At 50.6% G+C, this 136206-nt stretch overlaps 9 protein-coding genes and 1 long non-coding RNA gene across 13 annotated transcripts in view; 6 read left to right on the top strand and 4 right to left on the bottom strand.

Moving 5' to 3' along the window:
* The first annotated feature begins 540 nt into the window (after positions 1-540).
* On the top strand, positions 541-16859 carry GNA11 (G protein subunit alpha 11). The gene is made up of 7 exons (XM_067313021.1): positions 541-684; positions 5046-5230; positions 6941-7095; positions 8187-8315; positions 9760-9889; positions 10690-10843; positions 12518-16859. The coding sequence occupies exons 1-7, from the start codon at positions 549-551 to the stop codon at positions 12706-12708; spliced, it is 1080 nt and encodes a 359-aa protein (XP_067169122.1). The 5' UTR covers positions 541-548; the 3' UTR covers positions 12709-16859.
* A 5938-nt stretch (positions 16860-22797) lies between these two features.
* Positions 22798-29319, top strand: GNA15 (G protein subunit alpha 15). The gene is made up of 7 exons (XM_013944972.2): positions 22798-23119; positions 25064-25248; positions 25721-25875; positions 27270-27398; positions 28176-28305; positions 28545-28698; positions 28863-29319. The coding sequence occupies exons 1-7, from the start codon at positions 22972-22974 to the stop codon at positions 29102-29104; spliced, it is 1143 nt and encodes a 380-aa protein (XP_013800426.2). The 5' UTR covers positions 22798-22971; the 3' UTR covers positions 29105-29319.
* Positions 29320-30321: 1002 nt separating this feature from the next.
* LOC106486402 (trypsin-2-like) lies at positions 30322-34017 on the bottom strand. 2 transcript variants are annotated; one of them, XM_067312791.1, is made up of 5 exons: positions 33584-34017; positions 33329-33491; positions 32057-32198; positions 31666-31899; positions 30322-30959 (listed from the first exon to the last, which is right to left on the bottom strand). In XM_067312791.1, exons 1-5 carry the CDS (start codon positions 33768-33770, stop codon positions 30822-30824), a joined length of 864 nt encoding a protein of 287 aa, XP_067168892.1. In that variant the 5' UTR covers positions 33771-34017; the 3' UTR covers positions 30322-30821. The 2 variants fall into 2 exon arrangements, with proteins under 2 accessions (XP_067168892.1, XP_013800432.1); XM_013944978.2 differs by having other exon boundaries at positions 33329-33476.
* A 2001-nt stretch (positions 34018-36018) lies between these two features.
* LOC106486400 (cathepsin G-like) lies at positions 36019-38063 on the bottom strand. The gene is made up of 5 exons (XM_013944976.2): positions 37971-38063; positions 37730-37874; positions 37409-37544; positions 36877-37128; positions 36019-36534 (listed from the first exon to the last, which is right to left on the bottom strand). The coding sequence occupies exons 1-5, from the start codon at positions 38032-38034 to the stop codon at positions 36403-36405; spliced, it is 729 nt and encodes a 242-aa protein (XP_013800430.1). The 5' UTR covers positions 38035-38063; the 3' UTR covers positions 36019-36402.
* A 6531-nt stretch (positions 38064-44594) lies between these two features.
* On the top strand, positions 44595-48547 carry S1PR4 (sphingosine-1-phosphate receptor 4). The gene is made up of 2 exons (XM_013944975.2): positions 44595-44684; positions 45592-48547. Exon 2 carries the CDS (start codon positions 45787-45789, stop codon positions 47011-47013), a length of 1227 nt encoding a protein of 408 aa, XP_013800429.1. The 5' UTR covers positions 44595-44684; positions 45592-45786; the 3' UTR covers positions 47014-48547.
* An 822-nt stretch (positions 48548-49369) lies between these two features.
* On the top strand, positions 49370-63481 carry NCLN (nicalin). 2 transcript variants are annotated; one of them, XM_067312966.1, is made up of 16 exons: positions 49370-49642; positions 52725-52915; positions 53128-53272; positions 53904-53998; positions 54236-54316; positions 54521-54624; positions 55075-55163; positions 55343-55482; positions 55922-56100; positions 56249-56336; positions 56427-56465; positions 56569-56732; positions 57357-57410; positions 57501-57579; positions 59004-59103; positions 62289-63481. In XM_067312966.1, the coding sequence occupies exons 1-15, from the start codon at positions 49462-49464 to the stop codon at positions 59061-59063; spliced, it is 1689 nt and encodes a 562-aa protein (XP_067169067.1). In that variant the 5' UTR covers positions 49370-49461; the 3' UTR covers positions 59064-59103; positions 62289-63481. The 2 variants fall into 2 exon arrangements, with proteins under 2 accessions (XP_067169067.1, XP_067169066.1); XM_067312965.1 differs by having other exon boundaries at positions 61099-63481.
* Positions 63482-64285: 804 nt separating this feature from the next.
* Positions 64286-117142, top strand: CELF5 (CUGBP Elav-like family member 5). Its single transcript, XM_067312969.1, has 15 exons — positions 64286-64545; positions 64662-64778; positions 65011-65119; positions 82732-82814; positions 95347-95398; positions 103758-103886; positions 104499-104578; positions 105583-105729; positions 110479-110623; positions 110822-110968; positions 111145-111207; positions 111295-111378; positions 112491-112634; positions 112742-112906; positions 114182-117142. The coding sequence occupies exons 1-14, from the start codon at positions 64480-64482 to the stop codon at positions 112867-112869; spliced, it is 1494 nt and encodes a 497-aa protein (XP_067169070.1). The 5' UTR covers positions 64286-64479; the 3' UTR covers positions 112870-112906; positions 114182-117142.
* On the bottom strand, positions 103350-125039 carry LOC106486414 (repulsive guidance molecule A-like). Of its 2 annotated transcripts, XM_067312967.1 has the most exons (4): positions 124877-125039; positions 122540-123033; positions 117149-119913; positions 103350-103484 (listed from the first exon to the last, which is right to left on the bottom strand). In XM_067312967.1, exons 1-3 carry the CDS (start codon positions 124992-124994, stop codon positions 119245-119247), a joined length of 1281 nt encoding a protein of 426 aa, XP_067169068.1. In that variant the 5' UTR covers positions 124995-125039; the 3' UTR covers positions 103350-103484; positions 117149-119244. The 2 variants fall into 2 exon arrangements, with proteins under 2 accessions (XP_067169068.1, XP_013800454.2); XM_013945000.2 differs by lacking the exons at positions 103350-103484; positions 124877-125039 and adding an exon at positions 124256-124493 and having other exon boundaries at positions 117733-119913.
* Positions 125040-130530: 5491 nt separating this feature from the next.
* Positions 130531-132348, bottom strand: LOC106486415 (uncharacterized). Its single transcript, XR_001292870.2, has 3 exons — positions 131676-132348; positions 130696-130880; positions 130531-130597 (listed from the first exon to the last, which is right to left on the bottom strand). It is a non-coding gene; the product is annotated as an uncharacterized lncRNA (long non-coding RNA).
* A 691-nt stretch (positions 132349-133039) lies between these two features.
* MICOS13 (mitochondrial contact site and cristae organizing system subunit 13) overlaps positions 133040-136206 on the top strand; it is a 3594-nt gene continuing 427 nt past the window's right edge. The window contains exons 1-3 of the mRNA XM_067312968.1: positions 133040-133141; positions 134380-134536; positions 135286-135337. Of these exons, the coding sequence (XP_067169069.1) occupies positions 133113-133141; positions 134380-134536; positions 135286-135337 (238 nt within the window). The 5' untranslated portion in view covers positions 133040-133112. The remainder of the gene's footprint in view (positions 133142-134379; positions 134537-135285; positions 135338-136206) is intronic.

Below are 136206 nucleotides of genomic sequence, written 5' to 3'. Positions count from 1 at the left end.
CCCCCACGCCGCCGCCGCCGCCGCCGCCGCCGCCCCGCGCGCCCGCTCCTCCACCGTCCCACAATGCCCAGCGGCCACGCCCCGGCTCCCCGAACGCGCGGCCGCACGCCCTCCTCCCTCGACCGGCCAACCAAGCTTACGCTCCGGCTGGCCGCGAGGCCCCGCCCCCGGCCGAGATTGGCCCCGCCCCTCCGCCGCGCCGCGCTTCCCCACTGGCCCCCGCGGCTGTCAGTCAGCGGTTGTTTTCGGCGGCAGCGGGTTGGGTTGTGCCCGCGCGTCGCTGGCTCGGCGGGGCTGTGTGAGAGGAGGGAGCGGCGGGCGGCAGGCAGCGCGCTGAGGGCGGCGGCGGCGGCGCTAGGCCCGACCGGAGGGGCCGGGGCCGGGGCCGCGCCGGGCCTCGCCGCGGCCGCGGAGGACGGGAGGGTGGGTGGGGAGGGGGCACGGGCCGCGAGGCCGCGCCGGGCCGGGCCCCGGCGTGCGGAGGAGGGTGGTGGGCGGCGGGGGGGTGGGGGGCGGGCGGGCGGGGGCGTCCCAGCGGCGGCGGGACCATGACTCTGGAGTCCATGATGGCCTGTTGCCTGAGCGACGAGGTGAAGGAGTCGAAGCGCATCAACGCCGAGATCGAGAAGCAGCTGCGGAGGGACAAGCGCGACGCCCGCCGCGAGCTGAAGCTGCTGCTGCTGGGTGAGGAGCGGCGGAGCCGGGCCGGCCCCGCGGGGCGTGACGGGCCGGGCCGGGCCGGGCGGCGGGGCGGGCGGCAGCCGCAGGTGATCCTGGCCCCGGCGGCGGGCGCTGCCCGCCGGCGCTGCCCCGGCACGGGCGGCAGCTGCGCAGCGGCGTTGCTGGCTCTCGCCGCAGACGCTCGCGCACGTGAAAACTGCCTCGAGGAACCGCTTCCTCGAGTGCTTACGCCCGCTGCCTCCCTGCGTGTGCAGGTTCGCTAATTTCGGCGTTGCCAGTGAACTTCTGGGCCTTGAATGGGCAGCTGTGGGAAAGACTGGCCTCTGGCTCCCAAATCACCGAGCCCTCGCCGCTGGCCTGGGAGTGCCGGCAGGGGTAGGAAGTGGGTGCAGCAGATCTGAAGGGGCACGGAGCAGTAAGGATGTGTGAGGTCTGTGTCTGTGGAGGAAATGGCCAAAGTGTTTAGTGTTACCTGCAGGAGCAGAGGTCACCTGTGCCATGATAAGGGTGTAGGTGTTTGTGTAGCAGCATAGTGGTGTCCTGTGGTTAAACAGAGGGATAAAACTATACCTGGTTTACAAAAGGTTTACAGGGAGAGGCAATCTGTTACAAGAGCAACCCACTAAGATTTCAAGTGTGTGCATCCTTCTTCAGCAGCTACTGTGATGTTCACATCCGGTAGTCCCCAAATAAGACTTAAGTTACAGTTTTTGTGGGTCCTGGGATTCGTCGCTGCTCACGTATATCCTGGTTTGTGTCTGAATAGTGGTATCGTTTCAAACTGGAATACAAAGCAGGTCTGATGGAATAAGTTTGTTTGTTTGTAGTCTGTACTGAATTGGCAAACTAGTAAGGCACTGGTGAAAAAGCAGGTTGAACCTTGTGAAAGCAAATGTGAGTCTATTTACACAAATCAAGTGAGGCTGTGTCTGCCCAGTCCTTTGGAGATCTGTAACACTGGCATTGTTGCACAGGGATAGTTGTTAAGTAAAGTCTATGGCTTTCCTTCTCACCTTGCTGGAACTCAGGGTGAGAAGATACCTTGGCTGCGGATATACTACTGTTCTTCAGGTGAAAGATAAAACTGATGGTTTGACGTTTGTGCTCTTTGAAGATGCTGTGTTGGTTTCCATAAGGCTTCTTATAGGCTGGGAAATTTGTCTCTTGGACTCAGATACTTCTTCAAAACAGTCCTACAGAAGCAGTCATTTCAAAGTAGGTTGGAGCCATAGGCAAGATCTGGGCTAAGAAGATCCCCATCTAATCTTGCTAAAGTGCCTCACTTCAGAAATTAAATTCAAGTTGCTCTAGAGTAAGATAGACTAAAAGATAGACTTAAGTAAGATTCAGCATCGCATTTAAAAAGAAAAAAAATCAGTGTGGGATGGTTAAGACTGGGTAACTAACACTCCCATTTTCAGGACATGATTAGAAAGGCCAAGCCTTCTTCCTGTTTGCTGGGTGCTTCTCGCTGTATACAGTATTGCTCACTGCCTGTCTTAAGTTGTTGCAGGTAACGTGTGTTCTCTCTCCTTAACGTAACTGCTGTTTACAGGGTTTTCTCATATCTTGTTCCTATTATGTAGAATTCTTATATTCACAAATGAGAATGATCATATTAGTGAGAGCTTTTTCCAAATGCTCAGAATTTTGAGAAGAGTGTGTATGGAGGGAGTTTCTGCATTGTAAAAGCTGTGGTAATTTTTCCTGTCTTCTCTGTCTAGTGTGACAGTTAGTTTGTTGAAGCCTAAAACAAAAACTTGAGATGAAGAATAACAGAGCTGTACAGTGAACCTAATAATGCAATTTCAAGGTATTGGACATATCCCCTGGTATTAAGCAGTCATCGGTCTCTTTCCTGGGGGTGTGTAGTGGGGGGGGGAGGGGAGGTTGTTTTATACAAAAATTACTCTGGTTCTTGAATTGCCATTAAGCATGGGATACTGCTGACTAAATAAATGTATTTGCAAGTGGCTGTCAGGTACTTGGGGGTCAGTAGTAACTTACTGTGAACTCTGCAGCTTTCACATGTTGACAGAAAAAATGGTGAGTTCAGGTTGTCTCCTTGTCTTAATGCTGTCATATAAAAAAAGATTATTGTGTCTGTATGAATATAGGAGACTACACTCAGCAGAGCTTGTAATGTTCTGCTGTAGTGCTGTTCTGTATTGATGATGGCCTGCAGAAAAGCAAGAGGCTTTTTTTTTTTTTTTAAGAGGGGGATGATGATGAAGTGACAGGAAGAATCTGTGTTAGAAGCTCTGAAGTAAGTGAGAACCGAAGTGAATGAATGGTGCCGAAGTTTGTTTTACATTTTTGTTATCAGAACATTTTGAGGCACCTCTGGCTTTTTTTCTTTTTTCTGTTTTGGTCACTGTGGTAAAAAACAAGGAAGTATTTCTCACCACAGTGTACTTAACCACAAAAGATTTCGGTTTCCGATTTTTTTATCCCCCCCCCCCCCCTTTGTGGTGTAGCTTTCCGTTTGAGACGGAGATAGTTTACTGCAGGTTAATGGCGGTTTTAGTGCTAGTTTCTAATTAGGCTGCCAAAAACTTTGTCAGTTTTCAGAGATGGGAAGAGTTTGACGCTTTATTTTAAACACACTGCTTCTAGTTACATTTTTGCTGCTTCTATTTGAGCGTATTTGTTTGTTTGCCTTTTGGCCTGGTACTCTAAGCGTGGGTAACTGGGAATCTACCTCTGAGTAGTGATTGTGTTGTGATGAATGAGATTCTGTCTTAATATATCTGTCCCCTGGTGTGAGGTGAATACCTGGTGGTTCTTGTGGTGAAAGCCAGGGCTCTGCCAGCATATTTATTTGTAACCAGAGATCAAAAGGATTTGTCACTTATGAGCCACGCTTTAGTTTTTTCCTCTCAATAATCAAGTGAGTTTGACCACTTTAATAGTAAAGAGCTGTCTTTCTGGATTAGCCTTCTGTTAAATGCATAGCAATAGCAAATTTTGGAAAATTGAACAGAAGTACTCAACAGAAGTGTCAATGGTGTATCCTTCGGCTGTTGCTTGTGGGACCAAAGCATGGAGATATGCTAATCATATTTAAGACTTGACCCTTGCGTCCCTTCCGTGGAAGATATTGTGTAAATGGAGTGGAAGTTGCTGGGGGAGTTCCATAACCTTGTAACAATTGTGATTGTTACAAGGCTGGGTATGGCATGACTCCTTTTATCTGTTGATGCTTTTTTCACCTCATGCTCACCGTGTCAGAGAGTTCCCGTCATCTTTGTATCCTCTGCTGGCCTTCACATGCCAGCTGATGCTTTTCTGGAGCCTTGAAAGTAGGGGTGGGAAGATCTGCCCAACTGACTGTGCAGGAAGCAGGCTTTGAAAGGGTTGGACTGTTTAATGTGCTGGCAGTGGTGTGAATCTGTCTTGTCCTCCCAGTTACTTGAAGACACAGCTTCTCCTGGGCAGTAAAGCTGTGCCATAAGGAACCACTAGCCTTGCTGAGCAGTCTGTTGTCCATTAGGGAGCAAGACAGAGTGCAGACAGCTGCAAGCAACATCCTGCTTTGCTCTGCCTGTCAGTCCTTATTTTTAACTCTATAGTATCCAAAGGCCGCAAGCAATATTGGAGGTTTCTGTGGCAGCATACTGCCCACAGCCTTTTATCTTGCTGCAGTGAGGATTATCATTTCAGTCCTTAAGAGCAAATGTTATTTTTCGTTGCACGCCAGTTTGGGTTACTGAGAAGATGTACTGACTTGATTGTTCATGTCAAATGGATGAGGAAGTAATTTCTTGAGCTCTCTCCTCTTTTAGAGTTGATTTTCTTCTGTTGCATTCTGTTCTTTTCTGTAAAAAGATACATAGTCTATAAGGTAAATGGCATTTGGTACCAAATCACAGTGAAAGAAAATTTGGTCCTTACTGCTCAAATAGGTTTCCCTCTGGCCTGCTGGCTGTCATCTCAGTTTGCAGTACTTACTAACTTGAGAGAAAGAGTGCATCTGGGCCCTCTCTGGCTGCTGCTGTGATTGTAGCATCTTGCTGGAGTATCTGGGAATAGGTCAGGTGTGACGGACGAGGGCCTTTTGACGCAGAATGTGTGGGAGTGGCTGTAATGTGAGATTTGGAATAAGTACCAGAGTTGCTTTTGAAGGCTGCTGTAAAGGACAAGATGTCTTCCTTCCATGTTCACTAGATTTGTGGTGAGAGTAATCAGGACCATCCGGACTGTCTTTCAATATTCTGGAAGGCGACTAGAAAAGTAATTATTAGGATAGCGTATATTTGGATACAGCAATAAGAACTTTGATGTGCAATATGATGTTAGCTTTGTTTCTTCTATCACAGACAAGGTTTGCTATATCTGCTAACTTTCTCTCTTGTATTCTGCAGGCACTGGGGAAAGTGGGAAAAGCACGTTCATTAAGCAAATGCGTATAATTCATGGCTCAGGATACTCTGAAGAGGACAAAAAAGGCTTCACCAAGCTGGTATACCAAAACATCTTTACTGCCATGCAGTCTATGATCAGGGCCATGGAAACCTTAAAGATTCTGTACAAATATGAACAGAACAAGGTAAGTTTCTGACAATATTTGTATGTATTTTTTTAGACAAAGGGAGTTCTAGGGTTTGACTTGTAGATTCCTGTTCGTTTGTGTCCTTCCACATTATAATCCCAACCTCCTCGAACTCTTTCCCATAAGTATTTTATGTTTAAGGACTGCTTTTTATGATACTTTACTGATATCTGACTCTGTTCCTTAAGCTATGTTAAGGACTAAAGCAACTTTCTACCTGAGGGACAGAGTCATCATATTCCACTGAATGAAGTTGTTCTCAGGGTGGTCTGTGCACTGGTCTGTATAATGAATTGGTGGGAGCAAGGAATAGGGGTAGGATATAGGAAAAGTGTTTGACATACTCATCTCAAGGATTCAGTCATGTTAGATGTGCTGTGTTTTTATTTGCCTGAGTTGGTATTTGCATCTGAACTTGAAGCTGGTCAAATATATGGTGGACCCAAAAGACACCTGTTCCAGTAGTTAGCACTATTAGTGAAATCTATCAGTTTTTCTTTTACCAATCTTTATTTAACGGTTTCAGTCTCAGCCCAACATCGGGATGAAGTTTGACTTGCAAATCTTGGGTCCAGGAATAAATTTTTCAGACAAATCTGGTCTAAATTATTTTAGCTGTTTTGAAGGGGTGAGAGCGCCAGGAGATCAGATTTTTAGTGTGTTTTGCTTCTTTAATGCTTTCTGCCTTAAGGTTTTGAAGTGAAATTGTATTGTATTTGTTCTGTCACACAGCAACATGGAGCTGACTTCTAATAACTGTGTATGGGGGCTAGGTGGTGCACCAGGAGTTCTCAAGCATGAATTCCTTTTTTGCAATCCTTTAGTGAGATTCTGCAAGATCGGTAATCAGAATAGGCATGGTGTGAGGAAGCCTGCCTTACCTGTGCTTTCCCTGAGGCATGGCAGAGATATTTTGGTGGCTATAATGTGTCGACTTTTACTGGTGATCACGTGTGCAGAACTTGGCTTTGTTTTTCTGTTTTTCCTCTAATGAAGATTATGTTGCATGGTATAGGCAAGAGCCCCTTCGTGTGGCAGTTGTACCAAAGTTCTCAGAAAGCAACTTGGTGTGGATAGTAACCTCTTTGATTCCGCAGGCTGTTGTAATGGTTTTAGTCCTTCCTTTGTTTGTAGATTGTAGGGTGGGCATTTTTTATTCTCTCTCTCAGCAGGGATTGTGATTGAAATGCCCTAAAGCAATGTCTCTATCACTACTCAAAATGTAGTTTAACATTTTTTATTGAAAGAAACCTGAGATAGCAGCTTGTTCTCAAAATATAGCTTTACCTTCTCAAAAGTTGGGCAGTTTGGGGCTCTTCACACTAAATACTCTGCCTTGGAAACCACAGTGTTTATAAACACCTGCTGATCTAATGATGTAGCACATCTTGACAGGTGAAGTCTGTTGGTGTTTTACAGCTTATTCTGTGAAGGAGCATATGATGCTTTGGAGGAATTTTGCTGATGCCTTCTATAAAAAATGAAATTGTGAAATTTCATTTCTTAATTTAATAGTGATACAAGAAAAATTGGACCTGTGAAGTGTCAGAGGTATAGTTTACCCATTGCTCCTCTGGTCTTGGCAACCTGACCCACAACCAGAATGTAGATCCTTGAAGTCATAGTGCAAGGATTTAGTTCATCTGAGAGCTTTTTGTTTTGTGGAGGTTTTGTTTTGTTTTGTTGCTTTTGCTTTTCTATCTTCAGGCCAATGCAGTGCTGATCCGGGAAGTAGATGTAGAAAAGGTCATGACATTTGAGCAGCCATATGTAAGTGCAATTAAGACTTTGTGGAACGACCCTGGAATCCAAGAGTGTTATGACAGGAGAAGAGAATATCAGCTTTCTGACTCTGCTAAATAGTGAGTATATAACCATTGGCACACACTGGTAGATAGCAGTGATGCTCTAACAAATAATACTTGCCCAAATTTTTTGTTCAAGTCTAGAGTTGTTTCAATAGGCAGGAACACTGCAGTGGATCCCACTACATAATTTCTTTAAAGTACATCTTATTTTTTCATCTAGGCAAATAAGTCTTATTGGTGTTTTAGACAAGCTGCATGGTCTCTGCTGGGTACATGTATTGGGATAAAAATCATAAGTATATGCTGCTTTGCCTTTCTGGAACCAGATTCAAACAAGTTTCCAGTTATCTGTTGCCACTGCTTTTCTGAGGTTGCTTTTTCATCTTAATTTTTCCTAAGCATACTTCTGGCAGATAGAGGCAAAGAGCTCTGTAGGAGATGGGGGAAGCAGTTTTTTTATTTTTCTGGGGGACAGGTTTAGATCTGGAAATGCCTTTCTATTTGCTAGTTTTCTTGAGAGTTTGAGATGTTCTGGTGGGTGATAAAGGCAGCTGTTTAAACATCTGTGTCTGGATATACCTGAGGCTGGAGTCTCAACCTTATGCTATCTATGCTCTGGCTCTTAGGTATTAGAAGTGTTGCTTTTTCTCTTCAGGTTTGTCCTTTGGCCTACAGATGTGCATGGATATGTAACTTGTGGATTTATTATTAACAAAATTTAAGTATAGGAAGACCAGGAAGATATTGCCTGTGCTTGGTAACATAGTTTCCTTTATATGGAAAAATCTCAGATGAAACTCAATTCTACCATGGGTGTCCAGTGTGCTTAAACCTCCTCTGTAGAAAAGATTGTCTTCCGCTCCTATTTGCTGAAGACACAGAGTTGATAAAGTCCCTAATGTATCTGTTTATCATCCAAAGGGGATGGCTGGTGAATTACTCCTCCCCAAAGACACATTCTGTTTTTTCTGTTTTTTTTTGGGGGGGGGGGTGTTTTGGGGGGGGGGGTTTGCATCAAATTTTAAAACCATTCAGATGATTTCTGACTTCCTTGTTATGCTAGGGGAAGACTAAATGTAGTGCTGTTTGAATTTGTATATGATGTGCTGCAATTTAAGGTAGTTTTTCCATTGTTCTTCTTGTAGCTATCTTAGTGACGTGGATCGTATCGCTACCCCAGGATATCTACCAACTCAGCAAGATGTGCTACGGGTTAGAGTTCCTACAACCGGCATCATAGAGTATCCTTTTGACCTAGAGAATATTATCTTCAGGTACTGAAGGTGTATTCATGTTACAGCTGAACTGAGACAGGAGTGAAATGGTTTCAGGAAGGATGAGTTTTGTATTGCTTTTGTGTCCAGATGTTTAGCTGAGAGGCTTGAGTGGATCTGTGTACTGTAATGTCAGGAAGTATCTGCTGAAAGGTGCTCCTGTAATGGGGATGGTGTAACACTTCATTCTGATTAAGGGAAAGCTCCAAGCTGAAGCCATTGACTGTCATAAAATGGAGTATGCATTCGAGTCAGTGGCGCTTGGAGCTGGACTAACCATCTAGCAGGAATTGGTCTCCTTCTTGGGAAGGATTGTCTTGCTGGCATCTGAAGCTGAAATGGTGGCTTGTGAGATAGCTGTGTGAACTGTTCATAGGTTAAGCCACTGAGAGGAAGAAACAAGCTTGCTTTGGGCAGTGCTTGACTTGAAATGTATTTGCCTTCAAGAATTCTTTGCTCAAGCAACTTTGACCATTTATTTCTCTTTGAAAAAGAGACTGCTTTTTGTACAGAATGACTTCCTCATATGTGATTCCCTAGTATCTGCCTTCAGATGTAGTTTTCTGTGCCTAGCTTGTGGCATCGGAATATGATGCCAAAACTAGTTGCCTGTGCTGTTGAAGCAACATATGGATATTTGGAGGCTTAGGCCTACAAGTAAACATGGCATACAAGGGTTCAGTGACATGCTTGTCTATTACAAAGCAATCTCTCTCTGGTACTTACATACTCCCTCCCCTTCTCCACCACAGTGTTGACATTATGAGAGAGGAATAAAGTAGTAAAGAAGCCTGCATCCCATCTCTGAATCCATTCAGTTACAGATAGACGAAAGGTCACTTTGCCTGTTCCGGTTTGCTGAACTATGAGATAGGTATAGGATTTTAGTAAAGGTGTGTAGATTGGACCAGATGTGTTGAACTTTAGGTGAGCGACAAAATAATTTTAGCCTACTGTACAGTTGGGACTTAAAACTGAGGCTATGAGTTGCATAGCTGTTACGCAGCACATTCTAAGAAAGGTTAATAGCTGAAGTGGGCTCTCTGAGAGACATTTTGAAGAAAAAAGGTGCTTTAATAGAAAATACAGTTTTGTCATTTAACAGAGCAGAGTTTTGAAAGATTTGTCTTTTCAGACCCATAACTCGGCTTCTGAACTGCTACTTAGCAAATCAGAGCACCATACAACTAGAAATGGTAATACTGAGTTTGGGGATTTGAACTGGGTATCAGTCTCCTTTGTCCATCTCTTCAGTTTGATATATTTCTGGAACAGGATATTTTGTAAGCTTGGTGGCTTTGTTAGTGACCACATGTTGCTACGTCCTCCTGTTAGTTTAGCTTGAACAGTAAAGAGCCTTTGTTCTCATTGTGTGCTGGCACTTTGAATTCAGATAGAGAATTGCAGCTACTGCCGTGACACCATATGCATTTCTCTTCCTTAGAATGGTGGATGTTGGAGGTCAAAGGTCAGAACGAAGGAAGTGGATCCATTGCTTTGAAAATGTGACTTCCATCATGTTTTTAGTAGCACTTAGTGAATATGACCAAGTTCTGGTGGAGTCTGATAATGAGGTAAGCCAAAGAGTGGGAGCTCTCCAAGAAGATAGGGGGAAGGAAGAATGTCTGTCTTGCTTCTTGGAGGTTGGTACAAAAGTGCTTGGTGCCAAGGAAACAGAGAGTTGGATCAGCAAGGATTGTTGGTTTTGGCCTTCAGTTCTTCCTTTTGCAAAGGGAACATGAGCTTCAATGGATCATGATGTCCCTGAGAATGGAAAATGCGCAGTGCATTCAAATTATCTGTACTTCTCAAATGATGCTGAAATACTCTGAAATTGCTGTGTCCTGTGTGTCTTGGAAGGTACTGTGCAATGTGAAGGCATGCTCTTAAAAAGTACCTGTTGCTGCTTCACTCTTTTCCTCACCTGAAGTACTTTGCATTGCGGCTGCTGTCCTGTTGGATAATGACTGGTCTCTTTGAAGGTGCAATATTGAATTTTTACACCTGCTGATAGATTAAAAAATGCTGTTAGGTGACAGCAGTTATTCCTTTATTTTATACTAGACAAGATGTGTATCAGTTCACAAGGCATCATGGCCAGTCCTCCAACATGACTGTGCAAAGCATAAAATGACTTTTAAGCCTTCTGGTATTAACTGCTTGCCAATTAAATGAAGCTTGATTCCACCAGATTTCTGCATTTGCTTTCCACTTACCTGCTCAGCTGGAGCCAGAACTTACTTGGGGCCCAAGTTATTCTGTGTACAGTATCTGAGATGTTGGGTTGATGCAGATCTAACTATGTGTGCAGGTAGCAGAAAGATGACTTGATCCTCATTTGTGGAAAAAAAAATTTTTTTTCCCCTCATTTCAGAACCGGATGGAAGAGAGTAAAGCCCTCTTTCGAACCATTATCACTTATCCCTGGTTCCAAAACTCTTCTGTTATCCTCTTCCTCAACAAGAAAGATCTTTTGGAAGACAAGATCCTGTATTCCCATCTTGTTGACTATTTCCCAGAATTTGATGGTGAGTGGGTTTTAAGGAGGAACACTCAATCTAGAAAGGAGGAGGTTTGGGGGGTTTTTTGTTGTTTGTTTTTAAAGAAAACTCAGATCTAGAGATGGGGAAAAAACTCTTAATGTGAGAAGAAATACATATAACAATGAGAAAATGTCATAAGTGTCTTAATCATACATATATAATTGGAGTCTGATTGAATGAACAAATAATGAACCTCTCCTAGATGAAGAAGTAAAAATTACTTTATCTAAATATGTACTTTATTAAATAATGGAAGTCTAACTTTCCTACTTGTATACTTGTGCATATAATCTGTTTATAGACATGCGAGAATTGCTGATATACTGGACATTTAACCCTCTAGTCAAGAGGTTATTTGAGTCCTTGTTTTGAGAATCTGACTGGTCAAATACCTGAGTTGTTCAAGTGTTGGTGCTAAAAATTTAAGGTAGCATGAAATTCTTTAGTGTGCCATCTGCAATTGTGAAAGAATAATAGCTACATGAAACAGAAATTCCAATCTGAAATAAAATTCCTTTGCTGAAATAGCATTTCCTACTCTACAGTTCAGTGCATTTAAAGTTGGCTGGTACCAGAGTTGTATGGGGCTGAAAATAAAGGTAATGGAGAGTGAGGTCAGGCAGCACTACTCCTTCCATGCCCTCGTGTTTTAACTGTGTCATTATGTGCTTTGAAAATACATGGTGAAGGGAGAATTGCCCTTTTGCAAACCTTGCTTAATTTAAACTACTAATGAAATTGCTTCTAATTAGTTGTCCTCCCACTTCTGGAGTCTCATGCCCCCTGCTGTCTGAAAGTACAGGCACTCTGAAGTCATCAATTGTGGAAAATGTCAAAAGTTTCTGTGGCAGGGGGTGTATAGTTGGTGAGCCACTGTGAACTTATTGGTCGAATAGTGCATACTTCTCCTAATATAATTTAACAGCTGGAGACAAGATAGCAACATTAGAAAGTGTAGTATGCTTTCAGCTCTTTCACATAAATAGTTATTGTAGCTGCTGCAGGGATGCTGTGTGATTTGGGAGCAAGAGGTAGCCCACCAGACTACCTCTCAAGAGATGATCCTTGCAATGGAGAGTGTGAGAACACCAAATGCTTTGAAAGGAATATCAGTAGGTAACTTTTTCTGAGGAGCTGTTAACAGTATAAAGTAAATACTGGCTAAAATTACTGTTTTTAGCCCCTGTGTGTTGACCAGTCAGTTAGGACAGACTGCAGTGTTGGCTGAATGTGTCTCTTGTTTGCATAACGTAAACTTGTGTCCTTCTGAACATGAGTTCTGTTTATGTATTAAGAAATATGCATTCCAGTTCCAAAGGAGAGCATTGTGGCACGTATACCAAGCATCACTACTGTGTAGTAACAACAGCACATACAGAATTATACCAAATTCTGTATCTCAGAGCACAGTCTGAGCCAACACCTTGGAGTCTGTCAAAACTCTCAGTCTTGGAAAAATGCCTTTTGTAGGTGTTGGTTAGTTAATTTAAAAGCATGAGATACTTCAGGTCCCAGAACTTTTATACAATAAACAAGCTTAACTACTTCTTTGTATCCCCATAGCCCGTAAGAAGAAATGCACTGGCAATTGTTCTCTAGTTCAAACCAGAGCGTGTGCTTAGCACAGGTCCCTTGACTGTGTCCCCTTGTTTGCTGCAGGCCCACAGAGGGATGCACAGGCAGCCCGGGAGTTCATCCTCAAGATGTTTGTGGATTTAAATCCAGACAGCGACAAAATCATCTATTCTCACTTCACATGTGCCACAGACACAGAAAACATCCGTTTCGTCTTTGCAGCTGTCAAGGACACCATCCTACAGCTCAACCTGAAGGAATACAACCTGGTTTGACCTGCTCTGCCCTTGGCCCCTTGAGAGGCTTCATTGTGAAGAAAAGACAAAAAGAAATTTTAAACATGACAGGAAAAAATTTTAATTTTTGATGATGTAATGATTGCAAATTGTCTGATCTGTGGAGTGGCAAGTGCTCAGTGTTATCCTGGAGTCTCATGTCTCTGTCCACAGAGTAGTTGATTTCATATTTTTAACAAATTGCTTTTATTTCACAGTTAATGGGGATATGCCTCATTTCTTCAGCACCTTGTTCACTTCTTAATTTTTGCCAAACAGCTAAGGCGGCCTCATCTTGAGCTTTCCTTTGTTGCTTAGCCACTTTTTCTTTTCATTCCCGTGGTATATAGAGAGAAAATAACTTTCCAGCCAAGATTGTGAATTCACTGGACTGTGGGAGTGTGGAATTCTACTGGTCCCTTTGCCTTGTGCTACAGGGTGCCTCTGGTGTAATTTGCTAATCCTGCCTGCTTTTCCCCCCTCCTTGCCCTTCCCTTCCCCAGGACACGCTCCATGGTTCACTGTGACGAAATGTTGGGGAGGAGCAATTGCTCTCCAACTATTGCAAAAAAAAAAAAAAAAAAGAAAGAAAAAAGAAAAAAAAAAAAGAAAAAAGGCAAAACAAAAAAAGCCATCACTTTTCCATTCTTTATAAGTTTTAGTTCTGAGTTACTTTTTTTCTTATCAATTATAAAAGGTATGGAGACTGTGATTTTTTTTTTTAAATTATTGATGTTCTATACATAGTTTGCTACATGTTGCTGTATTTTGTTCATGGACTACAAATGATGGAAGCTCTTGGAGCAATAGCTGCTGAGCCTGGGGAAGTGCCTGACTGTGGGGTTGTTGGGGTTTTTTTGTTCTTTTTATTTTTTATTTTTTTTCTCCACGTACACGTGCGTGTGCACACACATGCACGTGCGCATGCACGTCCCCCACGCGCCACAAGCGTGTGTGCGCACACACTAGGCTCAATTCGCAGAAAGAAAACTCCCTTTTGTTGAGTAGAGTGTATGACATCAAGTGAGCGACTTCTCTATGCAGCAAATATCAAAAGCACACTGCATAATTGTGGCATTTAAACTTCAGACTTTGGCTGGATTGAAAAATCTTAGTCTTGTGCCACCCTTTGGTTCTTTTGCTGCTAGTAGCAAGCAAGCCTTGTTTATCACATCTTGTGCCAGTATGTTGTATAAATTTGTAAGAATGCTTTGGTCCTGTCCAGTTTTTGCAATCTTCTAGAAAGGAGCAGAGCTGGTGGGTCACAGACTTTGGGACATAGGTAGCATTCTTACTTGAAAAGATTGTGGAGAGCTCTTGGAGGGAGCGGCAATTTTCTCTCTCCTGTTTATGCATTCCCCAGAGGCGTATGCTGCTGTGTTTCTCTTTAGAGGAGTATGGATTCTCTTTGGAGAACTTGCACACATACTTGCTCCAGGGTGCATGTGATAATCAAGTTACAGTAGTCATGGCTGGAGCATGTGGCTGCTATGGAATCCAGAAAACCCTAGTGTGGATGCACTTTTGTTTAGCAGGGGAGTAGAGGCAGTGACAGCAGGGTTTGCTGGTGCAGATAGAAGGAAGTTAGTGGAAGTAGTTCTGGATTCTAGATGCCAAACGAAACTCCACTGAGCAGAAGGATGTGAAGCCTTTGCACGTTAGAGGTTTTTTCCAGGAGCCAAGGCAAGTGAACAAATGTGCCAAAGATCTGTTGCCTGCCTGGAAGACTGCAGGGCAAGGCAAGGAGTGAGTAGGAAACGGGGAGATCTGACCCACCTCTGGGCATGTGTGGTTTAGCCATCACTAATGCTTCTGTTTCAATTCCAAGAAGTAGCATTGGGTCCAAGTTCTCTGGATCAACCAGATTGCCCCCTTAAAGGCTATTAGGCTGCCAGTAGATAAAGACTAAATGAGCTGCACTGTTGAAGGGGGCTGTTGATATTTTGTCTCTTTTGTAGACAGAGCACTACACCAGTGTTTTGCACAACATGTAAATCTTAACTGTCAGAGATGCTTAAGATGCTTTGATCTAGAACACTAAAATCTGGAGTCGGATTATTTTGAGTAATTCTGTTTATAGGTCCCTCTTGTTTTCCAGAATAGCTGAGGGAAGCCTCTGTATGTCTCAGAGCACTACAGGAGAAAGCAAGCTCTGCTAGGTGTGATTGGAGAGCTAAAGTTGGAACAGTAGCCATGGGACCAACAGTTGAAGAGCCAGAGTCTGGCTGAGTGATGATGCTGAGGGGAACACAGCATCTCTTTAGTATAGCCATGCTCTGGACTGCATTTAATATCTGGGAGGAATGAGAGGGTTTCCCTCATGTCAGACAGCTTTGCATCAATTTTACTGCTTTTTTGTCTTTATGCCAAAATGATCCATTTTGTAGAAAGTGTCCTATAAAAAGGAATTTATAATCATCTTAGTGTATCCTAAATGCTGTTCATCTGAAGCAGATGGCAGCACCAGTTTCTTCTGCTTTCCTGATCCTATTGTAAATGGTTCACACAACAACTGTTGCCAGCAATGAACCTGGCACTGAGAAATACAGGCTCTTGGAATTAACTTCCCAGAAGCTGGGTTTTTTTTTTCCAAGGTGAATGATGGTGGTACTTCCCACTTGAATCAGAAACTTTTGTTTTTGTATCTTCCCCTTCTTTGTTAAGAGCTGCTGCACTGGCACAGGAGGAGGGATCTTGGCTCCCCTGTCTTTTGCAGAGTAAATCTGTGTTGTTGTGGGGAACTGTGGGAGGCTGTGGGCAGAAGGATTTAGGTATGTGCTGTACCTTGCTGACCAACTGCTTGATGTAGCTGTTGGCCTGATAACTGACTTGGCATGATGATTACTGCGAAGGGAAGGGGAGCACATTATGTGATGGCTGACCCATGAGTTCATGAAACCTCATTCTGATTTAGGGGAGGAATGGGCCAGACTTGTAAACATAATCTGGAGGTGTTTGTGGACTGTAATATATGTGAGAAGATACCAGTGTTAGCTTGTGCTTTTCCTAGCAAGCAATAGCTTGTTTGCCTCCAGCCTGGCCAGTAAAGCATTTCTGCAGAACTGGTTCACTTCTCTGTTGTCTGTTGGCTGGCCCTCTGGCAAATGTCTGCCCTAGCAGAAGTGCCAAACCTTAAACCAAATTTGCCTGTATCATCTTTTCTGCAAGTGAGGCCAATCAGAATTTTCCACAGGTTGCAACAAGAGATTGACCTTTAGAAAGATGATGGGCTAGGGTTTTTGTAAAGAATCTGGAATCTGAGTCTGAGGAAATGGTCTCTTGGCTAACCTCTGCTCCTTGTGCATTTTTTATTTTTGTTCTGCTGAAGAAACCAACATACTCTGAACCAGTTTGAAACTTGAAATCAATGAGGAGAGGACCATCCCATTTCTTTGTACCATTCTGTGTGGATTGGCTACCTGGTGAGCAACAGCCCCTTCCCACTTCAGCGTGTCAGATAGCTCCAGCCCCTTCTGCCTGTCTCCCCTTCTCCTGGAGTTGGATTCTTTGGTCTCTTGTTGTTGCTTCCTAGCAATGTTGGCCTTGCTTTCAACTATGGTTTTCTTCATGTGTTTTATTGGTTAAAAAAAAAAAAAGTACTTCCAGAGTGTACTGACCATTGTATTGTACTGTACAGAGCCCGGGTTGTTAGAGTCCAGCAGAGATAAAGTGTGTTATGCAGCACCCAGTTTTTAAGAGTATGGTTTGTGCCAATGCCCCTTCTTTAGTAGTGCCAGAGACTCTTTACAAGTGCCAATGTGGTGGAAATTATTTGGTTATACTTGTATATTATAGGATTCTGATTTAAGACAATTTAAACATTAACCTATTTAAAAAGATACTATATAAAATGCTGTTTTTAAACCTTGTCATTTGCAATGCATGTATTGTTGTGTGTGTTGGGGTGGGGGGAGGGAAGAGGGTAGGGGAAAGGAGTTTCTGAATAAGATGCCCAGTGTCAGGGTCTATTCAGGCTCCAAACTGTCTCATTCCAGTCCAGGAATGTGATTGTTTCTTGGAATGATCCAACTCTGACTGCTGGGCACCAACCCTTATTACAGAAGTATCTGATGGAAATCGATTTTCATATCTTTCTCCTGAAATAAATTCTCTGTTTGAAATTGGAATAAATTTTGTTCCTAAAAACCGTGGTGGCAATGCATGCATTTCTTTGCTCTTGTTCCTCCTCTCCCTTTCTTTCTGGTTGTCCGAACAACTTCTGTACCTCATGAGACCTGCATCTGTGTGAAGGACATTCTGCCTGCCTAGCTAGTAATGTTGTCCCTGCTCAGGAAATCAGGGCTCTGGGGCATAGAAACAAAATGTGTCTCAGTAAATATAATGCATAATATACATTAACTATATGTAATGTATTGTGCAAACAATATTTCTTAACTCAGGTTTGAAGAGTGACTGACCAGGGTTTAAGATGGAGGGATGGAATGGTGACACCTTGACTTAAACCTTGCAGGGGATTTTGGAGTGGAATTGTTATGTGAAGTTGTCAGTTTTCATTGCTGCCTTTTGTTGTACTGTTGGCCCATTCCCAGAACAGTTCTTGTAAAGTATATGTTGTCCATAGAAGAAACCTTGTTGAGACCTCAGTTCCAGTCCTGCTTCCAGCCTGGTTTGCTGAAAACATGGGCAAAAGCATAAAGCAATACTTAGATATCTCCCTTTAGGAGTCCAGAGATGATTGTGAAAGCTTTCATGAAGGGAATTGCTGGCATGGAGTTCCTGGAGTTTAGTGCTCCTCACCCAGAAAGATTTCAGATTAAATCAGTTGGGAATGGATGGAGATGTGCGACTTTCCTTGTGCAAGATTGCCTGTTTTTCAGGAAGATGCAACCAAGTATGTTCTGCTCCCTTCTGTGTAGTTTAATGCACAGGTGGAGCTTGCAGATGCTGGACAAACAGATGCTGTGCTTCACCTTGAACTGGGAAGATCACTCCTGTCTGGTCAGCCCTGATACTGGCAGGTATTTGTGTCATAGATGTTTTCTAATTAAGGATGAATGTATGATGCTTTTCTCCAGTATCTCTGTGTTCTCATGCACTGGAAAGCATGAAATAGTAGCTGAATGAAATGCTTTTTATCCCTGCTCCATGTGGGTCACGTGCTGTGCCATTCTTTGCAAAGAAACTATAATATGCTCCATGTAAATTAAAACGTGGTGGCAGATTAATGTCTTGCTCCTTAAAGAGTCTGAAAGTCTCAAACTAGTAGCCAACCTTCCCAACTGACTGCAAGAGGGCCCTGTGTTTTAGCCCTTTCCAGCCTTATGGTAGGCGTGCAGACTGTCTGGACTTGTCTTCAGTTTAGTTAGTAAGTCACTTCCATCCTGGCTGTAAGATGTCACCGCCAACACCAGAACAGCTCCTTGGGTTTGTATATCTAACCAATTCCCATCCTTTTTTTATATTAAAAAAAAAAAAACATGCAGAGAAAGAAGATGCTTAAGGTGAGAGAATGCACGGTTTGCCTTGTGCTTGGACAATCATCATTGCCACAGTAGAGAAAGCTCTTTTCTTTGAGCATTACATCTGCTCTCTTGGGAAGCTAATGAAGCATCTGTCCAATATGAGAAGAATAAGATGTCATATGAGCTTTATAAAGCAGAAATATGATGCCTCTCTTCTTTCACTTCAGCTTTCTCTCCCATGTCTAGCCTGACGCCAGGTTGCCAGCCTCTAAATTTTTTTTTTTTCCTCCACCTGTTCAGCACACTGTCTTCAGAATGCTGCTAGGTCCTACTTCTGCTTTCATTGCTCACTTTTCTGCCAGCTGGCAGTCACTGTGGTGAGCTTCAGATAGCTCAAGGATAGTTTGTAAAGGCCATGAGTCCCTCCATTCCAGAAGCCTGTTTATTCTGGGGTGAAGACATTTGAATAAGTATCATAATAACTTGAGAAAATATTTATTTATTTATTTATTTAATGTCTTTATAGTGTATGTGTCTGAGCGAACAAAGCAGTAAGAAGTGATGGGAAAAGCTCAGGATGGAAATGAAGGTTTCTAAAAACCACTATGGACAAAATCTTTCTTTTTCTCTGGTTTGTAAAACTAGCTGAAAAGAAAGTGTACATGTGGTCTCCTGTGTGTGATATCTCAGTTGCTTCCCAGGGAAGATTAGCGCCATTAGCAATTTCTAGAAATGAGCTTTTGCCTGTGAATTCCTCTCAAACATGCCAGTTCAGTAAGCTGTACTGGAGCTGTTTGTCTTCTGTGATGCAGTCCAATCCAGAATTCAAGCCCCCAAAACAATTCTCGTGGCATCTGTTTCAACTTGGGTGGCAAACTTGTGTCTTTTAAATATTTTTTGTGACTCCCGTACTGGAGACTATATGACAAGACTGGCATCTGGGCTGTGTGAAAGCTTCTGGGTAATCTAGCTCCCCAGGCAAAAGAGGATGTGGCTCTGTGGGACTGCTGATGCTGGTATTGCCTAGGGCAGCTCTGCATGCCCAGCCAGGTGCTGTTATCTTTTGTCACTGGCCACTCTTGCCCATGCACTGTTCCCGGAATTGCACCTCCCTTCACCTAAGGTGTGTGTCTGTAGCTCTTGAACATGAAAAAAGTCTTGGTATGAAGCATCTAAAAGGCTGGTCCCTCTTGCTATGCTAGTTCACATACTCGCTCCCAGTGGTTCAGACCTTTGATCTCTACTATTGCAAACAGCTGCCAGCTTCAATGAGACTCTTTGAAAAGTAGAGGAGTTGTAGGATGAGCACATTAATGGGAACACACTGTTCTTCTGGAAAACTTTTGGCAGTCTGGTTAGAAAAGAAGACTCAGCTCAACTTCTGCTTTGCAGCATTTGATTCAGAGCAGATTCTAGGTTGTAAAGAAACCTAGAGGAAACAGGTGCCCGGCCCAGCTTAGCCACTAGTTTACTACCAAACTGCAACCTTATGCTTTGTTGGAAAGGAATTTTAGAGGCAAGTTCTTGGATCAATTCAGGAGTTGCTTAGAGAGATACCCCTGGGGAACATGTGCTGTTGCTAACCCAGAGAGGGCAGTGTGTGCATATAAAACCCATAATATAAATGTGTTCTTGTACAATAACAATGTTACTCACACCAAAAATCACTGATAACTTTGTTCAATTATACCTTATCTCTGTCACGTGAATGCCCTGGGGAGGCTATAAGAAATTTTTAATTACTTAGTTTGGAAAGTACTTGGTATCTTAAATTCTTTGGTCCAGTGTTTTGTAACTTGTGCTGCTGCAGATATTAAATGGGCTCTAACAAGTCGCCCTTATGCAAAGGGAAAGGTGAACACTCCCTCAAAGTATTTCTTGAAAAATGAATCCCCTTAGGAATGCTTTAACACAAAACTTGAAGCTGACTTCTGCTTCTCAAAAACTTTGAAGACTTTATTTCTATAGTCTGGAAGCTTCTGTTGTAAGCTGGAAACTAAAGCATGCAGAGGAGCTTAGAAAGGCTTAAGAACAGGAGCTGGTAGGTAAAATTAAAATTTAAAATTGATCAAAAACTTTTTTTGGCACCTATTAGAGTCACAGTGTAACTACATTAACCAATGTTTAATCTGGAAGTTGGGACTCAAGCAGACAAATGTGCTTATTGGTATCTTTGTTAGCCTTGTCCACTAGTCTTTGACTTCTGGGATTTCAGTTGTCTGTTCTAATCTTAAGAGTTATGTTGCGTTCTTGTGCTTTAAACATGTTTTTCGATTTTTTTTTTTTTCCTTCCCTCCTTTCTATGCAGTTAGAAGAATGCAACTCAAATTCGAAACCTCTGTGTGCTACAAGACTAGGTAGGTCTCTTTAAGAATAGAGAGGTTTTATCCCCTCTTTCTCTAAAGGTTGCTTTAATTTCTTCAGCTGTGACTGCTTTTTCTGTCACTAGCCCATTCTCATTGCTTGGGTGGGAATCGCGCTCCAGACCTCCACTGGGCAGATTCCTGTTATGTTTATCTCATCTGTGGAGACTCAAGTTTCGTTCTTTGTCTCGGTAGCTGGGTCTCTCCTCCCCTAGCTGTAAGCCCTGGAGTGTACAGCAACAATTAAGGCCAAAGTAAACAGGGCATCAAGGAGAGTAAGTGAAGTTTGTTCTGCAGATGCAGGCTCAAATTTTCCCCTGAGTGTCTTGGTCTGGCAGTGTCATGACAGAAGGGCGCTCACCAGGGTGCCAGTGCCTCACAGCTCTGAGGTCTCGAAATTTATGCGTTCCTTGCAGCAAAGGGAGGAGAGGAACCAGTCCTGTTTACAGCACAGGAAATGAGTATAGGCAGAAGATTATTATAAAGCTCCTCCTTCCCCTCCCTGCCCTGCATTAGTTTTGGATACGCCATGAAATTTTGGCTATGCCTCACTTTGGGTCCCAGTCAAAACCAGTATGTTTGGAAATCCGGGGGGGAAAAAGCAGGTGAATGGAGTTAGTGTTTTCAGACTTATTCTAAGGCAAACCTCAAAGCTGTAGGTCTTGGAACACACTTTGTCTGTGTAAAATGTAATATACTCAGCATTTCACTGTCCAGCACATTCCTGCCCTCACCCTCCTGTACCAGCAGCGGTTCCTCTGTTGTGATGGATGGCTGACTTGGGTTGTACAGGCAGATTCCTTCTTGGCTGTTGCTTCAGTGTGGCTGCATTGTGCATGTGTGTGGAGTGTCTGGGGAAGGGTCCTTTGGAAAAGGCTTTCCTATGGCTGCTTTTCCTACAATCTTGTAGAGAATTGAAGAGTTGTACTGTCAGCTCTTACTATTATGGAGAGTCTGTGCTATCTGAAGCTTTCCCTTAAAAAGTGTGGGGGGGATTTGTTTCTTCTTTTCAAAGTTTGGGAGAGAACGAGGTTCTCTGGATCCTCTTGTACTGGTGAATCTCCAACCTGTCTCTGTTTCACTTCCATCACACAAATGCAGAAGCTGGCTGAGCAGTGTTGATTAAGTCTGGAATGCAAGCATTGTACGTGCTGCTGGTGGTCCCGGGGGTGCTATGCCAGCGCTCTTTCAGATCAACTGAACGTGCGGATGCCCTGGCAAGTTAACAGGAGCTCTAATTCAGTCAGACTAACATAGATCTGGGTATGCCAGTGAGTAGGAGATTAACCCTGAACACCTGTAATGAGGGAGGGGATGACTGCAGGGCTGGATCTGTTGCTTGGTCTGCCTTGGACTTCCTGAGCAAGCGACAGCTGAGGAGCTTCACCCCTGCTCACTCTGGCAAGGTTGAAAAGATTAAGCGCTGATGCTGTGCGATGTGCAGCATGGTCTCTGAGCTGCCCAGTTTTCACGGGTGAGTAGCCTCCTTCATAGGAGCAGAACTTGAAGTGTGTGGGGGAAGCGAAAGCGCTGGCTTGTGACAATGCAGAAGAGCCTCCTGGAGTGGGTGGCTCTGTTTTTAAGAGCTTGAATTTGTAGATGTCTGAGATTCCATTTCCCTCCCCTCTTCAGGGCAGAGGTTGTGGTATGAGAGGTGTCAGATGAGGAAGTGAGAAGCCGTTTTGTTTTTTTCTAGTCATTCTCTGCAAGCTGGGGGTGTGGGGTTCGTTGTGAAGCTCTGTTGTCTGTGGACCCTTTGCCTAGGCCAAGGGAGAACGTGCGTTTCTCGGGATGGAGGTTTTCCCCTGCATGGCTCATGGATGAGAGCTTGTGCAGGATGCAAGGAGTGCAGCTTGGCAGTCTTAGCTAGCTTTGTAACTTGGACTTGATTGACAAAGGTGTCCCAAGGGGCAGGATTCTGTCTAGGGACATATGGGAATGTGTTTCTGGAGGAACTGCTGTTAAGCCAACTTGAAAACATAGCAGATTATTTTATTTTTCCTAATGAAATCCTAAGCAACTGATAAAGATGTTGTTCTCCTTCTCTTTTTAGGTCACTTGCTAGATCTCCAGATTAATTTCCATCAGATGCAATATTTTCAAGCTTTTTTCTAGGAGAGGCGTGTCTTTAATTTTTTTTTTTCCTCTTAAACCACAATGTTGGAAGAAAATGTTCCCTGAATGCCAGGCCTTGGGGGATTATGTGGTGGTTCTCTCTGCTGTCAGCTTCACTAAAAAGACCTGAATGACTCGCTGTGTCCTCGTGCACACTTGTGTGCATGTGACAAAGGGCTCATCTGGATTCCTCTGAGCGGGCTTCTGACTAGCACCTGCCTGAGTCCCGCCAGCAGCAGACACGAAGGGCAGAGGACTGGAGGGGTGGAGCAGCAAGGGAAGGAGCCTGCCGTAACCCTGCCCGACTCCGAAGAGCTCTGCTGCTGCAAGTGCCTTTCCCTCTGGCGTCTACCGCTGCCACCATGGCTCAGTGCTTCTGCTGCTGCCGCTTGTGCCTGTGTTTCCTCTCGGAGGAGGAGAAAGCTGCCATCCTGATCGACAGAAGAATTAACAAAATACTGAGGGAGGAGAAGAGACGAGACCAGCAAGAGCTGAAATTGCTGCTTCTCGGTGAGTCACACTGGGGGAAAGGTGCAGTTTGTCTGTTGGGCTCAGCAGAGGAGGGATGAGGGAGGAAAAAGAGGGGTCGTGGGGTAGGACATGTGATGGGGGAGGGAGCCCCCCAAAGTCCCAACTTGAAGGGTCTTGTCTTTGCTTTTCTTGGTCTTTTGTCACCAGGAGCTTCCCCTCTGAATGTGTCTTCCTGAAGCTGCCAACTCTCTAGATGTGACACGTTGCAATCCCACCCTGTCGTTCCTCTGTGTCCCACAGGAAAGAACTACTTGTCCATCTCTCCTTGTCCCACAGGAGACCTCTCCACCTTCGCTGCTGATATCCTTCTGTGCCACACAGGACTGTTCTCCTTCTCTTATATTGCCTGCCTTGCACACTTATACTCAGAGCAGCTGTCCCCGGAGCAACTGTGCTTGACACTTGCTTTTAGATCTCAAGACTGGGCTGGCTTCATAAATACTGCCACGCACAACCCCAGTCTGCATACCACATGCCCAGAAAGATCTTTAGCACAGCTGGCCTCCCACTTAGTAGTGTTCCCAAGGGCCGTCACAGGCTGGATCCAACCCCCAGTTACCAGCTGTAGCTTTTGTTGTGGTCGCAATTGGCTGAAACAGAGAAGCATCTCTTCTGGTCTTGCTCTGTCAACCAATTCTTGCCAACCTGGAGTAACAGTAGTATCAGTTTGTGTACTTTGTCATGGAAGATGCGTGACTTGGATGCATGTCTGCAGGGAACTAGACGGGCAACTTTTAATGCTTTCTCATTGCATAATTATTAATCACTGATTCAAGAGCACAGCTCTGGGAGCTGGGGTTCCCCATTTTTAAACAAGACTCTGGAGGGTTTTTTTGGTTTTGGGCATTTTTTGTTTTTCTGAGTCTATACAAAATTCCAGTTTGTGGCCAGAAAATCACAAGCGTGTAGAGAAGTGGATATGCAAGGCTACAGTTTCCTGCGCACTTCTAGTTAGCCCTTCAGCCAAAAGAAATCATCCCATGCCCAGGCAGTTTATTCCTCCTCTTGCCAGCCCAAGTGTTTGTGAGGCTCTGTGGCCCAGACTGGGGAACTGATCTGGGTTAATTTTAGCCATGTTAAATTGAACCTTGTTTGTTTGTTTTTGCCAGGTTAGTTTTAACTCGGATCTGTTCACCACGCAGTGCAGGGCAGTATGGATGTGGTGACAGGGATCCAAGAAAAGGGGATGGGTTCAATTCTTTCTGCAGGGATGCTGGTTTGCCAGCCCAGAGCGCACTCAGCTGTGGCCTAAGAGAAAGTCTTCATGCATACTGACAGGGGAAACGGCACTCACTCACTGGAGTGACTTCCTTACTCTGAAGACCGGATAACCAGGCCAAAATCTTCAGCCTTAGGCTTTGGCATCCATTGCTCTGTATGTTACCCCACAGCCTGTCTCTCAAGGTGCTGCCTGTTCTCACCAGCTCTCAGCAAAGCTTTTGGGAGCTCTAGTAGGCTCTGGAAAAGACCACTGGCTTCAGCCCCCAAATCAGAAGTACTGTTGTCCCTCCTGCTCTCTTGGAGGTTCTCCAGCTCTTCAACGGTGCAGGTACCTTGTCAGAGCATGAAACTGCCAGGCCAAGGCAGCAGATTAAAAGTAGAGGCATGAATCCTGCAACCACGCAAAGAAAAGCCCATAGGAGAGTTAAAAGCCAGTGCTGGGGAATATCGCAGTCTTTCTCCAATGGTTGTACTCGTGTCATTGACCAACTCCTCCTGCTCCACTTTGGCTGGGCAGAGTGGAAAGGGGATGACAGGACTAGGATGGACCATCTGTTCAGGTTCAGTCTGGGACCGAGCAACTGGAGTGCCAGGTCACTCCTGCACAGAGGCTGGGTTTCACATGCATTAGCTCTTGCCTGGCAGTTTTGAGGGAGTACCTCACTCACAGGTTTTCTTTCTTATCTTCTGTGTTGTTGACAGGCACTGGGGAGAGTGGGAAGAGCACCTTCATCAAGCAGATGCGAATAATCCATGGGGCAGGCTATTCGGAAGAGGATCGCAAACACTTTGCCAAGCTGGTGTTTCAGAACATTTTCACCTCCATGCAAGCCATGATCCTTGCCATGGAGATGCTGAGGATCCCTTATGCCAATCCAGAGAATGTGGTAGGTGGGAGAAGGAATTTTCCACAGTGCAGGAGCAAAGGCTCCTCGGTCATAGCCCAGATGGAGTGGAGAAGCATGTGCTCTTAGAGCTGCAAAGGGAGTTGTGCTGATGATGATCCCTTGAGCTGCTCACTGAGATCTCAGTCTCCCTTTCCCTGTCTGTTGAAAAGGAGTAGCTGCCCTCCCCTGTGCTACAGGAAGAGAAAGATAAATACTCTACATAATGGAGAATTCACTGTTACAGCTACTATACTGACGCTATGGAGCTGACGAATGCAAAGCTAAGATGCTAGATGATGTCCCCGAGTCCCACTTCCTGCTCCTAGTTCCCCCTTACTGTAACCGAAGTGTCGCTGGAGAGTGCATTTGGTGTCAGGGCTAGAACAGGGCTCCGTGTTCTCCATGATGTTTCCAGGAAGGTGGCTGCTCTCTTTGCTCTCACTCTAATCCTTCCCATTTCCCCCGCTCTTAGCAAAATGCCTCATTAGTCCTGGGCACCGATGCTTGCAGAGTGGTGACTCTCAGCAAGCCCTATGCAAACGCCATTGAGAGCCTATGGAGCGATGCTGGCATCAGGACGTGTTACGAGAGACGGCGGGAATATCACTTACTGGACTCAGCTTATTAGTGAGTTATGGAGTGGGGTCGGGAAGCACATGTGCCTGACTACATGTGAGGAGTGCAGCTGGCTGGCCAGCGTCAGGAATGGTTCTGCTGCGCCTGGCTGCTCTGGGATGTTCTTCTCCCAGCTTCATCTTTGTGCAACCTTGAGCAACTCAATTCCACTCCTGCGTTTTGCCCTGTTTGTCCTCAGCATCTTTAGAGTGAGAATTGATTCTACTACATACACATACAGCACCTAGCACAGGAGAATCTTTGTCACGGGGCCTTTGGCCACTGCTGTAATATGCAGCAGTGAAACATCTGTGATTTTTGTGGGTTGCCAATGATCGAACACCTATGTCTTTCACTCTTGTTTCCAGTATAACCAGACACAGAAATCTCTTGAATCTTTGGGTGTGATTTCTTTTCTGAAACACCAAAATCAGCGTCTTTTCTGTGGGGTTTGTGTTTCAGTAATGCAGCGGTTGGGTGTTATCACAAGCTACTGATGCTTCTGAGAAGAAAAGGACAAAGTTATGGTTAAAGCAAGAGGACAGGAGCAGGACTCCCAGTTCTGTTTCCTTTATTGCTACCAATGCACTTTATCCTTTTATGGACTGGCAGAGATCTGAGATAAATTTTTGTATTGCAGTAGTGCCTTACAGCCTAGTCAAAGACCAAGACCTTGCTGTGCTAGGTGCTGTACAAATGCTGTGTTAATTGTCATCTTGGTTACAGTGAGGACCAGTGTTCTGGCTGTCCACACTGTTTGTGGCTTGAACCAGGACCAGAGCCCTGGCTCTTGAGCCAGTGGGTGTAGTCTGGCTTGTGATCAAGGTTTTGGGGGATATTGCCTTTTTGAGCAGCCTGGTTGCATCCATACGGCACAGCAATAGGTCTAGATCTTTCTGCACTCCTGTGGTACCCATGGTCAGAAAACACACTGGATTTTGGCTTTGGTGATTTCCCCCGCCCCCCCTTTGAAATTCTTAAGAAATACTGAGATGATGGTGTTGTAGCCCTGTTGGATGCAGTATATAAACTGTGACATCAAGGGGCATGAGTGTGTGTCTGCCTTTGGAGGTGGTGTAAAGATGCAGATGAAGGGGACAATTTAAGGCATGAAACCTGTTGGACAGCTCTCCAACACTACCCACAGGCAGAGAAAGTCAGTTTGGTGCTACCTGCCTCCATGCTGTCTATGCTGGAAATGCACTCGCCTCTCTGCCAGACCAGGCTTTCCCCTTAGAGGGGCCTAGTTGCCATACCCCAGAGGGGAATCTGGAGGTGAGCTGGCACGTGCGCTGTGAACGGTGAGGGGAACGTGGCCTGAGAATCAGCCAAAGACACTGCAGACGTGTGGCACAGCTCCGGGGTCAAAGGGACTGACTCCTTCTTTGTTCCATGGCTCCCTGCAGTTTTCTATCTAATCTGGAGCGGATAGCTGAGGACTCTTACATTCCCACCGCTCAGGATGTGCTGCGGAGCCGAATGCCTACAACTGGCATCAATGAATACTGCTTCTCGGTGCAGAATGTGACCTTAAGGTGAAGCTACTGTAAAGCAGTCGGCCCTATGAGCATGGCAAGTGCATGGGATTCCCCTTCTCCCAAGCAACCCTCCTGCACCCCCCCTCCCTCTTTATTGCACCTCCTGCCCTTGGGCTCTCTCTCCTCTCTCCAGTGGGAAATAAGGCAGAGCTGCCATAGGAACCTCTGCTTTTGCTTGGGCTAGGCAGGGGCTGCAGTTACAGGGAAGCAGAGCCCAGCCGTTGTGCATCTCTGTGCCTTCTCTTCTTTGCGAAGTTGTTTGCAGCTTGAATTCCAAGCAGTTAATTCCAGCTGGCTCTGTGCTCTCTGGCCACTGCCCTCTACCCAGGAGGTCGCTGCTTGCTGCTGGGGATCTGTCCTATGTTTTTAGTCTGTCTTCAAGATACTTTTCAGGGAAAGGGCAGATCTATGATTGCTGCAGGCTGGGAGTGGGAGCCCAGATCCCCAGCTGGGGTTACATGGCTCAGCAGGTCCCTCTCAGCAGAGCCACAGTAACTGGCCACCCACCAGTGCTCAGCCTGCAGGAGGTTTATGTAAAAAAGGTTCACTTCCACTCCTTAATGAGGTTTCTGCTTGCTTGCTCTTAGCAGGCTGAGAGTGCATGTGGGATGTGTCACAGCTCACCTGATGCCCAGTAACCTGTTGAGGTGTAGCAAGGCGGTCCCGGGGGCTCCGAGGCAATGACCCCCGTCAAAGGCCGCGGTTCTAGGTGCTGCCTGCCTGAGGGCGACAGATGCCTGTCCCCAGCCTCCAACTGACCTGTTGTTCTGGCAGGATTGTGGATGTGGGTGGGCAGAAGTCGGAGCGGAAGAAATGGATCCACTGTTTTGAGAACGTGATTGCTCTCATCTATCTGGCTTCCCTCAGCGAATATGACCAGTGCCTGGAAGAGAACAGCAAGGAGGTGAGGAGCTGGCAGGGTGAGCTGGGAGGAGCTGGCGTGGGAGCTTGTACCTCTGATCTCTGCCGCACGCGCGGGGTGGTGCTCCAGGAAGGTGTTGGTGAGGAGTGCGGGGGGGCCTATGCCTGCTGCCACCGCTCTGCTGCAGGTCTTGTAGTTTATCAGAGCGCTCTGGGAGTCTGGTGGGACAAGCATCTGCCCGAGGGGGACAGCGGTCTCTGGTTGTGTCCCTGCTGCCACAGAATCGGATGAAGGAGAGCCTGGCTCTGTTCAGAACTATCCTGGAGCTGCCCTGGTTCCAGCACACATCAGTGATCCTCTTTCTGAACAAAACGGACCTCCTGGAGGACAAGATCACCGCCTCAGACCTGGACGAGTACTTTCCCTCCTTCCATGGTAATGCCGCCCTCTGGGTGCTGTGAGGCTTGCAGACTGGGACCCACAGGCTCTGCAAGCCCGCAGGCCCGCAGCTGGCTGCCCTTAGCCTTGGGCACGGGGAGCTGCACGCCAGCTCCCCTCACTTCAGTCCCATGGGATGGGGGTTGCTTCTTGTACCTCAGGGCCCAAGCAGGATGCAGAAGCAGCCAAGCAGTTTATCCTGGACATGTATGTGGATACCTACATGCAATGCTCAGCTCTTGTCAGCAGCACCAGGTCAGGACTCCTTCAAACCATCCCCACATCCAGATGTCTTTACCGCCACTACACCTGCGCTACTGACACGCACAACATGCGCAAAGTCTTTGGAGATGTCAGAGATGTGATACTGGTTGCCTACTGGGAAGAAGTCAATCTTCTGTGACAGACGTAGCCTGAGCTGTCAAACTTCAAGCTGGCTGTCAGGATGGTCAGCTGTGGCTGGTGTCCAGTGTAATGCTCTGAGCACCCCTTTTGCTGTGTGTGGATGGGAGCTGTCGGGGCCTTCTGTGGGTGGTGTGTGAGGGGAAACTGTCCCTGTGGCTATCAGCAGAGTGTTTTCCAGATGGTGCCTTCCAGGGAGTCCCTCCTGGAGCTGCCTCTGCTAGCATTCCTTCTCTGCAGGTAGACTAATCCTTCCTGCTTTTCTGCCAGGTAGGCAAGCAATCCAGACCTTGGCAATAAAGGGGGTTTGGTGCCAAAATAGCTCATGCTCCTTCCTCAGACAGTGATTTCTTCCTCCCCTTCTTGCTGAGCCATGGGAATTTGGTACTTGGGACATGGATGGAGGTAGCATGAAGCTGTTGAAGTCCCTCTCCCAGGCCTCTGAGGCCACTCCTGGGAGGAGAGGGGAGCCAGTCCTCCTTGGGAGAAAGGAGAGCGGGTCCTGCTCGGCACTGCAGGAGAAGCAGCTGCATCTTGCAGAGCACATTCAACATCTCAGTCTCTCCAGCTCTGCTCCAGGAACATGTGTGACTGAAGCAGCCACATCTGTGTGCCACCAATGCGAGCTACTGCTTCTCTGTATCTGACGATCTCTGAATTAGCTGGAGGCAGCACAAAGCTTGGCATAGCCCAGTGACAAAGCATGTCTCATGGAGCACTTGGGGACCGAAGGGGGTGGGGGCACAGCTGTGTCTCGGCTTTGCTGTGTAATGACAAGAAAGGCTAATTTTGCCTCTGTGCAATGTGGATGGGGATGCAGAAACATGTCACAAGTGCTTCAGTGTCCCCTCCACAGTGCAGTTCTCTCCTGCCTACTCGTGCTGCAGCACGTGGGAGGAAGATGGTCTCCTGCTAGGAGATAGCCAATTATGATCTTTCTCAGTTTTGCCTGAGCCCTTCACACTGGGGAGGGGAACAAGGAAGCTGTCCCTGCCCTGCAAACCAGGTTTCTTGCCTGTTTTAGGTGGGACAGAAAATGGAAGGCACTGATTTGGGTTGAATCTTCTGACTTGGGCTTCAGCAGTTTGAGTAGTGACTTTCTTCTGAGTTGTTCAGGGCTGGGGCCAGAGACTGAGAGAAATCAGATTCATGGAAGGAAAAAGACTCTTAAACACAGATGCAGTTTATTGTTTTCATGTATTTTTGCAACACTGGAGCTACAGCAAGAGGGGAGAAAAGAGGAAGCAAGTCTCAGAGGTAGGGGACAGCAGCAGTAGTGAAACAGAAGCTGGAAGTGTCCTCCTTGGAGCTGGAGGCAGCCCTCTAACCTCAGGGCTTGAGCAAAGGAGACCCAGGCATCTGGGGCTCATCTAATCCCATCTAACTGTGCCACCTTCCCCCAAGGGCAGCTTCCTTTCCAGAGCTGTGCCACAAGCAGCTTGACAAGGGGGGGGGGGGGCCACCAGAGCAGCAACGTGTGGGAGTGTGCACTGGGGCAATGGGCACCCTGCAGCTGATGTAGGGAGCAAACACAAGGTGGAAACCCTGCACCAAGCCCACCGCTGCCACACCTTGGCTTTGCCAGAGAGAAGTCCTTGCTGTTTCCATGAGGATCAGTGAAAGACATTTCCCTGGGAGAAAGTGTGTGGGGGGAAGCAGGTGAGAGTGGGGCCCAGAAACGTGAGTTTTCCAGGATGACAGCCATGGAGAGAGTAGATTCATGCGGACTTCATGACACTGTCGATCCATGGGAGGTAGGCAGCAATGTATGTGTAGAAACCAGGCCAATTGCCATACCCATAGGAGAAGATACCGTAGGCTTTGTTATTGCAGATGAGTGGGCTCCCGATATCACCCTGCAAAACACATGGACAGCAGGGGAAGAGATCAGTGTTGATTATGGGGCATCCCCAGGAGGGGGTGCATGCACTGAGAACAGCGAGGCTGCGCATGCCAGGACAGAGCTTCTGCAGGAGGAGCTTGGACTTGCCGTGGATGGGGGTAGCTCTGGGTCCAAAAGAGACCGTAGGTAATCCTGTCTGGGGCCCAGTATGGGACCCAGCACAGCTACAGCTGGGGGAGTGCTGAAGCTTAAAGCTCATTTCTACCCTTCTGCTGGCTGCACAGCACTATGAAATGCATCCGGACCTGCTGTGAGGTTTAGGGCAAACCCCTCGGCAGCCAAACTGTTTCCCCTTGTGCTGTCGCAGACTCCTGCTCTGCTGTGGGAAGACAGCAGGATGCCCTTGTCTCTTCCGTGGGCACAGAGCTTGGCACGAGCGTGATGTCTGCTGTCTGCAGGAGCACTGCTGGCCCTGCAAGGGGCTGATCCTTGGAGATGGAGGCCCAGGGCACCACTTCATCTCCTAGGCCAGGACAGCAAGACAGAGATGCTGGCAAGGAAGCATGGGCTGATTGGGGGGGGGGGGCAGTGAGGGAACAGTAACAAGCAGTTTTGGACAGCATGTTTTCAGCAAAACTTCTTAGCCCAAATCAGATTCATGCCCAGGACCTGCCTGCAACCTCCCCCACAGTCATCTACTCCTTGTGTCAGACACTGACCTTTTCAAGAGCTCCAGGGTATCCGCTGCGGGCACAGATCAAGTTGTTAGCAAGTCCGGGGTATAAGTTTAGACAGTCCCTTGGTTTGAGGATGGTGACGCTGGCTTCATGGAGCATGGCAGCAGGCATCCCATGGCCCCAGCCGGCTATGCTGCATACAGTCCCTCCAAGGGCTTTTTGTTTTTGGAAGGAAATGGTCTTAACATAGTTATTGCTGGTGGCATTGCCTTTCAGCTGGGCAAGGGGACAGAAAATACAGAAAAAGAGTGTTAGGTCTTTGAATGTTCTGTGATGAAGACTGTCCCCTCCCGCTCCAGTGTTACAGCTCAGCCCTGCATGCCAGTGAGTCTGGGCAGATGGGACTGTGCAGGTGCTCCAGGCGAGCAGTTACCTTCAGCAAGAGGATGTCGTTTCCCTTCTGAGGAACTGTGAAGTCTGGGTGACGGTGATACTTTTGGACTTCAAATGTTTGCCAGCTTTCCTCTTTCTTCTGGATGTTGTGGGCTCCAAGGATGACAGTCAGAGGTTTGTGGCTGGTAAAAATCAAACCCAATGTCTGTCATCTGTTTTTTCCTGTCTGCCCTGGTGACAATGAGGCACATCTCTCTGGGGCATAGCCTGGAGATACAGACTGGGCTTTAAGCAAGAGTGGTGGGAGCAAGGAGCTCTGCCAGGGAATCTACCCAGCCAAGAGGCAGAGTGAAATACCAGGTTACTCTGCCTCTAGCACTTGAGCCTGCAGTTAGGAGCCAGCTGAGCTGATTTGGTCCAGTGCTGCTGCTGTGTAAGGACATTTATTAACGCATGCAGACTTCATAGGCCTGGGGAAATCCATGGCATCAGACAGGGATTTCTAAATCAGGACCCTGCTCTGGACCAGTGTACTGGTATCTTTTCTAGCCTGTGCATCGTCCGCAGAAGAAACTGCCTTGGCAAAGCTGGAAGGGTTCTGGGTGTGGGTGGGAGTCCCTCTCAATCGGGCAGGCGGGACTTTGGGCACGAGCCCCTGGTTCTGCTCATGGGTCTTCTGCTGACTCTCCTTTCCGTCCCCCAGACAGGGGAGCTGGCTCTGAGCCTGGGCTATGGGCATGGAGGCAGCTGTCAGCCCCAAGATGTCTAGGAACTGCACCCAGAGTTCACTCATATCTAGTAAAGCCACCTCACCCGTCCATGCCTCAGTTTTCCCAACCAAAGGGATGGAAGAGAGCTGGACAAGCAGTTCCCTCAAAACAGAAGATTATTAGTTCTGACAACAATCTTGCAGGCCTTTGGTGGCAGAAAGGGCAAAGCCTGGTGCCAGTAGCCTCTGCTATGCCAGCAGGTCCGTAACAGCAGCTGGTAAGACTTCTGACTGTGGATGACCAGGAGGAGTCAGATGGGTCATGAAGAAAACCTGGTAAGCAGCTGAACTTTCCCTGAGCGTGACCTGGAGAATGGCACGGGGACAGGTGGCTCGAGGGAGAGCTGTGGACAGACCCCTGCCGTTTGGTGCCAGCCCCCGCAGCCTTGCCCTGTCCCAGCAGTGCTAGAGAAAGAGCTTGGTTGCAGTCTGAGAAGGAAGTGACTCAAACTGTTAGACCTCTGTCTGAGCGATGTTATCTGGATCATGGCAATGCAACGATCTCATTGTGCCAGGTGCTGTACAAAAGTAGCACAAACTTACTTGAAACACTGAGCTGCTGTCATCACCCAATTTGGGGCCACTAGGAAGCCTCCGCAGAAGTGGTTGTTCTTTCCCTGCAGATAGGCCATGTAGGGTCTGGAGTGGGCCTTGGCTTCAGCTCCTCCCTCAATCCTATTCCAGAAATAATCTGCAACACACCGGACTGAGGATGAGTGGAGCAGGGGGCGCAGGACGCCCTGGCCGGGACTCTTCCTTCCCCAGCCCTTGCCCCGCCTTATGACTGGTCCTACTTACTGGCAATGGCCGGAGGGTACGTCACCAGCAGCAGGGAGAGCAGGAGTTTCTGCAGATGCTTCATCGTAGCGTTCTTGGCTTCAGTGGATCCCTTGGAGGCTGGGCTGCAACTGGGGTCTCTTGTTGCTCCCAGGAAGGTTTTATAGCCTGAAACTAGACTCCAGGAAACCACAGAGGCTGGGCTCATCTGATTAATCTATCTGCAAACTGCATACCTCAGCAATCTGAGAGGGGAATTCAGTCAGCCTTAGCCTTGGGCATCAACCCACCTTCATCTTGGGTCTGACCTGTGGTATCTGACATCCTTCTAAACCTGGAGCCAGTTTAACCCATAGCCTTTTAGCTGGAAGCTGTAGGGAGTATATTCACCCCTGTGCTTTGCCCTCCAGTGTCCTTCTCTTGCAGCTTGTATTTGTTGTTGCGCACTTGTGAATGCTCTTGATGTTTATCATGAGCCTTGCAAAACCATGGTTTTTTTTACTCAATGTACAAGTTCCAAAGACTGTGCAATGGCAGCTGAGGACCCTCCTGCTCTTTCTCTGTAGGTATGGTCCTGGATCGTAGAGCAGTCCTTGCACAATGGACGCAAATGTAATTGTAACACCACATTGATCATGGCTTTGTGAGGGCAAGAAGTTCTAGGGCAGCTTCACGCGCATGGCTCTCTGCTGGACCACAGCAGCATGACTGCACTGTGGTCACCTGAGGGTTTGTGTTCTGCACCACGCAGCAACTTGGAACTTGGTTTTGTACAGCAAAAGACATCATTTTTAAGTGCTTCTTTCCAGCTGTAATTGTTGCCTGTTATACAGGGGAGTTCATGGTCCCTTTTACCAGCAGGTGTGAGAGGGGACAGGACACTTCCCTGGCCCTGGGGTAGGACTCGCTTTCCCTGTGGTTTGTTGTGGGTGGATGGAGATGAGCGATGCGGGTTTGGGATTCTGCCCCTTCGCTGCCCAGAGGTAGACAGGGGCTGTGTCTCCCTGAAGCTGGCCATGCTACTCTTGGGAAGGGGTCATTGCCAAGCCCGTGACAACCAGGGCCACCTCCACCCTGGCAGGCAGTGATTTTTAAAAGCCAAACAAGTGCCAAGTGCCTTTCTGCAGCGCCTGGCAAGGCTCGGTCTCCCCTGGGCTTGCAAGCAGCTGCACATCCCGCTCTGCTGGCCCATGGCAGGAGAAGGCTGGGTGTCCCCATGCCTCCCCACCAGCACCAGCCCTTCCCATGCCCCAGCTCCAGTCAGCGTGGAGCGTGGGCCCGTCTGGGCCCTCGCCCCACCAGCGGTTCCTTCCTTCAGCTGGTGACGAAGTGGGGCTGACATGTCTCACCCTATCCGGCTGCCAGTAAATTTGCCTGTCCTCCTGTCCCCAGTGCCACAGGGAAAAACCCATTTTTAAGCTAAAAGCTGGCATTCTCGTGTGAAGACTGCAGCAGCTGGAGCTTCAAGGAAAACCCTGACGTGACAAAGATTTGTACTAGGCAGATAAGCAGTTGCAGTCTTTTCATTTGCAGATTTCCTAGCCGATAGCAGCTGTTAGCAGAAGCCCAAACCATGGACTCCTTTCAGTTTCCCCAGGGTGTCATGGGCGCTGAAGGCGAAAGTGACGTAGTTTCCCTTCATCCCAGGAAATGACAGGGAGAACATGAGAGCCGATGTCCTGGGTCAGACCACAGGCCTATCTAGGCCATCTCCTCTCTCTGACAGAGGCAACTACTGGAAGCCCAGGGAAGATCATGAGAACAGGGCGATCATCCTGTTCCCTTGAATTGGACGTGGTTTCTGTATTTCTGAAATTCTCCACTGGCTTTCCCCTCCACAAACCAGTCCCATCTCCCCTTGAACTTGCACAAACTTCCAGCATCCTGTACCAGCAAGTTCTACAGCTTAATTCACTATGGAGGCACTATCCCTGCCCTTGTGTCCTTCTCTGGGAAAGCACCTGGCCCTCTCTGCTCTGGATATGAGAGACACCATCAGAAACTAGCAGGGGTGAAAGTGGAGAGCAGGGCTCAGAGCGGCGCTGGTCTGCGGTTAGGCCAGTCGCTTTACAGCCAGTGCAGCTGTGAAGGAGAGGCTGGTGCAAGGTGTTGGGGTTGCAGCCCGGGGGCACTTCGGGAGAGGGGCTAGAGCATCCTCTGCGGGGAGCACCAGCTTTCCGCTGCCTGCAACGGGAGGGTTGCAAGCTCTTTTTGTTGTGTGCTGCTGCTAGAACAGTCTCTTCTCATGCTGTGCCACCAGGTCTGGGCTTGTCTTCCCAAGAGGGAGAAAAACAAGCAGAGGAAGGGCAGCTGCAGCTGTCCCTCTCCAAGTCTGCCAGCTACCCATTGGCTGAGGAGCTGCTGCTGCTGCCAGCAGGCTGACCCCATGCCTTCACTAGCTAAACCCTCCCTCCCTGCTCCCCAGGGATGAGGTACGAGAAAGGAGGAGATGGACGCTCTGCAAAATGCAGCTCCAAGTTTACTGTGGGTGTTACATGTGTGGCAAGGTTCAAGCAGGGACAAGGGGCATCTGCAAAGGAAACGGGGTCCTGGTAGCTCAGCCTCTTTCTAGGGCCATCTGGGACAATCCCTGCCTCCACCAAGGTGATTTAGCATGGCTCAGGACTATCTTCATGAAACGGGCAGGGACCTGGACATGCAGCAGCCCCAGAATGGCGAGTCCCCGTCCTGGGTAAAGAAAGGGATCCTTGTGCCCACCCACTCAGTCACGCTGGCTCCCAGGGAGAGGGGAGGGAGTCAAGCCTTCAGCAGAGGCAGGAGGGAAACCAGTGCAGGGCTCCAAGGCCGCACTGATGCTGGAGCAAGTCCTGCTGCTGCCACTACTTCATGGTTTTTCTGATCCAGGGCAGGTAGTTGCCAATGCGGGTGTAGACCCCAGGAGGCTTTTTGTACCCAAAGGAAACGATGCCTTCGGCCACGTTATTGCACACCAGAGGCCCACCAGAATCTCCCTGCGGAGAGATGTGAGAGGGGTTTTAGAGACCTCTTCCAGGTGGGAACAGGTTCGCCCTGGTCCTTCGCTTCCCAGGCCCTGCCAGCAGGGCCGTCTCTGCTCCGGCTCTGCAGCTCTGCTCCTGCCCCACACGCCTGCCCTCGTGGAGGAGCTGTGTGGGAAGGCAGGACGGGGCTCTGCCCCGGCACCACAAGCGGACCATGCTCTTGGGGCACCCAGGGAGCTAGTCCACGTGGGGGCTGGGAATCGAGGGCCTGTCACCCCTCTTGGGAACCAGCTACCAGGGATCCCGCCCGCCCTGGGGCCAAGCCCAGCCCCCTGGCCCTGCTTCAGCTTGTACCTGGCTGGAGTCGTTGCGCTCGTGAAAGCTGCCAGCACAGACCATGCCGTTGTTGAGCTGTGGGTACAAGAGGATGCATTTCCTGCGGCTGAAGATGGAGATTTTGGTCTCAAAGAGCTTGTCGGTCTGCTGGTCCTCCTCAATCCGGCCCCATCCTGCCACGCTGCACCTGGTGCCCGTTTGGAGGTCGCTGCTGGTCTTGGGCAGCGCAATGGTCTTGACATACTTGTTGAGAGTGGCCTTCGCTGTCAGCTGGGAGAGAGCAAGGTGTTTGGAGAAGGCCGTGAGCAGAACGGCAGGCAGACGCTTCACGCGCAGAGGCAGGCGAGGTCTAGCAGGGCTGCAAGCTCTGGTGAGCTGCCGTGGGCATGGCACCCAGCACCTGTGGCTCCCTCCCAGCTCCCTCCCAGTCCGCAGAAGGAGCTGATGGTCTGCAGAAGGAGCTAAAAGCATGAAGGTGCCCTGCCCAGCCGCTGTCAGCCCTGCGGTCCCACTCCACCCAGGCTCTCTGCCTGCCGCAAGACTGCCTTGCCTTGAGGAGCATGATGTCGTTGGACACCGTTTTGGTGTCGTATTCAGGGTGCGGGTGGTATCTGAGAACTCCCCGGATCTGCTGGGTTGTCTCTGGTTCGTTGATGTTGTGAGCACCCAGGATGACCGTGATGTTCCTGGCCGTGGCAGCAGAGGGGAGAGAGGGACAAAAGGGTTTGGGTCTCACCTGCTTCCCTCTCCAGTCGTGGGCAGGTGGAGAGAGCTGCTCGGTGGAGGAGAAAGAGGAACCTGCTCCAAAATGCTGATGGACCTCAGTGGCAGGGGAGAGCAAGGGGATAAAACCCCTGTGTGAATTACTTACCCCAGGCAGTGTGCGGCTGTCATCACCCAGGAAGGGGCCACCAAGAAGCCCCCACAGGCAAACCTACCAAACTTCAGGTACGCCATGTAAGGGTGGGAGTGGGGCTGAGCCTCATGGCCCCCCACGATCTGACCCCGCAGAGCACCTGCAAGACATCCCACCGCAGGATGAGCCGGCAGCTGCCGAGGGCATAGCCCAGGCCAGCAGCCTCGTCTCACCAGCCCGCAGCACCCCGGCTTACTGGTATTGGCCCAAGGGCAGGAGAGCAGGAGCAGCAGGGCCAGCAGCAGCTGAGGCTGGCGCATCTCTTCCCCCGGCTGAACGCTCCTTCCAAGCTGTGTGGAAGGCTGAGTCTCCCAGTGCCCGTGAGCTATTATTATACCCTGTGACCCACTGTACCCAACAGTCCGGAAACCATGTGCGATGGCCTGATTGCGCTAATCAGAGCAGTGCAGCATCCCCATGGGTCTATCTGCATCTCCTCTGCCCCGGCCCCTCACATGCCCCACGTGCTCTGAGGCTGCGATCGCTGGGAACTGAGCAGGGCAGAGGGAGCCCAGCGTGCTCCTGCCCCAGGGCCACGGTGCTGCCAACCAATGGAGGCACGCTGGAGTGTTTTCAGGGTGAGATTTGGCATTTCTCCCCAGTCTGGCTGCAGGACAAATCACAGCTGGCTGCTTCAAAGTGTGGTAACCTGGAGCCCTGGCAATCGGGGCATCTTGCACTGTATCTTCCTTGACGCACTCCGCTTCCTCCTGGGGTAGTCAGGTCAATTCACAGTTTGTCCGCAAGTGCAACGACTGTGAATGCTCTTTCTCCTCCACGATTTTCCCTCTGCAGCTGGTCTGGCCGCCATCGCATCTGTCCAAACAGGGCCGGGGGAAGCCTTCATCTACCTTGCTCTGGATTCTCTGCTCTCTCCTTTCCCTGACCAGAAATCACCCAGTAGTCAGGCTGCAACTGTAGTCTTTACTTTGACTCAAGCAAGGTGTGACTTGGTTAAGTGCTAAACCGGGCACAAATTCTCGGCTGTCAGGGAGGCAGTGTTAAGGGTGGCTGGGGCTGGCTTGCTGTGCTCTGTGTCCCCCTGGGCTGCTGTCGCATGATGCTCTGCTTGGAGGCAAACCGCAGCCTGCATCTCTTTACAGATGTGCCTCTGCTTTCCTGGCCAGGGGGCTACCACCCCTCAGAGGCCAGCATGAGTGCTAGACCCCAGCCCTGCACAGCAGCCCGAGTTTACTGGTTTCGCCTTCTGCAATCTCAGACCTTTGTGCTAAAACCAGGTGGAGCAAAGGCAGAGCCCAGCTAACCCTGATTCATCTATCAGTGGCCCCCAGGGAACATCCCCACAGCCCAAACCAGCGGCCCCATGCCCGCCTCCACCCTTGCCATGTTTGATGCTCAGTGTTAAGCAGGATCTGCCCTTGCCAGTCAGCAGACCGGCCACCTGCCCAGCCACCCTCATCCCTTCCTGGCCTTGTGGGCCTGAGCACTGGCCATTGCTGGGCCTGGGGCTCAGGACACCAGGTTCTTCCTATTCCTGACTCCGACGCTGCCTTGGCTGGTGACAGTGAAGCCCTTTCCTCTGCTGCAAAGGCAAGCATTTTCCTATTGAAATGGCATGCAGAGCTGTGGGGGCAGGGGGAGGGGGGGAATGCCCCCTTTTGACCCTTTCAGTGCTTGCATTTTCCATCTGGTAGACCTGGCCAGGAATCTCCCAGCAGCTCTGACTGGGGTCATTGCAGGCTCTCTACGGGAAGCTAGTTTAAGTGAGCTAATTTGGGCTTGTAACTGCAGCTGGTAGTTGGTGAAAAAAAACAAAGATGAAGGTAATAGAACAAGCGGCACCCTGAGGCTTTAATGCTGTTCCCCCTCAGTTGGAGGCCTAATCCTTGGTCCTGCTGTGGGACATCTTCCTACTGCAGGAGCCTGTCTGTGCCCTGTGGGAGGCACTGGGAGGGCTGGGGGCCGAGCTGCTTCTTGGCCGGCACAGCCTGGGGAGGGCGTTCGAGGGAGAGCCGCAGTCTGAGAACAGAAAACCCCTGAAATGGTTCCTGGAAGTAAAATCAGAGTATGTGGGTAGGTATAAGCAACCCAACAGATAAGGCATCCCCCTCGCACTGCCCGGAGCAGGCTCCGGCAGGCCGGGGAGCTGCTCGGGGCAGGGCGCTGGGAGCAGGGGCGTCCTGCATGCCGCTCCCTGGGCATCAGGAAGGTGTTTGATTACCACCTCGCTTAAAAGCATACAGATAAAGGGCTCCTCCCTCGAGCCTGTGCCCAGCGGTGACCCCGTGCAAGGCTTTGCTTTCTCCCTGCTTGCAGTGGTGCTGAACAGAGAGCTCGGAACTGGGGCCACTGGAGTTTGTTCATTGCTCTGTAATGGCCAAGTGCTCAGCAGCACTAGGGCCAGCCTACACTGAAGAAAGCAGAAAACAGGCAGCAGGCGCCTGTCCCAAACTGCTTAGCATTCATGGGTGCGAAGGACAGGCAGGGAGGAGACGGAGGAAAGGATTTACCCGGCACAGGACCGTGAGCGACGATGCTTGGGAGACGCCAGTGCTCTGCAGACAGCGTGCAGCAGCCCGGCGGCGCTAACCGCAGGGAGGCGTGTGCTCGCTCTTCCTGCACCAGGCTCCGGCTCACTGCAAACCTGCTGGCGTGGCGCTTGCTCCCCCACCCCACTGGCGGCCCGCTGTGCGGGCATCACCCTGGTTGTTTACGCCAAGCCCTCCCCGGCCTGTTTCCTCCCCTCCCAAACACTGGAGGAAACAGGCCCCAGCCGCAGGCTGGGGCAGAGCCGCTTCCACGAGGGCTCCTGGGTGCTCAGGGCTGGACACCCCGCTGGGTCTCCGGAGCAGCCGCATGGCCTTGACCCTGCTGGGCACCCAGTGCTGAGCAGGGCTGGAGGGAGCCACGGTGCTGGGGACACGGCTGTGCCAGAGACACCACAGTGCCAGGGACACCGCGGTGCCGGGGATGCTGCAGTGCCAGGGACACGGCTATGTCGGGGACACGGCAGTGCTGGGGCACCACAGCGCCAGGGACACAGGCATGCTGGGGCCCCCTGTGGCATGGAGTGGCACGAGGGGAGAACGGGGCTGGTCCCGGGCCCAGCAGGAGCACCAGCGCTGGGCATGGTGCTTGCGCTGAGCGGGTCTGGTGCCCCCAGCCCCCAGTTATCCAGGCCAAAGTCCAGCCCCAGGGAGGGGAGGGATCACATCTCTGGCAATGGCTGGCAGTGCCGGGAGCAGCATGGAGCACTGCAGCGAGACTCGGGAATGAGCATCTGTGGCACGCTCGGTCTGGAGGGGTGCAGAGGGATCAGCACCGCTGGAGCGCCCATCTGGTGGGAGCTGAGCACTGGAAACACTCAGCACCTTTTGCTAGGGATCAGTCAAAAGGTCAAACCTCAGACCTGTCCCAGAGGAGGAAAAGGTGCCTCACCGTGGGGGGACAGGGAGCCCACTGATGGGCTTTGTTGGGATGTCTTCAAAGTAATGCTGTTTTTTTTCAGGGGGGTGCTTTATGCAGCTGTTTGGTTTCCATTTGGGTGTTTAATGGTTTTGCATTAAGCAAATGCAAAGTTCCTATTGCAAAGCAACACAAAGAAAAAAAAATTGACGACACTTTGCCATTTAAGGTCGTTAATATGGTCAAAAGGAGATGATCCTGAGACTTTCTTGTTGTCCTCCTCCAAATCCAGAGATTCACTGCAGGGGTTTCCCACAGAGACGCCCCGGTTTCAGTGAACCCGCTGTGCTGGGACTCTGCTTCGAGCACGGTGAGGGGCCTCACTGGCTCGTCCCAGCTCCTTGGGCCAGGAGCACCCTGCTGCCCCGGGGACTGGGATGCGTCGCTGGAAGGGTGACACTAACCGCTGCACAGTGGGGGACTGGAGTGAGGAAACGCAACCGGCAGATGCCACCCATCGTTTCTAAACCAGCACAACTCCACCCTTCCTGGAGCAGAAAAACACCTGCCAGGCGCGGGTGCTCAGGTCATGCTGGGGGCAGGCCAGGCGGCGCAAGGTGGGGGAGCCTGGCAGGACAGGGATGGGGATGTCCGCTACCCGCGTGCCAGCCTGGGGGCCACTAGACACGCTCCGGGGCCGCCCCACCACAGCTGAGCTCCCCACTGAGCTTCACTCGTCTTGCTTTTCTAATCAGAATTTCTGAAAATACAAGTTTTAATCAGGACTGTGCAGCAGCACAGCAGGAAAACCTCAACTGAAATCGCTGATATTTTATCTTGCATTTGTAGTTTGCTCTCTTTCCCCCTTGGCTGCTCAGAGTTCAGGCACATCAGTCACTCCATCGCAATGTCTTTGCAGTAACGTGGCATGCTGTTTGCCCTCATTTACTGCAGCTTCTTCTTCTGTTTTGCAGCTTGACACTTTGCTGTTAAACATGCATTTTTCATCTCTTTTCCATGATCCCTTTCTTTGTTGCATGAAGTTTGGGCTGAGCAAAAATTAATAAGGCAGAAGGCCTAGCTTTTAAAAATTGTTTGATGGGTAAATAAAACTACCTCTGGCATGTGCTGGGTACACAAGTAGCTTGCATTTGAGTTAACAGGCTGAACCTGGCCCTAGGTATAACCCAGAGGCCAAACGTATAAATGGGTTCAGACAGGAATTAGGGAGGTTTTGTGAAGGACAAATCCATTGATGACTATTAATTGCAATGCCACAGACACAAACTCTGCTGAGTAACCGATGCTGGCAGAGTTTGATCAGGGAAAGGGGTGCTCCGTCCTTGGCCTGTTTTCCATGTCATTCCCTCAACGCGTGCCCAGAGCAGCACGCTGGGCTGAGGGAGCCTGTGGGCTGGTTTGGCGTGCAGCCTTGCCTCCAAAGGTTTTCAGAGGTACCAGAACCAGGGACCTGCCAGGACAGCGCGCCAGTGGGCCTGGAGCGGGAGGGATGGGGCATCAGCACCAAGTCTCCCCGAAGCCCTGTGGAGCCGTGACCTGGAGCCTGGGCAGTCCCCAGGGTCTGTAGGACGCTCTGGAGGACTCGGCTGCGGCAGTGGGGCTGCAGGCCAGCACGGAGCAGTGCCGTTTTCCCGGCCGGCCCTGCCCATTGGCGCTGCTGACAGCTGCCGGAGCCGGGAATAGCTCTGCTGGGCCTCGCGCCACAGCTCTGCCGGCAGCTGGGCCCGGCTGCTCCCGCCGGCACCGCGGCTCACCGTGGGGCCGCGGTGGATTTTCCTTCCCACAACCGAGGTGGCGGCTGGTCCGCTGATCCGAGCCCTGTTCCCGCAGCCTGGGGGTGCCCGGCCGAGGGTCGGGCAGCGCCGGCCGGGCTGGCACTGCTGGTGCCTCCCAGCCGGCCCGTGGCTGCCAGCAGCCTGTTTCTAGCAGATCGTGGTCTTGATCTGAAGGAAAGCGATGAGGCGCTGCAGGACCAGGCCCCCCCCACCGCCCCTTCCTTTCGCAGAGGGAACATCCGAACTGAGGCAGCAGCAAAGCAGAAGTACTGAGATAAAGCGCAGGCCACATCTGGGGAGACAGTGCCGGGCGCTGCTGCGCGGCAGCAGGAACCCGCCTCGCTGCCCTCCCTCCGGCGGCGCTGGCGGTGGGGACCTCTGCCCCCAGCTGCCCGCAGCGGGGAGACCCAGCCCGGCCCGGCCCGGCCCCGCCGGGCTCTGCAGCGCCTTCCCATGCCGCTGCCGGTGTGGACGGGGCTGGAGCTGGTGGCCGCACGAAACCTGGGCGCTGGTCCCGAGAGGCTGTGGGAGGCAGGTGCCGGGACAGCGCAAGGGACGAGACTTTGGCTCCCTGGGACAGCTCTGCGCACAACCAGCACTGCCGGTTTTCGGCGGTATCTGACACCTTTGGGCAGAACCTGTGGTACCCTGGTGGCCCCAGTGCCAGGGGCAAGCGCGCTGAGCTGTCCCAGCCACCCGCCCGCTGGCCGAAGCCTTTGCCTGCCACCCGCCCCATGCTCTGCTTCACTCTCCCCAACACAGATCTTGCTCCTGACAGATTTCTCCCCTCTGAGACCACTCACGTGCCGCCAGCTCTCTGAGCAGCTACTTAGGGCTGCCGGCAAGGCAAGTTTTCTCATCTTTTGGTCTTTATAGGGACTCCCCACCAATTCTGTCCTCTGCTTTGCAGAGCAGACATGTTAGCTGGAGGCCCAACCCAGAGCAGGAATAAACCAGGGACAACGTGCAGGACTCACTCTTGCCCTGTCAGTTCCCATGCTGTGCTGGCAGTGCCCAGCCCTGCCAGGAGTGTGCCCTTCGTGCTAAATGTGCAACCTTGCACTCCTCCCCTCGGGATTGCACCGCGCTCATGGCCCTGTCTCCCTGCTGATTTCCGCTCCTACAATCTTGGGGTTATCTACTGACTTTATCAGCTTGAGTTTCTTTCCACTCTGCTGATAGAGGAGCCCAAAACATCGCTTGAGAAGGTGGAATGGGGAGGATGGAGCTTTTGACAAGAACAGCTTTGCTTGCATGTTTCCTTCTGCAGTAAGGACCCCTTTCGCGTTTTCCACTTGTCCGTTCCATGATCTCTCTTGGATCCTTCCATCCATCAAGCAGTGTGTCACTCCCAGGATAACTCCCTGCTTGCCATGCCAACAGGGGAAATCCGCTCTTCGCTCCAAGCCTGGGGGCCTTTCCATGACTTTGTGCCAGTGTGGAGTAAGAGCATAGGTGAAAGCAGAAAGCTTGGGACAGCTTCTGCTGCGATCCTGAGTTAAAAGGTGCTCGCTCTTTCTTCGCTCTATGCCCTTTTGCAGCTGTTTTGGGTGGGTCCATCCTGCAGAGAAATGTGGTTGATGTTGTAACTTCCCTTTTTTCACTTTGGTAGGTAGAAATCTCACTTATTTGGCACAAGGAACCCTCCCCACTACCTACTCTGCACTGGGCCTCGGACAAGCAGCTGGTGAGCACTGCTACCTGCTGAGCCTTCCTCACCCACAAGAGCCTCGCGCTGGTAATGGCAGGTGAGTTGCAAGGCAAATTCAACAGCCGGGATGGGAATAGCATGCTGCAGGGATTCCTCTCCAGTCAGGGTGTGCAGGCACAGGGAGCAGCTCAATGATGGATATTATCATTGTGGTCATGTCAGGGCTCTGGACTGAGGTCCCAGCGTAGCCCTTTGCCTCTTCTGCAATGCTGGGCAAGACACATCAGCTTTGTGCCTCAGTTTCCCTGCCTGTGACCTAAGCAATGGGAAGACTCTGACCCATCTCTAGCAGGTGTTTGGAGAGCTGGAGGCAGAGGGGCAGTGTCAGGGCACATGTAGGGATCCGAGCAGCTGGTTTCCTGCAAGAGGGATGGAACTGAGCCATGAATTCAGACACGCAGGTGCCCAGACTTCCTGCATTGGCAGGGCAGGACTTGGATGGACGTGTACCAAGAGACAGGTTGGAGCTGGGCCCATGGAGGAGCCCAGAGGAATCAGAGCCAGGAGCTTCCTCCTGGAGAAGGTGCACGGGTGGTGCACAGGACAGCAGATTATGGGACAGTTGCTCTCTGCAAGGCTCAAGGATTAATTTAATACCACAAAGGGCAAAGTACTCAGTGCCTCAGGCTGTCTTGATGCTGTTGCTAGCACTTAGCCTTGCTCAGCCCAGCAGATCCTACCCAGCGAGCTGGTAGGTGTTACCCCATTCCACCCAGCCTGCCCCAGCTTGAAGAGGGGCCTGACATGTTGCCTCATTCATGTACCATCTTCACAACCGCAGCAAAGCTGAGAATAGCCAGATCCTTACTGAGAAATGATAACAACCGTCAGAAACTCTGTCAATACTCTAGTTCACAACAGGAAACTTTATTAAACAACAGGAAGCTCATGCTCACGCGTGGACTTACAAAACCTCTCACTCTCTTCTCCCCTTGTTCTTTCAGTGCCGCAGAGCTGGCAGACGGGACTCTGACTCTCATCTCCACACTGGACAGGGCTGCTGGGCTCAGAGCTGGTCCCCTCTGTGTGACAGAGTCCCTCAGCTGCCTCCAACCTCAGAAAGAGGTTGCTCTGCTCCAAACCCCACCTCAATCCTTGCTCCATTGTGCATCCCTTAGCTGCTGACCCAGGCTCAGAAGATGGATGGTCTGGGCCTGAGCTGGCTGGTGAATCACTCCCATCCCCTTCCTCCAGGCTCTGCTCGATACCCTGAGCTCAGTGTTGACCTGCTCAGCAGGAAAGGAGTCTGCCTGCAGCTGGCTGCCACAAGGAATGTCAACATCATCCTGCAGCACTACAATTTCACAGGCAAGCTGACCAACCGTCAGTCCCAGGATGAAGGCATGAGCCTCATCCGCACAACCTTTGTCATCATCAGCTGCATCATCATCCTGGAGAACCTGCTGGTGCTGCTGGCCATCCTGCGGTGCCTGCGAGCCCGCCGCTGGGTCTATTCCTGCATTGCCAGCATCACTGTGAGCGACCTGCTGGCAGGCATCGCCTACCTCTCCAATCTCTGCCTCTCAGGCAAGAAGACCTTCCAGCTCTCACCTCAGCTCTGGTTCCTACGGGAGGGCATCCTCTTCATCGCACTGGCAGCCTCCACCTTCAGCCTGCTGGTGACTGCCATCGAGCGCTACAGCGCCATGGTAAGGCCGATTGCTGAGAACGAGGCCAGCAAGACCCTGCGCCTGCGGGGCCTCATCATATCCTGCTGGCTGCTGGCCTTGGTCATTGGACTGCTTCCGCTGCTGGGCTGGAACTGTCTGTGTGACTTCAACGCCTGTTCCGTCCTCCTGCCTCTCTACTCCAAGAACTACATCCTTTTCTCTGTGGTCATGTTCAGCATCATCCTTCTAGGGATCGTTGGCCTCTACATCTCCATCTATCAGCTGGTCCAGGCCAGTTCCAAGCAAACCAGTTCTCGGCACAGCCGCAAACGGTCCCTGCGCTTGCTCAAGACTGTACTGATGATCCTGGGTGCCTTCATCATTTGCTGGAGCCCCCTGTTCGCCCTGTTGCTCTTTGATGCCTTCTGTGAGACCCAGACCTGCAGACACCTCCACAGCCTGGACTGGACCTTGGCTCTGGCCATGCTCAACTCTGGCATTAACCCCATCATTTACTCCCTCCGGAGCGTAGAGGTGCGCCGCGCCGTGGGAAGCCTGCTGTGCTGCTGCTGTGTCCGGGCTGGGCTTTGCAAGCCCGGGAGCTGCTTGGTCATCACAGACATCAACTCCGGCTCATCCACAGAGAGCTCCTTGCGCTACCGGGACAGCTTCCGCAGCTCTGTAGCCCTGAATGCCCGGCCCAGGGCACCCCTCTCCAGCAACTCCAGCATGATGAGCAATCTCCCCAGCCTCTGAGAGGCTGTGGGGAGAGCAGGGGAGGACCAGACAGCCTGCTAGGACCTTGTGCTGCCAGTCCTGGCCTGGCAGAGCTGGGGCCTTGGGTTCAGCTCAGACTGAGAGGGTACAACCCCACCACAGTGGTTAACTGTAGCCAGGCTTTCCAGTCCCGTGGACTGGGATGTTGCTTTGGTGTGCGTGTAACATGGGGAAAGGCACTGGTCCTGGGATGGGGGTGGGTGATAAGGGGGCGTAGATGCTCTGCTGAGACAGCTGCCATGCCCAAGGTTATAAGGGGGCTCTGCTCCACGTGTGCGTGTACATAGATGCTGTGCCTCTCCAGACAGAGGGCATCTTGCCCAGGATCTAGTAAGGGAGGGCTGGGTACCCCTGCCAAGACTGTCCCCAGCTGCTTGGGATCAGGATGGGCTGGCAGAGTGGCCAGTCCACATCATGCAGGCTGGAGGCAATCCCTGAGTCTTCTCCTGCCATTTACAGCCTCCTGGAACTGCCGTGGTGGGCACAGCTGCAGTGAAAGGATGCAGGGAGGATGCCTTGCCACTGAGTTGAGAATAACTGGGTTTGCAAGCGAAACGGGGTGGGGGGGGGTGCAGCTCAGACAGCGCTGCAGCACGGCATGACCAGCTCCGGGCTGGCAGAGGGCTGCAGCGACAGCCCAATCTCTTACCACAGCGCAGAGGCTTGGCACTCGGCCTGGGCAAATGCTGTGGCCACACTTACAGTCCAGCAGGGAGACCTCCGAGCCCAGCCATGTCTCCGGGCATGGGGCTGCACCTTCAAGGCAGCCCCAGCACCACCACAGGCAGACAGAGGAATCCACAATGACTCAGGACTCTGGTGCCCTTGTGCGTGGCAGAGCCACCTTCCCCATCTGGCCAAGCCTCACAGGTGACGGGCACCTGCAGAGCACAGGGCTGCCCTGCTGTGGCCTTCCAGGGAGGCAAGCTGTGCTCCAGCAAACCTGCCAGGATCTGAGATCCCAGCACAGGGGAGATGCTACTGTGGCTGGGGCACTGCCGGAAGGCTGAGCAGCAGTGTCCAGGCAGCTTTGCACTCTGCTGTCTCCAGCGAGCTTTGGATCACACCTGAGCAGAAGCAGCAGGAATTGTTTCCTCTTCCTTTCTGGGCCACAAAAGCTGCCTCCTTCCAGAAAACTTTTTGCAAACAGGGTTTTGCAACAGATTGTTTACAAGAATCACTGCAACAGCCTGAAACAGAGTCATCACCATGGGGCCAGAGCATGGTGGAGCCTGCCCCAAGCCCTTCCGAATTCCGAGGCAGCTGGCGAAGGGAATGGTGAGGTCTGACCTGGCCGCATTCAGAGGCAGGGGCAGCCTGCGCTCTGCCAGGGAAATGCTCTGAGTGTCCCCACCCTGCTGTGAGCTGGTCCTTTATAGCCTCACTCCACTGCCCCAGGGCCGAGCGTTGCTGCCCAGCACCCGAATGGTGCTGCTGCCGCTGCCCTGGACCTGCAGGCCAGCCGCTGCTGGCTGCTGGCCAGTGCCTCCACATGGGCAGAGCACCCCGAGCACTGCAGCCCCACGGTGGGAGCTGGCAAGGCACCCAGGTGGGCACCCACAGGGCTCGGCCGGCAGGAGGCTGCGCTGCACAGGGGGCTGCTCCGGGGCGAAGCCGGCCAGACCAAGCGGGCGTCGAGCAGCGCCCAGCGGCCCACCCGGGCGGTTCTACGCTGTGCTGCAGGGGAGCCTGGCCCCCTGGCCCCTCTCCTGGCGGGGCCTGATGGACCCGGCAGGGCTCCGAAGGGCACCTCCCGCTGCACCTCTGCTTCCTGCTCCTCCGTCCCCGCAGCAAGAAACCACAGTGGCGTCCCAGCGCCTCCCCTCCCCGCGCAAGGCAGTCAAAGGCAGCAGGCCCGGAAGGGAAGCTCCTGGAGGCCTGAAACCTCCCGGCCCACCACCTCAGCAGCCATGCTGAGCTTCCAGCCAGCTTGTTTTGCAATAAATCTCGTTGATAAGAAAGTCCCGCGGCGCTGTGATTTGATTTTATCTCCCCGTGGGGCAGGTGCACAGGCAGGCAAGGGGCCACGACCTGGCGGGGCAGCACGGCCTGGCGGGGCGGCCCGCGCCACGCGCCTTAGGGTTCCCCGCCCGGCCCGGGCCTCTCCGTCCGCCGCCGCCGCCGCCGCCGCCGCCGCCGCCGCCGCCGCCGCCGCCCACCGGCGGACGGGACTACGGCTCCCGGCAGCCCTTGCAGCGGCGCCTGAACTACAGCCCCCGGCAGCCCTTGCGGCGGCGCCGGAACTACGGCTCCCGGCAGCCCTGGCGGCGCCGCCGGAACTACTACTCCCGGCATCCCGCGCGCGGCCCCGCCGCGCCGCGCGTGCCTTGCGTCCCGGCGCGCCGCGCGTGCCGGAGAGCAGGCGGCGGCGCCGGCGGCAGGGCCGGGCGGGGCCGGGCCGCCGCCATCATCATCATCATCATCATCATGCTGGAGGAGGCGGGCGAGGTGCTGGAGTCGGTGCTGAAGGCCTCGTGCCTGCCACTGAGCTTCCTGCTCTTCGTGCCCGCCGTGCTCCTGCTGCTGGGCCCGCCGCCCGCCGCCGAGGCCGCCCACGAGTTCACGGTGTACCGCATGCAGCAGTACGAGCTGGGCGGGCAGCCCTACGGTGAGGCGCGGCGCCGCGGTCCTGCGCCAGGCCCGGGCGGGGGCGCGGGGAGGCCGCTGGGGAGCCGGGGGGCCCGGCGCGGCCGGGCAGGCCCGAACCGGGGCGGCCCAGGCGAGCCCGGCCCGCTGAGCTTGGCCGCCGGTCCCAGGACAAGCCGGCGGGCCAGGGGCTCCGGCGGTGGCCAAGGGCCGCGGTGTCCTTGCAGGCCCCTCTCCCGGGTTGGATCCTGCCGCAGCTCAAGGAGCCCCGGCGCAGCCCCCTCACGGGGCAGGACCCGGACCCGGAGCCCGGGTCTCTCCTCTTGCCGTTGATTCCTCTGCTCTCCTGCCTCAGACGGCTGTGCTGTGCCGTGCCCGTGTCTCCTGGTTTAACATGTCTCCTTCCTTTTGCAGTTCTTCCTTCATGTTACCGTTGACCTCCAATTTCTCTCTGTGCTGTTGCTTCCAGGCTGCTCATTGTGCAACACTGTCTTTGAGTCAGAAATACAACCTGGAGTGTTGTAACCCTGAGGCCACCCTCCACCCCACCCCCCCTTGTACTGCCTAACCTGAACCAACCTTGTTTCAAAGTCTCCCACAGACATTTTATTCCGGATCAGAGTATGTGCTCTATGAGTGGCTTTTCCTGCTGTCTGTTTTGGAGCCTAAGTTTCAGACTTCTCCTGACAGACTGGAATTACAGCCCCAGATTTATTCTGTGCTGTTCAGGAGATGCAAGCTCTAGATCTTTCAAAGCTTCATAAAATCAAATATCAGTAAAGACAAAGCAACGCCAGCCATGCCTGCATGCTTTGTAAATACTACAGGTGCTGTTGGTGGCTTCTGGATATCTGAAATTGTTTCTGGGTTCTTTCATTACAGCATCTCAAAATGTGTCCACGTCTTGAAACTTTTGCTGCCAAGAACCTCACTAGATCCAAGCTAGGCTCTCTTGCAGAGGCATTAACTATCTCTTTTTTCTTGCGGCAGTAAATCTTTGCTGGCAGGTGTAATGGGGGCAGTAGGCGCATGTTTCAGCTAGCTTTGACTTTAGTTGCCTGTTATCTCCAGCCAAGTGCTCACAGTGTGTTTTGTAGATTTTTGTGAACTCTAGAAAAGCCATGCATTGATTTTTAAGACACTTGCAATTAACTTTTAATGCTGTTTCTTCTTCTGGACCCTTTTAGCTCAGTGTAGTGTGTATTGCCTTTGTTCCTTGCCAGCCCCTTTGGGTAGCTAATATTCCTGTTTCATGTGTGTTCTGAGGCTAAATGTCCTTCTGGATAAAAGCTTCCTGTTGTTCCAGATTCTCAAAATCTTTTCCAAAAACACTAAGTGGAGGTTGTTGCTGATTCTTTTGATGCAGGGGAGAGAAGTTGTTTTTGTCAACATCAGTCATAGAGCAATTTAAGAACGAACTTAGGCTTTTTAAATACTTTTTTAATAATTAGAATAGAGTCCTTCAAATTATAAATCAATATGTTGTTATTCAACAGCTCTTTGTAGAGAAACTACAGAAAATCAACTTGTCTTGCAGTGTTGTCAAATAACAGTGTTGGGGACTGCTCTGCTAAGATACCAGAGGACTGTGCTGGGAGCAGAATTCTGGGTCCATGCTTTTCTGTGTTTAGACATCATTGCTTTAGGGATGGTGGAGTAGTTTTCCTTGTTATGAATTTTTTTTTCTCTGGTCTGAGGGACCTGTTATTAATATCTGTGCTTGTTATACATTGCAGGAACTCTATACAAGGCTTTTGAGCACTCATGAAAGCCTTAGCTCAGTTTCTGGGTGTGCTGCCCTCACTGATTACTATTCAGTGGAGGCACAGGTCATTTTATTGTTCAGGTGGTTTGATCCTTCTTGACCAGACCAAACTAGTGCCAGAGGTATGCTAAGCCAGGTTTAAATCTAAGTTTTAGCAATAGTTCACCTTAGAAGTAACTGCTTCATTTAGACCCTCTAGCCCATTTGAGAATATATTCCTCCCACACCTCCCTGCAAAAGGAGCAAAGCAACTCCGTGATTACCAATGTCTGCCGAATCTATGATTGGAAAACCAGCTATGAGGGGAGGGGCATGAGGGCATGGAAGAGAAGCGAAGTCAAGCCCAGGCATGGTTCATGTTCCTGCATCACAAGGATGTCTGGGGGCTGTTCCTTGGAACTGGGTTCACTTCCCTGAACTCTCTACACTCCAGCAATGGCCCCTGGAGAGAGATTAGCTCCTCCATGGAGGAGATTCTGATTTGGCATGCCTTCTGGAGCAACTCAGTCCTCTCCTGGCTGCATGAGAGCTCAGTGTGATGAAGTCTTTGATATAGGTGACTGAGTTTTGGAGGGAGAAATTAGGTTTAGAGCATTACAAATTGTAGGGTGGCTTTGAACATCTCTGATTTTGCAAGATGCCCTTGGGGTCCTCCCTTGGAGAATACTGGAGCCGCTGGCAAGCCTCCAGAGTGCTATTCTCTGCAAGGATTGTATTTTTATGTGGCGATTTGATGTGCTGAAGCCGAGATTAGGAGAGGATGAGGAGCTGGAAACAGCCTGCCTGTTTGTAATTTTCTCAGTCACAGAAACATCCCGGTGGATGAGCTAGAACAGCAGGAGCCCCCTGCAGTTTGAACAGATATGGGGTAGCCTTGCTGTGTCCTTCCACAAAGTGGTTCTGCACAGCTCGCATGCTCTGCTCACAGACAAGGAGATGCTACAGCTGGAGGGTGCAGCAGCCAGAATAGCCAGAGGCCACACTTTCCCCTTATGCATTGCTGCCTGCAGGTATCAGGTGGAGGCAAGCAAACAGGTAGTGTGTGTGGTTGTGGTGGAGAGGAAGGCTGCAGGGCAGCCTCGGCTGTGTAGCCCCAGAGTCAGGGGATCCTGGCAGAGTGTGGCTGCACAGGTACTGCTCTGATGGATGGAGAAAAAAACCCATAGATCTCTGTTCTTTTTAGGACAAGGGGAAAAGATGAACTGTAGCTCTGTGTAGGTCCTAGCTGCTCTGAAGTGCATGAGACTGTCACCAAGACTGTTCTGAAAAGGAGCTAGGCTCAGGCAAAGGGTTTGTGATCAACTCGCTCACTAAGCCTCCCTCTGCTCCCTCCCCACAGGCACCAGGAGCGCAGTGCTAAACACAGAAGCCCGCACTGTAGAAGCAGACGTTCTGAGCCGCCGCTGTGTCATGATGCGGCTGGTGGATTTCTCCTACGAGCAGTACCAGAAGGCTCTCCGCCAGTCAGCTGGTGCTGTGGTGATCATCTTGCCCCAGTCCATTTCTTCTGTCCCGCAGGATGTTGTAAGGGTAAAAAAACATTCCCTTGCTCTTCTGATGGGAGATGTTTGAGGGGGAGCGAGGTTTGACTTGCTGCAGGACTGAATGGTCCTGTTGTAATGCTCAACAAATCACATTCTAATTTTAAAACTTAGTTCTCTCTCTCTGCTTTGGCTGTTCATTTTTTCTGCCCTCTTGCATGTTTAGCAGATGCTAAGTTTGCGTCTCACTTAAATCTTCAGCAATTCATGGAGATAGAGCCGGAAATGCTTGCTATGGAAACTGTTGTGCCAGTCTACTTTGCAGTGGAAGATGAAGAGCTGCTGTCTATCTATGAGCAAACACGGGCTGCTTCTGCATCACAGGGTTCTGCATCGGCCGCAGAAGGTGAGCCCCAACAAGTGGGGGAAAGGTTTAGAGGAAGACAGTCCTGCTCCCACCTCTGTCAGCAGTCTGCTGCATCACGTGCACCATGAACCAGTGTTCTGTTGCCTTCATGTTTGTTCTGTTTATGTTAAAGTGCTCTGGGATTTAATGGAAGAAAAACCATCTAAGAGAGAGTATTATTTGACTAGGAATACAGTTGCATGGAGTGGGTTCTTAGTTTCACACTGTTGCAAGTAGGATAGAAAGCAAAACTCGGGTAAAAAGATGTTAAGTGACTATCAATAGGTTGGTAGGACCTGGAGTTTTTTGTCTGAGCACAAGTCAATTTAGTACATCCACGTATTCCTCTGTAAATAACTTTACTATCTCCCTGTGTGATAGGTGCAGTACATATAGCTGATTATGATGAACTTGAGGTCTGTTGGAGAAAGTTTTTTGTTTTAGCAAGTTCAAAGTATCGGGATTTCAGAACAGAATGAAAATGCATGGTCACTAGGGTTCTGTGTCAATGCATAAACAAAATGACAAGTGAGAGGGCTCAAGTAGTTTAAAGCTTGTCTTTCCAGAGATCAGTTAGCAAGGGAAATAAAGGGACAGAACTTCCCCAAGCGTACTTAATTTTTTGTTCTAGTTCTGTTGCACACAGCAACTGCCAATGGCTTCCAGATGGTGACGAGTGGGGCTCAGAGCAAAGCTATCAATGACTGGCTCATACCCAGTGTGGAGGTGAGTTCTAGATGGATTGAAACTTGCAACATTGATGGGGTGCCTTCTTTTATGGGGACTTCATTCGGCATTTGGATTGACAGGGGAAATAAGGGGAGGCTCAGCCAGATGAGAGAGGTGGCTGAAGTCCTCAGAACTGAGGCCACTGGAGACTGGATAGGCTTGTAGGAGGCATGCCGTCTTTGTCCTGGCGCACAGGAGGAGATGCTGGGTAACGCTGGTCTCTTTCCTCTTCAGGGAAGGCTAACGGGGCTCGGTGGAGAAGACCTGCCCACTGTTGTGATAGTTGCCCATTATGATTCTTTTGGAGTCGCTCCTGTAAGTACTCTTTTTATCTGCAGGTCTTCTGTTTTGCTCTCTCCCTTTTTCCCCTGGGGCCTCTGCCCCTGTGTTTTTTCTTGGCCCTAAAGACCAGGGGCAATTACAAGTGGAGCATGGTGGTATGCAGTCTTGAAAGCTGTTCTGGAACATGAAGATAAGTGTAGGATTGTCACCTTGCTGCTGTCCCACTTCTTCCTGCAGTGGCTGTCGCATGGTGCTGACTCCAATGGCAGTGGTATCTCTGTGCTACTGGAACTAGCCAGGCTGTTTTCCCGGCTCTACACCTACAGACGTACCCATGCTGGGTAAGAAACTGCCCTCCTCTTGGGGTAATGTGGGTAACTGCGATCAGGCAGAAGGGCTTTTGCTCCAGGCCTGTAGACTGCTAGTGTTACAAGCAGTCCTTTACTCTGTTCTGCTTCCCTCCCAACATAGCAGCTGTTAATTGCCAAGCTCCTTCCTTTGGTTTCTTTGCTGAGGCTCTGCTTAAGCTGGAGGGCAAGTGGAAGGAATGAATTGGGACCTAGATTCCATCCTCAAGCAGTGGGAATTCCCCCACTTTATATCTGTCCTGTCATTGCCTAAGTATGTGGCATGTAGGAAGCGTTTGTTAATGGGCAGTTTGCCTTGAACCTCAGGTGCCAACTGTTGCGATTTCCCCCCCACACACACACACACCTCCAAGGCTGAGTAAATGAGTTCTGTAGCCATGGAGTGTGGTGTGCTAACTCCTTTCTGTCTTCTTCGATGGGCAGGTATAACTTGCTGTTCTTTGCATCTGGAGGTGGCAAGTTTAATTATCAAGGAACCAAGCGATGGCTGGAAGACAACTTGGATCACACTGGTGAGAAAGGGGCTGGCATTCCAGTATGTTTCAGTAGCAAGACCTCAATTTAATATATTGTGATAAGTGTCTAGTATGTCAGCCTTCCCGTGGGAGTCTCCTTGTGTGAGCCTTGCTAGCATTTACATTCCCAGAGAGCACAAAGCATAGCATTAAGGGTTTGAATTTGTCTGTTCCAGATTCCAGCTTGCTGCAGGACAACGTAGCATTTGTTCTCTGCCTTGACACTCTGGGCCGAGGGAACAGCCTTCATCTCCATGTCTCAAAGCCTCCCAAAGAGGGGACCTTGCAGAATGCATTTCTGAGAGAATTAGAGATGGTAATGAAAAGCATGTTGGGTAGAGGGAAACTTGGGACTTGCATTGGGGAGCTGCAGCTCTCCTAGAGAGAAAGGAAAGGAGGAAGAGGTGAAGAAAGAGCGCACCATTGAAATATTTCACAATGTGTTGTTTCTGGTCATTTGATGTGGAGCGCAGAAAAATCCTCGTGCCATGGTTCTGAATGAAGCAGACTAGATCTGCAGCACTTTCCACTCTGCTTGCTTATGGTTTATTGATTGCAAAAGCTACCAAGGTGATTTATGTAATAACAGTAAAACAACATCTTTTTAATGGCACTAGCCAGGGTTGCAGCTTACAGGTGGGAGGGTATTTACCATTTGTAGCACTAAATCTTGGATTTAGGTGGACTGGGCAGCACAAGGTGGGATAGTGCGGTGGGAAGCATGACACCCTTGAATGGCTTGGCCTTTCCTTCAGGTTGTTGCCAGCCAGTTCCCAGAGGTGAAGTTTTCCATGGTACACAAGAAGATAAACTTGGCTGAGGACATGCTGGCATGGGAGCATGAGCGTTTTGCCATCCGACGCTTGCCAGCATTCACCATCTCCCATCTGGAGAGCCACCGGGACAGCCTGCGCAACAGCATCATGGATGGGAGGTTAGAGGCCTTGGGGAAGGCTGCAGTTGAAATTAAACCCATAAACACAAATGGGGAAGTGATGAATGGTGTTCTCTTGAGGGAAGCTGTTCTTCTTGAGCAAGCTGCTCCCATTGACAGATTCATAATCCCCCCCCTTTTGCCTTAGGGCACGTGTAGACACTAAGGCACTAACCAGGAATACTAGGATCATTGCTGAGGCTTTGACTAGGGTCATCTACAACCTAACAGAAAAGGTAAGAGCCACCCATCCTGCAGTGCCAGTCAGACTTGTCCTGTCCAACCAAGTCTTCTCTCACCACCAGCCTGGCTCTTTTGCTTTGCAGGGAGCACCTGCAGATCTACAGATTTTCACGGAGCAGATGGTAAGCACAGTGTATTTGTGTCATCTATGGGGAGAAGGGATTCAGGGTCTGGTTTTAGCATATATGTGGTTGACTCCCTTTCTTTGGTGGTATTTTTCTGTAGCAAATCCAGGAGGAGCAACTAGAGTCAGTGATGGACTGGCTGAGCAGTCAGCCAAGGGCTGCCCAGCTGATCGATAAAGACAGCACCTTCCTCAACACCTTAGAATATTATATGGGCCGCTACCTGAAGGATGTGAAACAACATCATGTAAAGGCAGACAAAAGGTAAGAAGAGAGATAAAAGAACCAGCTGGAGCGTGCACACTGGCTTCCCCTTCCAATGAATCTTGTCTCTGAGCTGCAACTTCTCTTGCTCCTTCCTTGGCATGTGGCTACAGGTGATTACTATTTTCTGCTGTCCTGTCCGTTATGGTTTGTGCTCTCTCTTCTCACATAGAAAGCTGTGTATCATTCCTCACAGCACAGTAACAAGTTTTAGCTCTTGGAGAGAACCACTGCTTTGGTTCCATCCTTCCTGCTCTGAGTGCTGCTTCTCTCTGAATGCAGGAAAGACCTAAGGCCCCCTAGAAAGCTTTCTTTGATTGCAAAGAGGCAGCTCGCTTCCTGTCTAACCTGCTTGGGATGAGGCAGTTTTATGAACCCAGCAAGGCATCTTCCACGTGCCTCTTCTGAGAAAATCAAACAGCATGTGTCCTGGATTGCATCCTTGAGCTTCTGTCTGTAGAAAAAGAGGGAGCTGACAGCTAAAATCAGTTCAAAACTGGTACGCAAGGTTGTCATACTTGCCTCTCTGTGGTTGGATGAACTTCTTGGGAACAGAGGTCTGGGATGTCCTTACTGCAGCGTCTAGAAATGTAGTACAACCTGAAGAATTTCTTCTTTCCCCAGGGACCCCGAGTTTGTGTTCTATGACCAGCTGAAGCAGGTGATGAATGCATACAGGTATGGAATTCTCTTGGGCACGTGTGGCTGTTGTCTCTGTCTGTGGCAGTACCTGCTCTAGCTATTTCATGTGTTCTTTCTTCATTTCAGGGTCAAGCCAGCAATATTTGACCTGCTTCTGGCTGTCTGTATTGCAGCCTACCTTGGAGTTGCCTATGTTGCAGTCCAGGTAAGAGAAAAGGAATAAGAGACAAACATATTATTTTCCTCTTAAATAACATGTCAGTTAGAGTGGCTGCTACTCTCACAGTCCCAGCACCAAATTTGGAACAATAATCCCATCCCACTCTAAAAGAAGTAATCCAAAATGGCTGGCTGTTTTGATTTGGATTTCTTTGAGCATCTCAAGTGGCTGTGTTGAAGGCAATCCCTTGCCAGTTCTGAAATTTTCTTTCCTAGTGCCATCTTGTATATGTCCTTACAGATGTCCTTGGTCAAGGACAGGCACAGCTCATTTGTTAAGCTACTTTGCCTCTCTAACAGATTCCATTAGCTTCAGACTGAAACTTCTCAAGATGACTAAAACTTGCTTACTGTTGTAAGTTAGGTGTGTTCTGAGATCCTTCCAATAGCTAAACTTGGGATGCAGCTTAGAAATGAAGCTTCAGGGCTGGGGGTTAGTTTTTGTTTTTTGTTTTTTAGTTAAACTATAAATACATCCTGTGTCCAGGCTGCTGCAAACATGACATTCCATGCCTAGGCCAGCCAGCTTAAATTAAGTCTTTTGGGTTTTTAAGCATTAACAAGGCCACTGTGAGCTAGACTTCTCATCCTTCCTGGCTTCTTTGAAGAACATGAATGAAGGGGAAGTATTTGAGATCAGTCTGAATATTGACCTCTTACTTCATATTATTTGTGTTTAATACTCATTGTGGGATACAAGAAGCATTTTAGAATCTGAAGTAACAATAATAGAAACAGGAGGAAAAACATCATCTTTGACTTCTGACTACTATCTTCCTTATGTTCATTATGATAAATTATTTGAAACCTGGATCTTGTAATAGCTACTGAATATCCTAAAGTAGCCATTATAGAATCAAAATGCAATTAATCAAAGCAGAATCAAAAGAAGAATTAAGTAAACTTCTAAGTCACTGGTGAAATGATAAAAGAAATGATCCTGGTAAAGGATTGTGAACTAGTGGGAATCTCTGGGTTTGCCTGATTCATTTCTGCATTCCTGAAACTGCCAGCAGCCATGTTTCTGTGTTAGTGGCCAATATTATACATGTGCTGAACTCTGAAACTTTCCTTCCCCTTTCGAAGGAAAAGAATTGCATCAAAAAAATCAAATCTGTAACAAGTATTTGCATCTTCATGATGGGGGTGATACCAGCCTGCACAGACTTTTCTGTAAGCCATCACTTTCTGTAAAACCTTGACTAACTGGCTTCATTGTAGTAATTCCTCCTAATTCACCAAGTCCCACTCTGTTCTCAGGATCGAAGTGTTAGTGGGTGAACCAAGCAAAGTATTGTGTTTGTACATTAGAATTGCTTTAAGCCTTCTAGTTTCCTCCCTACATAGAACACAGCCATTTTATTAGAGCTTATAAGGACTCATGGTTACTTATTTTCCTTCTGTTTCCAGCACTTTGGTCTCCTTTACAAGACGATACAGAGATTATCCCTTAAAACCAAGCAGCAGTGAAGTAACAAGTCATCACCTGTTCAGCAGCACTGAGCCATCGGTGAGCCCATCAGGAACCTTCTGCCTTCCATTGAGTCCTGCTGTTTCTCTTCTTCTCTCTCCTCTTTGCTACCCTGGAGAGGGGAGAAAGGCAGAAAGAAAGTGAAATTTCTACTCTTGTGCACCTTTTAGGTGCTTTTCTCCCCTTTCTTCCCTTGAATTACACCATGTCTATTTTCCTTTGCTTTGTGGCGAGAGAGAAGCTCAGAGACTTCAGTAATTCCTGCAGGTTGTTTAAACACTGAACAGCTGATTCTGAGCAGTTTCTGAGTGTAAAATCAGGCCCAGCACCTTCATGGGCATGTGTGCCATACAGCCAATTTGGAGGCTGAAACTACAGAGCAGAGTGATTGTATTATCTCTGCCCAGCAAACAAGGATTCAGAGCACTTTTTTTTTTTAAACAAAAAGTGCACATGCAAATTAAAGAGAGAACTAGCATGTTTTCTTACTGCACCTCCTCCTCAAGTTCTCTGCCTGGCTTCAGAAAGGTGTACTGAGCAAACAGTGTCTCCAGCAAGCATCTTGTGTTTTGTTTAGACTGTGCTATAACTCGTTCCCTTTTAGGAGGTGCACTGTAAACAATCTTGACTGTTATTCAGATTGGGGAATGAGGAAAGATTGTTAAAACGGGTTCCTGCAGTAGAATTCTTACCAGGGCATGTTGTCCTGCCTCTGTCAGAGGCTGCATTTTGCTGTGTACTTGATTTCTCTTAAAGTTCATCATCCTTGAACAGTTTGCTGCTGCCACCACTCTGTGCTTAACTCCTACTTGGTTTTTAGTGGGGGATTCTACAGTCCCAGTTGCTGTAGGATCATGTTCTGTGCTGTTCCATGTATTTAAACAAGCTAGTTATAGCAAGAGCACCCCAGCTCTTGCTGAGCTCTGGTCAGTAATTACTTCAATCTTCATTCCTCAGTTTTCACTTCCAGCTGGGCTGTGGATTTTGGGGTGTTTTGTCATTCACCTGCATCTCAGGGTCTCATTTCACATTTTTCAACTCTGTTATTTCTGAAAACCCTGTTCCTGGCCTGAGTGTAAGAGCAAGTTCCCAAAGTGCTTGTTGCTGTCTCCTTTCACATTCTGCCCCCAGTATGTATGTAAGGAGGCAGGCCATTTAGCCATTAAAAAAAAACAAAACAAAATGAAGTTTTATGAATGTCATGGCTGTTTCTAGAACTGTAACTAAGAGCGTACATCTTAGAACTTGCCCTCTCTGTTACTTTTATCCTTGAGCAAGGCCTTATTTTTAGTTTGCTGATGCTTTTGGATGGAGACAGCTGTCTAGTTAGCTGGAATAGTTGCCAGTGCTTGTGCAAAGCTCTGGAGGGCCAGGTAACCAGTTCCAAAGCATTGTCTTCTCTTAAGTTTAAGCCTTTCCTGAATTCCACCATCCAAGGTAAGCAGGATGGTACCTGTCATCACTTTCTGATGAGAGCAGGAGGCTCTTTCTGGGCAGTGCTGCACTTTGGTTACCCCCCAAGTTCTCATGGAAAATATATCAAGATTTTGACTACAAGTCCTAGGCTAGTCATAGCTCTAGAAGATGTCCTGATTGAATAGCTGCTGTCCTGCCACTCAACAATGTTTCTTTGAGTCCTTTCTATAGATTCTGTTCTGTGCATGTGTGGTCTCCTCACAAGCCATGGTGACTACCTTTATTTAAAAGGAACACTTTTATTTAAAATAGCATCTTCTACAGAGGCTGAAAAGTGCTTGTGGTGTCACCTTTTTTTTGTATGCAGGGAAAATTCAAGCTGTGCATCCTTGTCTGCACCACAACTGCGATTGTACACCCTTGTTAGAAAAGGGGTTGTAGTGGCCAGTCACTGTCCTTGTCCTTTGGATGGGGGCCAAAGCACTTATTTCATTTCCAGCCATCTTTGTTTCTTTCACTGTAGTCTCCTTCTTGGAATACCCTTACCCCACAGTGTATGCTTCCCTGCTATTTAAAATATGTAATGACTTGTTCTTTAAAGGGTCTTTTCTTTTCCAGGAGAGCATGCGGATGTCTGTGGCTCCCTGTAATATCAGCAGGTGGCATGGTACCAAGCACTCCTGAAATATCAGCCCTACAGGGAAACTTACCTTTTGCTGGTCTTTTGAGTGCTTGCTTGAAATATGTCTCTCTGCATGCATGAACTGTTTGTGACACTCTTCTGACAAATGAATTTATAATTACTTCAGAAACTGGTTTCTTGTTCTGGAGTAGGTGGAAGATGAGCCTTGATCATTTGTCATGGATTTTTATGCTCTGCTCTTAAAGACTGGATGTATTGTGCTCTGGGAGGGTGCGTGCTCTGCACTGTGTAGGTACAGAACAAGCACAGTGCAGTTGACTACCCGAAGAACTTTATGGGTTCTGAGTATCTGGAAATGGTTTCAGAGCCCTCCAGCTGCATCATATGTTCCTAGTGTGCTACACTTGGAGGCGGGGTGTTCCCCCATTCCAGCAGGTTACTTAACTCCATTACTTCACTGAAAAGAAACAGAGAAGCCAAAGTTATTAGCAGTCCTGCTTGAGCTTGGCCTGATGCACATAAAATTTACAAGTAGTGGGCAGGAGAGAATAGGCCCAGAGCATTCTTACTTGTAGTGGAGACTATCAACCTTGGCTCTTCCACGTGAGAAGCTCAAACCTCAGAGTCACAAACTTCCACCAAGGCAAGCCAGTGTGGTTGCAGCTCTTTCCCTGTCAAGGCTGTAGCATTAAAGCAAACACTTAACTCCTTGTGGTCTCAACAATAAACTGCCAACACTCCTGATGCAGTGCCAGAAGCCAGTGGCAGCTATCCAAGAGAAAGAGTAGAGGTAAATGAGAGTTCACAAACTCCAAGGGCAGTGGGGATAGTGCCTTGCTCTCTCCTGCACTAGGGTAATTTGTCCCATAAGCCGGTTGAATGCACTTCATATATCTCTAGCTGGCTGCCACAGAAAGAAGTTCTTATTACAGATAAGGGTTTGTGCTTCTGATCAAAGTGTGTGTACTAAAGCGCATTGTATGCTCAAATCTGAGAGTCAAATTCCAGCTTTCTCATATCTGGGAAAGAGGGAGTGGAGACTTGCACTATCACATTAGTGTCCATTTTGGGAGTGAACCTGGTTCCCACATTGCTATGTTTCTTTCGGGAAGTTGACACAGAAGCTTAACATTAGTCCCTACTATTCTGCTTTGTTTTGTAATAGCAAGAAAAATGGTGCTGATCCATTCTGCAGCGTATCTGATTAATTCTCTCACCAACATGACACAGAGGCAGAAACCCAGCAGCTGTTCTGATGAAATAAAAATTCTCCACAACACTGCAGAAGAGCTCTGTGTAGCTGATTCTTGTGCCCCTATCTCTCCCTTTCCTTTTTATCAGGAGTTTGCATGGCCTGGAAGGAGGAGGCATGAAGGCACATACCCACATGTTCATAAGTGGCTAGCAGGTGATGCTTCTAGCCATAAAGGAATACTTTTCGCAATCTATCTGATTTTACCTGTTGTTCTGTTGCTGCTAAGTCTGCAGTCTAAGTCTGCTAAGGCTGCAGAAAGATGCTTTTCTAACAGGCTTTAAGAATTTAAACTGTTTTATTCCTTCTACCTGCTCCCACCCACACAGGCAGTAATGGGGATTATATGCAGGTAGTTTGGGCTATTGCAGCTGATCTCCCGACTAAGAGAGGTTCATCCTTATGAAGTAGGTACTGCTGTGCAATATGAACTTCACCCTTGAACTTTTACAGTGCTAAGAGGAAAGACCCTGAACCCAAAAAGGAGCTAAGGGATCCCAGTGACTATGGCAGGAGGAGTCACCACAAACTAAACCTTTAAAACCCTGAATATCCCACAACAGCATTTATTCTTTTCAAGTCGCAGTCTCATGTTGTTCATAATACAAGGCAAAATTTATCCAACTTCTGCACCTTGTGGCCAAGCTGGGTTTTACATCTAAGAGCCATTCAGTCCTGACCTGCAGATCTGAAATGATGGAGGTGCTACTCTGTCCCTCAGTAAATTGTACCTCCGGCTGTTCCTGTGGGGGCTCTCGCTTGTTCGCTTTGATCTGTTTAGTTTACATTTGTAGTTATTGGGTAACAACTTCAAGGTTATAATCTGGAATGTTTGCAGCTCAGGAAAAAGTTGATTTATCTAGTAATGTTAACTCAATTATTTATCTCTTCTTGTGCATCCTAAAGAACAAATGTATATTGAGGTGAATATTTAAAAGCTAATAGAAAATTCAGTGCAGTTGGCTAACATTACTGTAGCTATATTTTTTCTCATAAATGTAATAGCATTTAAGTATTTTAACATTTTTCATTTCCTTATTTGTTTGTCCCTTTTTTCTCTTTTCCCTGGAAAAATAAATCAAGAGCGAGTAGGTTTGATGAGCAGATGTATTGGAGAACTATTAGTTTCTGCTGCTGCTATTTGCAAGTTCCTTGCTTTATTTGAAGGATTATACCTTCTGCAAAAAGGGATGAAATACTTGACTTTAAGAGCAGACATTGTCCCTTCTGTATAGCCAAAAGTAAAGTAGTTTGATAGAAAACATTTACAGACACTGAGCCAGATTCCAGCACCTTGAGGTTAGCAAACACCCTTTGATTCTTGCTGATTTGAAGCAAGTAGCGTTTCTGTGCAAGATGGGTGCAGTGATGTGAAAAGCGGCGCCCTGAGAAGCCAGCGTGCCTACGAGGGCCGTTTTAAGAAGCAGTATTGTGCCTTCCAGCACTACCAAATGACTTGTCGAGCCCTCATAAACTAGTTATTTATTCAAATTGTAAACGTCGCAAGAGATCTGTTCGCTGGGCATGAGTCAGTCATGTCTTCCAAAGCTCAAAGATTATCCTCGTAGAGAGGGAAATCGATCCAACGGCAAGGAAAGGAGGGGAAACGCGGGTTGTGCCTTCATCCTGCCCCCTCACAGCGTCAGGGTACCGGAGGGACGCTCCGTGGAGACCTCGCTGGGGCCGGGCCGGGCCGGGGCTCCCTGAGGGGGGACGCAGGGCCAGGCCGGGCCGGGCCGGTGCCCGCTGCGGCGCCCCTAGGCCTGCGGGCGAGCGCACGGGCCGGCCCGTGAGGCGCGCGGGGGTCCGCGGCGATTGGCTGACTGAGGGGTGGCACCGCCGGCGGCGATTGGCCGGGGTAGCCGTGGGCGCCGCCGGGATTGGCGAGCGGCGGCGGGGCGGGGTCTGGCGGCGGGAGAAGGGCGCGCGGGCAGGGGGGCGGGTGCTGCACTCGTCGCGCCCTGCCAGGTACGAGCGGCGCCGCGAGGGGGACTGTGCCCGCGCCCGCCCGGTCCCGTCCCGTCCCGCGCCCCTTCCCGGCCGCGAGCCCCTCGCCGCGCCGGCCCCGCCGCTGCCTCACGGTGAAGGGCCGTCTCCCCGAAGGATGCCGAAGGCCAAGGAGCTGGCGGGGAGCAGCAGCTCGGAGAGCGGCCCCGAGGAGGAGGGCCAGGTACTGCTCCTCGGGCCCGGCCGGCTGTTGTGGCCCGGCCTGGGCTCGGCTGGGCCTGGGAGAGGGGCTGAAGCGCCTCAGGCCGGGCTGCTCAAGCTGGCGATCTCTCCTCCTAGAAAAGAAAGAAAGAAATGCCTTCCAAGCCGGAGAAAAGGCCGAAAGCAGAGGCCAGGCCTTCAAGGGTGGCAGCAAAGCCTCAGGGACAAGACAGCGAAGAGGAGGGCATGTTCCAGGTAGGGGGCAGGGGCAGTGCTAGGCATGTGCCTTCCTCCTCCTCTTCCCGCAGGCCTCCCCGACCCCTCTGCGGGGCACTGCTGTAGCTGAGCTGCCTTTCTCCAGCGCATTCCCACCTGCGGCAGATCCTCCTCTGGTCCCTTGGTGCTTTGAGAGGCCCAGGCAGGCCTGGGGGCTGCAGGGCAGCTTGTTGCCGCACTGGGTTCAAGCGCTGGCTCCATGTCTTTGCAGATCGGGAAGATGCGCTACGTCAGGGTGTCCTGCTTCAAGGGGAAGGTCCTTGTGGACATCAGGGAGTTCTACGTGGATAAGGAGGGAGACACCAAGCCAGGGAGGAAAGGTACAGCAGCACGTTCACAAGGCGACAGTCGCAGGTTGTGCCTGGCTTGCTCCCAGGCTGCTGGCTCAGCTGGCTGGGAATGTCTGCCTTGGGGTCAGGACTGACCTGTGCATGGAGCAGAAACCTGTGCATGCCACGCTTTAGGGACCCAGTTCAGCACTTTCTCAGTCTGAGTGGCAACGGCTGAAGAAAAACACAACAAATAAGCAGGTGTGAGCCTCTGCTGAGGAGCCTGACTGGCCTGTGGCCGCTCTGGGAAGTGGAGCAGGAAGCTACTCTACAAGACTCTGGCTCCATCTCTGATCAACAGCCCTTTCTCTGACTGTTGTCAAGGGCAGAGCTGCAAGGTGGAGGAAGGGGAGGCAGCAAGCACTAGCTCTGATGTTTCTACCTCGTGTCCCACTCCTGACTGACAAACTTGTCCTGGTACAGGTGCTGTTAGGCCTCTAATGTGGCATGGTGTGTGTTTGCCCCTAATCTGTAATGGTGGAGCTGTGCTTGGTAGGGAGAAGCTCCCAGAGGTAAACTCATTCTTCCCAGTCTGAGTGGGGACAGAAAGGTTAAGAGCCTTTTGGATCCCTGATGAGACCGTGATGTGGTGCGTTAGGTGTGTTCCTTGCTCCCCTGTCAAGGCATCTGATGCTGTGATATGGTGGTACAGCTTGGGTAGCCCATCACGGCAGCATTGCCTGAGCCAGTGATGCCAAGGAAGGCAGCTGGGGAAGGAAAGACATGTCTTTTTCCAGAGCTCCTCAACTGCTGAGTCAATGTTCAGCTTGAGGTTGTATGCTCTGAGACTTGGACAGTGACTTTTGAAGTTCACAGGCCCTGAACTGTAAGTCACTTTTCTCCTGCCCTGTGTGTTGCAGTGCTCAGCAGAGATTCAGTTAATGTGGGATTTCTTGGGGAACCTTTCAGTCCTTGCTATTGATTTTGTGTCAGGGTAGATGAATTTCTTTCAGCTTGGTTTGCTTCATAACCGCTAAGCATGGTTTACCTTCTAGAAATTAATTTCCTTCAGAGAAGTTACAACTATAAATTACTCACTTAAAGGGAACCACTTACCCCCTAATGAAAGTTGGAAACAAAGCCCTGAAGCCTTCCTGTACCATTGGGGGCAGGAGGGAAGGAGTGTGGTGGACTCCTTCCAGGCTATGAAAAACACATCCACAATGTAAGACAGAAGATCTGTTAGTTAGAACAGAGATCATGAAGAAATGTTTTCATCTAAATACTGCCTCTGCTGTTTTGCTGCAGACTTCTTGGCCCTTGATGTTTATCTATAAAATTTAATAAAGCTTGGGCCTTGGCTTTTGTAATGTGTTTCTTGACAACATTTGGCTGGAACCCACACAGCAATTTCACTGCCATGTTTGTTTTGTATGGGAGAGAAGCCAGTGACATCAAGACCTTATCTCTACTGGATCTAAAAAGAAGCCAGTTCTTCTCTACTGTTTAAGCTGCACTAGTAGAACTCTGTTAGCAGCAGGTTTTGTGAGTAGAGCTAGAGTTGGCATTATTTTCTTTGGGCAGCTGAAAGGATGGTGTACTAACTACTGAGTGGAGTAAGGCTTTCTTAGGATCCCTTCACAGCTCATGGGGGTGGTAGTTTGTGCTGGGGAATAGGCTATAAGGGGCTGTGGGATTCTTGAAAGGCAAATCAGGCTTACTGTGTGGTGTTTCTGTGATACCTGTTGACATGGATGCTGAGGTGCTGACACAGAACTGCTGTGCTCAAAAAGCTGTCTCCATTTCTGGCCTCAGGCGCTGCCTCAGATTCTAACTTTCCCTTCTGTAGACAGCCTGAAGGAGCTGCTTGCCCTCAGCCTGCTCTGAAACCTCTCCTTCTGCTATTTCTAGGGATTGCCCTGTCTGCAGAACAGTGGAACCAGCTGAAGGAGATTATTCCTGAGATCGATGCTGCAGTCAAGAAATTCTAAGATGAAGAATCTCAGCTACCTTGTACCTGTTTCCTTTCCCCTTAAGTGTACTGCAAAGCATAAAGCCAAAGATTCCCATCTGGAGCCTTCCCCTCACCTTGCTGGGGTTTCCTCATTGAGGTGGTAGTTGTGCTGAAAAGACCAGAGACTGCTTTCAAGTAACAGCTTGTAATGAGCAAGTGGAACTAGAACCAGTGGTGTAAAGTGAGACTTCAGCACCTCTGGCCTCTTTCTATACTTGAGGTCTGCTCTAATGAGGGCACTAAGCAGCCCAGGGCATGGGAATACCTGACTCAACCTTCCAGGCATGGATGGCTGTCAGTCTACACTGTGGCGTGCTCTAACTGCTCTGCATCTGCTGCTGTCTTCCACTTGGTTGACTGTTGACTGTTTGGTATACCTCATGCTGGCATCCGCTGCCTCTGTGTTCCCTCCACATGCCATTCTGGCTATTTCAAGTACTTTTTTGTGTTGGTGGGCTTTTTTTTTTTTTTTTTTTTTTTCTTCCCTTCCCCTTGCATAAAGAAGGGGATTTAGCAACTGGTTTGTAGAGGGTGAATATGCACAATAAATGTGTTTGCATTACAAAAAGGAGATGCATAGTGTCTCACAGGCTGGCAACTCGACTCCTTCTTTCAGGCTCTCTTCTTTGTAGGCTGGTGTCAGATTTCTCTTTCAGAAGAAGAACGCTCTGTAGTGTTTATTCCCTTATGATATATTCCCAATGATCTTGCTACACAGAAATGATATCAGACAGCAGTCTACTCCAGGCCATGGGAAGGGCAAGCTAGAATGTGAATCATTCAAAGGAGTCGGTAATTAGGAGGCTTGTTAAATAGATGGGAATTTAAAAGCCTAAGTAGAAAAGAAAAGATTCCTTGCCCTGTAGCAGAGAAAAATGACAAGCTATGGAAGGAGTGGTGAGAGGACATTTCATGTTTGAGATCTAAATAGATCAAACTTTGGGATCAGCTGCAGCAAGCACAGCTTTCCTCAGCAAGGCTTTTCCAGGCTTTGCAACAGTTTGCGTCTTCCATCTATTTTAGGTTCTTCTCTTGCCCTCGTTTCCATAGTATCTGAATGCTTCCTGCTCTTAAATATATTCATCTGACACTTGTGACACCTTGGTGAAGTAGGAGGTACTAAGGCCCTTTCTCTGGAGAAGTGCGGAGACTGTAACAGCTCAGGATTGTGTGGAAGATGTGGGGTGGAGAATCTGGGATTTCCTAAATGCTAAATTTAACTGATGGATTAGCCTTTCACTAGGGGATAGCAAGAGGGGGGGTAAAGAAGAAAAATCCTTCCTCATAAAACAGCCCTTCAAAGATTAGTTAAGAGACAATGTGCTGTAGCTGCTTGCGGTGGATAGGAAGATGGGTGGGCTCCATAACTGAGGCATTTCTCTTTAATCCTGCGTTCCATTAGTCCCTGGCCACATGTGGCACTTTGCCTCTAGGCACTGAGAGTGAGCATGTGGACGCTAGACTCTGTCCCAAAGACAGGTTGCTCATGCTGTAAGCCTATTCCTCTGGAGTATTCCTAACACAATGCCCTAACATGTTCTTTAGAGACTGAAGGTAAGGGGAAGATAAGTGCCAAAAAAAAAGCTGAGAAGGTAACTTGCCAGTAAGAGTGGAACAATTTCTCTGAGAAAAGTACCCGAGAGAGAGTCCCGAGGCAATGCTGGGAGTGTGAGAAGCTACTGAACTGAGGAATGATAAGGGGCTCAAAGCAGTTGGTTTTCTGGATCCTGCTGTCCTCTGGAGTTGAAAGCTCTCTGCTCTGCATTATTAGATGCTCTGCAAAGAGATGAGACTACTTCACCTCATGGCATCCTACAGCACAAGGTATATGACTATGGCAGCCCTGACTCCCATTGGTCTAAGCTGTCACAGTCAAAGCCTTGGTGGAAGCTCCTGCAAAGGTGCAGACATGTTAGCAAGACTGCTCTTACTGCAGTAAAGCCCAATTCCTGTTTCCACAGCAGAGGTGTTTTGTTGGCTGGGTAAAGCTGGTCCTGAGCTGCTGAAGCACGTGGTGTAGGTGTGAACCCAAGATGCTGCAGCTGGGAATGCTCTCTTCTTTTTTTCTGTGCAAGCCCTGGGCTACTCTGAAGTCTGCCAGCATTTGTGTTGCTGCTGTAGCCCCCCGCCACTGATGTCTAGCTGAGGAAGCCCTTACAGGTAAGGGCAGGCTGGAGGGCAGGGGGTTGCTTAATGCAAGATTCAGCATTGCTTAGAGAAGGGAGAGGACAACTGCTCTGGCTCTTCGTTGCTGTCAGAGCAGTTCTGGTGAGGTTTGGCAGCAACTGCTGATGCCCTGGTGGCACCCGTCAAGAGAATTGTTACTGGGGTAGCAAAAGCAACTCCAGAAATGGAGGGCTGGTTGTGTCCCCCAAGGTCTCTCCTGAGGGACTTTGCTCTAAAGCACGTGACCAGAACGACCACCTCTGTGCACAGTGCCTGCTCCAGGAGCATCACTGAGGGGGACAGAAGAAACACAAAATCAGATCAGCAGAGCTTAACGTCTTACCTGATTAAAAACAGGTCCAAACTGAACTTGATCAGCTTAATAGATACTACGTGGCTCTAGAGCTAAGAATGGCCTTTGTTTAACTGAGAGAGGGCCCTGTGTTGTTCTGCTGTTTTCTGGCTGCTTTTCTTTTGAGAATTTGAAGAAGCAGTTTGCAAACAGCCCCAACTTTTTGTTTATCAGGCAACAAGACTTTTTCATTTTTAAATCCTCAAAGAACAGCTGCTCTTGATCAGAAAGATATCTGGAGTCTTTGTTCATTTCCAGCTTGCTCACTGTTATAGGCAACTTCTGCTCATAAAATCACAAGCCTTAAAACTTCATTAATTTATGGTTTGTTGCAAAGTTAAAATATTGAAAAGCTGATTTAAAGTCTTCATTGACTGGGATATCAGATATCCAGTGAAAGGTAAACAGCAAGTACTTGGTAATGCAGGAGAGGGTGAAAGCTTCTAGCAGAAAGCCAAGCGCTCTTCCACAGAGAGGGTAGGGCGTCTTAAGTCGTCAATCCGGCTGTTCTGGAGCAATTTTCTCTGCCGAACCCTTTGTTCAGAGCAGAAACAGTCACGTTACAGGAAGGAACTGTTATCTTCTTCAGACCCCACACTGCTGCTTGGAGGTTTTCTGCCGGGACAGCTTCAGCTGGTCCTTTAGCCCTCTTGTCTGGGGAGCAGACAGATCAGGGAGGCAGGTTGTTCTGAAAGATTCTTCAAAGATCCAATGTGGCTTTTTTTGTTTGTTCTTTCTTAATTTGTGTCTCCTAGGTGATGTGGAAATTCAGAGCTCCAGCTTGTGTTCTCTCCCTTCCTCAATGCCTTCAGGAGTTGGGGGGAAGGACAGTAGCTCCTTCTCCTGCAAAGTGCATCCCTGCAGTTCCTGCACCCTGTCCTCAAGCCCTTCCTGAATTTGGGCCGCAGGACTGGCTCTCTTCACCTTTTGGTTTAAGCTGCTCCTTAAATCCAGCTGCTCCTCTAAAGCTGCTCCTCTAAATCCAGCCACTCCTGTGTTTTCCTGGCTTCAAGAGGGCATAGAGGTGATTAGCAAGTGAAAAAGCAAGGCGTTTTCTTTTTTAATGTCTCTCTCTAGTAGTGAAACTCCTCACGGGCACAGAATGGTTTGGGGGGGGGGGGAGGTTGTTTTTTTATTTATTTATTTTTAACAGCTCCTTTGGGGGCAGCTTCTTAGGTTTGTTCCCTCATCCTCTGGTGATCACGGATCAGAGTTTTGTTGCGCCCTGCCAGCTCTCCCCTGCAGCCTCCTCTGTGGCGGATGGGACGTGTTTCCTCTTCATCTGCAGAGGTGATCCGGCTCCCTTGGTCTTGCTGTCTGTCCTGGAGATCTTCTGTACCTTCTTTCTTTTGTCACACATTTTTTCATTTCCATTTTTCCCCCACTCTCTCTCTCTCTTTCTCTCCAAAGCTCCATCTTTGTGCTGTAACTATCTTTTATCTACCCCTTAATCCTGTTGCTGTATATAATTCTCTATCTGGCTTTGCAAACTCTTTCCAAGCGCTGATTGACAGCTGCTGTATTTTCCATTTACCAGCAGTATTTCCTGGCTATTTTTTTTCTTCTGCAGTCAGGGATGATTATAATATGTCCATTCATAGACTCCAGAAGACACTGGATATATCCTTCCCTCTGGATAGACATTTTCCACCTAAGGCACTGGGTGCCTTGGGTTGGATATAAATCCAGAGCAGCAAAACCCTGTGCTGCAGCAGCTGACGTGAAAAAACAGGCTGGGCATGGAAAGGTGTTTGAAGACACGACTTGCTTAGCCATGATTCATCCAAGGTAAGGTTTGCTGCTGTTGTGATAAAGGTCCCTTCTTTTTAAGGTTGCCTCATCTGTTTGCAGCTGTTAAAAATCAGGACAGCTTGACTTGTCACAAACTTCTCAGCTGATGCATCTGTGGCCTCTGAATAGCGGGCAGAGCGCTGGCAGCCTTTGCAAGAGATGCGGAGAGAGAGCGTGACTGCTGTGGGGAGCTTTATTTTTGAGGGTGGATTTTAGGAGTGGTTCTGCGCAGCATGGTTCTACAGCAGGCATCCTGCAAGGCCATGCCGTGGCCCCTGGGCTCAGGCTAGGCTGCAACAAGCTGGGAGCTTTTGTGAGCCCATTTGAGTAAAAAGCAAGTAAAAAGCAGTGGGCTGGGGCAGGAGGGGCGTCTGGCTGCCACGTTTGGGAGCAGGCGGCTGAGGCTGTGCTGGATGTGTGCGTCGGCAACAGGGTGCCACCTCCACTCACTGCCTCTATCTGCAGGATCCAGGGCAAGAGTCCTGGGAGATGGCAGAAAGCTCCCAGCAGAAACACAGAGCCGCACTCCTCTGCAACGCCCTGGGCCTGGCGCCCTCAGCAGAGCCGAGCGCTCACCCCCTGCCGAAATCCTTGGCCCCTCTGCAAGCCTCCCAGCACGAGGGCATGGGCGTCCGCTCGTCGGCAGGGCCCCTGGGGAAGGGCGAGGGGCTGCGCTGTGGCTGTGGGGTGGCCATGGGCGGCGGAGCGGGGTGGCTGCGCCCTGGCAGCGCCCCAGCAGGGCTTGGCTGAGGCGGGAGAGGGAAATGTCCCTGCCTGGGCCAGCGGTGCCACTGGGGCTGGGATCACCGGTCCCCTCTGCTGGCTGGGGCGGGGGGGGGAACAGGTCTGGCCCCGAGAGTGCTAATTGCTGCTCAGATGTGGATGCGCTGCCGGCTTTGGACCGTCTGGCACAGCCCTGGCAGGACAGAGCTGGCGATGCCTCCACCAGCTGCGTTCGCAGTGGGAGCCAAGCTGCCAGGGAGTGGGCTCTGCCCATAAGGCCGGGCCGGGGACCAGTGTGGACCTGGGCTGCGTTTCGCTCCCCTCCTGGCCCAGCTGCCCTCCACGGCGCTCATCAGCCTCCCGTTTTTGGGGGGCTCAGGCCAGGGCTGGCACTGCGGAGGGAGCAAAGCCCTGCCACCACCCTCTTTTCTTCCCTCGGGGGCACTGGGGAATTTTCTGCTTTAAATCGTTCCTTTGCCTCCAGACCCTGGTGCTGAAACACCGGGGAAACAGGGCAAAAGGAGCCAAACGCCGATTTCGGAGACAGATGTGGAGGGAGATGATCGCAGCTGGCCTTGTCTTTTGTTAGCAGCATGGGCGCAGGCTCCTGTTTTGGGGGACCCTCGGTGCCACGTTTCATGCCAGCTGCTGGCGACTCGCCCTCCCGAGACAAGCGCCAGCTCCTACGAATACCGGGACTGCTCCCGGGGCACCCCGGTCTGGGCCATGCGCCCCCCCCCCCCCGGGGGGTCCCCGTGCTCCCTCGTGGGGGCCCTGCGGCCCTTCCGGACGACCCCCGGCACGTCCGCCCCGCAGGTTCCCACCCCCCCCCCCGGGGTCCCCCCGCCCCCCGGGGTCCCCGCGCCCCCGGCCCCGGCAGGGGTCGCTGCGGAGCGGCCCTTTGTGGCGCCGCGGCGGCGGCGCTGGCGGCGGGGCCGTTCCCAGCCGCTGCCTCCCCCGTCCGCCCGCCCGCGCCGGGCGCGGGGCATGGCCAGACTCCGCGAGGGCGAGGCGAGGAGGCAGCCGCCGCCGCAGCCGCCGCGCCCGCCGCGCCCGCCGCGCCGAGCCTCCCCCATGAGCAGCAGCGGCGGCGCGGAGCCCCCCGCGCAGCCCGACAGCATGAAGGACCTGGATGCCATCAAGCTTTTCGTGGGGCAGATCCCGCGCAACCTGGAGGAGAAGGACCTCAAGCCGCTCTTCGAGCAGTTCGGCAAGATCTACGAGCTCACCGTGCTCAAGGACCGCTACACCGGCATGCACAAGGGTGAGCCCGGCCCCGCGCGGCCCGCTCCGCTCCCGGGCGCGCACAAAGCGCGGCCGGGCCCGCCGCCCCCCGCGCGCGACCCCCCCCCGCGCGGGGCCGCCCCCTCCGCCGCGCCCCGCTCCGCTCCGCCGCCCCCGGGGTCGCTCGCGGCCGCCCCCGCGGTCCCCGCGCTGCAGCAGCGCCGTGGGGCAGCGGCCGCAGAGCGCCGGCGTCGGGGTCTCCCCGGGCGCTGAGCGGGGGCCCCCGGCGCGGCCCGAGCAGGGCCCCCCGGGCGGGGAGGTCCGCGCCCCTCCCCGTCGGCTCCCCCGGCTCCCCCGGCGGGGGTCGCTTCCCCCGGCCGCCGCGAGCCCCCGGGCCGGCTGCGCTACCACCTGCCGGCGCCCCGACGTGCCCGGTCGGTGCCCGGCGCTCCCGCTCTGCGCCGCGGCCTGGCCGGGCACGCCGTTGCACGGGGCTTTTGACAAAGGCATCAACGTGCAGCCCGGGGCACACAGAGACCGTGGCAGCTCGTTGCAGAGACTGGAATGGGAGCCCTCAGTCAGAGGCCAGCAACCTTCCTAGTGGTCTCAGACCTCCTCCCAGGCTGGAATATAATGGTACGGTTTTCAAATCTGCGTAACAAAGAATATGAGCTGCAAATCTGCTATTTCCAACGGCATTCTGGATAGATAAAGGGCCTTCTTGAGCCCTTGATCACTGAAGGACCTTGAGGGGATACTAAAAAGTTTGCGAAGGCTTGTTTGGCTACGTTTATTGCTGTATTTGAAAGCTGTGGCTTGGAAAGCTGTCACATTCAGGATGTCAGCTCCCTTCTGTGGAGCAGTTGGAGTCCTTCCCCAGCAGGTGTTTGAGGCTGGGATCTTATGATGATGATCACCACTGCTCCTGCAATGGGTGGGAATTCACAGGGCCCATTTGCTGTGAGATCCGAGATGGTGATCTCAGCACCACTCCCTGGCACATGTAGAGCAAGCCTGTAGGGAACCTACAGTAAGTACCTTTAAAGCTGTCAGTGCTCAGCCTGGCCCTCTGTGCCCTAAAATGATTTGTGATGAGGTCACGTGGTGGTGCACACAGGAGGGAGTGGGAGTTGCCTTCAGTCCTGATGCCTCTGGTTTCAGATTTAGGAGAAAACTTAAAAAACCCTGTGAGTGCCAAGGCAAGTCTAACATTTCCAGACTGAACAGAGAGGAAAAGGGACAACAGAAGGATGGGTTTATTTCCAAACAAAAGGCCAAACCTAACCCTAATTTAAAAGGAAAAAGCTCCTCACTGAAGGCTGTGGGAGTCAGGATGGTTTGAACCTAGCCAAAGAAGTATGTCTGGCTTGGGATTTCCAAACCAAACTGTCATGTGCTTGGGTGTCTACATGTGCATGGGACTGAGTCCAAACCTCTTACAATCTGACAGCGAGCAGCCAGGTTTGAAACCCAGCAACACAGTGGGGAGGAGAATGGCCCCCAGGCAAGAAGCAAGTGCACACTTCATTGCAGTTGATGTGTTAAATATAGGCTGTGTTTGTGGTCAGAGGTCAGGTTCCAGGCAGGAGGCAGATTCTGCCACTCAGATATGGAAATTAGAGGGGACAGCATTGGTATTAGCCAGATCTGTGTGACATTAACTTGCTGTTAAATGCAGGATTCAGGCAGCAAAATAAATGTATCCCTTTGGTTTTGACATTTTTGAGCAGATGCAGGTGCTGGTTAGGGATTGTTGGTGCTGTTCTTTCCATAGATGGCCAGTCACGTGCAGGTTATTCTGGTGGCTACTGTACAGTTATTTTCACACCTTTGATTTCTTCTGGCCCCCCTGTTTTGTGCAAATGGAAAAGCTGGGATTTCTTGCTTTATGGCTTGGGTTACTTACAGTCCCTCAGCCTGGTTTGGGACTAGACATTATACATTTCTGAAGAAGGCTGTGGAGGGGATGAGCGTGCAGTGAATGTGTTAGACCCACTGTTCAACCAGCCCTGACCCCTGCCTTCCCTGGCCACCTCACCGGGTCCAGCTGCCTGGCGTGCTTGCTCCCACAGGAGCTGAGTCCCACTCCCCATGAGAAGGCTAGTCCGGGGGGAGCCACCGCAGCCATTGGCCTCTGCAGGGCTGGAGGGTGCCCGACGGCTTGCATGGCCAAGCCCAGTGGCAGAGTCCGCGGCAGGCGGGAAGCACGGCCGGGGGAACTGTCCAGGGTTTCGCAGCCACCCGATTAGTGGGAGGCTTTGGCAAATCCAAGTAATTATTCACCCATCCCTGCAGCATGTGAGAACCATAATCTTTCTGGGGCTGCTGTAAGAACAGATTCAGTTTTGTCTCCCCACGTTCCCTGATCCGCAGCGAGATCCAGCTGACAGCTCACATGCCACTTCCATCCGCCTTTTCCCTTACTTTCCCAAAACGGGGAAGAGAGATTGTTTGAGAAGACAGCACTACTGGTAAAGCCCAGCACGTCCTCTTGCAATCTCTTACGGCTTGATGTGGGGAGCTGAGCAGCTGCCTCTGGCCCCAGGGAGGAAGGGGGTGGAGAGGACCTGCCAGGGCAGGAGGGTGCGAGGTGGGCTGCAGGGTCCAAGAGTTAGCTAGCCCCCATGGGCTGTCCTGCTCCGGTGCTGGGAACCCACAAATTCACCGCAGAGAGGGGAGGGTCTCACAGGTGTGGTAGAAACATGAACACCGTTATGAAATTTTTTTTTAGTACCCAATTATTCGTGTCTCAGTAACCTGACTGGTAGCTGATACTGTTTCAGCCCCCTAATGTTATTCATGATGCAGTTTTTCTATTTATGTTAATTGCAGATGTGTTTGCATGTTAATGGAAGTATTTTTCTTAAAACTGATGTTTCCATGGGAAGAACAGGGGGAGCATTTGAACAGGCTTTGGGAATGGATCGGGGGAGACTGAGCAGGGAGGATCAAATGGAAATCTTTGGTCTTGGATTCCAGGATCGGGCAGAAGGCGGTTTCTCCAAGAGCGTCAGCATCCATCCTGGGTGGATTTCCTAGCAGTGCCCATGGGAGGGGAAGCAAAGAGACTCTGAGATGCAGAACTGAGCTGCAGGAGACTGACAGGGGCAGGAGCAACCATCTCAGGGGCTGTGTGAAGACGCACACAGTGTGTAGGCAGGTGGATGGCTTTTCCAAAGGGCAGGAAGATAATAGCAGCCCCAGCCTACCTTGCCTCTTTGGCAGCTGGGTTTTGACTCAGCTTCTGCAGGCTTGTAGATAAGCTCCCTGCTGACACCATGTTTCCCCTGCTGAAGCCTTTGACGAGATTTCTAATGCTAAGTTGTATCCAGAGACCCCTCTCATCTGCAGGCTGACGGTCTTTTCTTACTCAAGGCTTTAGACTACTGATGTCAGGAGTAATGTTTAGGATCTGAGGGGACTGTAAATCCCAGAGTCAGTGTGGGGGTTGTAGGGAGGATCAGGCACGGAAAGTTGTTGTCTTGCTGCAATGCCTGTGGGTCTTGCAAGTGGAACAAGGCTGGGTTGTGTTTACAGGGATCTGGAAACCATCCCAGGGCTGGAGGGCAGGTAACGGTTTGAGGGCACCCAAAGCATGAGCAGTCCTTGGGGAGCAACGGCCAGGCCAGCCACGCAGCCTCCGAAGCGACCAAAACACAAGTGGTTGCTTCCAGGTGCCACCTCACTCTGCTCTAGGGGCCTGATGCCCATGTGTGCCATGGTCCCAGGATGGAGCCTGTAACTCAGGGGACAGAAAACACTTTCAGTTTTGGACATGTGATAGAGACGTTTCCAGGCAGGCAACCAGGGAAGACCTGCGAGGTCTTTGGGAGGGGCCGTAGTGAGGTGAATGGTTTGGGGGGCCCTGTCTGTGAATCCCCCACCAGCTTTTGTGCCATCTCCCGCAGTGTTCAGCCCCCAGGCGTCCTGCCTTCTGGCTGTTTTTGCTGTCTTCCCTGAACTTCCATGTGCTGCAAGCTGGCAAACAAGCCTCTGCTGGCCAGAAACAGGAGAAGTCCACCCCTCCCCTCTGCTTATCTTTTTGCGAGGTTTAATGAACTAAATACAGACGGTCATGTGCACAGAGGAGCTGAGAGGGCAGATGCCAGCGGATGGCAAAATGAAGCACTGTCATTAGTAAATGCTCTTGCTGAAGCACGGGGAGGTCTCTGTGTGTGGTAGCAATGTGCCATCTTCCCATCTCGAAGGGTGCTGACAGCCTAGCCTAAGATTTTCAGCTGGGTACCCTGTGTTTGGCTTCTGGGAGGGCAGGAAAGGCATTGCCTGGCAGTAGCTCTTCCAAAAGCCTTTGTGATCTTTAGGAGCCACCCTGTGGGACAGTTGCCGCTGCCAGGGGGCAGCTGGCAGCAGCACCCAGGGGCTCCCTGCTCCCCCTCTCCTTGCAGGCAGCAGAGCTTTGGTTGGTGCTGTGCGCCACTGCATGCCAGTGATAGGCCCCCTTGGCCCCACTGTGAGCCAGCGCTTGGCCCCCATCGCAGGGGGGGTTGGTCAGGCTGCCAGTCATGTCCAAGGCAGCAGGTGCCAGAGCGACGGGCTGCGTCCTCTCCCGGTGCCAGTCCAGACTGTGTTCGGGCAAGGCTGGGCACCTTGTTGAGGATGCCAAGGGTACAGTGCGTGGCTGCTCCCCTGTTGCGGGGCTTGGGCACGACAGCCGTGTCTGCACCATTACGGCTACTGCGGGTGAGCCAGGTAGGGCGTGATTCCCCGGCTTCAGATGCCGAGGCAGCCCCTGCTGTCACCACTGCTCTGTCCAGCATCTGCACATTGGGGGATGCTGGTGACACCAAGGCTTTCAAGAGCCCTGGGCACTTTTAATACCACATCCTGCGTCTCAGCAGGCTTCAAGTTCACGAGCTTGATGCTAGAAGTGCCCAGAGTGGCATAAACCTGTCCCCCATCAACCTGAGCTTGCTGTTAACTGAAGTGGGAAATGTCAAAGTGAGAAGACCTCACATGGGTAACGCGGGCCCCTTCGCAGCCCTGTGCACATCGGCTCTCTGTGGGGCAGGGTGCTGAGGAGAGGGGAGCCCTCCTCTCCCTTCCTGGTCACTTATGTCAGGCTCACAGTTTTTGGAGCCTGAAAAAAACAGCAAAGACATGGTACCAGGATCCTGCCACAGGGTGGAAACCCATCCTAGCCAGGGCGTGGGGCTTTCCTTGACCTTCTGGGCCTTCTGTAGGCTTCGGACACCGGGGTGAAGGCTGGGGTGGGGGGGCTGTGGTCCACTTCCTTGATGCGTCCTGAGGAGCAGTTCATGAGTTAGTTTGCAAGAGATAATGTCTCTTCAGGGAGGAGGGTCTTTTTTCCCAAATGTGTTTCCATAATTCAGCTCGGAATGTAGTGTTCCTGCAACGTCCCTTTCTGTATTTCTGACCAGAGCAAAGAAAACAGAACCGACTCCTGCATCCTACCCCCAAAACACCTGGCTGCGAGGGGCAGTCATCATGTTTTCCAAAGGATGTAGCTGAGCTCTTCAGCCCACTCCTCGCCGCAGCTAGCGCAGCCTCCGGGACTCCTCCATTTGGGAGGTAGGAATGAGCTTCCCAGGTGTGACAGGGTTACGAACAGGCTTACTTACTTGGGCAGCTTAACGTGGAGGCTGTCGGTGAGTGGGTGACCGTGATGGGGTGAAGACTCCTGCTGCAGGGCCAAACGCTGTTGAGTGCTAAAATCCTCCAGGCTGAAGTGCCCCTCACCGTGCTATCTGGGCACAATCCTGCTCCTGTCACAGCCATTGGCAAAACTCCCAGTGACCCTCAGTCTCTGCAGTCCTCTGCTCAGGAGGGCTTGCTTGCTGTTTCCTGCAAATTGAATTACCAGAGAACTGATTGGATTGCAAACAGGTTTAGAAAATGTTTTCATTGTTGCTTTTTAGAGTATCCTTTACCCAAAGTTAAATATAGGAACTGGCCCTGACCTGGGAAGGCTTGGGCTGCAAAGCCCAGTGCAGTACCAGCCCTACAGAGGCTGGGGCTGGGGCGTCCGGGATGGAGATGGCGAGAAGAAAACCACCCTCTGTGGAAAAGCCAGAGCGTGGAAGGCTGTCACGTGCAGCTGAGTGGGACGAGCATGCCGGGACAGCCCCAGGCCTCCCGCGGCGCCTGCCCAGCCCTGCAGCAGGGAGCCGCTGCTTTTTGAAGAGAGACTCCCAAATTCAGTCTCATGCAGGGGAAGTGAAAACAAAATGTCTGCTGCAGTGAATCTGGATCCTTCCTGGCGCCCTGCTGGCTCCAGGAGGGGTGGGAGGCTGACGGCAGCATGGAGGACGTGTGCGCCGGGGCTGAGGCCAGGGCCAGGGCCATGGAAGCAGCGCTCTGGGGGCTCTGACCCCCCTCCTCCCCAGCTGGGCGCAGCCGCGTGCTGCAGCTGCTGATAGCCAGCGAGAATTTCATCCTCGTGGCTATTGGTTTAAGTGCTTTTCTCTGAAAGCCGTGGCTGCCCCGTCCCTCTCCAGCCGTGGAGCCGGGGCCGCCCCACGGCCAGCGAGAGCCCTGGACAACCCCGGCACAGCTGCATCCCCCCCATCCCACTGTGTCCAGCTGTCCCTGCTGAGGGCCGGGGGCCCGGCACCTGCAGCGGAGCAGAAGCCCCATCACGTGGCACCGTGAGAGGGGACCATGGCTGCGGTCCCCACCAGGTCAGCTCGTGCGTCCTCAGCATGCCCCATGCCCACCGCACCCCTTGGCTGCAGGTCACTGGAGGCTGCCAGGTGCCGCCTCAAGCTCTGGGAGCAGAGAGCAGGAGCCGTCTGCTGAGCAAACCCCACCGTGCTGCACTGGATGGGTCGAGTGAGGCTCCTCCAGCTCCATCTTCCCCTGTGGCCAGGCCACAGCTGCTGAAAGCCTTCGTCTCCTGCAGGCCCGGGCCCCCAGAGGCTGGGCAGCCTGGGGACAGGTGAAGAAGGGCTGGCGGGTGCTGGGGGAGACGGTTCATGGCACTTTCGGGATTGGTGTCAGTGGGTGCAGGTGTTGCTGGGCTGTACAAACCCCTGCTCTGGCATGATGACAGCACCTTGCAAAGTAATTCTCCATCCCTGTGCAAGGAGCATCGCTCCTTTATCTCCACTAAATGGTGCACCTTTGTCCAACACTCGTTTTTGTCCTTGTCCTCCCATGGGCTGAGGTTTTTGAGCTTACCAGTGCGCATTACCCCAGCTGGGATGTTACTGAGAACTGGGGCTGTGTCGCAGCGACAGGGATTGAGCACTTGACTCTGCAGATAGCCTCATGTAAAGCTGTTCATCTCCCACCCTTGGTCTTCTCAGATTTGTTGGCAAATTATCCTGAGACAAGGATGGTGTCTTCTTTGCACGTGCAGGGAGCACTTGATACCAGTGCATTGAAGCTCTCGGTGGAATAAATTGCTTATTCCCAAGTCCTGACTTCAGAATTGCGCATGGTGACTCTCACCCTGAGGATTTTAGAATAGGTCTCATGTGACTTGTCTCTGCCCTGCAAAGTCGCAGACCACTGCAGCAGGTGGGACCCAGGGGAACATCCGCGTTTGGGATGTCAGTGGCTGGACCTCCAGATCTTCACACAGGTGCTTTTCAGGCTTTGCCCCATGCTTGATACCGCAACAGTCTGAGAGGGGAGAGGGAAAACAAAGGGGTGCTTCTGCCGCTACAGAGCTGCCTTTGCCATGGGAAGAAAAGGCCCTCTGCATGTTTCCTGGCCCCACCGCATTTGTTAAATTAACTCATGATCCCCTGTCTGGCTCTGGTGCAGCATTCTTGGTTCAAAACCTGGGCAACAAGGAGCTTTAATTACTTCTTAGAGATGGCTAATATTTGTGTGTATTTCTGGAGTGTTTTTTCTAGCAGGAGCTGTGAGGCCAGGGATGATTTACTTAGCTGCAGCAACTCCCTGGAGTTGGGATGGAAGAAGGGCAATGTAATCGTGCGGCCCTGGATCAGGGTTGTCCTGGGCAGCTGGCTTCGTGTGGGCTGGAAACGTGACGCATCATGAACCGCTCTGGGGCAGGGTGAACAACCCAAGCGGGCCCTGCCTTGCAGCCCCCTCTGGAGCCACGGGGAGCTGAAACAGCTGGGGAGCAGCCTGAGCCAGGCACGAGAAGGTGGGGGCACAAAAGCCTCTGCTTGGGCCATAGCCCCGCATCTGCAGCCCAGCACAGCAATAGCTGCACTGCTGTTTACTAACAAGCTGAAGGGACATGCCCTGCCTTTGCTTAGGATGTGAAATGCCATGGGGAATGGGGGGGGACCAGCAAGGGGGGGGTCAGAGGCATTCTCGTGTCTGTGTCTATTCTCCAGCGCCTTGCCTAGCCTCATCTGAAACAACTGAAGTGATGGAGCTCCCAGCGCTTCCCTTGGGAGATCATTCCACAGTCTAATAAATCTCTCTGCTAGGAAATGTTTCTTGATAACCAGCCAAATTTTTCCTTTTCTCAGTTTCATTTGGTTATTCTTAGCATCAGATCACCCAAAGCTGATCCTTCTTCCTCCTTGGGGGGGGGCTGCAGTTCCTCCCTTCCTCCCATAGCTCCAATTTTAGGCTAAGATGCTGGCTCAAATCTTGACCAAAAACATCAGGGTCTGGCCTTTTTCTCGTGCTTTTCAGCTTGCTTTCTCAGTCAGCCTTGCTGACTGCATCGTGCTTTGTTCTCTGAACTTCCCTTGTTATGCAGGCAAATACTTGTGTGTGTTTGTGCACGTTGTAGGGGTGTGCATGTGGCACAGAAAACCGGACCGCTCCTTCTGTAGCTTTCCTGATTCCATGAGTCTGGATCAAGGGGCTTCTGTATCAGCCTAAAATCCCAGAGCTTTTCCTCTTCCTTATTTATTTTGATGTCATCAGTGATCTCAGTGGTCCTTGCAATTTCCTCTGATATCTGTGTTTTGAGCTGTTTCTTCCACAGGCAACGTTAGCCTGCAATTTGCTCTCCTACTCTCTCTTACCTTGCCCAAAGCCTGTTTCAAACCTAGTTCATTCACTGGGACCCTCTTCCATGACTTCAACAGACTTTGGATGGGGCCTACAATTCCCTTGATGGTGTTTCTTTGTCTTCTTCCCTAGAGTCTGCAACGCATCCAGATTTCATAACATCTGCACCTTTAATTAACAAGTCTTTCCTCTTCTCTCCTCTTTTGTTATTTTTTGTTTTGTTTTTACAGGCAATTTATGAAGATGCTAACTAAAATAATAAAAAAAAAATCATGTCTCACACAAGGGCTGTGATGGACATTTCCTCTGTATCTGAGCAGAAAGGTTGGGACAAATGTCTGCTGGAACAAGCCAGCATATGTAGTTCATGTACCTGGGGCACGTGCTGTTACCAAAGAGAGAGCAAGGTTGGGTTGGTGTGCATCTGCAATTGCACGTCTAACTTGGCACTTGCTGTATCTGCCACAGGTTGTGCGTTCCTCACCTACTGTGCCAGAGACTCTGCTATCAAAGCCCAGACGGCACTGCACGAACAGAAGACTTTGCCAGGGGTAAGTCGCAGTGAACTGTGCCTGCAGCTCATGCCACGGGTTGGCAGACAGGGCTTGTTGGGGGAGGGAGAGCTGGGGGAGAGCTGGTTGAGATTAATTTTCCTGCTTGTGAAAGAGGAGGGTGGTTTGGGGGTTAGAACAGGGGTGCAGGGCCAAAGCACAGAGCTGCTCCTCGCAGAGGTGCTTCTCTTCTCTCCGTCCTGCCAAAGCTGCCCCATGTCCCTCCAGCTAAACCCGTTTCTGTGCTGCTCTGCAGCCACTGTGGCATGACGTGGCCTCTCCAGCTCTGTGCTCGTTTCACTGGGGAGCCGGGGTGCCTGGGTGAAGTGCGTGGGCCCAGCCTGCACAGCGGTCATGCTGGAAAGGTGGAAAGAGGCAGCATGAGGTACCAGACCCTTTTCCTCCAGATGTGCAGAACTTCCTTGTCTGCCTCAGCTCTGCCAGGTGCCTGGGCAGGTGGTTCAGTGGCTCTGTGCAGCCAAACCAAAATGTTTTTTAGTGCCGTGGCTGAATTGGACCAGCTTCTCAGAGAGGGAGTGCTCTTGGCATGTCCCATCATCTGGGAGAGAAATGGGTAATATAGGTGAGACCAGAGTGCTGAGCCAGCTGTGGCCATCCCTGGGTCCTGCTCCCTCCACAGCTGGAGCTGGGGGCAAAGCACTAGGGGAGCCCAGGAGCTAGGTGCTGCGGATCAACCCCCATGTTGCAGAGAAGCCCCCTGCCTCCCTGGGACCCGCTGTTGAGCTGAGAGGAGGTTTGAGTCACTGCCATTCCCATTTCAGTGTGGTGCGAGAGCCTTGGACCCCTGGACAGGTCTCTTGCTGTGCTGAGGGGCTCAGTGTGCGTGCTGGAAGAATTCACTTGTAGGAGAGCAGGCAGAGGAGTTGGGAACTTATAGACAGAAGCTCACAGGAGGCCAGGAGTGCTCAAGGCAGCAGGATAATTAATGTAGACCAGGGGTCTCTGGAGAGGGGTCAGGAATTCATAACCATAACATTTCCCATTTAACCATCCAGGTCCAGACAACCTCCCTCACCTCCCCTCATGACCTCCCCACGCACACCTTTTGCCATATTGGTTTACCTGTGCTCCCTTTGTGTGCGGGTCTGTGTTGACATTCGAGGGCAGGAAAATGCTCATGTTTTAATTACCACTTAATGGAATCTTTACTGTTACCAGCTATGGATGTTCCAGGTTATCTCAGGGCAGCAGGGGAAGAATGCAGATAACTAGGTACTTGAATACTATTTGACTTAATTTTCTGTGAGGGAAAAGGTCAACCTTTTGGGATAAAGCAATGATGTAATCTGTGTGCATTGGCCCAGGGCAGAGCTGACAAAGTCCATAAGAGCAAGTCGCAGGGTGTGGGAGAGGTATCTATGGATGCTGGATGGGTCGTGATGCAGTGCTGCACCAGTGGAGAGGAAACGGACATGTCCCTGTCTAGTACCTCTAGAGGGACCCTCAGAGGTTATTGGTGTGAGGCTCGGTGCATAAAGGCACTCTCTGTTTTGCTGCCATCCTATATTGGGGTCTATTGCATGTTTCACTGTTCTCTGTCGTTTGTTGTCCGCATTTAGAGTGCTGCATGGGGTCATGTTTAAACAAGCAATGCAAAGCACATTTATCTGAGATTGGGTGATCTAAAGGTTTTTTATGTTTAGGGAGGCATAGGAAACTGCTTGGGAACAGGAAGAAGTGTTTGCTGCCAGATACTTTCGAGCATGGTAGTCTTCAGACAGTTAATGAGCTATGTGCTGTTCTTAGGTTTCAGGATTAACATGGAGATGAGCTGTGTTGTACTTGGAGCTGTACATCTTCATGCTGGCAATATATGACTTCATCACATTCAGTTTTTCTTTAGGAAATTCCCTGTGTGATCAAGAAGGCGGGATTCTCTTTGGTCATTTTAGTGATCGCTTAGAGATGGTTACTACCAAAATGAAACAGACCTCCAGCCTGAGGAGGTAGAGTTGATCTTGACATGGAAGGGGCTGGCTGACCTCAGGTAGCTTGCAGCCCTATTTGCTTTGCTTGGTTTGGTCATTGTGTCCATGTAGCACCACCCATCCCTGTGGCCCAAGTGATCACAGAGAATACTCTGGAAAGGAGGCGCAGTCAGGAGTTCTGGGCAATTGATTGTTTCCCTCTTTTGGGAACGACATAATGAAATTTCTCCTCTGTACATTCATATTTAGACCATCTTATGATGAACTCTGTTGCAAAGCCTCTCACCAAATACATAGCAAGGACCCTAGCACAGGGCAGTGAACAGAATGTACTGAAGCAGACCACGGGGGTTTAAGTAAATGGGCCATAGTATGGTAAACAAGCACTTTCTTGCTTGTTTTACCCATTTACCACCTCTTTATTACAAATAGCAATAGCAGTAAGAAAGTTTAAGGGTGTGCATAACATCAGTGTAGGGTTACACAAACATTCACCTGAATGCATGACCAAGCATCAGTGGCTTTAGAGACAGCAAAGGATGGAGCAGCATAGAAGGTGTTTTATTGGGTAATACTACACTTGCCCCTGTATTGCAAAGCAACCATAGATGCCACAAGTACCTTCTTCATTGGTCTCAATGTAGAGACCAGTGGCTGATCTCAACAGTTCATGAATCCAAATAGAGATAAATGGTTTTCATAGCTGAGAGTGGGGATTTGATAAGGTCAGACTCAAGGAAATGCTTTGATATGGTTTCTGGTAGGTCCTCAGGCTGTGAACAGGGGACTAGACAGATGAAGTGAAACAGGATGCCTGGGTTCTCTTTCCAAGTCTGTCTCTGGGTTGGTGCTGTGCCTGCAGATGTATTGCTTACGCCCTCTGTGCTTGATGCTAGCGATGTCTGTATCCAGGAATGCTGCCATACTGTTCCTGCGGAGCTGCACCTGCAGTGTGGCTGTCCTGAGGTTTTATATTGTTGCTCATTACTGTAGGTTTTCCACATAAACCAGTAGGAATCACCATGGTCTCTATTGGCTTTTATGGCACTTCTGGCAAGTTCTCCCATTTAGGAGGTCAAAATTCTCTTTGCATTGTGATTTTTACTTCATTTGTTTGTTTTTAAATTGGGGGCCGTTGGGTGTCTGCTAGCTAAATAGGATACAAGAGTTAAGCCCAGAAAAGCTTTTTGTGGACAGGAAGGTGTAGCATCTTTTTCCAAAAGTAGCCAGATTTTGGGCTCACTTTGTCTCCCACCAGAATTTGTTCCCCTCATCCAAGAACGCTCTGGTCCCAGCTCTGCTCTGTTTCGTCCCAGACTCTGTAGTTTGCGTTATGTCAGAGGAGCCAAGTCATCACTGCAGTTCAGAGATCAATGTCAGGCTTTTGTGGAGCTGGGGCTATGGATCCATGCATTTCTTTGTGGACAGAGATCATTCAGTGGACTTTGGAAGCAGATGTGAGGGGAGAGAAAGAGTTTCATAAGGGCTGGCATGCTCAGGGTGAAAAGAGAGAAGACTGTGAGCTGTATTTTGTATTATCTAGAACTTGTGTTCGGAGATACAAAACACCTGTGTTGCCTGCAGAGCTGGTGTGTTGCTCTCAGTCCAGTCTGGCAGTAACAAGTGCATGGATCTTCCCATTGGGAAGGAAGGATGGAGCGTCCTAGAATGGGGACCTAAAGGGCATCCTCGGGGAGCAAGCAGCAGTGTCTAAGAACCCAGACTTGCTGAGGAGTTGAAAAGGCCAAGTATCCGGAAAGCAGGGAAGGTGCCCTGCCTTGTGGCTGTGGGGACGGTGAGCCTGCAGAGATCCTGTTTTGTGTTCCCCAGACTTGCTCCATGAGGACAGGCTGGGGAAGTACATGGTCAGGTCTCACTTGGTCCTGCTGGAGCAGCCTGACAGGCTCCAAAGACACAGCAGTGACGGAGGCAGATCTGCCTGAGGAACAAAACAGAAAACAATCATCTCTGTTGCCTGCATCCACACTGCTGGGGGGAGATGTACAGCCCAGGGAGGCTGAACAGAGGCAAAATCTTTGGACTGGAGAAGCAGAGAGAGCATCAGGCCCTCACCCTCCTTGAATCCCTTGTCCTCCTCAGCTGCCAGCCAGCACAGCGGTGCAGTGCTTCACCTCCTCCCTGCTCCCTGGCACGCTCCTCCCCGGCTGGGTGAAACGATATTATATCTCAATAACCCATGCTTTTGATTCGTGATTGTGCCTTCACTTTGCTGGGTTCTGAAAGGAATTGGAGAGGTTATTAATGACACGCAGTGATCACACACCAAGTTAAAGCCTCTCGCTAAGTGAAATTTGAGGGAAAAGCAGCCAGCTTTTCAATATTTCGCAGAAACACTTTGTGTCTCTTTTCATTTGCAGCCAGACAGTTGCAAATTGCATAAAATTGCTCCCGAAGAAGAAGGGGGAGAAGAATAGAGGGAGGGAAGGGAGGGAAGGTTTTTTTTTAAAAAGTGATTCTTCTGGCAAGATACAGTTACAGTTTTATTTCTATGCAGAACAAAGAAGGGCTTGCTGAAAGGTAGGCAAGTAAGTGGCAGAAATTGGTATTGATCCAAGCTGGGAATATGGGCAGTTTAAGAGCAGCAGTGGGGGTATTGAAATGCAGCTACATCAGGGGGAGAACTCATGGATGCAGCGAGGGCTTGGGAACGCAGGGACACAGGAATGGAAAATTACAGAGAGCAGCAGCATTAGAACAGAGACTCTGGGAATGCACCAGGGGTTGAGATGCAGCAGCAGTAACTCAGATGGCTGGGCACAAGGATTAATGCAGAGACTAGAGCAGCGCTTGGGCGGAGGGCATCCCTGTGGGCAAGCTGTCTCCTGCACTGTCAGAAGCCAGGGCTCCCCTGTGGGCTGTCCATCAGGATCCACTGCAAGTGGTGATATGATGGGACATGAGTGACTGGAGAGGTTTGGTAGAAGAGGGCAAAGCATGTCATTCTCCCCTCTCCTCCTCTTTTGTACAAGTGCTGGTGTGCAGCCAGCCCAGGGCAGTGTTTCTGAAACAGCTTCTTCGTGTGAATCCTGCAGGCCATTGCAGCTGGCAGGGCTGGGAGACATGCTGAGGAGCAGAATAGAGGGCCTGGATGTTTGTTTGGGGGCTGAAGCTGGGCTCCAGTTGTTGCTCCTTGATGTGGTCTACAGTTTGAGCCCTCAAGCAGGGCAGGGTGGAGAAGCTTCTCCCATGTCCATCCTGCAGGTTTGACAGAGACACTATCGGTGAGTTCACAAGAGCCACGCAACATCGTCAGTAGAAGGTAGCATTGCAGAGAGCATGTTAAGGCTATCTCATGGAAATGGCAGGACATGAAGGTAGTGAGACAGAGCAGCTCCTGGCTAAGCAGCAGTGCCCGCTCACTGCGGAGAAGTTGCAAATACCTACTCCTTTGAGAATTTGGCTCAAGGGGCTGAGAACCAACAGCAAAGCAAGGCAGCAACCCTGCAAAATACATACCCTGAAGAGGCAGAGGGAGAGCAAGCTGCCAAGGCAAACATTGGCTCCTGCTGCCTAGAGAATTGGAAAGCTAATGAAATTAAGGATCAGCACCCACCCGTTCCCACACACTGCCCCAAAACACACATGCAGGCTCTCTCCTGGCCTCCCTTCCCAGAAATTCCTGCCCATTGCACAAAGGGATGCTTGCATCTCCTTGAAGCCCAGAGCTTGGGCTTTTGTCTCCCTGTGCTTCCTGGTGAGCCCACTCATGCTCGTGCACACGGCAACCCACACAGACCTTTGTCTTTCCAAAGGCTCCACACTGCTGAACGTGACTGCACACTGCACGCAGTGCGGCCAGCTCCTGCTCGAGGTGCTGTCTGCTGGGACCCCCTGGTCCCTTCCTGCAGAGCTGCTTTCCAGCCGGGCAGCCGCAGCCTGGATCGTCGCAGGGTGTTACTGTGTTCCCAACTGCAGGACTTGGCCTTTATCACCATTAAACTGTACGAAGTTGCCATCGTCCCTTTCTCAAACTTGTTGAGGTTCCCCTGAACAGCAGCCCTGCCCTGCAGCGTCCTGGCTGTGCTTGCAATCTGACTCCACTGCAGACCTGCTGAGGGCATGCGTGAGCCCTTCATCCGGGCTGTTAGTAAAGACATTAAAATGTCTTGGCCTGGTCGTGACCACGGAGGGATACCACCAGTAGCCAGCTGGACTGGGTGCTGGTGGCCACCACCCTTTTGACTTGGCAGCGCAGCCAGTTTTCCAGCCACCTTCTGTTCCACCAGTCCAAACCACATCTCACCAATGTGGCTAGGAGGGTATTATGGGAGACAGTGTCTTAGGCCTTGCTGAAGTCCAGGTGACCAACAACCACTGCCCTCCCTGCAGCCACAGCGATGCCGTGCTGCAGCCCGTTCTTGAGCCGTTTTTCTCCGGGTGCATTTTTTGTTGCAGCAAGAGGTGTTTGCATCACTGTCAGGTTGGTTGCTCTCAAAGCGTGGCGGCTGTGGCTGTCAGGAAGCCCGTGGCCCGTTAGCGGTTGCCATGGGAACGGGAGCTAATCATGGCCCACGCGTGGCAGCTGGGTGCAGAGGTCCCCGGTGCAGCCCAGTGCCCAGCACCACGCGCTGGCCCCACGGTTCACAGCAACAAAAGAGCATTAAATTAGCAGGGACCTCTCTGTCCCCAGTCACTGTAATTAAGCTGCTGTGGGGGAGGGAGCCGGGGGCAGCGCAGCAGCCTCACAGGTGCTGCCGGCATCTCCTGGTCATTCTGGTCGGAGCTGATGGAGAGTGGTGGACACCTCCATGCTGCTGCCAGTCCCTGCATGTCATGGGAGGGGATGTGGTCCCCACCACGTCCCCTTTCCTCTCTCACTTACCCCCTGCCGCTTGGCCAGGGGTGCTGTTTTTCAAGGAGTCTCCCAGCCGGGGCAGGCTCCCCGGCACAGCCGAGGCCCTCACGGTGCCCAGTGGCAGTGCTGAGCCTCACTGGAAGCTGCCTCCACACAGGTAGCCCAGAGCACAGGTAGCAGGAGCCCACCTGAGCAGGTGCTCCCACGCGCTCCGTGGCAGCCTTGGGGACCTCTGGAGACATGCGTGAGACTCGCGCCAGCTCTCTGCAAACCCTCTCAGCTCAGGCTTCCCATGCCCCCGCGCTGCCCTTTCCCAGTTTGCGGAGGACCTCGGAGGCTCCCTCCTGTGAGATCAGTGCATGGAAAAGTACCGGAGGCTGCAGGACCAGGTGTGCAGTGAAGCAAGGCCAGTGATGCACCAGCGAGCACAGGGCAGGGTGAGTTTTGGGTGCCTTCTCTGCACAGCCCGGCAGGAAGATGAAAGCAGGGCGAGTGTGGCAGCATGGGCTTCGTGGCTTCTTGGTGTTGCCATTGTGCTGACAGTGCTCCCAACATTCCCCTCTGCAGCCACCTCCAGCTTGCTCAGAGTGATATGGTAATCCATCTCACATCATCTTATTCCTGCTCCCTGTAGGCCTGCTAGGCATTTTCCACCTCGCTCTGGATTGAGAATTGCTCCTGTGTTTAGGGCCTCCTTGGATAACCCAGGCCCTGTCCTTGCGAAAGCGAGATCCTGCGGCTGATACAGAGCGGAGAGCCTGAGCACCAAAGTGTGTGGGTCCTTGGGCGTGTGGCTTTCTGGAGGCTATAATGGACTCTTGTGCTCTTGATGAACTTGCTAGAGGAGTTTTTGGGGTTGTCTGTTCCTTCAGCCCTGTCTTGCAAGGCAGGAAGAGCAGGAGGATGTTTGGGTCCGTATACTGCCGGGGCCATATACTGCTGCTTCTTGCACTGCTGAAAAACCCTCTTGAAAGCAGCAAGGTCCTCACATGAGTTTAGTCCAGAATTTTTCCTTCTGTTGCCCCCAGGGGATACTTGGTCTCCTAGCACCTACAGAAGAAGAAGTTAGCCCTTTCCTCTTCTCACCTTAAATCCCCTTTGACCTTCACTGGGACTAAAACACAAGTGACAAGAAGAGATCAGGGCAACAGGGAAGATCGTCTGATGTCCTCCTCAGTGCTGTGCCCTGTGGTGCCCTGAAGCATCAAGGAAGGAGCCCTGTGAGGACAGACTGACCATTGATTCCTGAGATGTGTCCACCAAACAGTCACGCACATGATAGGGGCTGTAATTGCTATGTTGGGCTGGCCTCCACACTGGTTATCTGATGTTAATGCATGCACAGTAATGGCGCTGTCACTTCCATAGAGATATTGGAGAGATCCAAAGGCTTTCTGAGTCACAGCGATAAGGTGCTTGCCTTGCTCACAGGGCAGTGCTAGCTGGAGCGAGGACAAGGATGACGGAGTGCATTAAGGAAGGAGGAACTCAGGACAGCAGAGACCGCGAAAGGCACAGCAGCCGGTCTGTGTGTGTTGTGGGCCTTGCGCTGCTTGGATGTCCGAGGACACCTGCATGCAACTCTGCTCTCACTCAGCCCTTGCCTTTGTTGGGGGGGGGGGGTGCTTCCCCACTCTGCCTATTTGTCCTCTGTGCTGGGGTAGGGAAAATACCCCTCCAAGGAAACCTGCAAAATAGTTGGGGTTTATTTGCTCTTTTCCTAGTGATACAAAGCAATGGGGTGCAGTCCCTCCACAGCCTTCCTTGCTCATGCAGAAAGGGAAGGCCTTAGTTATGGGGCAGGAGCCCTGTGGTTTGGACTCCTGGCTTCACATCCTGCTTCTGCTGCAGACCTCCCATGTGACCTTCATCTGCTGCCTGTACCTTGGTTTCTCCACCTGAAAAATGGCACTTACAATGATCCTTGTCTCCTCCAAAATGGGGCTGGGGGGGGGGTGGGGCATGAATTCCTAAGCAGCCTTTAGAGCTGTGGTGGAATGGTGTTAGGTGATAATGTTGCTAATATTTCTGTATGAGGCTGAACTACCCTTTCACCCTGAAGGATGGTGTTTCTGGGCAGGACTGAGGTACCCTGAGACATCAGTGGAAAGATGCAAGCAGGAGGCTTGAGCACTGAGGCTGGCACCAGTCCATCACTGCTTGCCTTCCTGATCAGAAAGAGAATCCAAATGTGCAAATTGACATTTAGATGCATGTATTTTGCACAGCTAGAAGTGGTGATCCACCAGGCAGGGTGGCCCGCAGAGCACCTGCCCATGACTGGAAGAGCCCAAGACCCCAGGACCTCGTTCTGCCAGTGGCCTTGGATGCCTTTTGGTTCCTGAAGCCCCAGAGGAGCCAGCCTGCATTGTGTGTTTCATGCTGTCTGCCTCTGACCCACTTAACGCTATGAGGTTCCCCTGCCTTGCACCTGAGGGGCTATTCTGCATCACTTTTACTCATAATTAATAGAGAGCAAGCCCTGCCATCCCTGGGGGGGCTCGCTGCCTCTCTCCAGCCTCCACAGTCTGAAAGCTGAGGAAGCAAGAGGTAGTGGTCATGGCTCCTCCTTTGAGGCTGTGGCTCCTGGGTGGCTGAGATGACAGCTCATGCAGGGCATCAGTGTAAACATGGGGAGGAGGGGTTTCTGGGGAAGAGAGAAACATTGCATTTTGGGTGAAGAGAATTGTAAACTCTGGCACCAAATCCAGACCTGTGACATAGCCTTTCTTCTCTGCTTACCTGTTCCTCTGTCATCTGGATCTGTGTCTCCCTCTTGCTGACATTGATAGGGAATTTCACCTGAATTTGTCTAGAATTTGGTCCTTTTGGGACACTCTGGCTTGGAGAGCCCCAGGGTTGAAAAACATGGCCTTGAAGTCAATAGCAGAGCTTCCTCTGACTTCAGCAGGGCCAGAATTTTTCCTGCAGATCCATGATCTGAAGAGTGCTACAAGGGTAGGACCATTTCCTTGAAAGCAGAGAGGAAGCCTGGACTCAGTGCCCTTTTTTTCCTATGCTCATCAGGCCCTGGGGATGGGGTTGGGGGGGGATGAAGTTTAGACACTGTCTGACCAGCAAGGCCTCTCATCACTGCCTCTTCCCGGGAAAACTCGAGGCTGCAGTGCCTCTCCTCCCGCCCAGGATCTCCTCATAGCTTGCTGAGCGGGACACAGGAGATGTGGATGCTGTGCTTCACAGCATCAGCTTCTGTTCATCAGAAGACCTTTAATGCTCCCATGGTCAGCAGAGCTTTGGAGAAAGTGAGCTGCCTGTGTGAGAAGGGGAGCAGTGCAGGCAGAGAGGCTGTGGAGGGGAAGTGCGGTTGTGTTTGGAGAGAAGCAACGCATCCTGCCTGGATGTGGGGGGAGAAGCTGGAGGAGGGCAGGGGGACCTCTGTCCCCTCCCACGTAATGTCCCTCACTGCATGTGGCAGGGGTGTGTGTGTGTGTGTGTGTGTGTGTGTGTGTGTGTGTCCAGTGGGCCATGGAGCGTTAGCAGCAGGTAGGTGGTGTGGAGAAGTGCAGGGGTGGGGGGGGGGGCAGGGTGGGAGGAGGTGAGCCCATGCTGGCCTAACAGGATGTGCTAAATGTTAATGGGAGATTCTTCAGAAATGAACAAATAGGTTAATTTTTAATGCTTGGCTAAATAATTTAATGAGGAAAATTAAGCTCAGCTAGTGAGGCAGGCAAAACTGCATAAATCACTGGCTCAAGTCCTCCACGCCATGTGTGTGCTCACGTGTGTGGGGTGGGTATGTGTGGTAGAGGCATGCAGGTCTGTCTGTGCACAGACCTCTGCTTGGCGCTCGGGATCTGGGGCATGCACACCCTGCCTCTGTGGCTCTGGGGTGACCTGGGCCGGTACAGGTATGGCTTTCTTGGACCCAGGTGTGTTCTCTGATCATGCTGCAGTTGATGACTGGAGGCCACAAAAATTTGCATTTCCAGTTTGCTGTGCAAACCAGCAGCATGTCCTCCCCCCATGCCATTGCTCCCTTCCTCCCTCACTGTGAGGGGAAGGGCAGACCATCCCTGCTGTAGGGACAGAGCCCTTCATCTGAGACCTGTGTATGGAGCTGAGAACCCCACAGGGATGCCGCAAGGCCAGGGCATTGAGTTAAAGCAACTGTGGACTCTCTCTGCACTTGTAGGCACCCCTTTCTGCTTGAGGGGGGACTTTGGTATTTCACTTGTCTTTAATGGCAGCATGGGACAACAGGATTAAAGCTGTGGTGGTGTCCCAGGTGTGGGAGCCTCCGGGTCTCCAGTTCTCTGCAAGGAGGCCCTGGTCTGCCTCTGCCTGGCTGGGAGACCTCCCCTTCCAGAGGGCCCTGCAGCTCTTCCCCACACCTCAGCACCTGTGTTGCTTGTCTCCTCCCCATTACCCCCCATCCTCCAGAGCAGAGGAAGACCAGCCCAGGACCAGCCCTCACTTTGGCCGCCTTCAAACCCACTGGAGCTTGCAAGGGCTCTGGAGCCACGCAGCCCTTGGCCAGGGGCTTGGCTGGGCGCTGGCCATGGTCGCGTGCTGGTGCCCCCGTGGCCAGCGCTGTCCAGCAGCTTGGCGGGCAGCGGTGCATGTCCCCATGGTTCATGTCCCCGTGGTGTGTCCCCCCCATGGCATGTTCCCCCATGGCGTGTGTCCCCCTGTGCTGTGCCCCCCTGCGGCATGCCGACCCCCAGGGAGCAGGGCGAAAGGGAAGGTGCGGACAGATGGACAGGGAGGGGGGCCTTCCCCCTCCCCGGAGATCACATCAAAATGTCTCTTTTGTGCAAAGCAGAGGGAATGCCCCCAAGAGCTGGTTTCCATGGCAACCACAAATGTCAGGTTCCATGTGGTGAACCGCGGTTTCCATGGCGACGGGGCCTTCAACCAAGGTGCTGGGAGCAGGAGTAACGGCCCATGGGGGAGGGGAGTGGTGCCCTGGGCACCCGGGGGGGCCAGAGCCGGGATGGGGGATCCGGGGCTCTGGGGCGGGGGTGGGGGGGGCCGCGTGGCCGCTTCCTGGCGGTGCTCCCTGCTCCCTTCCCCCAAACAGATTTGCTCCACACAGGAGCCGAGATCTGAGCCTACCCCTCCATCGCCATCCCCATCTGTTTAGCTTAATCCTGCATTTGCTTCCTGGTAGGAATAAAGCCATTTCTCAGCGCGGCAGGAGTGGTGGGGAGGGAGGAAGCCAGCTGCCCCCCTGGCTCCACGCCGAGCCCGGGGCCTGGCACTGCTGCTGGGCACTGCCGGCCTCTCCTGCCCAGCCTTGACACCCAAACACGCCGGCATCCGCCCCAAACAACCCAGCCTTTACTGCCCAAACACCCCAGCCTCCACCCTGAAACAGCCCGGCCTCCACTGCCCAAACATGCCCCCAAACACCCCGGCCTCCACCCCGAAACACCCCAGCCTCCGCGCCCATGGAAGGGAGTGTTTGGCACTCTCAGCCCACGCACGGCTCGGGCAGGCTGCCGGCAGATGCTGCTGCAGCACAGCGTGGCCCCTCCTCAGCGCCGTGCCGTGCCACGCTGTCGGCGCGAGGGCTGGCAAGGGCGAGCAGGACGTGCCTGCATGCGGCACTGTCCCGAGCCAGGCTCAGGGCCACTGTTTCCTCCCTCCTGCAAAGAGAGTGAGTGGCTCAGTTAAGTGAGGTGCCCATGGCTGCATGGAGTCGGGGCAAGCATGGGAAGAGCTTTCAGACGGGGTAGTACCCCAGCCACTGTGCGCCTGGCAGGTGGGCCAAGCGCTAATCCTCTGCATTTCTTTTTCATTGCAGATGGCACGCCCGATTCAGGTGAAACCCGCGGACAGCGAGAGCCGTGGAGGTAGTTGTCATCTCTCCTTGCTTATTTGCTGGTGGCTTTGCAGTTGGGAGGGGGGCCAAGCAAAGAGACCCAGGTCCTGACCTGGCCTTGCTCCTCCCACGGTCTAAGTGGAAGGATGTTTGTGTCGGCAGGGCACATGGGGGGAGTCTAGGCATGGGCATGCATGGGGAGCCTTCGGCTTGGCCCAGCAGGCAGCTGAGCGCACCCTGCAGCCAGGTGGGATGGGGCCAGGACAGAGCTGCTGCCCCGCTCCTGTTCCCAGCCCACTGCCAGGTATTGCCCGCCTGGCAGCACCAGCCCCCAGGAGTTACGGCAGCAGGCATCCACTGTGATGCAGGGCACAGGGTCCGGGAGGGTGCGGGCAGCTGGAAGGAATTTTCCTCGGTCCCATGGCTGAGCAATCCTGTATAAGCCAAATCCTTCCCTCAGCACTGGCTTTTCAACCTGTTCAGCTTGCTGCTTCGTGGCTGGATCTCCCCTGTCTGCTGCTTACCCCTCTGCCGCCCTGGCGCTGTGGACCGTCTCAGCCCCTCCACCCTCGGTCCTGCAGCAAGCCCATCATGCCTGCCAGCGGCAAGTGCTGCTGCAGAAAACAGCGTGTGATGGAGAAATAGCATCTGAGGGGAAAGGGAGGATCCTGAGTTTCGGCTCGAGATGGAGGTGCTGTCAGCCTGCAGAGGACCGGCTTGGTTAGAGCAGCACACGCTGAGCAGCTCAGAGCTGGAAGATTGAGAGCAGAGGAATCTGTGTTAATGTAATGGGAGCTCACGCCAGCTCAGATGCCTCCTCCAGGTGGAGAAGGTTTGCAGCTCCAGCCCTTTGCAGATTTATGAACACCTTTTGTTGCTTTTCCTTGTCTTGATGCATTTCTTTTCCTCCTCTTCCATTCCTACATGTGCCTTTCCATGCCTTGTGCTGTTGGTGCTGTCTCTGAAAGCAGTTTGTGGGTGGGGAGGGGAGAATTTGTGTGAGACTGCTTATCCCTGCAGGGCAGCATATCCCGCATGTTGTGTTTAATTTGGAGGGCTTTTGTTTTGAATTTTCAGGGGTCATTGCCAAGCAGTTTGTTTGTACTAACTTTCAACTTTTGCACTAGCAGGAACATGATATAGCTATAGATCTATAGATATGCATGTACATATGTGCATGTGTGTGTACACACACACATGCACATATATATAAAAATAATATTTTATAAATGTGTATGTGCATATATGTGTGTGAGCCTCCTTTAAAAAAATGTGTATTTGCTTAAGTCAGATCATTTTTCCAAACAGAAGCTGTGACTTTTCATATTTACTCAAGGGATTAGACACCTGACTTTTACTGAAATCTGGGCATTTAGCTCCCTTGGGCCATGATGAAATCCCAGCCGTACCAGCTATCAACAAGTTCCTTTTGGAACCCCAGGTCCCAGTGGCTTAAGCATACAACCTATGCTGAAACCTGCATGCCTGGATTGCACAGGACTGAATTCATCTCACCTGACTTCAGTCCCCTGGGCCCAGGGCCAGGTTCAAGGTCCTTGTTGAGGCCTTAGACGACCAGAGGCGACAGGTGCCTTCAGGGTGCCTCACCCCCTCACCCTGACACTGATATTACGAGGGGCTGCCCTGTCCTCCGGAGGTGCCTGCAGTGGGGACAGGAAGCTGACCACTCACTGACACCTGGTACCTTTCTGCTAGATACAACCATTAGATGGTTAATCCCTCCCCCCCAACATTACTTTTAAAACTTTGCCCCCATATTTCTAATAGATTCAGAAATCTGAGGTTATTCCTAATGATACCTAACATTGTTCTTTTTTTAACAAAAAGCGCAGGGGACTAGGAAAGCCTTTGCTAGAGGTATCAAAATCTCAGCCTCACAAAGCCGTTGCACCTCCGTGTTGGCAGATCCCTTGCACTCTCATGGCTGCACAGCAGCCCTCGGAGCCAGATCAAAGATGCAGGCAGACAGACTTTCAAACCAATGCCCCATGTGCACACTGCTCTGCTAACACAGACCTGCACTCCGACACATGCGTCCACATGCAAAGGCACACCCGATTACCTCCACAAGCACCACCATGCACAGAGGAACTGAGAGATGAACTGACAGCTCTTCATTAAGCCCTCACACAACAGCAGTAAAAAGAAGCCAAGCATACAGTTCATGCTTTGGGCAGACAGACCACTGCAGCCTTGTTTTCTTAAGAACTTGTGTTTCTTCATTGAGTGCAGCTTTGGAATTGCTGGTGTCTACTATTTAGGCTGAGGTCACTCTGCCTTTTTTAGTTGGTGCAGCCCTACTAGGAACACTGTCCTCTACACAGCCACCTCCTTTTGCAAAATTTCTTTGGGCTTAACATCTTTGATGCCTTAGTTCCTCAGTCAAATTGAGCTGAAATAGGCCAACAGGTTCAAAAGTTATTAGCAAGGGGGGCAGACACACACAGAGACATGCAGACAGACAGACACACACACATGCACAGAGCAAAATTGCATATTTCTCTGAGCTAATAACATTTTCAGCCGGGGAAAGTTTCCATAACACAGACAGGCAGTCCTCTGTAGATGTGCTCCTGCCAGGGACCTGCCTGGCACTGTGTAGCTGAGTCTCCTCGCTGGTGTGGATTTTGGATGCCAGAGCCATGTGCCTGCAGAGGTGTATGGCAATGCTGCTGCCACTGCCCCGCCAGCTGCCTGTGCCACGCTGCCCAGATGAGCAGTGCTGCTGAGTGGGCAGGGGACCCTGCAGGGACTGCTGACATCTCTGAGTGCTGCCAGGCCTAATTAGGGCCCAGTCCCATGGTCTGACACCTTGCTGCCAATCCCAGCCTGTCCTCCAGGCCTTCTGAGGGCAGCCCCAGCACGGACTGCGGCAGAGCTGGGGCTGCAGGTGCATCAGCGATGCCCCCAACTCCCTCCAGGCAGCATTGTGCATCTGCCTGTGCTTGGAACAGTGCTAAGCATATAGCAATAACTGATCCAATAATAGTAATAAATAAATGTCCCATTTTGCTCCTTGTAACTAGTAGCCTGTTATTCTACATTTCACTCCATCAGCTTCCCTTGAATCAGTTCTCTAGTGAAAGGCTACTATTCAGCATGAGTAAGATGATCTCAATCTGCCCATTAGTTATTTTTGCCTTCCCTACAGCAAGATGAGCTTTATTCCTAAAAAAGAAAAAAAATTATCCCAGTATGTGTTTTGTTAATTATTATCATCCTATATTATGAGCAACTTTCACCTAAAGTATCTTGAATGCTTCCTAACCTAAAACAGAGCTGTGCAGATAGAGAAAATATATATTAATTAAAAAAAAAATGTTTCCATTTCATCGTTCTGAAAAGGAAGATTTATTTTTTGGCCTCCCACAAAACTGGTGCAAAAATGGCAATTTTTTCACTTTTCAAGGAAAATGCAACAAAAAAGAAATCACACTTTTTTTTTCAGCACCACTTGTTTCTCATCCAAAAATGCTTTTTCTGCTTCCAACCTGCTGAGGTTTTTCATGGTGAGGAGAAAAAAAAAAAAAAGGTCTTTTTTTGAGCAAAACTCTCCCCTTCCTCCCTCTCTCTCCAAGGATTGCTGTTTTCCCAAGGGGAAATCTCAAAAAATAGCCATTATTTTTGAAGTGTTGCAAATTTGAGCCCTTTTTGTAGCTCAGAGTGGAAAGGCAGCAGTCTCTGTTTTTCCAAGCTTTCTGCGGATGGAGGGGTCCTGTGCCGTGTCCAGATCCCTGTTGACAGGGCTGGCCATTAGCTGGGCTGCTACTGCCTGTGGAAATGAGACAGGGCAATAGATCCAGCCTGCTGTGCTGCTCCTCTCATCAGAGAAGTAGCCAAGCTCATCTGCAGGCCTGGGAAGAGCCACTGCATATAGCAATGGCCCCATGCTGGCAGGGGGCAAAGGGGAGATTTGCCCCAGGGCAGAACTGCTGGGAGGAGGCGGCTGCATGCGGCAGCGCCGCTCAGCTCTGCATTACCCTTGAAGGGGAGCTCCTGTCTCCTCTTCAGTGGCTGAAGACTCCCAAATTAAGCACCCTGAATTAAATACATGAAGCTAGAGCACTGGAATTTGTTTTCTGGTCTAAGGGACACTAATCCTTGGGCTCTGGCTGTGCCCTGGGAAGGCTGTTGCCGGGTATGGGGCTAGCTGGGTGCATTGTTACTAAGCTCTACAGAAGGAGGGTACCAGTACAAAGATGCTGCTTGTGTGAATTTGGGGGGGGGGGTGGTCCTGTCCTTCTGACACAGGCTTTGAGCTCACTCCTTTCCCTTCCACCTCTGCTCTGAGCCCAGCAGGGCCAGCAGAAGGTGGGGTGGGGGCAAAGGCTGTCCAGGAGCATCGCCGCCAACCACCATGCCGCCTGCCGCCACCGCCACCGTGGGGGTGAGCGACTGCACCCGGAGCATGTTTCCATGGCAACTCAATGGCCGGGCATCGGAGGCAATTTTCCTGCTTGCTGGACAGCATGGGAAATTGTCAGTCAGAGTGTAAAAAACAAAAGCTGGAGAGAAAGTGGAGGAGAAAGGACAGGAGCTTTGAGGGATGCTGAGGCAGGTGGGAGAGGGAGCTGCAGCATGGCAGGTGCCTGTGCTGGGCACCTGCAGGAGCTGCCGGCCCAGGTCAGGGTGCCAGTGAGGAGGGGTCCCCTGAGTTGGGATTGACAATGCCAGGAGCAGTGACCAGCGGAGAGCCGGCAAAAGGGCTTGCTGGGTTTCGCTGCAGGTGCAGTGTGATGGGGCAGCTTGGCCACTGGTAGGGGAGGGCACCGATTCAGAAGCTGCCCCAAGCAAGAGTGGCGGAGGAGAGAGGAGGGCGCCGAAGTACCAGTTAGGCCCCACCATGATGAAAGAGGTCAGCAGCAGAGGAGCCTTCACCATGTACCTGTTGCTGCAAACAGGCATCCCAGGGGCACGCGTCCAGAGTCTTCCCCCGTGTAATCTGGGGACCTGGGCTGTGTGGAAGGAAAAGCACTATAAAAAGAAATCCTTCTCTTATGTTTTCAGTAACTTCACCCTCCTCTGATATTGCCATTCTGGGCATTCACAAGCCATTCAAAACCAATAGGTGTGTTCCTTCTTATTTGCCTTTACAGCTTGAGTCCCTAACAGATCACATTTTCAAGCTGTTCTGCTTAGCCACAAAGGCTGACTTTTTTTCTTCCAAATTCAAAGAAAGGAAAGCTAAAATTCCCAGATGAACACAGGACTTCTGGAACTTTCTCTTAGGAAGCCCTGTCAAACAGCAGAAGACTTGCAGGAAAACTGCAAGAACTGAGAACAGCATACACTGTTTGGATGGATCTTTCTCCAAATGCAGGAGGAAAGAATAATACTTTCAATCCAACAGAAATAATATGAGCACGAAACCACAAAAATTATCCAGGACATTCCAAGGCCCTCAGAAGACAAAAACAACTTGCAACTCATGGTTTAATGTTGATTTGGTTGCAAGTTGACAAGGTTGCTTTTTGGAAGTGCCACCACTGCAAAGCTGTGGCCTCTCACATCCAACGGACTATTGCATGGTGGAGACACACGCTTTGGGTGCTGGTGGCAGCCATCAGGGATTTGTGCCGAATTAGTCATTAGCCAAAACTGGAACCATTTACCTGGCCCTCCACTGGTTACCCACCGCTCATCTGCAAAAGCCCTGTGTTACACAAAACCAGAACCAGAACCAAAAAGGCCAATGCTGCAAAAGTGACAATACTTCTGTGTAGCTGTGCCCCCCCCCCCACTACAACTCTAGCTTTTTTTGTTTCTCGTATGACTGCCTTTCCCAGGTGTCTTGACACCACCACCCCGCCCCCAGCAGCTGGAAAGGCTGTGGTGGTCCCTGCGCAGCAAGGCAAGACCATCATGTGCATTTCTGGCTGTCAGTCTTAGTCCACAACTTATGTATTTGCTTGTTAGTTCAAAGAACAGAGTATTTTTTTACAGCATCCAAAGTCAGTACAAATATTTCCCTGTGTGTTTCTCCCATTTGTTGATGTGTTTCTCCTGCTGCATTTGTGGTCCAAAGGCTGTGGTATGGTGCACCTGTCTGATATGAGGGCAATATAGATTCAGGGCAGAGGAAGGGGAAACACTGCAAAACCCAAGCATCCCTCCCCCCCCATTGCCAAACTGGGATCACACACAGTGCCAGGTGATGTTAATGGGAGCACAGAGCTGCTGCTCCTTTAGTTTCTTTCTCCCCTCTACCTTCCAGTAAATCTGCTCCTGACCAGTCCCATTTTCTCCACTCCCCTCCAGTCAGGTTTTGCTCCTTCTCTCCATGCCATTTTTTGGCTGGTTTCCCCACCCTTGCATTTCCAAGCTGGTCCTTGGGTGGAGGCAGACAATGTCTTACTGCTAATGCAACTGTACAGCACTCAGCTTTTCAGCTCCTGTGCCTTAGCTGGGGCTTCTTGGGCATTGCTGAAGCACTACATTTTGGATGGACCCAGTCAGTTGAACTAGCGTCTCCAAAATGCAACCCTTTTATCATGCAGGCGCAGGGAGAAATGCAGACAGAATAGCAAGGAAAATGGAAGGGGAGGGATGAGATTCCCACAGGTTTAATTATCCAGGGAATTGTGCAAATGGGAAGCCAGGAAATCTGGTCTTTTAAAAACACCTGAGGCTGTATATTTCAGCCACTTGCAGTGATGTAAATCAGGAGCAGCAGTTTGGGCCTGAGTAAGAGCAATCAGCCCTAGCCTTAGCAGTTGTAATGCTTGAGCTCTGGTGGAGCAAGGTGGCAGCTGGGTTGATTGGACAGTTCTGGTGCTTAGTGGTATGCTGTGCCCGCAGGAGTGGTGCAGCCATGCAGCACATCTCCCGGTGCTGCCTGCACAGTGGACGTGTGGCTCGGTCTGCATGGCCCTCTTGCTATTTGAGGAACTGAGTTTCTGAGGGCATCTGCCAGGGCTAGGGTCAATGCGCAATCCTGTTCCTGTGCATGCATGAGTCTCCTGTGCCCCAGTGCTTGTCCATGAGTGCTGTGCATGCACTGTCCTGCAAGGGAGCCCTGGGACGGGTGGATGCTCCCAAATGTGTCTGTGCGCGTGTGGGGGAAAGACTCACCTGGCTGGGAGCCAACCTCCAAGCCAAAGAGGATGCCTGCAGTGTGACTGTGTTGTGTGTCATCCATCCCTGACATACACACGCACACCACCACCCCTGCAGCCCTCTATGCTGTTGTAGCTCACAAACCTGTTGTTTTTCAGGTCACTGAACTCTCAAACAGATAGCAGCTTCTTGCTATTTTCCCTGACATGCGTCACATTACATTGGCTTTGTTTGAAGCCAGCCCCTCTGATCCTGCCACTGACAATAAGGAATCATCCCTCACTGCTCCTCCTGAGCTGCGTCCTGACACAGTCGTTCCTGTGGGTCATGTTTGGGGTGGGGGGAAAGCGTTAACTCTTTAATTGACATGACCACCTCCTTGCAAAGATGGGGGTCAGGCTGGCACTGAGGCTGGGGTGTTGATGCTGCATGAATAGCTGATCACAGCAGTCGTGGCCACATTTCTGCTGGGCTGGGTGGCATCTGGCTGCATGCTGCAGGTCAGCTAGGTGCCTCTGTGGCCTCAGGCGGCAGGAGGCAGCGCCGTGCACCTCATCCCACCTCCACTCAGCTGAATTCCGCAGGACCCTGGCCCCACATCCAGGAGGTATTGGCCAGCCTCTCCCCTTGGCCAAAGGGGGACATGGCACAAAATGCCCTCTGAGAGGGGAGAGAGCAACCGGGGGCTCTTTGTTGGCTCTCGCATAACTGCCTTGTTGGCATTTGGCTGATCCTGTTCTGAGGCAAACTGGGACCCAGGATGCCAGGGTTTATTGCAGGCCCTGCCAGAGAGCTTGGTAGATATACTGGTTACACTGGGCCAGGGAAGGGCAAATGGGAGCTAAGACACTTCTTCCATAGCTGTGGAATTGGTGGTCTTGGGTGGAAGGAAAAGGAAACAGAGAAGACAAGGTTTCTGGGATTTATTCACCCCACATTTCTCCTTCTGTGTTTCCTGGGGTATCTTCTGTTTCCTTACTTATTGTTCAAGAATGGTGTAATTGCCCAGGCACTTTTTCTTATTACCACATGAACTGGATCATCTGAAAGAAAGGGATAATGAAGAGCAAGAAATTATTAAGCCTTCACTTTCCTTTGGGGAGGGCATGACAGGGGAGGCCACAGGAACCTCTGCAGGTGCGAGTGGCTCAGGGAGACCCTGCAGACTGACCCCAGGGATGCATTGCAGCCAAAAGCAAATCATTTCCATGCCAGGCATGTTTTCAATACCAGGCAGTTGTGTGCTGAGGTGCCCCTATCCTCCTGCTTTGGACTGTGAGCCTCACAGAAGGTTGATGTTTTTGTGTTTCCCCCAGGGGACAGGAAGCTCTTTGTGGGCATGTTAAATAAGCAACAGTCTGAGGAGGACGTGCTCCGGCTCTTTGAACCCTTTGGGGTCATTGATGAATGTACGGTGCTCCGCGGACCTGACGGTAACAGCAAAGGTGTGAACCCCTCTGTGTGTTTTGCCCCTGTCTCCCTGCTCTTCAGGTCATGCTCACCTGCTGCATTGCCTGTGCCTCCCACCCTGCCCTGGAGCACTCATCCCCACCCCATTCTTTGGAGGTGGGCTAGAGGAACCTGCATCCCAGCCAGACATGGGGAGCAGGGCAGGGAGAGTTATCTGCTGCAAGGACAGATTGGGGAAGATGGGATGAGACCTGGGTGACAGGAGGGGAAGCAGAGAGGGATGAGTAGCTGAGTTACCAGGATCACTAGTGCACCTGCTGGCTCAATCTGGATCTGCAATTTGAAATGTTTTCACCCACAATTAGGAGTGCATGAAGAGTTTGGGGAAAGGGAGTGACGTGGGGAAAAAGTAGAGCTGGTGACATCATCTACAGGGTGTATCACTGAAGTAATGCTTTGAGCCCCTTCCAGTTTTTCCAGGTTAGGTTACTTGGGATGAGTCAGCCTTTCTGTCCCCCACTTTCTCAGGGTGGCCCTCCTTTGCCCTGTCTGAGATCCAGATACTGTGTCCTGCCTGGCTCTGCAGGTGGCAGCTTCACAGCAGCCCTGTCACTGCAGTCTCCTGTGCTCTTTCTGTCCCTTTCCAGGCTGTGCTTTTGTAAAGTTCTCATCCCACACAGAGGCTCAGGCAGCAATCCACGCACTCCATGGCAGCCAGACAATGCCCGTGAGTATGAGGCCAGGGTACCTACCCTCTTCCCAGTCCTCTTTCCCATCACCCTGTAGAAGGGAACACCCAGCACTGTTCAAAAACCACAGGTTCAACTGCAGTTTCCAGCTGGTTTGGTTGATTGGGGGGTGGGGGGTGGGGTGTATCCATGCTCTTGTCTTTGGGAACCATCCTGTCTCCTGGGCTGGGGTGTGCGTGTCTATGTCTGTCCAGACTGGTAGTGACAGCACTTATGTTTATAAAGGCTAAAAAAAGAGAGCCAAGGGCTGGGCCATGTATCTCTCTTGGAGACAGCTACCTGGAATAGTTCAAAATAGAGCAGGGTGCAAGCTAACAATCCAGCAATGTGAACAGTGAGGGCTCCTGTGCCTGTGCACGCTCCCCAGCCTTGTTACCCAGGGGGTACAGGAGGTCTCTGGGACAGGTTGGGTGTGGGTGGGAATGCCTTGTGCATTGTGTGGAGTTGTGTAACTGCAGCTGTGCCCTCTTGTGCAAGCAGAGCTGCAGTTGTGATCTGTCTCCCACAATCTCTAACCTCGATTGCAGCAGCTTGTGGGCAGGACAGTGAGTTGCTGCAGCAAGGGTATTTGCAGCTGCCAGGACCTGATCTGCCTGTCCAGCCAAGCTCACGGTGGTGGAAAGATGGTGCTTGTGCCTGACTGTTGCCTTGGTATTCATGGCTGCCCCCATCCTGACACTTGGCGAATGCAGCCAGGCATGTATGCACCCGCTTGTGCAGCTGTGCCAGACCCCAGCGTGCAAGGGGCAGGGCGGGAAGGGGAAGGGATGGATGGACAGACAGATGGATGGATGGGGAAGGGAACAGCCCAGGTTCCAGGCAGCTCCTGAGCACTTTCACTCCAACGGTCTTCTGCTCCTCTTCCCGCTCCTCTCTGCTGTCTGTTCTGCCCCATCCCACCCCGCCTGACTGCAACTCTCCGGCTGTCCCACGGACTCCTCTCCCCCTGCCGCCTCTCTCTGTCTCCTCTCTCTGTGCCTAGGGCGCCTCCTCCAGTCTAGTGGTGAAGTTTGCTGACACAGATAAAGAGAGGACCCTCCGTCGTATGCAGCAAATGGTGGGGCAGCTGGGGATATTCACTCCATCTCTCACGTTGCCGTTCAGCCCATACAGCGCCTATGCGCAGGCTGTGAGTATCACGCGTGTGTGTGGGGAAAGGTTGCCCTCTTGGCTATGGGGCAACACTGTACCTGGGCTGGGAGACCACAGACAGGATCTCTGTAGCAAACGTGTGAAAGCTTCCTGGCACCTGGGAGTATTCCTGGCTTCAGTTTCTCAATCGGCAGCTCAGTCCCTGCGCATTTCTCTCCTGGAAGGATTGGCAGGAGAGAGCTGAGACCATCTCAAAGTGAGGATGGATTTCTCTGATGTGACGTAGACTGGCGGAGGTGTCTGGGAACAGGTCAAGCATGACCAGTGTTCTTCTGTCTTGTTTTGTGGACAGCACAGAGCCATGATTCCTCAGTGATGTCTGCCAGACATGGCAATCTGCCAACTCGTGAGCTCTTTTGTGTCCATGGCACAAATGTGTCTCTCTGCTTCTGGACTGTCACGAGAACCCTGGGCCCGGCTTCACATTTCTTTTTCTGCTGCAATTCTCAGGAGGGACCTAGTCCCCAGTGCTGTCCTTGGCTCCCAAGGTTTTCTCTTTCGGCTAGTGTGACTGTGTGGTTTGCTGGATGCTGGAGAGGGAGCTGTGGGCGGCAGAGGGTTGCAGATGTTTTATCTATCTGGCTCTTTGTCTGGTAAAGCTGTCTGTGCCTTCAATCTTAGTGAGGGAACTTCATTGTCTTGGGGTGATAATGGCGATTCCCATTGATGTTTGAGGCAGATCCCAAACTCAAGAAGGCCCTGCTCAGCTGTGGTGGAGAAAGCACCATCTTCTGGGTCTTCTCAGAGATTGTCATCACCTTCAGGTCTCTCTGCTGCCAAGTATTAAGCCCATGGAAAATGGAAATTGCTCAAGGCTGTAAGGGATCCTTGTGTCAAAAGAAGGAACTTCAAGTAGTTCCTTTCCTGGAAGGCAAAACAAACTTACTTTTCCAACATATCTGTGGGCACTGCTTTTACCTCTGGCACCAGCGGCAACTTGGTGTGTCTCTGTTCAATCTCCAAGACAGAAAAGGAACCGTCCCTCAACTATGGGCCGTTTCATCTCAAAGAATCCCCAGAAACACCCACCACCAAGAGCAATTTAAGTGTGTAGCAAGAGCATAGACTGGCAAGGGAAAAGAGCTGGTGAATATGAGGGCCTGTACTGGTGGGGAATTTTGGGAACCAAGGGTAGCATTTGTCCAGCAGACTATTTGATTTTCCTGGTGAAATGAGGCTGAGAATGGTTATACCATTCCAAGCAGCAATGCTGCCAGCAGAAGCATGATTTAGAGGGAAGAACCCTTTCTGAACAGATGACAGTATCTCTTTTGATAGGGCCAGTCACTTCTGTCCAGCCCTGCCATCCATGAGCCAGCTGCACCTGAGGTCTGAGGTTGTTGGCTCGCTGGCTCAGCCAAGACATCGTTCTGGTGCATCTTCTGCTGCCATGGAGATGGCACTGACTTGTGCATGGTGTGATGAGGAAGGAGGCAGGAATGGGCCGTGCAGTGAGGTCATGATGGTAGAAAGTGCTTTATTAGCTCATGGCCTGGGGTGTCTCAGGAAGGAGAGCAGCAAGACCTTCTGGACTCAGTCTTTAAGCGCCTGCCTCACCCCTCCAATCTTCAGAAACTCCTGCTGAGGGCAAAAAAATCAGAGTCAGGCCTTGGCTGTGCTGCTTCCTTATCTGCAACTTCTTTCTCCTTAGTTGTGTCTGTAGATTTGTTGCCTCCTCTCTGATTCTAGCCTGGCCTTTTCCCCTTCCTGCTCCAGGACTTTAGTTTGGCTGTCCCCTTGACTCTGGGCTCAGCTTGTCTCCTGCCCTTTCAGTTTTCTTCCTCCTTTTCCATTTACTTTTCACTGATTTTGGTTCTCTCTCCTTCTTCCTTCTGAGCCACCAACCTCGCACCTGTATTGTTTCTTCTCCTGTCTCATCCCAGTCTTCAGTTTCCCATCCTCTGGAGGAGGGATCCTGGCCAGTTTTCATATACATGCAGTGTCGCCATCAGAGGGAGACAGTACCAGCCCTTTGAAAGGCCACCTAGGATCCACGGAAGTGGGGACAGAAGGGAGGCTTTTCACTGCCGACTCTCCTTACAGCTCCTCTAAATGTCCTGTCATGGACTCTCCTGGGAGCTGGGATCCTGGAGGGGCAAGGGCTCAGGGCATCTCTGACATAGCTTGTGCTTCCACAATGCAGGGCTTGGAGTAGGAGATGCTGCCCCCAAGGTTGCTCACAGGCGCAGGAGATACAGCTAACAGTTATGCGGCTGGATTAGACAGAAAGGAGAGAGGGCTTTTAGGGTGAACCAGTGCATCACAGGCACTGGTTCTTATGTTTACATTTTAATGTGCCATCATTTTTCTCTTGCTGTCCCCATGGGATTTGTTGCCTCTCCAAGTCAATGCAGTCCCAGAGATGTCACAGGGATGATGACAGTCCCCTGCCTGGAACAGAAAAGAAGAAAAAGTTTGGGGCCTGATTTTCGTTTCAGTTGGATGTTTTTAATTTATACTAAATGCATTTTCCTTAAAAAAAAACTCAAAGTAAATGTAAAATAATGACAAGCTATATTAGGTCTAAAGTTATCCTGAGCTATTCAGATAAAATGCATTAATTGAAAAATATTCAGACAGTGCTTGTTATCTGATACAGTTTGAAAGAAAAATTCTCACCCTTAGCTTGGAAACATGACTGGCTATGCATCTGGAACCAGTTTATTTAAGTGCTAAACAAAGTCTCAATCCCAGGTGCCTCTTCTGCAAGTGAAAAGAGACTATATTTCCTTCATTTTTAGTTTATTCAACAAGTTGAATTCAGTGATTAGTTCAGATGAAATCATGGAACTGACTGGGAGCTGAAAAAAAATAAATCTATCAATACAAAAAAGGCCTGGAATCTTAAAGAAATAGCCAGTGCAATTTACTAGCTGTATATAACGCTTGAATATTTCTTGTGTTTCATAAATTAGTTAGTTCTAAACACAAAGCATATTTTGTCCCCCCCCCCTTTTTTTCCTGTTCTTATTGATTCATTAAGAGACTTTTATTTAACTAACAAAAACAATTTCAGAATGCTAGGCTCATGCATTTGCAATCGAATGCCAGTCTTTCTCCAGCCAGATCCTGGCACAAAATAGGTGGGAGGAAAAAAATTTTTTTTTAAAGAATATTCATCTAGCAACCAAGAAATGCATTGGTCCCTACATCTTGAAATGGGAAAACTGTGAAGATAAGAAGTATGAGCAGATGGTTTGTAACAGGGACACCACCTGAGCAGGACTTCTGCGCTTTCTGGAAGGCCATGTTTTGCTGTAACCCTAGCTCAGGGTGAGCCAGCCCCACTCCAGCAGGGAACTGGTCCGGAGACAAACCGAAGGTGAACAGATGAGATGAAGTTGGGGCACTTGCGCACTGGGCTCGAGAGGCAGTAGGACCCCTGTGGTGCAGCATGCCCGGTGTGCCCCACAGCCCTGCAGTACCACGGGCCTCTCACCGCTCCCGGCACCGCTCCACAGAGCCAGTACTGCCCCAGTTGCTCTACTTGCACCAGCCGACAGACAGCCATGCAGCTCATACAATGAGACACTGTAGTGAACGTAAAGAGGATCTGTGTTTTGCTTGGTTTTGCTGCTCTCCCACCCCATCTCCTCCCATGGAGTTGTGGTTTCCAGGCAGCTGTGCCGATGCCTCTCCTGCTTTTCCTGCTTGATGGTGAGGACAAGGCTTATAAAGGAGCTAGATAATTTTGCATCCAGAACTAAACCTTTGCTGCTGCATTTTGAGAGCACTCTAATTTAATCTTATGCTCCAGAGCACCTATTGACAGCCAAAGGGGTCAAGAAGGAGTTTTTTTTCCTTCTTCCTTCTAACCCTCCTCCCAGCTTCATCCCCTTTCTGCCACGTGCCTCTCTGCCTAGGTGGGTGTGTTGGGGGACCAAAAGGAGCCGCCATCTGTCAGCCAGGGTGCAGGTTGCTGCCTGGGGCAAGACGGGGCTCAGGGAATCCCGGAGCAGCCTCGAGGGGCAGTGCCCGAAATGTGCGCTGAGCCTGAACAGACCCCGGATATGCAGTGGGGTGGGGGGCCCTGAGCGAGCCCAGCAGCAGCCTGGTCCCCGTGCGAAGGCTGGGCAACAAGAGTGTTCCCCAAGGGAGAGCTGTTCGCTTGGGTTGTTCAATGCTGTGCTAGATGGCAACCAGGAAACAGGGCAGGGCTTTGTGACAGGGCTGTGGCTGGAAGGAATTGTCTTTAGCATCCCTTTTGGCAGGCTGACAAAGCCGTGACCTGCAGTGAGAGGCTGCTGTTGGGTCGCCAGCATGCCCCTTTCCCTGCCCCATCTCCACTGCAGGAGTCTTCCGAGCAGGAAGGGCCTCCAGCGCCATTCTGATGCTCTCATAGATGGCCCAGCTTGTAGCCAAGAGGCAGCAGGAGACCCCTAAGGCTGCTGGCTTCTGGCATGATGAGAGGCTCTGGGGTGGGTGGAGGGCACCCAGCTGTGGCTCTGGCTTTTGCAAGAAGACCCAAACCAAGCTGCTCCACCACCAGCGGCAGCTGTGCCCCACTCCTCGGGTCTGTCAAGCTGGCCCCAGCCCTGGCTGGCTGGCCCATCACGGCAGGTGGCCCCGGAGGAGGATGTGGCTGCGGGGAGCTCCAGGCCCACCATGGGAGCCAGCCCCGGCCACAGGTTCCGAGACGCTCCCAGGGCCTTGACTGTCTGTGGCCCTGGGCCATGTGTGATCCTGACCACACGTGGCCCTGACAGCGTGTGACCCTGCCTTGCAGCTGATGCAGCAGCAGACAACGGTTCTCTCCACCTCCCACGGCAGCTACCTGAGCCCTGGTGTCGCCTTTTCCCCTTGCCACATCCAGCAGATTGGTGCCGTCAGTCTCAACGGGCTGCCAGCCACTCCGATTGCTCCAACATCAGGTGAGGACCTGGTATGGGCCAGGATACAGCGAATCCTTCATGACCAACAAACCCCTTGCCCCAATACTCAGCACAGTGCTCATACAGAGAAAACAGCTCCCCATACCCCATCAGGCTCTTGCCAGACAGAGGTGGAGGTAGCAAGAGCTTCATGGGACCTTGACTCATGCAGGATCCCCTTTTCTTCTTGCTCTGCAGGGCTACATTCACCTCCTCTCCTGGGAACAGCAGCCATGCCAGGGCTGGTAGCGCCCATTTCAAACGGATTCACTGGAGTGGTGCCATTCCCAAATGGCCATCCAACCTTGGACACAGTTTACACCAATGGCCTTGTGCCATACTCAGGTATGGACAGCTGGAAGAAAACACCCAGAGACTTCAGGAACTGCAATTAGCTTTTTTCTGGATCCCCACACAGAAGACTTTTCCTAGCCCTCTACCAGCCAGGCATGGAGACTTACTGGAACATGTGTGCGCAATTCCCTTTGCTGTGCTTCTGACTCCATTCTTCTTCTTTGCAGCCCAGAGCCCTTCAGTAGCAGAGACTTTGCACCCAGCCTTTACAGGAGTTCAGCAGTATGCAGGTAACAGCTTCCCTTCTCTCTCTCAGTTCCTGGTGTGGCTGACTGGTTTCTCAGGTAAACAATTTGTTCTGTCTCCTTGGAACACAGCTGTGTATCCAACCACCACCATCACTCCAATCACGCAGAGCATTCCTCAGCCACCTCCCATCCTGCAGCAGCAGCAACGAGAAGGTGAGGATCAGGGTGGGAATGGAGGGGTAGGGGGGAGAGGGAGGGGTGGCTCATGGAGCTCATCTTCTGGACCATAGAGCCAATGGAGAGGAGGCAGCACTAATCCTTGTCCACTCTAATCCTTTGTATTGGAGCTGGGTTATGGAACCAACCTCGGCTTTGCAGTGAGTGGACTGTTAGAAGCCAGAAGATGCTGGTCAGGCAAACTTCCAGAGCTCATCACCAGTCAGATGCCGCCTAGAGCAAAGCTGACAGCAGTCAGTATAACACCAAGCTTTGACACCAAAGAGTGTAGAGTCAAGGCCTTCCCTATGCAAGCTGGGGAGAAAAGCACCTTCTCCTCCTCTTTGCTGATGCTAGACCCACACTGGTAACAGTCAAACCAGGCTCTCCAAGGCACCCTCCTCTCTCTTCAGCTTTCCCAGCCTCAGGGTTGTTTTTCAGCTTATTTCAAAATTCATCTGGACAGAATTTGGAGCTAAAGGAATCTGTCTGCTCCTGCTTCACGTAGCAGGTGCCAGGAAAGGGATGGCTCCCTGTGCTTATCAGGTTCACAGGGACCAGGTGAAGGACTTGGCAGGACTAGGTCAGCCCACAAGTAGGATGCATGGTAATTCAGGAGATTTCCAGTTGGGGCTGTGGCTCATGGGTCGAATGCAACCACTGCATGGCTGTGGGCAGGGAAGGCTACCTCTGCAGCTTCCATGTACAGGTGCCTGCTCCTCTGGGCAGTGCTGAGCAGGGGTGGGAGAGCTATGAAGAAGGAGCTGTCACCTCAGCCGATTTCTTTCCAACACAACAGCACCAGATATACTGCTGGAGAGTCGTCATGCCCAGCACCCCAGGGGGGAACCAGGAAAGCTGTGATAGCCAAATCTGCTCTCTAGAACCTCTAGGTCTGCATATTGCCTCCCAGATGCTCTTGGACAGCCCCTAGAGACCTTTTCTTTGGACCAGTGATTGAAAAAGGCCAGCAAGGGGAGGCTGAGACAGACAGAGGCAGTGCTAGGGTTCTCCTCCAACACTGTGCTCTGAGCTGAGTGTATTTCTCTTCCTCTTTCCTCTGGGGGCTGTCTGTGCTTGGCTCCTCCCCATTGCCCCCATGCCTGCAGGTCCTGAAGGCTGCAATCTCTTCATCTACCATCTCCCTCAGGAGTTTGGAGACAATGAGTTGATGCAGATGTTCCTGCCCTTTGGCAATATCATCTCCTCCAAGGTGTTCATGGATCGTGCCACCAACCAGAGCAAGTGTTTTGGTGAGTGCTGATGCCCCCAGGCAGGAGAGCATGGCAGATAACTAGGACACTCATGCATATGGCATGGAGCCAAGAGTTATTGGCCATGCCTATGTCCTGTCCTTCAGGTTTTGTAAGCTTTGACAACCCATCCAGCGCACAGACTGCTATCCAGGCCATGAACGGCTTCCAGATTGGCATGAAACGTTTGAAGGTCCAATTAAAACGACCCAAGGATGCCAACCATCCCTACTGACAGCAGCAAGCAAGCAGGAGTTACTTCTGCAGCACAGGTAAAGCTGGCACCCTCACAGCAGTGTTTCTGTGTGCTGCCCAGGGTCAGGGAGCTGCAAGGCTAGCTGCTCCCTGAAGGGATGGGGAGCTGAACACAGTAACACAGATGGCGGGACAGGGGCCTTGCCAGCAAGAGCCCAGCCTCACACTAACAGAGGAAGGTGACCAGGGCAGGCCTGGAGATGGTAGCCAGATTCAACCAAGAGTCCAGATCATCAGGCAATTTTATGGAAATGAGGAAGGTCCAAGGTCAAGCCAAGAGGTCAATCTGCAGGTCAGGATCAGGTCTGGTGAGGGCAGCCAGGCTCAAACATAGTCCAGTGATTGCCAGGCAAGTCCCTAGTGATGAGACAGGTCCGAGGTCAAGCCAGGAAATCAATCCATTGGGTTGGGGTCCAGATCAATAATGTCCATAGCCAGGCACTGGCATGGCCATGGCTGAGCTGGAGATCAACATAGCTCAGGCAGGGACTGAAGGCCCCAACAGCCAGAAGGGCTCAGATCACCTGCCTGTGGTCTAAGGAGGCTTCAGCTGTTGTTTTCTAACCCCTCCCCACATTTGTTCATCTTTCTAACAATTTTTTAAAACCCAATAGTTTTGTTTTTAGCTGGGGCATGTGCCCTGAGATTAGTCTGTGGAGAATGCTTCTAAGGCAAGAAAGGGCAATCACATGATTCACAAGGACCATAGAAAAGCAGATTAGAAGAAAATTAGCCCTTGAGGCAGTCACATGAGGGTGTCCTCCTGCTTTGTTCAGGGCAGATGGGGCCAATCCATTGGAAGTAGGGCAAGGAAGGGCCACATCTGGAAATGGTTCAGTGTCCTTCCTGACAGCTGGCTCCTCTTTGCTCGACTTTCCTGTGCCGGAGGGTTTTGTCACAGCAGGCCCATGGAAGGGTTTGGAGCAAAGAGCTCAGCAAAATCTGTATTGGGGTCTGCAGAGCCTGTCACCATGCCTACACAGCTGTACTCAGAATGCTTACTACAATATCAGGTGAGCCTTGGATGGCCTCCTCTGGTGGCCACACCATCAAGAGAAGCTTATGAGCCTAGGTGAGGCCATGGAGGGCCACAGAAGAGCTGCCTGATGTAGGAGCTGGCTGTTAAAGTGTTAGCTCTTGCCAGTCGCCAGACTTGGAACAAGGCAAGGGCTGCTCTTCATCCCTTCTAAATGGGACCATATTCCTCCACATTTAAGAAGCAGCAGCTCAAAGCCTGAGGTTTGCGCATATGTCCTCCTAATCTCCCAATTCCCCCACCCCTTTCTGTTCAGGTGAAGGGAAAGTCCAGAGGAAGAATTTCTGCTTCAGGTTGATTTACAGAGGCCAGTAAATTTATGAACTCTTTTGACATCACCCCTTTCCTTCCTCTGCTCCTCACCTACCCACCCCATCTGCCTTCAGCCCGCCTCCTCAAAAACATGAAATTGAAGGGACGACTCAATATCTGCCCAGCAGGAAGATTCTTGCCACGATGGACTCACATATTTGCTGCTAATGTGGTGCATAGCAAAGGGACCAGAAAACCAGCAGATCCTGGGGACCTGAAGCTCTTCCTCTCGGGGTATGCCTGGAGTACACAGACCAAGAAAACCTAGTGGTGTTTCTCTAGGTTACCGCAGTGATGTACGGGACCTTAGCCACTCCCACCCCATCTCCTGTCCCTTTCATAGATAAATATAAATATATATATATACAGTCTCTATTTTTTTTTAAAGTGACTCACAGGACCAAACTTTTCCATTCAGAGACTGACTCCTTGCAAGAGGGGTTGGAAGCAAAGGGTTTACCTCTGCAACAGTGTCTCCTCAGCAGGCACTGCAAATAGGCCTGAACATTTTGAGAGGACGGACAAAGAGCAAGGGAGAGCACATCTCTCTGCTCAACATTAGCAAGAAGCAAGGAGAAAGAGAACTACATACCTCCAGGACTGGGGCACAGCCAGCTACTCAGCTCAAGAGTCACTCACCCACCAACCTTAGCACCAGCTTGGTTAAGGATCTCAACAGCTCTCAGTCTTAACCTTCCAAGGGCTTCTACAGACCAAGCTCCTGGAATTTGGTGCCAAAGCCTATCCTGAACGCTCCCGGATTAGGCTGAAAGCACAGGAAATCCCTTTACCAACAGGAACTGTACTGCCTCTGCATGCATGGCACAAACCCATGTTTCATAGCTCTCCATGGTAACAGGGAATTTTCTTAATCAAGGCAAGAGAAGATGAGAGAATGAGAGCAAACACCATCTCCAGAACAGAGTGACAGAAGCCTCCCAGGGGCTACACACTGCCTCCACGTGTCGGAAATAACCTAAAGCTGGTTAGCAGGCATTTCCAACCTCCAAACCGAACAGGACATTTTCTCCCGCAGAATTTAACAAGGGGATTCACCTCTTATAACCTCTTCAAAGCTTTTCCAAGCAGACACAAGGAGGATAGTATGACAAAAGAGGGCTGTGGTTCTGTTTTTTTCTTCCACCTCCCCCTTCAAAAGACAGATTATACAGTATGCAGCATATATAGATATAGAAATATATATATATGTACACTTAAGCACAGAACATAGTTCAGAGCTTGATTTAACAGAGATCCCTAGAGTGGGGGGGTCTTACTGACAAGGCTCATCCATTTAACAACTTGAAACAATCCCTTTAAGTTTCTACCAAAATACGGAAAAAAGAAAAATCTTCTGAATAATTAGTTTCAATATTTCAAGAGTTTGATAAGGTACCAAGAACATTCCTGTGTGTGTGTGTGTGTGTGTGCGTGTGTGTGCGTGTGTGTGCGCGTGCGTGTGCGTGTTATAAACATGAACAGAGGGTTGGTGGAGAAAGGTTGATGCAACCGATACTAAGGAGAGATCTGAGGACTTCAGAGGACCTCAGCCACTTCTCATCCTCCTCCAGTTTCCCTTTGTTCAGATGTCTGTGGCCCAGTCCTTTAAGTACATTCACATCTCCTCAACCACCCCTCTGTATCTGATGCTGAGAATTTATGAGAGAAATGGATGAAGCAGTGGAAGTCTGTGTGTTTCTATAGTCCATGTTTACTGATTGTAAATACCATTTTTATACTTAACATCTATTATGTACGTGATTTGTATAATGTATTTTATTTCTGCTACAAGTAATTTCGTGAAGTTTAAACTTCATCTAATTTTGAACAAAAAAGAAAATGACCAACAAATGCAAAATGGGAAAAAGGGACTTTGGAAATTCTAGGTCAAGCTGGTTTAAAATAAGCATTTACAATCAGTTTCTTCCATCAGTTACTGATGTGACTGTACAATGTTACAGGTGAGATACAAGCTTCGTCAATGTCAAATTCCTCACTCTGGTCTAAAAAAATCTTAAATTTATTTAATAAAAGTTTTACTTGCTAAGTAACCTAGGGTTTTATTTCATGTGTAAGTTGCATCTGCTTTTAGATAGTGCTTACACTTAAAGACAAAGACTTGAGGTGAGGAAAGCTTGTTTCCATTCATCAAATTACCTGTGCAATCAGTTAAGCATTTCACAGAAGGATGGATGACAGAGTCTGAGTCCTATAAAATACAACCCTGCCTTACTCTTTACACCACATAGTGTCCCAGGTCTCTAAAAAGGCTATCTTTGGATTTTTATTCCAGTCAGAGGATCTGACCCCCAAAACTGCAAGTTTGTTATATTAGCCCCATTGTAACGGATAAGTTCACCAGCCCAGCTCTAGCAGAGCAAAACACAAATCAGGCACAGCTCTTACGTGCAAATTCCAGGCTTCTTTAAGAACTCCTATATACTTTGTACTGAGAGAACAGAACTGGTTCTCTCAACAGCATCATGAGGGGAATGGGGGGAGAGAGAGGAAAAAAAAGAAAGCCAGAGCTCAGCCCAGCAAAATGGAGGGCAGCTGCACAAACTCCCCTTCTGTGCACTGCAAGTGAGGAGCACACTGGGGTTAGTAGGGAACCAATGCCATTTGCCATGGCCGTGCACCGGTGCAAAAGCACCAATTTTCCTGGGACTTTTCCGAGAAGGTGCTTTGAAAGCCTTGTTTAACAGTGCTAGAGAAAAGCAGAACATGAGAGGAAAATGAAATCTAGGATTACCTCAACTTTTGATGCCCCCCTCTCCCTGCACCAACACAGTTCTGTGGTGCCTGGACCACAGTGTTTAAAGCAAACATGAGGAGCAAGTAGGTGCATGTGTGCATTTAGGAGGGGTGGGTTCAAACTCCAGAGGGGATGTGAATTGCAGCAAGTTCTTACCATTTCCATGTAAGTCCACAGAAAGCTTTGTCAGGTCAAAATCCAAGGTCCATGACGTGGACAGAAGCAGCAATACACCCAGCTGGTGCCTGTTCCTATGCTGTGAATAAAACATACTTGCAACTAAAAGCACTGCACACCATTCCCACTTCAGACCACAGAAGTAACCAGAGCGAGAACTCAGGCCGCACTGACACCTCTTGCGGGCACAAAGTTTTTATGTTTAGCTCAGAATGGGATCTCACTGAATCTAGCACCTAGCAGTCAACAGAGCAGGGAAGCAGGGGGCATACAGTGTTCCTTCCCCAGAAAACAGCCTCACACAAACTAGAACATTGCCTCTCCTTGAGAGGGGATGCAGTCACACTACCAACTCCCAACCTGCTTTCTCTCTCCTTGGAAAGGATCAGCTAAGATTAAAGAAACATTGAGATCAGCAGGTCTCTGCGCACTCCATTTTAGTCCTACTTCCCCTTGCACAAGCCTGGTTTAATACCTGTCTGTCCCCAAAACTTCTAAACCCATTGACCAGTTTCTACCAAATGTTCGGCTCTCAGAGACTCTTGAAATTCCTTCAAGATTCATTTGGGGGGGGGGGGGGTTGGCCACCAAAGGAACGACACACAAAAAAACCCAACCATCTTCTCAGACAAAGAGCCCATAGAGAACCCTTTACCCAGCCCCAAACTAGGAGGATTCAAGCAGGGGCTGCTTTTTCTTAGCCAGTAGAACTAATGAACCATAACACATACCCATAGCAAAAATATGTTATGGAAGAGTTCCCTCCACATCCTTTCTCCTGTTCATTGCAGGAATCAATGATCAATCTTGGTATTTACAACAAGAAAGCAAGAGCTGATTTAACAGGCCCCCTTCAGTCAGTAAAGATCTGCCAACAGGCCTGCGCTCATGGAAGCCAAGCCAGCAACCTTCCTGCACAGAAGAAGCATCAGCATGTGGCACCAACACATAAAAAACACAGTTTAATTAAAATAGAGATTAAAATGCTATTAACAGGAGGTGGGGAGGCTCAAAGAGTCCACAAAATAATGAGGTGGAAGAGCAAGATGTCCAGGGAACGTACAGACATTTACAGATCAAGAACAGAAATATACACATTTTAGTAATGAATATTTTGTAACCTGCTAACCAGGGTGTCTGCAGTTCCCAGTCTAACAGAGAGGCTCTATCCCAACTCCTTCTGCTTGCTCAGCAGGCCTAAGGGTGAATTGCAGTTTGCGAAGGAGGAGTGAAGAGCACCTGAGCCCCAGCTGCCTTTTTGTCTCTCACCTCCAAGCTGTGCTCAGATCAGCAGAATTTCCAAAGACATTAGAAAAGGTGAAGAGCCTGGTTTAAATGCCTGGCAGTTTCCTTCCAACCCATTTGTGGTTCCATCTCAAAGGCACATCATCACATAGACAAAGCTCTCCTTGGACCAAACCAACACTACTCCAAGTGCTCCCTCACAACATGCAGCTTGGTTCCCTCTCATCTTCCCAGATCCTCTACTGTCTGGGGCCACAGTAACCATAGCTAGGAGGAGGTGCCAACAAATTAGGAGCTGGCCCTTGTTCCGACCTCTGGATAAATCCATATGACCACTCCTGGAAGAGCAATTTAGCACTGGAAGGTACATGTGAAACAAGCAGAGAAGACTAGGGGCTAGAGAAGACTGATCAGAGGACAGTGGTGGGAAGCAGTGTGGAGCACTCCTAGCAGGACAACTAAACCTTATGCTGCAGGGTAGCAAGCCTCTTTCCTCTGGGGACAATCCCTCTTCATCTGCAGCCTGGCCACTATAAGCAGGGGTTCCTTCCCCTCTCTCCAGCCCCTAACCACAGAATGGCACACAGAAGGCAAGGTAGGTTTCTTCCAAATCCAGCATTGCCTGGGGAGATAGGGGATTGAACAACTGGCATGTCACTTTCAGTAAGAGAAAAGATAGAAGATGGGTGGCAAGAGCTGGATCAGGCAGGCCAGTTCTGCAAGAGGAGAACTTGCCCAGAAGTCAGCAGTCAGGAGCTTCTCTGCCCTTGGTCAATGGTCCCTTGTGGGATGGAGACTCTCCCACGCACACGCATGCATGCACGCAACCCCTAACTACACCAGAGCAGTGTTAGGAAAGCAAGAACCCACCAGACTGCAAAAATAGCAGGCTGACAAAGTGCCAGAGCTCTGCCAGGCACACTGATGGTCTTGGATGCAGCATGTAATGAAAGTCTGCTGGGATACAAGGCTTTCAAGTCTTCCAAGGCCCCATATGCAGCCATGGAAAATTCAGGATCCCCTGTGGTAAGCAGATCAAAGACACAGGACTGGAAATACACATCCTCCACCTGCAGGATGCGGTGACATTGCTCAGCAGCTGTTTCCACTGTGTACACCTGTTGGGAGCTAGGCCAGAGAGGGCTGGAGTTGCTCAGCCGCAGCCTGTGCTCCTGAATCAGCTCATTCTTGGGGCAGCCATGTAGGCAGAGCTGAAGGACAGGGCTCTCCTCCGAGAGATTCAAGGTCTCCTCTGGCACCCGAATGGCAAAGGTGAGGTAACGGCCCACCTGGCGGATGATTACAGTGCTGCCAATGTAATGAGCCTGGATCTCCACTTGGTTGGAGTCTGGCTTCTCCAGGATGCGCAGACTGCCAGCTCCCTCCTGCTGCCCACCGTTTTGTGTGCCATCACTGAATGCCAAGGGCAGATCCTCTGTGGTAGCCTGGTAGACTTTCTGCTCTGTACATCCTTGGTAGCTCTTAAAGATCAGCGTGATCTGTGCAGAAGAGAGGGCAAAAATGGCATTCAAGTGGATTAGAACTCACTGCAGAATTTCTTTCCCACTGAACCTAGGGCTTAGACAGTGGATTCACTACAGGAGAGCTGCTTACAGCAAGACCTCTAGTCCACTGCTACTGAGAAGTCACATCCCCCGTCCTCCTCCAACCCTCCAAGTTCCAACAAGGGCCAAAGAACTTCTAATTAGATTCCACACTGAGTCATTCTTGCAAGTTTAATAGCTTGTACCCCTATAGAGGTAGGGGAAAAGAGATGAACCCCTTTAAAATCTCAACTCCATAACCAGTGCATTTTACTGGACAAGAGGTGACAGTGCTCATCTGGACAGACCAAGAGGCTGACAGAAGCTCCACTCCAGGCAGTGCTCAAATCTCTGGGCACCAATATGGGTGAGCAATTCTCCCCCTCCCCCGAAGGGATGCAGAGAACTCACTGAAGAAAACCTGCAGGATGCTCATTTGTGCTGGTCATGTGACAGGGAAGAGGTTGGGTCTGGATGGCAAATGCTAGCTTTGCCCTACACCCCAAGCCACACAGCAGGACCACACATGCTCATGTGTCAGACTTTGTAGAAATGTGTATTACTAGCAGCCCATCTACCCCTCCTGCTGCATACCTGGGGAAGGGCACATTGCCAAGGTTATGGCTGGGAACGATGAGGAAGGGAGAGAGACCAGGAAGTTTCCAAGGATTAGGAGTCAAGAAATCTTTTAGAATGACACTGTCTTATCTTAAAAGTGCACGCACTCTGTCTGCAGGTCTATCCCACCCACAACAAGAATGTCTGTCACCACCAGCCCCCAAGCCTTCCTGGGTAAACAGCAACTGTGGAGCAACTAGAGTAGGGAGAGAGAAGTGAGTAGAGACCTGAGAGCAAGGTCCAAAGTCTGCAAGCCCTGAGATTTCTGCCTTACACAGCTCCAGTTTTATCACTGAGCAGCCTGAGGTACACTTTCCCCACTGTCATAGGAGCCACAGTATCTGTGGTTCCCAGCAAGGCAGGAGAGGCCCAGGGCCTCCAGAATCCCTGCTTACAGACACCCCTAGCCAGAAAGGACATTTGGCTCTGACCCATGTCTGTATCTGGCCCTGAAAGACCTTCTCACTTGACTACCCTCCCAGCTCCTGCAGCCCCCTGCATGGTTGGGCAATACATGAAAAATGTCTCAGCTCAGACCACACCTGAAGCTTTTTGACTGAGGGCTTCCTAATTGCTGGGGTTTTGGAGGTCCTGGTCCAGGTCCCTGCTCGGACAGCCTAAAAGGTTGTTACCTGGCAGAAGAGCCAGAAGTCTCAGCCAAGCCCAGGTGAGCTGTCTACACCAGTGGCTGCAGGGAAGAGAATGGCCCAGACCAGATCACAGTGGCTTGAGGGTTTGACTCAGGTTCTATTTCTCAACCCTAAAAGAAGCAGAAGTTTGAAGTTTCCTTCGAACTTCAGGAAGGGCAACAAGAGGCTACTGCACCCACCCCACAAGCTGCAAGGGTGCATTTACATGAGATCCTGCTGCAGGAAAGGGCAGACGGATGAGGATGAGCATCCTACTGGCTCTACCATCCAACACTCAAACCAAGAAGTAAATCTGGGATTCGTTGCTGCTACATTTCAAGCAACAACGTGCCTTTGCCTCCCTACCCAACCCACTCAGAGCTCCTGGCATCTAGATCAACCAACCAGCCCAAGCACTGCTCCTCCCACTACACATCAGAGGAGATACTGCCTCCTCTGTATGTGATGGGTCAGAGAGGGCTTTTCTGGTGCCAGCTCACCTGCTACAACCTACCAAGGAGACAGACCTGGTGCACAGAGAAGCAGAAATCAGATTCCTAGAGAGTCTCATCAGGGAAAGGCTGCAGAGCAGAAAGTTCAGTCTTTTCAGCCTTCCACCCAAGCATTCAGCCAGTAGCACTGAAGCCAGATGTTTGCCTCATCTTCTGCCAGAGCAGGGGGGCAGCATGAAAATGAAGAGTCTCATTCCTCAGGCTGGACATGCTATGGCAACCTTATTGAAGCCATAAAGGCTCTGCAGATGCTCTGAGCTGTGATCCATGAAATTTATGCTTCCATCAAAGTCCAGAGGAAGAACCCACTCTGCTCTTCCACTGGAGAAAGTCTGTGACCCAGATGAACAACTTGTCTCCCAGCTGGGAGCAGCGAACTCCACACAGCTGGTTTTCAGAGAAGGACACTCCTCTGGTGTGGCGGATGCCAGTCAAATCTGGTATGGGCCTTCATTTTGAATACATAATGGTTTCAAAACTGGTGTATTTTCTTATTAAGGGTTACCACAGCTCTGCTGTGAAAACAGGCACTCAAGGCTCTGCTAGGGCTTCAAAGGCAAAACAATGAACATGAAACTCTACATTAGATGCAGAACCTCCAGAATCATTGCAGCAAGAACATCATGTTGTCAAGGAGGGCCAGAACCAACCTCTCAAGCTCTGCACTCCTTTAACATCATCTTCCAGATACAGGACTTGTCCCAGGACACCCCACTCCCCACACTGACATGACTGTCTAATACCTGCATAGGGTGACCAGGGCACAACAGCCCCACAGCAGGGACACTACTAAGTACAAAAGGTTTTTAGCTGTCCTTTTACCTTGCTGGTGGCTGTGGCGCTGGATCCAGTCACTACAGGAACGTTAGTGACCTGAACAGACAAGTACTGATTGTCTATTAATGGCCAAGCTCCTTCTACTTTACAGGTCTGGAACTCATCCTTAAAAGTCCTTAAGTGAGGATCCCCAAATAATCCACAGTGGGCAAACTTCTTCTGAAAGCTGGAACTCCTCTCATAATCACATATCTCAGAAACAAGAGGGTTTTGAGTTCCTGGGGCTCTTGCTGATGAGGTAGGTCCATCACTGGAGCAGTTGTACTGGGCAAACAGTTCCTTTATCCTGAATACAGCAGAGTGGTACACCAGGTCTCCTCGGCAGAACTTGGCAGTCTTGCTGGTACACACAGAGTATGCACGCAAGGCAGTGCAGTAATCCACATCCAAAAGCACATCCTCTGGCAAGGCATTGCTAGGAGAAGTGGCAGCTACATAGTCAGCATTGCAGTGCTGGATTCTGCACTGCTGGCAGTGCACTGCAAGGAGAAAGGTCATTGCCATCAGTTAGAAATTGAGGGGTTCAGTGGCTCATCTCTTTTACCCCCCAAAGCATATTTTATGCAGCAGTCAGAAAAAGAAACATCTCCCATGAGCGTGTGTGAGTGTGTATGAGTTTTTACTAAGCTACTATGCCATGGCTTCAGGAATCTGTCATTAAATTCACTTTGCACTTGGAGCTCTTTCTCCAAAGTATTTCACGGGTCACAACTGTCAACACCCTGAGAAAGATAAATTACCAGGAGAAGCAAAAATAAAACAGGCTTCTCTTAAAACCAGACCTTTTTTTTTTTTGTCCTCCACACAAGCTTGCAGAGTTGGGGCAGGGGGGAGAAGTATCCTATTTAAACAAACTTCATCAACACAGGAAAAGAAAGAGCAAACATTTGGAAGTTCTTCATCTTATGGATACCGTACACACTTCAGTGCTATGTATATGTATTCAGGACAGCATCTGTCAGGACAGCACAAGTCCATAGCCATGCTGACATTGTACAAACTTACTTCAAAATGTTGGATAAGAGCCACTGAAATTTGCCAAGTCACAAGACCCACTCCCAATTTTTACTGCTAGGATTAAAAAACTAAACTCAAATACTTTCTTTGTCATGCATTATAAGTTAATTCCTCAGCCCAAAAGAGGAGCTAGTTTACTGTCACTCTACTGAGAGTGCACTGGTTTGCAAGAACTCTACAAACTCTACAGTGTGGGTATCTGTGGGCATGCTGAGTAACACGCATCCTTTGATATCTTAAACCAAAACCAAGTTGTTCAAGCTTAAAAAAACCCCACATGAAACACAAATCAATGCAGTTTTCCCCAGGGATATGTATTAGCAATGCAGCAATGTTAAACCTAGCATACAAATCTATGCTGATCAGCTGCAGCACACAGTATCTGTTTCTCTGCAAGTTTCTTACAGCCATGTACAAAATGTGCTGATGTAATGTATTCAGTTAGTTTTTAATTCCTACATGTTAAGCCTACTCTAGCACCTCATCACCCCAACTCAGTGAAGGAAAGAGTTGCCTTCTATCACCACAGTGCAGCTTATTGGTGGCCGGAATAACCAATTCGTCCAGCAGAGCTGGCATGAGCTGGGCTTCAGTTGCGAACGTGAGCCTTCTTGAGAAAGACTTCCCAGCCCAAGGCTCGTATCATGTGTTAAATTCAGGTGCACAAGATGCCCAAGATCTTACTTGTATGAGCAAAAAGACCATCTCAGATTTTAGGCTGTAGAGCAGGGAAAAAACAGAGAGATCCACCACCTGTCCTCGGTGTCCTTGGGTGCCCGTCTGCAAGTTGTGAAAAACGACCCCTTCCCCTCACATCCGCCAAAGCCGCACAAGAAACTGGCTGCGAAGGGAGCAGCTCGCTGCATCCCCAGCCTCGTCTGCCTCCTTCACCCTTCAACTCCCTCCGTCTGAGCACTCACCCGCAGACCCTCGCCTACGCACCTGGGCTGGTCGGGGCAGAGAAGGAGGATTCGGGACCTTTCAAAAATAAGGCACCCAGGCAAAAACTCCAAATCCGAGCCGAGCTTTTATGGGAACGAACAGAAGTTTAAGATCGAGAACGAAGCGTCTGAGATACCAACCCAGGCCTCGGGAGAGCCCCGCTCTCACCCGCCTGCCCTGACGCTACCGGCCCCGCCGCCGCCGCCCTGTTTTCCTCGGCGGAGCCGCGCAGCCGCCCCTCGCCCATAAACAAACTGCCCGGGACGGCGCGGCCGCGGCCCCCTCAGGGCCCCCGCCGCCCGGGGCTCCCCCACGCCAGGCCCTCCGCCCCGAGCGGGCCGCCCCGCGCCCCGGCCCCGCTACCTGCGGGCGCGGGCACGCAGCAGCACACCGACACCAGCAGCACCATGCCGAGCAGCCGCCACCGCCCCCGAGGCGGCGCTACCGGCGCCGGGGCGAGGCTCTGGGGCCGCACGCCCATCCCGCCATCAGCCCCCAGCGCCGCCGCCCCTGCCCGGCCGCGGCGCCCGCCCCGCCGCCGACCCGCGGGAGACTGCGGGGGCGGCCGCCGCCCGCCCCGCGGGGCCCACAGCCCCCCTGCTCTGCACACCACCACACCCGCCAATGGAAAGGCAGCCCGGGACAAATGTTTTGCATATTAATTAAACCGCCGCCAATGAGAAGCGGAATAAAGCCGCTGCGTTCTACAGAGTGAAAGATCCAGCAGCCAATGAGAAAAGGCGAAGCGACACCCTTCGCGGCCATATTCATGAGCCTCCGGCCAATAGGGAAAGCTCCAGAGCGGGGCGACCTGCATGGTCGCGGGCTCGGCAGCCAATGGCAAAACCTGAAGGCATAGGTGTTTTGCATATTCCTGGAGCGCCAGCCAACCCGGTATTGCCCGGGGAAGCGGGCGTTGGCCTCGCCGCGCCGGGCACCGGCCGCGGGGTTGTTCCGCAGCGCCGCCAGGCGGCGCCGGTGCCGGCGGCCCGGGAGGCGGGGCCGCACCGCCTCCGCCATCCGGACGCATCAAGTGCCAGAATGGGTCGGGAATGGCCCGCTTGGGCCGGGGAAGATGCAGGTGGGGAGGCGAGCCCTCGGATGGGAGATGGGAGTGAGCAGCCTCTCTGCACGGCGTTTGACACTTTTGGCCGCATATGCGGAGCAGTAAATGGAGAGACTGCCAATACCTGCTGATTCTGGAGCACCAGGTGTATGTTTCAGGACCTTTCTCGAGTGCTTGCTCTCTCATTCCCACCTGCCCATTCTGGCTTTCCCAGGAGGCTTGTCTCCATTCGTTTTTCTGGTCACGCCACCATTGTCACCGAAATCTAGTCAGCCTTTCATCTTAAGGACAACTGTGTCATTTTGGTACAGGAGACCATCACCTCAGTGCTGCAGGGAAGGGGCCATACAGCAGCTCAGCATGGGGCAAGGGAGACCAAGGCTGCTGGAGGTGTTACTTTTCATAAGAGACTAAAAATAAAGCCCTGGGGTTGTTAAATAACCACCTAGAGTTTTCATTACAGTAGGGTGATCAGTCACAGGCCATTCTCAAATTCCCCATGCTGGAGAAGGTGCCCATCAGTGGGGGGTGGGAGGTGCCCATCAGTTTTGGGGGGCCTGTGCTCGGAAAGCTTGGTGCAGAATCACCCTGTAGATCCTGTCGGATGCTGTGGAGCCCAGTTTCAGAAAGAGGCAGTAAAGTTGGGATTGGAGCAGAGAAACAGGGAGAGGTGTGTGCATAGTGGCTGCATTCCTGCAGGTGGCTGGAGCACAGAGAGAACATGGGAAATGGGTGAAATGAGAGCCTTTACATCTTTGCCATGCCACCCAGCACACTCACCCCAAAGGAAGTGCTGCAGGTTTCACTGGCATGCATTTTAGGGGAAGGAAAGAACCTTTGAACTGATTGCAGGCCAGGAAGAAAAGCAAGATTGGGAAGCTGGGAGTCAAAAAAATTTTAAAAAGCTAGCAATGAAAACCCAGACATCTCCACCTGTTAGCATTTAAAAAGATAAACCACAAAGCCCTGACGTCACAAAGAATTAACAAGCAAAAGCCACCTGCTATTCCTGCAGAGGAAGTGAGGCCTCAGGAATTCTTAACACACAATGTTGCAGATGGCTTCTTCATGAAGCCCTGAGCTGTGAGTGCCTCTGGCGCCTCCAGCTAACCGTTCAGCTCCCCTTCTCCATGCCTGGCCCATCCTCCATCATGCCCCACACCTGCCCTTTCCCTCCCTCTGTTCCTCTCTTTCCTCCACCTTTAACTTTCCTGCTTTTCCTTCTTGTAATTGCAAGGAATTGCAAGGAGAGGACTGCTCACCTCCTCAGCCCGTGACTGGGCATGGGGCATTGTGTTGCAATGGCCTTGGATGCACCAAGGGCAGGGGAGGCAAGTGACAGCGGTCAGTGGAGGTGAACTCTCCTGAGAATGCAAGAGTAGAATTAACTTCTCCCACTGAGCAGATGCAAGCTTATATTTCCAGAATTTGTTTTTAACATGGCCAAATTCTGGCACATTTTCATGAAAGATAGCAAGAGACATACTCCTGCTGAAAGGATGACAGCCAGCAGTACACTAAATTTCAGCTTGTTGCTCTATAATAGCCTCAAGCTGGTCAGAGCATCTCAGCAAAACAGTTGTAAGATTTTTTTTTTAAAGAAAACCAGGTAAAATAACACCTTTTTGGGGGGTGGGGGGGAGTGCCTGTGCTGTTTTAACAAAAACCTTCCATCAAAATAGATCAGCCTGTGGCACATACCCAGCATGGAAACTGTTAGCTTGAATAGTTTGTGCTTGCCAAAGTTATAAGGAACTGGAACTTATAATAGGACACACTGAGCATCCTTAACTGTAAATGTAACTCTCTGTGCCTCCTAGAGCATTTTCTGCTTATTTATGAAGGGAGTGGCCCTAACAGACAACATCAACAGACATCTGTGAAGCTTCATGGTAGCTCATCTTCAAGAGACAAGTCCCTAAGCCAGCAGGGCTTCTTCATTCTATTGCCCGTGGAAGAGCTTGTTGACATTTCTGTCTGTACAGCACATGGCATTTTTTTTTCCTGATCCATGGCTGGAAATAGAGCAGTATCAATAAAAATTAAAAGAAGAGTGATTCCAAGGCTTGAAAACATGTCTCCAGTTGTACTAGCAGGTGGTGGCCCCTAAAAGCCACAGTGCCAACCATAGTGCTGGAAGATACCCATAGGCATGGGAAACGGATCTGTTGAACTATGGCTAGAATTGCAGCTCACAGGAAATTGCCAGCAATGAAGGTAGTTTGGCAGGCAGGGAGAAGACGAGAACAAGGATGTTTGGTTCTTAGTATATTATGGAAACACACACACACATACACACACACACATGCTGACTGTTAAATTCAGAGGGCTAAATCATTAGCCAGTGTAAGCCCACAGCAGCTGGGCAAAGGAATGCTTTAGACCTACCAGTCATCCAGGTTTCTGGCCCCCATTGTCATCAATTCCCTGACCGCATTTTTGGAGCTATTTCTGAATGCCTGAACTTCTCCACCTCTGAGGAAGGGAACTTCGCAAGGGTCCCACAACAGCAGTACAATTTCCCCCTTCATTGCACAGCTGCCAGGGCTTGGCTTGTACCTCTGCACCCAGCCCCAGCTCAGCTGTTACAACTGGTTCACCTTTCACACAGGCTCAGCAACTTCCCCTTTCCCTCCTCCCCACCCCAGCACCATTCCAGAGAAAATGGGCTATTTATGAGCGGGCCAGAGGCAGGAAAAAGGGAGGGGCTGCAAAATATTACAGGGAAAGAAATTCCTTATGGGTGGAATGTGTGCAGGATAAATGGGGCCCTTTATGCTTCCTTCATATGGCTTTGGAAAGGGAAGGTTCCTTGCACTAAGGGGCAAAAACATTACAGCCCCTGCTGGAAATGCAGTCTCCACCCTTAGCTTCACTAAGCAGGGGGCAGCAAGGGAAAACGGGTTCAGCCCAGAAACCCCTTTGTGACTGGTTTATTCCTTTTCTTTCAAGTTTTTTTTCTTTCAAGTCCCTTCTTTCAAGTTCCTGTTGACATGTATGCCACAGCCTGAATTAAAGGCCAAAGGTCTTGTGCTACCATTTACAGCAGATAAAGTGAATTAACACCAAGCCCCTGCATCCTTGTCCATACAGGTGCACCCTGACTTTAGCCCCCCACTCCTGGCTACGACTCTAGGTCTTGGGCTGATGGCTATTGCACCTAAGCAATGGCTCCGCATCTGTACATTTCTGTGGAAAGCTCCTTTTGAACTCCCCCCCACCATACTGTTCCCAGCAACATTTACCCCCCCTAGACCATGGCTCTGTTACCAGAGCCTCCAGCAATGGCCATCTCAACAGAGCCATTGCCATCTCTCATTTCCATGCCAACCTTGAAGGCAGTTAGAGGCCATAGTTGTCACTGAGGGGAACCATAGGAAATTGTACCCAAATGCCCATACAGTCGTCCCATAATGCTGAGCTGTGCTTGTGTACGTATGTGTGGCGAAGATACCTATTTTTGGGGTGGGACTGTATGCGTTGAATATCTGTGCATGTGGAATGATATATACAGGTAGGTGTCTTACGTGTAGTGAATGCCTTTGTCTGTGTATGCTGCATGGAGAGGGTTTGCGGGTTACAGTGCAGGTACAGGGAATGCAACATGCGCTGTGTGAGGAATGTTATGTCTTTGTGCATGTGTGTGTGTGCACAAGCATATATATGTGGGGATACACACCTTAATTTAGGCAAGTTGTTCCCTGAGGTGTACAGCTCCCTAGACAGGAAAGCCAAGAGGCCAACAAGGCTGGCAGCCGTTTGCTTTCAGGGGTAATGGGAACTGACAATTAGAGACGTGTAATCAGCCAATGTGAAGCCAAGTGAGGCTGCAGCACTGAACAAGTGCCTCAAACTTGAACCCGGCAGCAGTGCCAGATCCTGCTTTACAGATGATTAGAGGGACAAGACTTGTCCCTTTATAGGAATCCTGGCTTGAACTTTTTACCTTCTTCACACCCCAATTGCTGGCCGTGTATTTGGGAGGTATGAGCTCTCAACAAAAGCTGGGAGGCAATTTAGGACTGTGATGCAAGTGGCTGGGATGCAGGAGGGCCCAAGGCAGAAAGGGCAGAGATCATGTCTCAGTTGCCTGGGGACACAGGGAGCAATGTTACACATGCTCTCTGTCCCTCTTCCCTGTGACTTCTCTCCAGGCCTTTGGCTTTAATTCTCTTTCTTTCATCCTGCCACTGCTCATCTCACTCTTTTTCCAAAACCAGAAGCTTCAGAAATTAATCCTGGGGCTGGGGAAGCTGAGAAGTGAGAGTGAGTGAGTGTGTGTGTGTATGGCAAGAGTGTGTGTAGATGTGTTATACTGTCCATGAAGATGCAGGAAGAGTAGTTGTTGTGCTGTAACAAAGACTCTGATGGAATCAGCATGTGCCTCTGCATTGTGCATTTGCAATTGGTATGTGAGAACACAAGTGTGCCTGGTGGGTATTACTGTACATGCCTGGCTCTAGCAGTGCATATGCTGCATCTGCGCATGGGCTCGTGTTTGCCGATCTGTGCTGCATGCTGGCCATGAGCAAAGAACATAAAAATGGAAGCACCTCTTCCTGACGAACCCTCATGGATGGCAACACACTTCTCATTCTGTCTGTGTTCTCCATGCTTTTCACCTTCCTCTTTGATTACCCTGCAAGCTCCTATGTAGCTGCTTTCTATTAGCTGAGCCTGTGCACTCTGAAATGAAAAGGTGTGTTATCACACTCGGTGCCTGGTAAATGCCTTGCTTCCCTCCAGGGCTGGGTTCCCTCCCCACCCCCAGTCCCCATCAGTTTGCAGTGACATCAGTCCTTTTGTGCTGAGCACTACACACCTAAGGGGATGGACTCTGTCCCCATCAAGTTTTCAATCAAAACAAAAAATAGGAAAGCAATGGCAAAGTACATGCAATGGCAAAGTACACAGACAGCAGCTTCCCTTGTAAATGCTGTTAGACCACTCTGTCTTCTCTTGTGTTCCAAACCTTTCTCTGGTCCTGGGAACAGCACAGCACTTTGGGGCCACCAACTCTGGTAAGACCACAAGGAAGAAGATGACTAGTCAGAGTTTGGAAATTCAGCCTCTTCTCTTACATGACTTACATTCTAGTTTGAGCTGGTGAGCCTACCTGGATCAAAAGTGTCTTTCTAGAAGAAAGCCAGGAGCCCAGCTACAATTCCTGTAGCACAAAGCACTTTTCCAACTGCCTTCATATCACTTCAAGTTGTGAAGAAAAAGAACAAAGTGGAGTCTTGAAGCTGAGCGCCTCAGCCAAAATGCTGTAATCTCCTTCTTCTGATGCTGCAAGCCAACCTGCACGAGGTATGTAAAGTCTTTTTCTGTCCTGCATATATGTGAGATGCTGGGTAGAACCAGGGAGAGTCACGAGACTCTGCCTGAGAAATCTCTCCACTGAGAGCTAAAGTCATCTTTGGCAAGAATGGAAGAGGGGGAAGGACATGGACTTTCAATCCTTTGATAAGGAGCTGCAAAGCAGTTGCTTTTTCCTATTGAAGAAAGGGGGCACCACAGTCCTGCAAATGGTTTGCATTCATCTAGCAAAGGTTAGGGCTTGGCTATGCCAAGCAGTGCAACACCCTTTTCAGAGGAAGTAACCCTGGCAGGATGGAAACAGTAAAGCTGCAGGGCTGGAGGCAATGAAGTCTGCTGTCATAAGGGGGGACAGGAGCCAGAGATGGCAGAAAACAGGTCTGGAAGGATCCTCAGGAAATCTTCTCAGCTACTGTTTTCCCAGCCATTCATTTGCTCCAGGGCATCTCATCTGTCTGTCTGTTCTAAACGAACTGGACAGAGGGAATTATTTAAGAAAATGTCTGTCCCTAGTGGAACATGCCACAGAACCTTGTGGAGTCAGCACAGATTCCTCATTTAAACCCTGACTTGAAAGTCTAATTTTGCAGTAAATGCCTTCTGCAATTTGCACTGCTGCATTCTATTTCATATTCTTACAGACATATTTGACATAAAAATGTATCAAATCTGAAATGCAAAATGAATTAAACAATCATCTTTTTCCCCAACACCATAAATTATCTGCAGCTGTCCACAAAAATTTAACACAGAAATGAAATCACACTGACAACTTACATTTACATGTTCTTTTCCATGCTTAGGGATCCCAGCATGCCAGCTATATGTAAAATGATACACGAGGCAGGGAAAAAAGATGTGAGATTTATTTCTGTAATTCTCTCTCTTTAGAACTTGTCCTGCAAAAGGAAAATTCAAAACTTAAGTCAGCATTGGAACTTACTAAATACCAACAACATTCACTTACCAAGCTGAGCATCATTAGCCAGTATCATTTCTCTATATTTTCTGAGTTCTTTTTCTGTCTTTAAAAATTCTTTTGCAGCCAGAGCAGTTAGACACAGTGAACGCAGGAGGAATTAAAAAGTCTTCAGGAGTTCCAGAAGCTGCCCTTCTGCTAAACTCACTTCATCAACTTCCACAGCTCTGCAAAGATGTTTAAAACTAGCTTGCCCTCTCCTCTGTTCTTGTGTGAAAAACTCTGGCAGACGCAGGGAAAGACGATATGAAAAATTAGATCATATAAATAACCTTGGGGGAAAAAAGAAGATTAATGCTCAATATTCCTCTTTGTTCCCTCTCACCTTAAACGTTGAACAATGAGATGATTAAGATTCACGCGGGGGAAGTGGGAGCCTTTGGACTTTGTAGCGAGATCCTCGTTTTGAGGCATAGCTGCCTAATCAAAATCCTCACAACTATAATGATACATATTTATTAACAGTTTGTTCCTGTGGCCAGATGACATGGAACTCCGCACCCCAAGAAACCGTCACGAGGATGCAAGGAGACCATTCTTACACAAACCGACATTACGAACACAGACACTAGAGCTCAAGTCCTGCTATTGGATCATCAGGCACACGCATATCTAGTAAAGTAAATAAAGCTGCTGGTGTCTGCTTTAAAACTCGATCGCTGAATGGGGACTAAGACCTCGGCCAGAGTCAAAAACACAGCACAAGGTCCCATCTCCTCTGCACGGCCAGAACGCGAGTGCTTCGCCCTTACCCGATTCTATACTTCCCCGAGGGACACAGTGGAAGTTCTGCAGCTGTTTCAGATAAATGATTAAAAATAAAAGCAAGCAATGCAATTAGTCCTCTACACCCCGCTTTTTAAGTATTATAGCCTCCCACCCGCACGCCCTGCGGCACCACAGCGCGGGCGTGAGACCCCGCCTCCGTGGGGCCGCCCCTGCCGCCATGACAGCTGCCGAGGCGGAAGTACCTTCCCTGCTGGTCTGAGGAGGCAGGACGAAAGGGAGTGTAACCGAGTCCTCCGAGTTCTCCTCTTCAACCGTCCCTCTTCTGCACCGGGGCTGCGTTCCCCGCCGCAGAGGGAGGCAGGTGGCAGGCGGCCGGGGGGGGGGGGGCGAACGCCTCTCGCCTCGGTAACGATGGCTGGCGCCGCCTTGCCCTCCTGGCCACGTGACCGGCTCCCGAAGGCCTCCGCGGCGCGCAGCGGCGAGCGCGCGGTGCCCTTGGCGGAGTCATGGCCGCCAGGCTCCTTCCCATCGTCAAGTGAGTCCTCGCGCGCGGCTGCCGCGCACCCCTGCCTCGCTCGCGCCCCCGCTCTCCCTTTACCGCTTACCGGCCAGCCCGGCCGCCGCCCTGCTCCGCGCAGGGCCGCCCGGCTGCCCCGGGCCCGTCGCGGCCCTGCCCGCGCCTCGCCTCGCAGCTCGTTGCCCTTGATCCTGCCCCGCCCCGCCCCGCCCCGCCCTCCGGCCGGCCGCAGCCCGGTGCATCTCCAAGCGCCTGGCGGGAGTCTGAAGACGTTCCCGTTGCGGGCATAAACACATAAAATAAACCCGGGGAAGGCCCCCCCCCCCCCCCGGGAGACTTGCTTGCCGAAGGAGCCCTTTCAGCTCTGGATGCACCATCCGCTGAAAGGGAGAAGTTGTGGAAGGGTGTGTCTGGGAGCGAGCAATACGTCTTTAACAAAGAAATCCTCCAAATACGTGTGAATATGCGGATTTAACTATCGATTTGCCCCATCCTCTCTTAGTGGCTGTAGCTATTACATGCTCTGCTGTTGTGGGACTGCTCTTTGGCAAATTCTTTTTTTGCCAGGTGTGCAATCGCTGTTTTCTAAAATGGGGAAACACTCTCCTCCCTGTGAATTTTTTGAAAAATATTGTCTCCCAGATCTCTTATCTACAGTGAAAAAATAAATAAGGGTCAAATATTCTCTTCCATTTTGCAAGTTGCTGCTGGTCTTTTCGCACCATGCACTCTACTGGAAACCTCTTAAAGCATAAGCAATGCAGGAACTGGCATGGCCAGATGTTAACTGGGCTGTAATGAGCTTAAGAAAAGATTGGTGTTTGTCAAATTAATCCGAGTAGGTATTAGCCAGGCAACAAGAACCATCATAAACATAGATTTTTTACCCACAGCAAAATCCTTTATTCCCTTTTTTTTTCAAGAGTTTATGTCATGATTCTCAGACTTTTCAAAGTGGCACATATTTAGAGAATTTTGACACTGTCACATTTTTTTCTTCAAAAGTATCACCGATAATATGTGAACTTGGGTATGGTTTCAGGAGGCTGACAGGGAATATTTGATTCAGGAAGAAAGGGAGGGTAGCTAGATATCTTTCTGCTGTTTTTTTGACAGTAATAAGACATTACAATAAAACATTTGTGACCCTCTAACTGCTCTCTCAACCCTGTTCCTTTGAGTGCCACAACCTACTGGGAAAGGTGCACTGATATACATAATGTGAACTGAACTGTTATTGCTTTTGATTCTTTCAGGTTTGTCATCAAAGGAAGCCTGGCTGGAGCTGCTGTATACATGGCATATGATCAGGGGCTGCTGGGCAGTGGCACACAAGGTGCTGAAGCCCTCAAAAAAGCTCAAGAAGCACTTCCTCCAGCTATTCAAGAATGGACAAATTACATAGGCTGGGAGGTAAGGACTCTGCAGATGAATGTAGTTAGCAAACCAAACGTCTTCTCTGAGTGAAAGCACTGGGAAGGTATTCTGGTTCCAATGATGTTGACAAGAGTTTTGCTGTTGAATCTGGATTTTACACTGGGAATATTTTGAGGAGGATTGAAATGGAAGAAGGATAAAATTTTAAACATAGGGGAGAGCAATTGGTCGTAAGTCTTATTTGAAAGAAGAGACAGAAAGCCTATGCAGAGATATTTCGCTATGTAGTAGTATTCCTAAGCTTTTTATTGGAGTATCTATAGGCTTTTCAAAAATTAATGAAAAGATTCTCTTCCTTAAAGAACTGCTTTGTCGAGCTCCTAACAGTCAAGTTGAATGCAAATTACCTGAATAGTCCCTTCTCTTTGAGTAATCCTTAGTTCTTAAAATCCTCAGAATAGGAGAAGCCTTTGAAGGTTTGAAAATCATTTTCCATGTTGGAGACTATTATAAATTAATATACAACTGTAAGGAGACACCTGCTTAAGTAATTGTGTGGATGCTTTTTCAAGAGCACCCAAAGGATGAATACTACCTTCTGCCCCTACTTTATGCTGTGGGAAAGATTAAGTCGAGACTTTTAGCCACATGTCTGATCCCTTTTGAGGCTTAGGGAGACTAGGCACCTAAATGTCTTTGAGATCTGAGTTCAAGAGGCTTCTCCAAGGTGATGTGGATTGTGTTATAACTGAACCCCCCAAATGCTGATGTTTTGTCTCTTATAGCTTCCACCCACTCCAAAATTCGACTTTTCTCCCTCTGACTCCTGGAATAAAGGTAAAATAACTTCTCAGCAAACTGTGAAATGGAGTAAGGGGCTCAAAGTGATCTTATTCTGAAGTCTTGTTTTGATACTGTTCTCCTAAACTGAATGGTGGAGAAGGGGTGATAGATACTATAATCTGGTGAAAGGAGCATTGGGCTGGGACCAAGGAAGTGTATTCTGCTCCTGGTTCTACTTTTAGCCCAGTGGGTGACTTTGGGCAGTTCACTTCATTTCTCAATACCTTGATTTCCAACTATGAAGTGAGGAGGAGGAGATGTGCCCATAAACCTGTCTGCCTTTTCTAACTGGAGGAGCTGATGTTTCTTCTCCCTACAAAACTTGCTTTGTGCCCCAAGACAGGTATGCCTCCACTATCCCACAGCATGAGACTGGATGTTTCAGTAAAGTGTTTGGGGGTCTGTGGCCCCATAAGAACTAGATGCAGTTTATGCACCAGTAGGGTAAGCTCATCATTGCAGATATTGATCAGGGAAACTAGAGCATAAAAATAAATGATCACTTATTCCTGAGAATCCTCAACCTTTAGGTAAAGGTTGAAGAGTGTATAAATTCTTAATATTACTAGTATATCTGAATCCAACCTCTGATCTTTTCAGAAGGGATGAGTGTTCCTGTTACTGCTAGCATTTTAGAGAACCTGTATGAAGGACAAAGTATGTTATAAATGCCTAGTAAGTTGATTCAGAATTTTTATGGTGCAGCAAATAGTTCTCATGTAATTAAGGGGAAACACAGTCCACAAATATTGTGACTTGTCCAAAACCACCCCTAGAGTCTGTGGCAGAGCCAGGAATAAAATGAAACTTAGACAAGTTTCAGTTCTTTGTTTTAATCTTGTAATTCTCTATCCCTTATACTG

This window comes from Apteryx mantelli, chromosome 30 (assembly GCF_036417845.1).
Source record: "Apteryx mantelli isolate bAptMan1 chromosome 30, bAptMan1.hap1, whole genome shotgun sequence".
In the NCBI taxonomy this organism is placed as follows: Eukaryota; Metazoa; Chordata; class Aves; order Apterygiformes; family Apterygidae; genus Apteryx; species Apteryx mantelli.
This window is presented reverse-complemented; position numbering and strand designations above follow the sequence as displayed.

Coding starts and splice junctions, on each gene's coding strand:
- GNA11 (XM_067313021.1), top strand. CDS start 549: ATGACTCTGGAGTCCATGATGGCCTGTTGCCTGAGCGACGAGGTGAAG. Junction 5,231..6,940: donor ACAAATATGAACAGAACAAG/GTAAGTTTCTGA, acceptor TTCTATCTTCAG/GCCAATGCAGTGCTGATCCG. Junction 8,316..9,759: donor CTAGAGAATATTATCTTCAG/GTACTGAAGGTG, acceptor TCTCTTCCTTAG/AATGGTGGATGTTGGAGGTC.
- GNA15 (XM_013944972.2), top strand. CDS start 22,972: ATGGCTCAGTGCTTCTGCTGCTGCCGCTTGTGCCTGTGTTTCCTCTCG. Junction 23,120..25,063: donor GCTGAAATTGCTGCTTCTCG/GTGAGTCACACT, acceptor TGTTGTTGACAG/GCACTGGGGAGAGTGGGAAG. Junction 25,249..25,720: donor ATGCCAATCCAGAGAATGTG/GTAGGTGGGAGA, acceptor CCCCGCTCTTAG/CAAAATGCCTCATTAGTCCT.
- LOC106486402 (XM_067312791.1), bottom strand. CDS start 33,770: ATGAGCCCAGCCTCTGTGGTTTCCTGGAGTCTAGTTTCAGGCTATAAA. Junction 32,199..33,328: donor ACAGCAGCTCAGTGTTTCAA/GTAAGTTTGTGC, acceptor GATTTTTACCAG/CCACAAACCTCTGACTGTCA. Junction 31,900..32,056: donor ACGACATCCTCTTGCTGAAG/GTAACTGCTCGC, acceptor CCCCTTGCCCAG/CTGAAAGGCAATGCCACCAG.
- LOC106486400 (XM_013944976.2), bottom strand. CDS start 38,034: ATGCGCCAGCCTCAGCTGCTGCTGGCCCTGCTGCTCCTGCTCTCCTGC. Junction 37,875..37,970: donor CTGCCCTTGGGCCAATACCA/GTAAGCCGGGGT, acceptor GATGTCTTGCAG/GTGCTCTGCGGGGTCAGATC. Junction 37,129..37,408: donor ACGACATCATGCTCCTCAAG/GCAAGGCAGTCT, acceptor GCTCTCTCCCAG/CTGACAGCGAAGGCCACTCT.
- S1PR4 (XM_013944975.2), top strand. CDS start 45,787: ATGGATGGTCTGGGCCTGAGCTGGCTGGTGAATCACTCCCATCCCCTT.
- NCLN (XM_067312966.1), top strand. CDS start 49,462: ATGCTGGAGGAGGCGGGCGAGGTGCTGGAGTCGGTGCTGAAGGCCTCG. Junction 53,999..54,235: donor GGCTCATACCCAGTGTGGAG/GTGAGTTCTAGA, acceptor TTTCCTCTTCAG/GGAAGGCTAACGGGGCTCGG. Junction 54,317..54,520: donor ATTCTTTTGGAGTCGCTCCT/GTAAGTACTCTT, acceptor TTCTTCCTGCAG/TGGCTGTCGCATGGTGCTGA.
- CELF5 (XM_067312969.1), top strand. CDS start 64,480: ATGCCGAAGGCCAAGGAGCTGGCGGGGAGCAGCAGCTCGGAGAGCGGC. Junction 95,399..103,757: donor CAGCGAGAGCCGTGGAGGTA/GTTGTCATCTCT, acceptor TGTTTCCCCCAG/GGGACAGGAAGCTCTTTGTG. Junction 111,379..112,490: donor GCAGCAGCAGCAACGAGAAG/GTGAGGATCAGG, acceptor CCATGCCTGCAG/GTCCTGAAGGCTGCAATCTC.
- LOC106486414 (XM_067312967.1), bottom strand. CDS start 124,994: ATGGGCGTGCGGCCCCAGAGCCTCGCCCCGGCGCCGGTAGCGCCGCCT. Junction 123,034..124,876: donor CTGCGTGCCCGCGCCCGCAG/GTAGCGGGGCCG, acceptor TTCTCCTTGCAG/TGCACTGCCAGCAGTGCAGA. Junction 119,914..122,539: donor GCGCCACAGCCACCAGCAAG/GTAAAAGGACAG, acceptor TCTTCTGCACAG/ATCACGCTGATCTTTAAGAG.